Here is a 141,498-nt window from a genome sequence, read left to right as displayed (position 1 = left end):
TAATATTTAGTATTTATATAGATAGTTATGAAAAATAACATAATAAATAATGGATATTGGATAGTACAATTACAATGTAAATAACTTTTGCAGTTTTGCATAATAACTATATAATTTTTTGAAAAACATAGAAGAAGTCATTAAATTAGGTGCATCTTAGATGTGCATCATTCCTTCTTTTGATGGCATGATCGTGGCTTGTTGTTTTCTATTTAACCTTTATTTTAGTGATTTGTTAAACACTGAACCAAACAAGTCTGCTGTCTCGTATTAATATATATTATATGACTAATTTTATATCATCCTCCTATATATGAAATTATTACTTTGATAAAAAAAAAATCAGTAATAAATACCAATAAGTCAGTGTTCTACTGATGTGAGACCTCACTGGATCTCTAAGGTCGAAAGTTCAATTCATATGAGAATACTTGTTGAAAATGGCAGTCACGAACCCTGAAAGAGATCAGTTCCTTACCTAAAAATGTGATGATATATCATTGATAGTACAAAAAAATCATTAATAACTAAATTATTTTTATGACATATATCAATTATTTATGGTAGCAGGATAATATATTATATATATCTTTTCCACATCATGTGAGGATTACCTTATATTACAACACATCAAATTGAAGGCACGAAACATGTTATTCACCTCCGCCCATGGACAATCTTGCTTTTGAATGAATCGATCACGATATTTTTGAATAAACATAGTTGAAAATGAACTATTTAAAAGTTAGCTCCTGTTAATGGCATTTTTTAAATGTTATCGAATAGTTGAGTTTTAAGTATAATATTAGAGACTGACATGTTAAATTCTTGACGCATACATGAAAATTACGATATTAAAAAACACAAAACCCAATTCAATGTTATCGACATCTTAAAAAGTATTTGTTTATGATAATTGTCAGCACATCTAAGATGCCCCTCTAATGAACAATTGAACAGAAAAATAAAACACGTCTGAATCTAAAAATATCAAATATGCACCTCTCTTTTATTCAATTAATCGAATGATCAATAGATATTATTAGTATCACCAATGTTGTTGTTATTATTAACAGGAGCGTTTTAATATACACATTTCTTAAAACAATAAATCTAATATATTATTTTATATGTACTAAACTTTTAAAAAATAAAACTATATAAATTTATTAAGTTTTTTTGTATTACCAAGTGTATTATCTCACCCATTTAGGTATGAACTAATCACTTTCGAGGTGCATGACTATTCTTCTAAATAAGTGTTGCTCACAGGAATCGAACTATTGACATTTTGGTTATACTGGAATTTTAGTAATGATAAATTTAATCTTAAAAATAATGGATGCAATGTAGACTATTAGTAAAACTAAGTAAAATTTTAATTATTAGTTAAGAGTGAATTTTTCATACAAATAAACCTTCATAATTTAAATAAGATACTTTTAATATTTTCATATCAATATGATTTGGCTTCTAAAAAATTGATCTTCATACGTAGAAAAAATGTTTATATGGGACTGGAGATTGTAGCTTTTATAAATAAAAAAATAATTAAATTAGAGAGAAAACCCGCGACCTTATTTTTACAAAACTAAGTCCCACTAATACGGTTGTCAAATGGATGGACTCAATAAATTTAGATTAGGATTAGATGGATAAAAAATTACTCACCAATCCAATCTATGAAAGATCCATATAATAACACTTAAAATCATCCAATTTATCCACATCCAAAATCAACTAACATATTTCGATTGAAATCCATCAATTTATCCTCCATAGGTATAGATAGGTAGTATTGGATACCTGTCCAATAGTTTTTTATTTTAATATTCAAATACACTTTCTTATTTGAGAGACAAAGAAAGGGGAAGTTGTAGAACAGTTTCTGATTCAACATATTTCTATGGAATACAAATACGAGCCTTGTATTCCAAGCATGCGTAATAGGCCCATAACCTAGTGAGTCAAATCCTGACGATTGGCATCATTGCGGTAAAAGTAGTAAAACAGACGAATGATTACCACACGCATTGGATCGGGTCTCTTATTGCTTGTTAGATACAATATAAACACAATCATGATATTTTACTTCTAAGGATTAGTTTGGGGGGAATGAAAGGAAATGAGAGGCTTGAGAGCCTTGAAATATACTTGTGATATAACTCCTAAGCCTTCCTTTTCTATTCCTTCCTCTCCAAAATCTAACTCCCAAACTAACCCTAAAACTCCTTATCTAATCTCTAATCTGTTGCGACAAGAAAACTCTGAACCCAGAGTGGGTTTGAGTGATAATCCTTGTCAAGTTCTAGGTTGAGTATAATTGAAATTTAAAGAAACAATTCTTGCAATCTGGGGTATATGGGCACTAGCAAACCATGGACTACACAATACATTAGCGGCATTTTGGATTCACGGGCATAATAGAAGACATTGCTTCGTGTTTAAACAAAAGACTGATAACGGTCGTTTTAGTTGTCGATTACTAGAAAACACAAATATGTCAACATGTTACAAAGATGACTCACAACTAATTGCACATAAGGTACAGGTCCAATCAGTAGCAGAAACACTTCGTACAACTATACTACGTATTCTCCACGACTAGGAAATTAATCTCTCCTCTTCTTTTTCTTTTCATTTTTCTCAGCTGAATTCTTCAACTGGAACAAAATCAGAAAAATACCGTCAGCACATATTTATCAAGAGAAACCAAAAGGGTAGAGAAGTATATTTATCAAGAGAAACCAAAAGAGTAGAGAAGTGTTCCATAAAAATCCAATCAACACAAAGGCCATTAAACGGCCATACTCACCATGATAATGAGAATCCGAACAAAGATTGCAGCCAAATCAGTAAACAAGGTCAAAGCATGCTTAACATAATCCAGATCACCAAAGTGTGCCTTCTCAACTATTTCTTGGGTGTCTACAATTATGTATCCAGCAAACACCAAAAGCCCAAAATACAACTGCAAAAGTAGGGGAGATAAGCCCCATGTAAGAAACTTTCTCGAAAGTAGGATAACAAAACTTCACTGTCCCCAGATAATTCCAGGGAGCCGAATACACTGCAGTCATTTTTATACTTCAGAATGTGCAGCTAGTCATCCAAAGGTTATATCTCATGAATCATTTTCCCCTTCAATAATTTAACATAAAAAATATAATACATTTTAATGGGTGGGATGATCTGCACTCAATGATGACTGCGGTGAATCCCAATACATGATTAAACAAAAAAAAAAGCGAAAAGGCAACTGCTTACCTCAAACTTAAACAGAGCTATTGAACCTCCAAAGATGGAAGAAGCAAAGTGCAGCCAGAAAAGAACAGACAACCCAGAAGACACTAAACCACCAAGATAAAGGTACTCCCTACGTTTCGCAACCAAAGCTGCTCCAGAGAAACACGCGAAAACCAAGGAAGTTGCCACAAATGCGCTAAAGATAAGGCTGGAACAATGGAAGAAAGATATCATAAGTTCATCCAAAACTAAGAAAAAATAATATTCATAGAAACCATTAGCCAATTATCAAAAAACTTTAAGCAGACATTTAAAACTGGGGAGGGTTGAGGAATTGGCCAAAACACAATAAACTTAAATGATAATAATCAATTTTGGTACATGATGTGAGGCATCAGATTCTGTCCCAGCACTAAGGAAGGGCAGAGAATTGGTTAAAAGATTTATTTAACAAAAAGGTCTTATCTTGGCACATTGATGGGTTACATATAGGTGATAAATTTAAATCTTTTATCTGTCCTAAACCCACACTTGCCTCCCCATAGTAAAGTTGGGATTCAATCCTAAGTCCCCCGTTGGCAACAAAAATATTTAGCAGAAATTAGTATACATTAAAAGAATCCTTTAATTCTTCAGTAATCCATAAACCATAACACAAATCTTTGGACGCATACCTTGGATCAATTTGAATAGCCATATCAATCAAAGGTCCAATAGAGGCACCCTCAAACAGTGAAGAGGCCATCAACAAACTCACCCTCTTTTGCTGCGTTATCATAAAAAAAACATTTGTGAGTGACACGTAAATTACAAAGACATCAAAACAAATGAAGGCTTCAGAAATCGGGGTATTAATAGTATCAATTAATACCTCTTCATGAGGAGATGTTGAGAGCAACCAAATCATGCTTCCTACACATCCCACCGTAGTAAGAAAACCGCCAATGTTCCATAGGACATGAAGGTAAGCTCCAACGGCAGCAGCAACCACAGCACAACACAAGGTAAAATAAACCTACAATAATTAATCACAGCACATGAAATCGAATTAGAAAATCACAAGAATTAAGATATTTATTCTCATAATTTAATCATATCGAGATACGAAATCAATGCAGAATCTCCTACGTGTGATATATATTCTGAACTCTGTATATATATATCCATAATCCAAAATTTTAATTAAAACCTATGATAACCATGATTGACATGCTAATTTAACACGTAGAGGACAAAATCACAAACCCTAGAAAATCAACCATTACATAAATTTTGAAAAATTAAAATCAAAAGTGGTTTAATCGTTGAAAGCAATCAATAAAACCTAGAAATCAGGCATAAATAATTGAATCGGAAAGTAGGTAGTTACCTGCTTGAGATGATTTTGAACGACGGGTGAAATCTGACGAAAGTTCTTGAGAGTATCGTAGTTCCATCTGTTTCTTGAATCGAAATATGAAGTGAAGGAATCCATTGCTTGCGATTACGGAAGAAGAGATTTGAAACAATAGAATTGAAAAATGATAAAAACCATTGAGGTTTGATTCAACGACTTCTATTTATATTTCATGGGTGGATAGTTGCGCGAAGGTTCCAGTTTCGCTTAATTACGGAAATGTCCTTTTGTGATCCCGATATTTACAACTTTTACCATCTCGTTGTTATTTACTTAGAAGGTTCCTATAGTTGCGCGAAGGTTCCAGTTTCGCTTAATTACGGAAATGTCCTTTTCTGATGCCGATATTTACAACTTTTACCATCTCGTTGTTATTTACTTAGAAGGTTCCTTTCACTTTCTTGTATTATTACTGAAATTGCCCGGAAGGCATAAGTCAATTTTGTTAACATTTAATAGCTTTCCATATTCTAACTCTTTACTAATATTTTATGACTTTAAATTTACGTATTGATGGTTAACACTGACAATATAAAATACACTTATACTGTCAATATATACATATTAATCTCATATTTTATAGAGAAAATAATGTGAGTTGTTTACACTATCATGATAGATCACTTACATTCATATTTAATTAATAATTATTAAAATTTAATTTTAAATAAATAATGAATCATATATTATCTTTGTATTTATAATAGATAAGTATTGCATTCTATTATTTTATATATATAGTATCAATGCCATTTCCAAGTACGGATATTTCTTTTTGTTGGTATGCTAGTTATGGTAGCATTGCTTGAATGGCAAGGAAGGAAGGTAAAAGGATGTACGAACATTTCTTTGTTGCTATGCTAGTTAAGAGCCTCAAGAAAATCAGTGCCATTACTTTAATATCCTAATAAAAAATAAAGTAAGAAGGTTCTATAATTAAAAAATTATTTAAATTATGTTGATTCAGTCCATTATTTTAACTTAATGAATTTAAATAAATAAATATAATCTAATATATAAATTATCAAGTATTAAATTGAATATTCATTTGAATAAATATTCATTTCATAAAAACAATGCATTTTTAAAACCTTAATGGTAAATAAGTGATTATTAAAAATTTAATTTTTGAAAAAGTTATTTTAAAAAAATGATTTTGGTTTCAATTTTCGAAAATTAATAATAATAAATCAAATTAATTGAATACTTATTCACCCACTTCATTAATATAGAATGTTAGATTAAATATTTGTCGATTGGATAATTTTAAATATATTTAATGAGTTTTATATAAATTGATGAATAACTTTTAATCAGTCATAACGATTCTAATCTAAACATCACTCCTACTTGATTTCAGAAAATAAACAACTATACATCATCCCACCAAGAGTAGTAAGGGTTAGAAGCAAAATGCAAAAAAAATTCATTCAAGAGAATATATAACTTTACACTTATACAGTAACAACAACACATGAAGTTGTTGATGCAAATGTGGTTTCCAAGAGTATGAATCATTCTGCAGATGGTGAAGAGAATATAAGTTTCAAAAGAAAGCCAAGCAAAATTCCAATGACACCCACAAAAATGGCAAAAATGAAGGAAAACCCAGGATCGCTTCGGCTCCTTCGCCTTTTAAGCATGTCCTGCAAATCAACACAACCAATGGATTAGTAATAAAAGGTTAGTGTAGATTCTACTGTTTCATCAGAAAAAAGAGAAAGAAATAAAAGCTTTTAAATGGTTAAAAGTTTAGATGATACTAACTTCCCATTCCACACTAATCACTTTCACCTCATGGCACTTAAATTGGCCTTACATGGAAAATGCAACTCCCTCAATAAGCACCTTATAATTTCATTTACTTCCCCTTCTTATCTAATAATATTCCTTTTTTCTATGAACATAACAATAATAAACTCTAATGATTACCAGTTCTTGTTGCAGTTGTCGCGTTTGTCTGGCGGCAGCGTCTCTTTCTTCCTTCAGGTGCTGTAAAGCCTCACTCTTCAAACAAAGAAAATTTAGTTTAAGAAGTAACTTAAAAATGACTGAGTAACTTTAACTACAGTACTTGGTGTGTAAAGAAGTTAGATCATGAGCATGGAATGCTACAATGTAGGAAATGCTTGAGACAATGAACCAAATATTGTTCAATACTGGATAATGTTATTATAGAGATGATGACACAGACTGAAGCAACAACTCATTCATTTTTATGACAGACAATATACATGAAAACCATGTAGTTAGAAGCAGCACATATAACCTTTTTAGGAAAAACAAACATAGAACCAGTGTTGTAAATACAGAAGTAATATACTTCCATAGTTCCATTTCATTATAAGTATAACCAATAAAATGTCCCAAAGGGCTAAATTGTACATGAATCTTTTAGAAAGTGATCTGTACTAAACATGAGGATTATAAGTGATCCAGAGAAACCCCCTTAATCTCATTTGTCACGCTCTTTCCACTTCAAATATGTGAAGTTTCTCTGCATTTCTAAAAATTTCACACACATGAGGATTCCACATTGACACAAAAGATGCAAATTATAACATTATGGCTAAATACATAATATTGCAAAACCTGAAATGGAGTATTAAAATGAAAGTTCAAACCGATTTTCGCAAGGGCTGAGGGAAAAAGAGAAACTCACAGAAGAGGCATCAAGTTTTTGTAAGGAGTTCTTCAATACATCATCTTCAGAGCATCCTTGGGGTGAGTTAGGAGAGATATATACAACTCTTAGTTTCAAATCTTCTATTGTATTTCCACTTTCCTTACTAAACTGCAAGCAAAATTAGAAGTACTCATGATCATGTTTTTCTTTCAAAATCCTGTAAAACAAGGACACTATTACTCTCTTACAGTATCTGGTGGGAGCTCATCGACATCGGTATTTGAATTAATTATCGTACTCTGCAAGAGAAACTTGTCTTTGCATTGCATGTCTGCAGGGTATTCATGTTGGGCTTGGAGAGTGACTGTACAATACAAAAAATGGTCAATATAACAGAAGTTAATACCAAAAATGGTAAAAGGATCTTAGGTCATGAACAAATAGCATTTAGATGATTGATTTCAACTATAGCAGCATTTAACAAAAAAAAAAAACAGCGTCACTTTGAAACTATAAAAACCACATATAGTTTATCACATGTTTGGATATAAGCTCCTAATCACATATCTGTGCTAGTTCCTAAGGAGACATGGAAGAAAAACTTGCATGTTGAGACCTTTGATGGTTGAAACTTTGGTATTCATAGACCTAAGTTCAGGAGTTTAGCTTATAATTTCCATTTCCTCTACTAATGTCTTAGATGAAACAGCATATTTCCAAATGCAGTAATTTATTCAAATGCTTATGTCGTGAAAGGCTGCGTACATCTACTATTCACGAGCTCCACTAAGTGGGAGCCTCGTGCACTGAGTCGCCCTTTTTATATGTCCTAAAAGGAATCGAGGGGATGTCGGCTATCTTCATCAGCCTTTCACAACACCAAAGATCATATTGAAGTTTTAATCAAAGAAGGAAAAAAAAAACAAATAGAGTCATAAATGACTCTGCAATAGTAACATGCAGCACCTCTGATGATACAAGAGTCCCAGGGCTGTATAACACCAGTGTTTGGTCTTACAAAGTACTTCTTTGGTGAAGTGGTTTTGACCTTGAAACAAAAAGAAGCAAATTAAGATAAAATTGAAATCAAATGAGATCAGAATGAAGTAAGAGTCATATGGAGAAAAGCATATACAGTACAGTTCCTGAATGTGCAGTTGAAAGGGTACCTTGAATGCAACATAGCTCTCTGTGTTATTTGCAACTTTAAGATCACAAAATGTTTGCTTGTCCAGCTCAACTGGTTACACAAATAAATATTATGAGAATCACTGAATTAGAAAGCAAGCTTGTTATGGATAAGACATGGCATGTAAATCATAATTAATGCATTTTCATAATACTTCAAATATCTAGGGACCACCCAGGGTAAATGTCTGTCCCCAACTATGTCTCATTCCTTGTCCCAAGCCCATCACATTTTGACACATGAATTAAAGAAAAATCCTAAAAACAAAAAATAATAAAAAAGTCACATATTTTGATTGGTTTGGAACATGGAATGAGACATCGTTCGGGACAGGTGACCCTTGTTGGTGTATCTTGGGGTAGTAACACGCTGTTGTTTGATAAAAAACCAAAATGCACTGAAAAACATGACAAGTAGATCTAGAAGAGACTCTTGAACGAGAACTGCTCAATATAATTGCATAAAACCAAACCAAAACCATTAAACTAGATTTACTAGTCACAGTTCGGTCATGTATATGTAGCATTACCTAATGTTGTCACTAACCCATCACGTCAAATTATTGAAACACAATTCTCTCATTTTTTGTAGCGAACGCGAATTGATTCTCTCGTATCAATTTATGGTTCTTCTACGAACTGATTTTCCTTTGAGGAAAGAACCGGATTTTTACCTACAATATCTAAGTAAAAGAAAAGAAGAATAACTAATAATGTACACTCACTTTCATGAGTGAGTTATAAATTTTTTATTTTTGAGTATTAGCGACTACCGCAGTTGAAGCCGTTAAGTACCCGGGAGTTAGAAGAGTAGCTTCAATAGCAGCGTCGCCTTAATCGCTTCTTCCTTCGACCGCTAAGGCTGCTAGGCATACTGCAATACCAGGACCGAAGAGTCATACTACTACGGGAAGGGCAGTTCCTTTTGATGCTGTATACGGGAAAGAGACAGGTACCGAATCCCTATGCCAGTGATTGTACACTTTCATGAGTGAGTTATAAATTTTTTATTTTTGAGTATTTCTCCTATGATGTTGATTCAAGCCTACAAGAAACGACAGTGCATAGAGCTATAGAAACCTATAGAATATACTCCTAGTAACAACGTACTGCATACTACGTACCCGAACCAAAGAGAACCACGTATCATGTGACTATATGTCAAATTCATGTTAAGAACAATATTTTATGCTAATTTCATGAATAATTCAACAGCATACGGTAACATTAAAGGGCAACCTATGTAGGAGGAACCTTATGCACATGGTCCACGGGATGTGACACAAACCTACGACCCTGTCACCTTGTTAAACAAATTAGCCTTTGGCCCACAAAGTTGAGACCTTTTTGAAATTCAATTACGATTATAGAGGTTGATCTCCAAAACAATAATGTAAAATTTGCATGCAACAAAAAGGGTTGAAAAAAAGAAGAGAGATAGAAGAGAAGGGTAAGAAAAACATACATTGGAACCTAAGTTCATCAGGACTAATAGAGATAAGTTGATTCGCAGAAGAAGCAGTCATGACGAAGAAGGAACCCTGTAACAGAAAATATGAGAGTGGTTTCAATTCTTTTAATGGAATGGTCAATGAATTATAGTATTAGACCGTTGAATAAAAGGGTGTGGTTTGAATCAGATAGAGTGTGTGTTTTTGTGAGTTAGGGAGAAAAGAAATGAAGGGTTGAAAGGAATTAGTGATGGAACGAAGAACAAGGGCTACCAATGTTTTGTTATAGAGTCTAAAACAAATAATTCAAAAAAGAATCCGAGTTTGTAGGCACCTACTTAGATCGTTTATGGTTGAACCAAGAGGACTTGAAGTGTGTACGTATAAGTCTGTGCCTCTGTTTTTTTGTCACAGAGATAGATAGTGTTGAAGAAAGGATAGAGTTGTTTTATGAGCATTAATATTGAATAGTGAATTAAAGATTTATATATATATAGTTAGTATATTATTGATTTATATTTTATAATTTTTTCTTTTTAAGAATTAATAATCATTAAATATAAGTAATAAATAATACAGTCAAAGTATTAAAATATCTTACACCGTCACATTTTTTCTCATAATAATTTTTCTTTATCCACCACATGTTCACCAAAGAGTTAATGTTGCTTTGCCACACGTGTCCTTTTTAATTTTGGATATATGTTAATATTGACGTCCAAAGTAAGAAAAGATTTAATTAAGAATTTAAGATTCCATGACGCCCACGAATTCAAGTGTAGTATACAAATGAGCATTAATACAATTTTAAAGAGGATAATGCTTTTGGACAAAAGGGAAGTTTACACAAACTTGATGATTCATTTGATTTAACTATATTAATATTTCTTCATACAGTACAGTGGGTATTCACTTACTCCGATCTTAAACATTAATTATAGAAAAGCTAATGATTTAAATTAATGAATAAATTTAAACTATTAGATGTTTATAGAATTAATGATTAAAATGAAATGAACTTATTCTTAGAGTAAATGGATTTAGTCAAATTCCAAACTTCTAAACTCGATAGGGAATATAAGTTTGTGATATGGACCCTAACCTTTTCACTTTTGGCTTGTTTAGTGAAAAGGACAAGGACAAAGTGATTAACTGGGGACCCTAGAATTTCGAGCACAATATGGTTTTGGTAGTGGATCTATCCACTACCCTTCTTTGGATATCAGTGATGTAACATAAAAGATGAGTAAGGCACGCATTAACTAAATTCTAATATAGATACAAAATTTAATTTAATGAAAGCATAATATATGTGATTACTTTTATGCAAAGAAAAAGGTATAAAAAATGATACACTTCATTTTAGCCATTAAATTTGTGTTAAGAAATTATGAAGGATAGACAAATGAACATATAAATAGTACAAAAACTTGTATTATAATCAGATACTCTTGAGTCCCTACCTTGTGTTCTTCCTTTGAACATGAGCTCAAAAGTAGTTATGGAGAGCCAAGCAAGTAGCTGAGAAGCACTACCAAAATAAAAAGTGATTCTTGCTTATTGAGCTCAGAGACACTGAGTTATGTATTTGTGTAGCTTTTTCACTTTTATCTTCTATGCTATTCTATTTCCCTCCTCTTTTAGATTATGTGGATGATTCTTGAGTTCTTTCTTTATTTGGGAGGATTTACAGAAGTTTCATATATGTAATTGTATGTGTCATTTACCATTGTAGCATCCTGAAGCTGATAGTGAAGAACTATTGAACTTTCAGTGTCCAATGATGTTCCATACCAATCAAAATTTATTATTTTATTGAGAAAAAAATTATAAAGATATAAAATAATATTTTTATATTATTTTGTGTTATTCTATTGGACAGAGGCATAGAAACATGATCATTTACACACCATGTTGTGAGATTTTTAGCACGTGCTTATGTATACGTAGAAAACACACGACAAATTTCTAATGGTTGGCAAGTGTCAACCATGTTATTTTTGTTTGTTTTTTGCTACTCATTTAATTGGATGGGATCACATGTCTCCATCCTACTTGGTGCATCAAGCTAATCATAGAGCTTCATTCATTTAAAAAGAAAAATTATAAAAACAGAAATTAATATTTTAATATTATTTTGTGATGTTTGATTGGTTCGGAACAGGAAGACAGAAAAATTGTAGGAAGGTGATCTGGTCCCATTTAATTGACCATTCTCTCCTTTGGGCACGTTACCATCCGTAAGCACAAGTAAATACAGAAGTCGTGTTTCATGCAAGGCCATATTGGTCTAATATGAGAAGTTATGTTTTTATTTTTACTTTAATACAAGTAACATTTCACTATAAATAAAATGATACAGGTACAATTTATTTTTTCTTTGATTTTTTACAATATTTCTCTCTCCATTACTATAGGTCATTGGAGATAACTCATAAGTTTAGCGTTTAACATGAGAAAATGAGAAGAGAACGGGCACAGAGGAGTGTTGAATTCTCTCCCCTTCACTTGTCAAAAAACAATGTTTTTTAATATCATTTGGCATCTTCTCTAACATGTTAAAAATTAATAAGTCTGTTAAATAATCACCATTAATTTCAACCACCACAAACTTGGATAAAAATTAATACAAAGAATTAAATATGTCCCTGATCACTTCACAGTAACGAGAAGTAGCATCTGCAACATGCACGTGACTACTAGCATGACGGGAAAGGACTCAACTACGAGACCGAATATAAATAATCATTTTTTGCAATTGTATATTTCTTGAAAAATACAATTATTTTCAACGTCGACATCAAATTAATGAAAAATATATGGTGGGTGCACCCGTTATTCATTAAATTAAACCTTAGGATAGTAATTGGACCTATGAGGAGACGATGATGTTTGCTTGTAAATGTTCATTAAACTGTACAAACAGATGATAGTAATTTTGGGATGTGAAAAAAGCACTTTTGGGCTTTTGGCTCAGTCATTCTCGAGAAAAGTTTGTAATATGGGCTCCACCCTTTATTTTCACTCTTCTCATTTTCACTCCTAAACCAAATAAGCTAGATTCTTCTCTCTCCTTATTTTCTCTTTTCCCTATTTCTCACATTTCGAACAGTGTTAATATCTGAACGTCCACAACAATATCAAATGTTTTGTTGTTCAGCTGTTGAAATTAACACCAATGATAGTAACTAACTTTCATGGACTCATGGTAGCCTTTAGGGCCAACACTGAGTGAATTAGAAGTCATTGTGGTGACTCTGGAATTTAAAAGCTTGTTGATATTCCTACAAAAGAAAACACAACCATAGGCCACTTTCTTTCTAACCAATTATCTTTGGGTTAGATGGCAAGTGACTTTGGTTTCAGGTTTTGTGCCCTTGGTTGTGCCATAGCAAACTAGATAAATGATGCTCTTAGCTTTCACCCAAGACCAGAAGAGCCAACTAGAACATTTAGGCGACTGAGACCCACAAAATTAGAGCCCCTGGGCCTTACTCATATTTGGCTCAAGCAACATGGCATGTGGGAACAACACAAATATAGGTCGAAAAGAGACGAGACTTAACATGTCAAATGAGACAGACAGATGCAGAAAGATCTAACCCGTAATCAGGCCCTAAATTTTAGCAAACATCTTTGGCTGAATTATTTATTGACTATGCTTGGGAGTGGATGAAAGATGCTAGCATGACAATTCTTAAATGTATGTCATCTATTGAATTATTTATTCCCAGTAATTTGTAACCCACGATAACCTAGAACTTAAACAGATTAACAGAGACAATGGAAGGAACAAAAATTTTAAAAATGAAGGGATATCACAGTGACAGGGAGAGCCTTCAGCGTGTAAGCATTTCAATGAGTTTACCATTAATTCATTATTCTTAACCTACTTTTTTCTTTGTTTTCTTCGGCACTCAAAACAATCAGTACATGGCAACTTATTTCTACCTGAAGAACTTGTTTGAAGTTTGCTTGATGGTATTTTCAGGTCCTCCACTAGTATTTGGTGAAGCTTCTGATTTTCCTCCATGAGTTGTTCAATTTTTTGCTGGTGTTTCAATACCTAAATCCATAGGGGGGAAATTTAGGCGACTAAACTACTGGAAAGTTCAATAAAAAACATATACACCCAAGTATGTTGAGAATCTAGCAAATGGACAATGTGAAAAATTACCATCTGAAGTAAATTGTTCTCTGACAGCAAGCGTCCACCCTACAATGTACATAGGAATCAGAATTTCACATGATATTTGATTAACTCGAAAACGAAAAAAAAAAGAGGGCATAATGAGGAGAAATGAATATTCTACCATACACATTTATGTATATTGATTGGGAAAATGGTTTTATAAATTTATCTACTGAAATGGGATGTAAATGAATGGAAAAAAAAAGACATAACATCCAATTACATATATGACAAATAACTGCATACCACTTCGTTGTGAGGTTCACCCTCTCCTTTCAACAGTGGATTTTGTAAAAAGTTGTTGAGAACCTTTTCAGTTCGGCTTTCAAATGTAGAGTCGAGAGCTTTGCTTTTTAGTGCAGTATTTTCAAAAGCAGAACCAATCTGCAAAGGTTTTGATCCTGCCAGACCTTGAGATGCTTGGTCTACTCCTTTAGTTGCCAACTGCATCATGCTTCCTCTGGATATTTGGTTTGAATTGACTATGCCTAAGCCACTTTGCAAGGACGTTGGCAAGGCACCCGGACCAAAGGGTAAATCTGGAGTAATTCCAAATTTTATCATCATCTTTGTCAACCCTACCTAGCAAATTGAAGATTTTAAATCTGATACATGTTAAAGGCAGAAAATGATAAAATATAAGACATGGTTTTGAGTTTGAGATAAGAGAAAATTTCACATACTACAAGAGAAGATTGAATTTGATTCAGGACCCCTGGTTTGATAGCAAGGCCTGCCATAATAAATAAAGATTCAGCTATCAATAGATGAAGAATTTCGCCATGAACATATAAATAACTAAGTTTCACAGCAAGCTCGACACATGAGTTAACCGTGTCCTGGGAATTTTTTTCACATTATGGCAATTTCTAATAACATCTTCTGGTTTCTCATTTCTACTGGAGTTCTATTATTTTGACACTGCATATAGTTATCTCTATCCCTCACTAACTTTTTAACTTCTCTGTATACACACATCCCCAAAATACAACATAAAAGCAAAGGGACACCATATTGGTGCACATTTGTGGTGTACAAGTAACTTCAATTTTTTAATTGTACAATGAATATAGACATTTAGTATTTTTATTATATTCTTGCGCATGTATAATAAACTATAGATCAGCTTCATGGAATGGATAAGTTATGTATATATGACAATGGACAGATTACACGATATGATTAACAAACACTTGAAAGCCGCTTCCTATGTGTATTTTCAAGATTTATTCATAACAGCAAAGTGTTTTCATGCAGTGTCCAAATCTACTCCAAGTCCATAAAATGTTAGAATATCAAATGCTAGGTTTTTTATTAGATTAATTTGACTAAAGATGTAGCAGTTCAAAAATTCCCCACTTACACTTAACAGGACTAAGAGCAAAACCAAAGAACATTATAAAGTAAACAAGAAAAACTGGATTGTATGATTATTAACTGTAAAGAACGGATCCATATCATGTAATATGAAATGTATCTGGACACTGAAGGAGAACTAAATAATACTAAATATAAAGATATGAAAGTTACAATAGGCTGGAACGTTATAAAATTTTGGCGAAGAGTTGAAAAACAGAATCCCTCCCATACATACTAGTGCATCACAACATTCACAATTTGGTATATATGAATAAGATGGCATACCAACTCCAAAACCATGGCCGAAACCAACACCACATCCAACACCTGCTTCAATATTCTTAGCTCCCAACTTCCTCAACTATATAAATAAAAATACAAAAGATGAGAAAATAATGCTAGACTAAAAGTAGAATGAGTTATTTAAACACCCTTCCCTAGCACTGCAATTTGACTTACAGAAGTATTGACATGCCTGGTAACACCCGAAAATGCATGGGTTGCACCACTAGCAGCACTCATTACTTGATTCAACATGGGTATTGCACCTACATGGAATAAAAAAATACCACCAAAAAATTAAAAATAGTTACACCGTGCTTGTTTCGGCACAGTATCCAATTCTACGTGGTTCATCAGTCTTTGCATTGTCATTACAAGATTTCTTTTACGGCGAACTCAGTACATAGTTAATAGGCTAAACGAGAGAACCATGTAACTATAATTTAAAATTACGCAATCAAATACATTTTCAGTAATATTTCTCAAGTATATAAAGTAAAACTCTTCAAACATATTGCACTCTTCAATCAATCAATTGAGTATCAACCTGACAAACATTAAACATTTAAAAATAAAATAAAAAAGTGATAGAATCTAAAATAAAATATTAGATGTGAAAAACAACTACATGGCTTATTTTGAGGTTTAAAGAAGCGTCTGAAATCCATGTCTTAGTATAATAATAAGATATAGAAAAGGAAAGGGTAGTAGTACCTAAATTTAAGGGGTGACCAACACCGATTCCAACACCACAACCGATTCCAAAACCCGTAAACACTTGACCTATTTTCAAAGAAAATGGATTCTCTATTCGAATCGCTTTTCCCTCTTTACTCTCAATTACGCTATCCATTTCTCAATACTCAATTCAATAAACCCTCTCACCTTTTTTCTCCACGCTTTCCCTCCTTCTTTTGGAAGCTGCGGTGGTGTCACTTCTGTGCGGCCGATAACATTGTATCTGCATGCGCCTGCACACGTGGAATCTAACCACAGGAGAGTATTTGATTTTCTAGGAAATTACAAATTTGACCAATCATTACCGTTGAGTTCTTACCTGCTGTTACTTAACACTGTGGGCTGCACTTTCGTTATTAGGGCCTGCTTTGTTGGAAATCTTAATTCAACCCAAGCCCTTAAGCCCATAAATATTTCCTATACATAAATTTTTACATTGATTCATATATCACATCACCTAATTGGTTAATAAATAAAATTTAAAATTACCTGATTTAGATATTTATAAAAATTGGATACTGGTTTCTGAATGTAGCCAAGTAGTTTTGACTTGCCATTACTTCAACTAGTTATTAACTCAATAAAGGCTTACAGTGTTTCATTATTTATTTCAAGTTAATTACATATTGATTCGTGAATAAATAAAAAATTAAATATAAAAAGTTATAAAAAATAGTATTCTGATTAGCATGGGACAGAGATTGAAATATATTTGCAACGGGTGATCTCTATCTATCTGTTCGTTGTAATTTGGCTTGTTGGATAGTGAAATTTTACGTTGCACCCAAATATTTATAAAAAAATATATATGCACTCAAGAATTTTATCAAGTTATTACATTATCTATTATTTATTTGTATTACTTCATTTAAAGAGTTGATAATAATTAAATATGAATGACGAATTATACAGTAGCATAACTTATTTTATTAAGGATTTAATATGTATACATTGACAGTGGTTTTTTACACTGTTAGCAAAATCTCACTATTCATATGTTAGTTAGTATTGACTTTCAAACAAAAGTATTGCAAATAAATGGTGAATGATGTGCTGACAATATAAAAAAATTTACAATGTCAATAGATAGATTTTAAAATCTTTTATTAAACCTATATTCACGCCCATGGTTGCTTACCTTCCATACCTATCTCTAGTTACATTTTCTTTGTAATAATCACATTGCTCCTGGAATTGAAGAACAATAATACTATTTATTAATATAGAGACAAATACATGTATTTTTTTATTTTCAATGGTAATAGTGTCATTTCATTATAATTAGAAGGGTAAATATGTTATTGGAAGTTACGTTTTTCTTTATTTTTTGAAGCATTTGTCTATTCATTAGTGGAAAGGATCCCAACTTAAATTTCAACCATAAAAAACATAACAGTTTAAAATAATTGACTTCGACCTAACTACCCTTTCAGCTTTAAAGCGTGAATATTACTTGTCAAAAAAAGGCCACTTCTAAATTATATTCTATTTTAAGTATAGATATTTACCAAAAAAGGTATTTTACAAAAACAAAGTTAGACAAATAAGAGTGAATAAATGTAATGGGGGAAACATTCACCCAAGAAATTTGAGCCACTCATCTTACTTTCTTTTTATAAAGTTGTTGTCTATACACCTATCATTTATATTTCTATAATGGTGATCTAGACATCACATGTCAAAAGTTACAATTCTCCTATAATGTTACTTACCTTACCATAAGGTTTTAATGTAAAAAATCAGAGTCAAAATAAAAATTGAATTAGATGGACTAATTATTAAAATTGGAACTTCAATATGCTATGAATGATGGGTATCACATCTCGGTCTCACTTTTTGTATCACTACATCACTACATGTACGATCAATTCTGATTGATTGAAAAATATATTTAAATTAAAGTTGTAACTATTAAATATTTTTTTAATCAACCATATCTCCTGACACATGGAGTGACACAAAGTTGTGGGACAGTAGATAATTTTTCAGCATGATCATGTGTTGAACAAACCTTTGAAAATCTAAAGTAATAATAAGCAAATAATCTTGGTACAATGTGTAACATTTAGAGTTGTGTTTGAAGAGGTGGTGAAACTACTATAATAGCAGATACATTCTTCTTTGGGCATGGGAATGCTATAACATGTTCATTAACTATAGATCCAATCCAATGAGAAACATGAACTGGATTATTTCCTTCTTGAAATGCTACCTCGTATACTCCAAAATCATTCCATGTAGTACAAGTAATTTGATTCTTGATGCACAACTCTTGCATACTATATCCACCCTTTGAACAAGTTTCTACCTTGATTACTTCAAATGATTCTTTCACAAGCAAAGAAAAATCTGAACCCATTTTTCTGTGTAGCTTTTTTTCTGCACCCTCAACACAAAGCATGGCTAATTCTCTCCACAAACCCTGGTTAATAAAATCTACACCCTCTGTGGTGATTTTGAATACAAAGTTGTTCACTTCATTTTTTGTTATAGTGCGGTTGATTATGTGGGAGGGAAGAAGGTCATGATTTTTCACAGGAGGGTGAGAAAATGTGGCCATAGGTGACTTCATTAGTTCATTTTTGGGTAGCATTTTGTTGTGTATCTCTGACCATTTCTTAAGAAAGTTTTCAACTACTATAACTTCTGCCAATAGGAGGCTGCAACTTATGCCAATCGAATATCCACCACATTCGAAATTGGTCACCTGATACAAGAAGAAAAAACAGATCATGTATTAACTTCTATTAACTGGTAAATATAATTTATTCTTTAATTAAAATAGTCTTTCCTGAAATAGTCTCTTTGTTTATAAGAATAAGATTACGTACATCTACCCTTTTCAAACTCGACTAAGTGGAACTTTATGTACTAGGCGGGTTTTTTTAAATTAAAATAGTCTCTCACTAAAAAAACAAGTTTAGTCTCTCATTTTGATAATTATAGGTTAATTTAGTCTGTCACATGATTGTTTAGTCTTTGAAATAATAAACTCAAAACCGATTGGACCAAATTTATAGGATAATATTGACAGAGTGAATCAAATTTATGGATGATATATAGAACTAAGTTGCCCCACTGTCATGAAAATCAGAGACAATTTAAGTGTTCATAATGTCAAAAAGCATATTGACTATAACCAATGATACTAATTTCAACAACCAAATTGATGAATTAAATTAGACAAAAGGAATAAAAGAACAAAACTTTTTACAAAGACAAAGTGTACTTGCCTGAACATAAAAGAGGGGAGAGAATTGAGGAAACTGGTCATCAATTTCATTCCAAAACACAAGCTCACCCTGCAAATTTTCCTTCTCATTCAACACAAAAAACTCAGCCAAACTAATTGGATACTTTGCCTCCAAGAGTCTAATACCAGAATCATTAGACACAATCTCAAAATCACCAACTTCTCTTCTATGAAGTCTACCTGCAAGAAGAGGGTGCTCTAATAGAACCATGGCTAGTGACTCAACAATCCAACCAGCCAAATTCCAACCATCATGGTCCTTTTCTTTCAATTTATCATAGTATAAACATATTTGGTAGCACCCATGAATTGTACTTGTGTTCAAACTAGGGTCACTAAGCAAAACTTGGCGAAATTTTCTTGGTTCAGTGACTTTGAGTGGTGGCACACTCATTATGGATACAATATGCAACTTTGGTAAGCTAGCATTAACATTTACATCCATTCTTGATTTTCCTACTATGGTGTGGCATTACCTATAGGTAGTGGATGTATTTATAAGCATAAGTTTTCATCATGGAAAATGCTTACCGGTACAAAAGTGAGAAGGGTTTTCTACTTTTCCGTGAAAGGTGAAAATGGCATTGCTTTTAGTCACTCAACAACCCCAATGAATTCATAATTTCGTATGCATCAATCAAAAAATAAAGGGACCCTTTTTTGGTTATACATCAACCATGTTATTTGTTGGAAGATTTCATAAAAACTCTTACTACCATATAAAATGAATAAAGACAATGTGGGGTTGCAAAGGTAAAAAGCAAAAACCCTTTGTTATAGGTTAAATTCTATTTACTTGACCTTTTATGCAGTGTTCTGGCATGAGAATTTATCATAACATATGCACATGCAATGTCATAACTCAATGGAAAATTTGGTCATACTACTAATGTAGTTTCCCCACAAGCTAAATTTGGTAACTTGTGAGGTGGAGAATGAGAAGAGTCTTTTTGAAAGAATGATGAAGTGAAGTTGGATCTCTCAAAATCTAAAAATATTCCGTTGCCGGGATTTGAACCCGGGTCTTTCGGGTGAGAGCCGAATATCCTGACCAACTAGACTACAACGGATTTGACATCTAAATTAACCATTTTTCATTATAGTGTAAGATTACTACAAGTCTTTTTGTTGGAAGATCACGTCATTATATCATATTTTCATTCTGGGAAGAAATAAAGAAACCATTCTATCGTTCTTAGAATCTTAGTATTTTCCTCATAAATGCTTGGAAGTAAGAAAAATTATATAATATTTTTTAACTATTAATAAAAAAATGTATCAATTGAAAATCAAAATAGAAAACAATTAAACAAATGTTTCAAAGGATTTGTTTCGTTTGGGGAAATACATCTATTTTTTAATGCTACTATTCTCTATGTTGGTGTTTCACTTTGAGATAGCTCATGCAAAAACATTCAAAGTTGGAGATGCTCGTGGTTGGGATTTCAATGTATCAAATTGGCCTTCTGGAAAAACATTCAATGCTGGTGATATACTTGGTTAGAATCATTTAAGTTATATCACTTTTTTTATGTTTCTATCAAATCAATTTCACTTCAACTTAAAAAGATATGGTTATGTTTATAAAATTCATTTCAGTCCTTCTATTTTTCGACTTTATCATTTTAATTTCTCAAAAATTAAAAAATCTAAAATGATCTTCAATTTTTTTAAAATGAGCCTTTTTAGCATATTTTACAACACTTGTTAGGGACTAATTTGACCCCAAAAAAATTAATTTGACCTACATTTGAATTTTTGGGTACCACTATAGCTCTTTGTTTTTTACTTTTTTAGATGACTAAACTAATAAGGTCGAATAATATGAATGACTAAAATTGAGTATTTATTCTAAATTTAATTATTTTCTTATACATACCTCTCTTTAATTTTATCTTATCTTTACATGTAGAATTCAATTATAATACCGCTGTACACAACGTCGCGATAGTGAATGTTGCTGTTTACAATTCTTGCACTGTAAAATCGGGTAAAGTGTTTAGGTCAGGACTGGAAAAAATCACGTTGAAGAAAGGACTAAACTATTTCATTTGTAGTGTACCTACTCATTGTCACCAAGGGATGAAGATTAGAGTCCTTGCTCAATAAATGTAATGTAACTTGAGTTATACAATAAACGTAAATAGTATGTAATAATAATGTATGAGTTTTATATATTGTTAACGTATTATCTATCATTTATGTTCAATTATTATTGACTTTTGAAAAAATATATTGTTAGTGTTTCTCTTTCATTTTATTATGTGTATTTGCGTACATGTTTTAAAGGCTTTTATTAAATTACTTGTTGCTTCTATTTTATTCATATGATTTAATAAATTATTAAATGATGTAAAAAGTGATATAATTTCACCATGATAATCATATTTAAATCCACACTAGAGATTACGTTACAGAAAAAAAAAATGAAGAAATCAAAAGTGAAAAAAATGAATGATAAATAAGAATATGGTTGAAAAACATAATATAAATATATTATATATGCAATTTTAATATAAATATATATACAAAAAATATTTAAATTATTAGAGTTAGATGAACATAGTTGAAAATACATCTATTAGTCCATTTAAATATAAACATAATGACTTATTTCATGACTATATGAAATAAAATATTTTTAAATAGATTAACATATAAGACTTTTAAATAGGTTATGCATAGGTTTTAAATTTATTTTACACAAACTATCAAACTAGGTTTCACCTCTCCTATATGTTATATAGGTTTTTGTTATACTTAATTAATCCATTAAAAACAAGTAAAAAATATGCACTTATCTACTCCCAAAAAGAGACAACTCTATCAAAACCGAAACAAGCTCATGATTTATTCTATAAAAAAATTTCAAGCCATTTTTATAACTTAATTTGGAGCCATTATTTTTAAATTTTTCTAAAGACATTGTTTTTCCCGCTTGTCCTCTGAACCAGTATATAACTGGCGCCAATCTAAAATTCAAAATTTTGACAACATCACAAAAATTTCCATAAGATAAACAAATAATATCTTTACCATTTCTTCTAATTCTTGTCTTTGTTCTACCGCATACTTTGTTTGATGTATTTTCATGGATTCAACTCCAAACCTTCAACGCATTAATTCCCAGGTATTTTACTATTTTACCTTTTGCCTTAGCTCTTTTACATCGTAATGCATATTTCTTTCAAATCCATTTTTATTTTTTCACATTTCGATTTGTTTTTTTACTTTTTTAGGTTCCCATTTTGTGCTCTTCGTTTTCGTACCCTTCTGGTATGTACATTTTTATTAATCAATATTCGACTAGTAACTGATTGAAATTAGAAATAATTCATGAATCACAGCTAGGTTACCAACAAGACGTTAGTATAATGGTGTAATGCTTCGTTGGATCCCTAAGGTCGAGAGTTTGATTCTTGGGAGTGTTATTTGTTGGAAGGGGCAGTCACGAACTCCCGAAAGAGTATTTATTTACCCAAAAAGTGAGGCATACCATAAAAAAAATCACAATTAGGGTTTTCAAAGTTTTCATATTTAAATAGATAGTTGATTCAATATCTGTGTTTTTTTTGTGGGTTTATGTTTCAGAGCCTCTTGATGTTGGGAATTGGTTCTCAAGCTACGAGTATCACTCTCCTACCTCTGATTCAAATTTCAGTTTCCAAGAATCTGCTTCTAGAGAACGTGAATCGGAGAGGGTCGAAGATGAAGAAGCAAAATTTGAAAATATCGATGAATTGGTTGTTGAGGAGAATCTAGTCCAATGTGGGAATACTTGTGTTGAAAATGATAAGCATAAGGTAAGGCTTCTACACAAATTTTCAATTTTGAATTGAACTAAGAGAAATGAAATTCTGTTTTGTTTTGTTTTGTTTTTTATTCTTGCAGATTGTGGATTCTGTCAGTTCACTCTCAGTCCTTTCTGGTTTGTGCTTCCTAATGCTTCTTTTACAATTTCTTTAGCAAAACAATAGCGAAAATTTTAACCGTAATTACTTCGTGTTTGTAACTTTGTTTATGCATTTTTTGTTGTTAACTCAGAGCCTCAAGACATTGGTAATTGGTTTTCAAGCTACAATTATGACTCTTCTATGTTTGACACAAATAGTATTTTAAGGGATGTGGTTTCTGAGGAGAATGAGTGTCAAGAAGAAAGGTTTGATGTTGAAGTCTTAAATGAAGATGAAGGAAGGCCTGAGAGTGAGAATGTCCCTTCGAAACCAAATGGATGTGTAGAACACAATAGCCCTACTGATAAAAACATTAGGGAAGTGCAACCTTCCAGCAGGGTAATCATTCTTGATTTCTCTTTTAAAACCTTTCATTTGTAGATGTTTGGTTGTTGTTTTTGTTTTTGTTTGTATTTATAGTTTGGTTGTTGTTGTTTGTAATTATAGTTTTGGTTAAGTACATATAAAAAGGACAGGAGAGAGAAATATATATTTACATCTCTAAGAATAGATATGTTCCTAATAGAAGCCAAATGCCAATGAACATTTTAAGCTCAATTGCATCTAGAGGTAGAACATCACAGTTAGTCAGTTACTATGAATAGATAATGGTTACATTGTGAAAATTTTCAAAGGAAAAAAGTTTAATTGCTACATGAATATGAATTAAAAGTTAAAAGCAGTATTACATGGATGTGGTCAATAATTCAATCTTACTCATCCACACCCTCTTTTTTCTTTATTGTTGAAAATCACAGGATGATGGGAGTGTTGAAATGAAGATTAGAAATTTAACCACTGCCAATACTTCCCATTTGGGTAAGATTTTGCTGCCTTGCGTGCAAGATAAGATACTGCAACTTATCCTTAGTCCAACCAAGTATGAGGAGTTATCAAGCTTAACCCATGGTGAAACCAGTGTGATGCCATATGATACTGATAGAAATCTATTCAACAATATGATACCTCCAAAGCTGACTCAAAAGATTGAAGAAGAAAAATCAAAAGCTAAAGTCCAACTTGACAAGCTTGGACTGAACACTGATTTAGCTAAAAGCTCCTCAGCAAGAAATTCAACCTGTACAAGTAATAAAGAAAATGATGGTTTTGTTACTGCCAGGAAGAATAGAAACACCAGAGAAAATGGAGAAAGTTCTTGGAAGAAACCAGAAAAGATGTCATCACAGAGTTCAACAAATACAGGAACAGTTCCATTGAGTTGTGACAGACACAAGACTAAGAAGAGAAAAGCATTAACAGAAGCAACAAATCTTCAACAATCCAATGTTGTGGAGATTACAGGGAAATGGAAATGCCCCCGGAAAGGTAAAGCTGATATTGGTGCTCCAATGAAGCAACTTAGGATTGAACAATGGGTGCGTAGGGTTTGAAAGGCAAAATGTACTTATACAACACACTTACTATAGACATTGTATGTTGAAGTGAGTGTGAGTAAGTATGAAAATATGTTGCATTTTGAAATAGAATAGAGTTACCTTCATACAAGTGTAACAAGAGGTGCTGGTTGAGTGGAGCACATTTGTCCCATTTTTTGTACCAAATGATGTACTATTACCTCTTATTGGTTGAAAAAATATTATTTAAGTTAAAATTGCAATTATTAAATATTTTCCTGGTCAATCATATCTCATAGCATATGGAATGACACAAAGGAGTGAGACAACAGATATATTCCCCTGGATGAGATGTCTATTTGTATTTTTTTCTAGAAAGGAAGAGAGACATGTTGTAACACTTACTTCTCATGTGATATGAGGTCATATGTTCAGATGATTGAAAGTTTTTTTCTTCACTAGAATAAGATTGTTTACAATTATATCCTAGATCCTATAAAGTAGTAACATTTTTCATCAGGTTGCACTTATTTTTTTGTTTTGAAAAGTGTATAAAGAATCTCAGTTTTATTGTTTTTGCTTGTAGTGACAATTTAGGTCCAGTATTTTTTCCTACACATGATCTTAGATAATTTAGGACTGACCCTCATGATCATTGCTAAATGGATTATAAACTACTAATGATATTTTTAATTATTTATTTACTAATAATTAATAATGGTATAATGTCCTATTGACTCTATCTATCCAAAACTTTATGATAAAGATACGATGGTTAAAACTTTAGAGGGGAACATTGAAACTTGATATCTATATATATATATATATATATAGATATTTTGTTAAATTTATGTATGAAATTTTCTTCCAAAAAATCAAGTGTTTTAGTAGACTGACGCATAAAGTGTGAGAACTTGTAGATATAATTTTCATATTCCTTATAAAAAAACTTCATCTATTAAAATACTTTTAATAAATTTAGGACCTATATATAAATATATATACCTATACATGACCTTAGATATTCTAGAACTTCTCTTCACGATTATCATTAAATGGTATAAACTATTAATGATATTATTAATTATTAATTAATAACCATAATACTACTATTAATTATTTTATAATAATTAATAATGGTATAATAAATATGATGTCCTATTCTAATGTACCCAAAAATATGATATCCTATTGATTCCATGTACTAAAAAAATGATATCCTACTAATTATGCATTTAATGATTTTTATAGCTCTCTCTTTCCAAAACATTTATATTTATACTTACTATATATAAAAGTAAAACATGATGTAACTTTTATTATAGTGTAAGTTTACACTTCCTGTTTTGTCCTTCATATTATTTAATTTTTACAAAAACCAAATAATCATAATTAATCACCACCAACACATTAATTAACAAGATCTTAAACTAAACATTATCATAAACATAAAAAAAATATAATATAAAGTACACCAAATACAACAAATATATTCTAATTATAACAAATAAAATATGTAAAAATTATATACGTAGTATCATGTAATATTGATCGGCATGCATGAAGTATATGTACACACTAGTTATTATAAAGACAAAATAATTAAATCCTAAGAACCCATGGAAACTTGGAATTTAAAAATTTATATTTTTTCAAACTTATATATTAAGTTTTATATAAATATCAAGTATTTTGGTTAAATGACACGAGTCTAAGAACTTGTAAATACAATTATCATCATTCTTATAAAAAAAACTCTATCTACTAGAAAGTTTTTAATAAATTTAGGTCCATATTGGACTCATATATTTTTGGACTAACATAGATTCTCACTAAATAAATAATAATTTTTTTGGCACTACTAAATGTATTCCTACCTTTTGAGTAAGAAACTAATCCATTTCGAGGTTCGTGACTATCCCTCCTAACAAGTGTCACTCTCAATAATCAAACTCTCAACATTGAGAATTCAATGAAGCCTTACGCAACTAGAGCAACGTCTTATTGTTAAATGAATATTAATTATATTATAATTTATTAATTAATAATATTAATACTACTGTTATGTATTTACTAATGATTAATAGTGGTACACTAAATATGATGTCCCAGTACATTTTTGAAACCATGTGTCACTCTTTTTATGAGTATGTTTGATATTATACTACTCACGAATTGTAGATATAATTTTCATAATCCCTATAAAAAAGTATCTATTAAAAAGTTTTTAACAAATTTAGATCTTATATTTTTCCTACACGTGACCTTTGTTATTTTAGGATTGTTCTCTAAAAGAATAATAAACTAATAATGATATTATTAATTAATAATCTTAATATTACTATTATTTATATCCTAATAATTAATAATGTTATAAATTCATATTTTGTTCAAATTTGCGTCTTAAGCTTTATACAGTTTAAAAAATCCAGTGTTTTGGTAAACTGACAAATAAAGTGTGAGAATGTGCGGATACAATTTTCATATTACTTACAAAAACTCTATCTATTAAAACTTTTTTATAAATTTAGGTCCTACATTTTTTCTTACAAGTAAGGATATACTCATAAATTTTTTAAATTTACTCCTCATCTTAGCCATCAATTTTAGGAATATCTAATCGTTTAGATCTACACACTAATTCAAACAATTTAATTTCCCAATAATTAATAGTTAAGATAAGGAATAAGTTAGAAAAACTTACTCTTTGAGTAAGTAGATCTCTCCCATTTCTTACATGTGACCTTAGATATTTTAGAACCAAACCAGATGATTATTGCTAAATGAATTATAAACTATTAAAGATATTATTAATCTTAATATTACTATTATTTATTTAATAATAATTAATAATGGCATATTAAATATGATGCCATATTGGCTCCATGCCAAAAATATGATATCCTATTGACTTTGCATTTAATGATATTCTTAAATCTATCTTTCAAAAACATTATAATAGAAATAAATGGTTAAAACTTTAGTGGGCCCACAAAAACTTAAAATTTATAAAATGATATTTTATTCAAAGTTTTGTGTTAAGTTTTATATATTCTCTAAAAAAAATGAAGTGTTTAGGAAAACTAATATATAATGTGTGAAAATTTGTAGATATAATTTTCATAACCCATGTAAAAAACTTTATCTATATTCTATTTAATAAATTTAGGTCCTAAATTTTTTCCTGCATGACCTTAGATAATTTAGGACCGACCCTGATAATTATCGCTAAATGGATTATAAACTACTAATGATATTATTAATTATTAATAATCGTAATATTAATATTATTTATTTACTAATAATTAATAATGGTATAATATCTTGTTCAGTCCATCTACCTTCAAACATGATATCCTACTCCCTATGCATTTAATGATATTTGTAACTTTAATTTTCCAAAACATTATAATAGAGATAAAAAGGTTAAAACATTAGAGGACCCATCGAAACTTGATATTTATAAATTGATAATTTTTAAAACTTATTTGTTAAGTTTTATACGATCTCCAAAAAAATCAAGTGTTTTAGTAAACTAATACATAAAGTGTGAAAATTTGTAAATACAACTTTTATATTCCTTATAAAAACTTTATCTATTAAAATGTTTTTAATAAATTTAGGTCCTAAATACATTTTTTCTTATACATGACCTTAGATATTTTAGATAAACCCTCATGATTATCGTTAAATGGTATAAACTATTAACAATTTATTAATTATTAATTATTAATTATTTTCTAATAATTAATAATGGTATACTGAATATGATATCATATTAATGTACCCCAAAAATAGTACCCTATTGACTTCATGTACCTAAAAAAATGATATCATATTAACCATGCATTTAATGATATTTGTAACTCTATATTTCCAAAACATTATTATAGAGACAAAATAATTAAAACCTAAGTACCCATGGAAACTTGAAGTTTAAAAATTCATATTTGTTCAAACTTATGTATTAAGTTTTATATTGTCTTAAAAAATACGAAGTATTTTGGTTAAATTGTAAGAACTTGTAAATACAATTTTTATAATTCTTATAAAAACTCTATCTATTAAAATTATTTTAATAAATTTAGGTCCCATATTTTTCGATAAATGACCTTAGATATTTTAGGACTGACACAAATCGTAACTAAATGAATAATAATCTATTAATAAAATTATAATTTATTAAATAATAATAAGAATATTAATAATATTTATTTACTAATAAGTAATAGTGTATACTTAATATGATGTCCAAGTACACTTTTGAAACAACGTGTCACTCCTTTGTGAGTACGTATGATATTATACTACTCTATATGCAATGCAACTATTTATTGTCGATCTGAAAAACAATTAATTATTAAAATTTTAATTCGAATATATTTCTTTTCAACCAATCATAATCATAAGGAATTGTACATAATGATGCATTTTGTGAGACCAAAATATATTTCTTCTTACAATATAGTGAATAAGATTCTCTCCATTACGATAAAAAAATTATTATTTCTTGTTTTATTTTCAATGACAAAAATACTATTTCATTGTAATTAAAAAGATTAATGTGTCATAGGTTGTATTTCCTTTTATTTTTCAACTACTTACATCTCTCATACACGACATAATCCTTAATACAAAATAGTATATATAGAGAGAGAAAGACACACACCACTCAACCATAGAACCTTTATTTGCTCTTTCTTTAGACCCTTTGTAATCTTAATCTATTCTAGTGCAACTAAATACAAGATGGCCCAGGGAAGAGGCAATAGTGCAATGATAGCTCTAATGCTATTATTCTGTACGTTAATGTTTCACTCTGACATAGCTCATGCAACTAACTTCAAAGTTGGAGATTCTGGCGGTTGGACCTTCAACGTAGTAAATTGGCCCTCTGGTAAAACATTCAAGGCTGGTGATATACTTGGTTAGTGTTATTCTTATTTCTAGTATAATCACTTTTATTGTTATGTTTCTATCAAATCAATTAAATTTAATAATTTGATGTTATCTTTATATGCAGAATTCAATTATGATACACAAGCTCACAACGTAGTGGTAGTGAATGAGGGTGGTTACAATTCTTGCAGTGGTTCATCAGGAGAAGTGCATAATTCAGGAAAGGATCAATTGAAATTGAAACAAGGAAAAAACTACTTCATTTGTAGTAAGCCTGGTCACTGCCAAGGAGGGATGAAGATTGCAGTCTCTGCTGCATAAATGTATTGTAATTTGAGTTATACAATAAACTTAAATAATGATAATAATAATAATAATATTCTCAGTGTTTTTGTTTCTCTTTATTATGTGTATTCGTATAATTTCTTCCTTTTTATTCTTATGGTTTAACAAATTATTAAATATAAAAGTTGGTATAATTTGAGTATAATAATCATATTTAAATCCACATTAGAAATTACATTAAAGAAAAATGAAGAAATGAAAAGCGAAAAGGGTGAATAATAAATAAGAATATGTTGGCAAATTGAATATAAATGTGTTGTATTTTTAAGGGAAAAGTTCACAAAAATTATTAAACTTTGTGTTTTTTCAACTAATTATTATTAACTATTTTTTCTTCCTAATTATCATTTAAACTTTAATTAATAATGAAATTGATCGTTGCATAAATTTAGTGTTCAATTAATTACAATAAGAAATTCTCACTCATGAATTTTTTTTATTGTGACTGTCATATCATTAATATGTAATTTTAATTTTCTTATATAGTAATTACTCTTTTAACACTAAAATTTTCTTATTATCTTCTTCTCAATCCTTTTTTTTAGAGTTTTTCTGGCAATAGCCACTACCTAACATGCAATAATGCAATGGTGAGTTTATTGCTATTATTGTGAGTGGGGTAGTAACAATGAATTAGTAATTTAACATTATATCTTTGTAACGACTGATTTCATTAACAGATAAAATTTAAGGGTCTATTTGGGAGTTAGTGAATAGAAGATAATGTAGAGAAGAAAAATGTTTCACAACTACAAAATACACTTAAAAGTCTTCCATTTCCATTCTTTACACTCTAAAAACCAATTAGCAAACAAGCCCTAAGAGTAATTAGGAGGAAAAAATAGTTTATAATATCTACTTGTAAAAGACATGCAGTTTATGAAAATTCTATGCACTTTTCTCCATTTCTAAAACATAAAAAAAAAAAGTTGGAAAAATATGAAAAAAAATAAAATACGGTGAAGCACGGAAAGTAATATATTTTCATTTATTATGGTTAAATTAATGAAAATAATTCAATTAATGAGTTACTGGAAAAAATATAAAATGAAGAGTTCTCGACTTTGGTAGCCAACAAAAATCTATCAAAGATGGCTTGAGACGTTATTTATGGGAGACACGTCATCTTAATTCTTATGTTTATATTTTGAAAATAAAGTATATCTTAGTACAAGGAGATAAATTATCTTCTTACAATTATTAAAATCATGACATATGTCATATTTAATTATTTTTTATAAAAGTATTTTTAAAACAAAATAAAATAATATACATATCATATTTTTACTGACTGGAAAAAGATAAATTATCTAATTTCCAACTTATATCTCGGCTCGTCATAATTTGAATTCATAAAAGTAGTTTAACGCACAAAGATTATAAATGAGATATAGAATAAAATATCTATTCAATATATCTTTTAAGTTTTAACATACTATTCTATTGGACAATATGCCTTCAACATAATCAACAATGAGATAATTATTTTCTAAATAAGAGTAGAAAATAATTAGGAAAAAGAAAACTTGAAATATAATTGTGAAATAACTTTGTAATATTCCCCCCCCGCCCCCCCACCCCCCCTATTTTCTATACAAAACCTAACTTGCAGACTAACCTTAAAAAAAATTAGATGAGAATGTTGGGTGAGAATTAGATAGAAATCAAATATCTCTCTAGAGTGGTACTTTAATATTTCCCAAACAAATGAGAACATCTTCCATGGTATCAGATCGTTAGATTGAAATATTGACTTGTGTTATAAATAATTTTTAACGATTTAAATTCTAAATTATTCTTTAATAAGATAATTTTAGAAATACAAAATACCTAATCTTAACTATCATCAAAAATCTAAATAAAAAATCATGTCTAAACTAAAGGAGAATGACAAATTAAATCATTTGTCAGTAATTTGTATATCATTCTATACCTCATTCACTTAAATCTGGACATATATATAGTAATGTATTAGTTTTATAAAATTAAATTAAAATAAAATATTATTTTTTATTTGTTGACAAATTTTGGTTGTTCTAGACAGAAAGACAAAAAGATTAATGGATAAATGATATTAGTTGAATAACTTCAATTGATGGAAGAATAATTATTAACATATTCAATATCAAAAATTATATATTTTCATATTATAATAAATTTATAAATCCTTTTATACATATAAAAAACAATCATGTGTCAAATTTTGGTACTTTAATTATTAATAATCAATTAATAATTATCATGTTCTTTTAAGAAAATTGGTTCACAGATATTGTATGGGATAATATACGTTTCAGAATTTAATATTTCCCTCATTTTAAATGAGAAAGGTACAGTACGGACCATAGAATTAAGTTTTGTCTTCGTGAAACCCCTTTTGTGCCATGTATATTTAATTACAACCCACTAGTCCATTGACTATTTTCATCATTATTAATTACTTATATTTATTTTGTCAGCTTCATCGATAAATCTGGGCTGCATATGGTTCAACCCTAACCATCTCATGCTCACTTACCTAAGGTGGATCAAACCCATTCCAGGTGACATAAATGTTTCTGATGCGTTATTAATGCATCTGACTCATTATTTAATACATCTTTGATCACACTATTACTAACTCGTCTTCAATGTAAGATTGATCTCATACCATTCCCATTCAAATACTAAAGAACAAAGTGGTTCCTTCTTAGGCCAATAATGAGAGGTGTCTCCAATTTTATTTTTGGGTTAATGCTTACTACATTTTAGGGTTTGTTTAGTATTTTTTTCACCACCAATTATAAATCATTTTTATATAAGTAATTATACTTTTAAGTTTATGAATGTTAATATTCCAAATTTATTTCCAATTTGTTTATGAAGGAAGTAAAGGGTTTATTGAAATATGGAGAAATTGTTAAATAGTATGATTATTTGAGCTATGTTTGATATGAGTTATTTTACTACCTTAATATTATAAAAATATTAGAGACAAAAACTTAAGTTATGTTTAGAGAAATCCACCTCTAAAATATTACTTATAAATAGGGAGAAAGATGGTAGAGATATTTGCTGACTTAGTTGCATATAACCTATTTTGATACACTATTTAACATTTATTATTTTGGATGCAAATCCCATCTAGATAACAAACAACTAACATAATCTCGTTCAAGCAAATAACATTTTCATTTTTATTTGGATCTCATAAATTGTTTTATAATTTATTATGACTTCCCATAAAATAAGAACAATATTTTTTTTCCCTTATAATAACAAACATTATTCTTATTCTTATTTGGCTCATACATTATCTACATTTTTCCACATCATTTATCTCTCTCTTCTCATTTTTTATTGCCTAACAACAATCAAGAATTGCTAAAAAAAATTCAAAAAAACAATAAAAATATTATTATTTTGTTGAGAACAACTACTATAATTATAGTTGCTATAATAGTTCATGTAATACAACTTACACATTCATCAATGTTGAACAAACAAATAACAAATTTTATATTTACAACCCCAAACAAAACTTCACCCCAAGTTACTTTTTCCCAAATTGGTTTCCATTTTTAGCTTTTGATTTCCCAATTTTCCACCATCATTTTCCAATAAACTTTTTTTATGCAACTATCCAAAGTTTGTTGGTTGGGTGAGTGAGTGAGTGGTAGAGAGCCCCAACTTCAAAACGCATCCAAAAATCAGATACAATAATTACAAGCAGAGTGAGAAGCACTATGTACGACACGTCAGCATTGCACATTATTAGATAACCAATAATTGTTCTCCACGTGTATACTGTGCCACTTGATTTCCCACTTGCCCTGTTTTTAATCCAACTTGACCTTTCACCACTTGCACTATTGGCCCCACCGTCTTTTTCTTCCTTTTCGCCGGAGACCCATTTTCCGATGAACACGATGGCTCCGGCGATGCTCGCTTAGTTGTAACTCGAACCGGGTCCGGTTCACCCGAGTTAACTCGGAGCGGAAAATTCAACATAGCCCTCGAACCACGCATCCTGTACGCGGCTCTATCGTAAGCCAACGCTGCATCCTCAGCCGTTTCATAAGTTCCGAGCCAAACCCTCGCCCCGTTTTTCGCCGGGTCACGTATCTCCGCCGCGAACTTCCCCCACGGCCGTTGCCTCACGCCGCGGTAATGCTTCCCCTTCGGCGGAACCGCCACCGACACAGCCTTCACTTGAGGAATCTCAGGAACGGTAGCAATTATCTCCGGTGGACTATACATCGCCGGAAAAATATCTAACTCCGATTTTACCGTTACCGGAGGAAGGAAACTTGACGTGGAGCTATCGGGTGACCCGGTTTCGAAAGATGGGACCCACCCAACATTAACGGCATCGCGGAGAACACCGTAGAGTACCATATCTTCTGAATCATCTTCTTTTAATGGCAATTCGCCCCAATTATCACTCAAACATGGGTACAAGCTGCTGAAACTGGAGCTCCGATAATAAAACGGTTCTTGACCCGAATTAGAATACGGGGCTCCGAATTTCAATGGGTCTGATTCGTCTAATAAGTGGTGGCAAATTGAGTCTAAAAGTGCCAAATCAGACTCGTAGCTACTATGTTCATCCATCTAGTGTGTTTGTGTTGGATTGAATTTGTTAGAAGGAGAATGAGAGAAAGGGGTGTTTGATTTTTAAGATAAGGTATTGAATTGAATAATTGAAGTTGGAATGTAAAGAAAAGAAGGGTATACATATAGGTGTAGTGATTCATGAACTTGGATAATAAACTTCAAATCTCTGCACTTTAGATATTTTAAATTTTCCAAAGGGTGTATGGTTTTTTTTTGGTATTACCAACAATATTTTTTGCTTTTTTTAAATAAGAAATTAATCATTTTTTAGGTTTATAACTATCATTCCCAATAAATATTATTCATAGGAATCGAACTCATTTTTTGAATTTTACACTATTAGATCAACATATTGTTGGTGAGTGACGGATGGTTTTAGTTTAATTAATTGACTATTATTTTAGTATCAAGTTGGCATGGTCCTTTGCTTCTTTGAAGCTTCGCATGTGTAAAATGCAAGTTGTTGGGTAATTTATTTATCACGTGCTTATTTGTCATCATTAGCCCATTGCTTAGCTCATTTATGACGTCACGGCTTACAGGTAAGGTGCATACACCTTTCTTGTTGGTCGCTTCTACTTTTGTCGTTTTTTTGTGTACGGCATTGTCGTTGTACGTATATTTTTTCGACTAGGTAGCTTTTTTTCTTATTTCATTTTGAAGAACACGTAGGGAAAATGGGTACGATAAAGTAGTTAGTTTATACGATTGAGTATTAAATACTAAATTTATAATTATAATAGTTTTGATAAGAAAAAATGAAAGGAAAAAAAAACAAAGGCGACTTTTGAGTCATAGAGAAAGTAAGGGGAGGAATATATGAGCGTGGAGAAGAATTAAGTGTGGGGCTGAGAACTGAGAAGGACATGATCGGCTAATAAGGATACAGCGGTTGTGGACATCTTTTGTGAAGTTTGCTAATGTATCGTCAAGTCAATAATATGATAGAGTGCTACAACATTATAGAATTATTCTTAATCCTAAGATAATAGATAATGAGAAGCTAAAAAAACTAAAATTTTCATATTTTATTGATTTCTACTATGGATCCACAATACATTATTTAAAGAGAATGGTAAAAAAAACAGATAATCATCTAAATATTATTATTTTACAACAGAAGAACATTATAGAAATACTAATATAATTTCAATTATTTATTTAAATATAAATAATCAATTGTTATATTTTATTCTATTCATTTTTTAACCAATCTCATAACAAATCCTATCACAATAATTCCATGTTAAGCTATATATAGATATGGGTGAGCATAATTTCGCCTAAACCATTTCTATTAGAATTTAGTTCGAAAATTGATCTCATCATCATTTAAGAACGGGTTAATAACACATCTTATATGTCTCAATCAATCTGACACACCCCTAATGGCATTGATATTCTTATCAAAATGATAAAGTTTATAATGTTAGGCCTACTATTTTTTGTTTCGGGTAAAGTCGAATTCGTCCTTATTTTCCTCTATCCTAATTAGATTCTTACATGTTCAGATTTTATTAAATCCAGGGATGAATCCAAATTTAAAAGTTGATTAAATCAACATTTAGAAATAAATGAATAAGAAACTTGACATGTCACAACCTATCCTATGCTTATCCTAAAATTACACCTTAAATTGTTGGAGAGGACCTACCTTCCACAATTCCCATTTAACAATTTAATAGCAACTATCAAGATCATCTGTCCCCATTTGTGTCTCAATTAATGTATCAAACCAATTAAAATACATCATTAAATTAAATAGAAAAATTGTAAATGAATAATTATATTATTTGGTGTACTTTGATTGAATAAGAACATGAAGAGACAAAAATTTTTGGGATCTCGGTTCTCAACTTTAGTCCTTGTTCTAGGAAGGGTGACCCTCACTGACCCACACCAATTACAATTCATAAACCTTTCTTGAAGCATTTTGGATTTACCATTGAAAAAAGAGTGTCACTAACTAAAACAGATACATCATCGTATTCAAGTTGCAAATGGTCTTTAGTGAGGATGAGTTGTATACCTATTATTACAGGATAAGGTTCATACACCTAAATTACATGCTATCCACTTGTCAATAATATATATATGAATGAAATCTATACTGTTGTCTTCTCTTGTGAATTGTTCAGACTCATTATATTAAAGGGTTGCCCTAAGAGGTTAATCACTTGAAAAATCATTTGTCTTTTTTATTTGGTGAATGGTTTGTAGCTTAATATTTGCAATATTAGTTTATCTTAGGAGTTTCTTCTCTGGATTGATAAGTTAATTTGTAGAGTATAATCTTTAAAACAAACAAATAAAGGCAACTTATATTTTTTGAAAGCTATAATATTGTATAACCCTAAATACAATTTGGTAAAACCCCTAAATAATTAGACAAGTAATTAACAAGTAATTAGTTAATAAAAATAAACAACTATAATATTACATGTTTTTTAGTCATTTAACAAATTTTAGTTAATTTTACCAAATTTTTTTAATTCAATTAATTGTTACACAATTCTACGTCTTTAACAATACTCATTACTTTGAACCAGTGTTGTTGGAACCGGACCGGACCGGACGGTCCGACCGGTGACCGGACTTAAAAACGGCTCTGTTTTGCCGTCTTAACCGAATGAGAGTTGGACCGCTTTAAACCGGAAAAAATCCGGTCCGACCATGTTAAACCCGGTTAAACCAGATTAACCCGGGAAGTAAACCGGACGGCTCACATAAAAATAAAAAAATGGGACAATGTTTTAATATTTTGTTTTACTACGGTCCAAAAAAAGATAAAGAGATATTATTTCAATATAATGATACATAATTATTAATTATATAAAGTTTTACATTTATATATAACTATATATTTACAAATAAAAATTATTAATTATGTACAAAATCATCCGGTCAGACCGGACTGTTTAACCGTTTAAACCGGTTAAACCTAATACGGAACATCTGCCGATTTGACGTCCGGTTCGGGTTACATAACACTGCTTTTAACTAGCTTTACAATTATAAGTTACATGCTAGTGTTGCCAAATATTCCTATAACAATAAACCATGGGTATAATTGATCATAAATATGGTAAATTACATAAAATGATTCTACATATTTGTTTAAGGTTTCATTTTGGCCTTGTGTCTCCCTTTTTGTCTCAATTTCTCTCTTTTTTTTAAACAAACATCATATTCGTCCACGTGATTTTTGTTAACACTCTTTCATATATATCATTAACTTCGTTTCACCTCTCTTCTCCTTTTTTTTCTCTCTAGTCAAACGCAAAAAAGTAGTAGTCATTCATGAATGTACAAACAAAACTAAAGTGGGATATAATATGAAATGAGTATAAAGTTTCAAAATAACAATTAAATAGAAACATGGAGAATAAAAGCTATTCTCTCAAATCTTACTTATATGTATCTTTGCTCACAAACACATCCTTTAAAAATGTAATAAATGTGTTAGATTTCAAAATTTTCCCGAGATATGTCATTTATATCTCTGATTATTAATTATTTTTCTCTACTTACTTAAATGAAGAGAATATTAAATAATGTTAAAATAAAAAGGTAGCATTCTTCTTTGTTCTCCTGGCTAGTGTAACGAGTTCCTCAACTGGAATATTTTAATACACAAAACAAAGAAGATAGAATGTTGTATATGACCTACTTGTCAAAAACTCAAAATGGACTAGCTCGTCATGTAGTATATAGAGGCTGTAAGAAGTACAAATACAAATGTTCAGGTATAGTATACTGTTAAATCCATCTAGAATCCGAAACCCTCTACATACATAACTCATTTCTTAAGTATTTAACAATTTAATCTTGATTTTTTTGTTAAACAATATTATCCTGTAAACATAGAGTAAATAAGTAATTCCTCTCTTTCTGAGAGCATAATTGAATCTCCACTTTATCAAAACTCAAATTCCCCCGAGTTCAATAGTACACCAAATCCAGCAATACAAGATCCATATGCTTCTTTACCTTTATCTATGGGTTGTACAATATTTGTAACTTCTGGAGTACATCGTAAAATTTTTATTCTCAAGTAAAATATTAATTTTTTTACCCTTTATAAAATTTAAAAAGATAAATTACAATCTTATGAACTTAGTTGTACCTAAAAAATAATTCAAGTAAATCACAGGTTTCGACTTTCTTTTAAAAAATTAAAATCATCATCTATCTAGAAGAAAATTGTCTGTACCTAGCATTATTTTTGTGTCATCCTAATATTTTTTTGAATCATATTTTATATACCACAATACTGTGATTTGTCAAAATGAAATAAATTTAATAAATTATATTTCTTATTCTTTAAAACAGAATTGACACATGTTTTGTTAACTGGAGTTATATCCTTACCCAATTGAACTAATTATCTTATAATTTGTGGTTCTCTTCAGTTGAATAAGTTATTCCGTGAAATTGACACTCTTTTTTCCGCACATTTTTGTTGGCTAAAACTTATCTGGTTGGGATATTAATATTGTTGTCTGTTTGGGCACATGGGCTTATATTCATAAGATGGTGTAGGGTCGTTAATTAATGCCATTGCGTGTCCGCAACCACCTTAATAGCCCACACAAAAACACTTGAATGCACTCACACATAAACTGCTTCCATACTGACACACTTCTTTATGGGTTTTCTCATCTCATAATGCTGTCATAGCTGCTTAATGCTTACCTCACTTCTTATGTTTTAACGTATTAAAATGCAAAATGCATTTATCTTATCTCACCAACAATACCAGACATTGGTTCATTTTTCTTAAGAATGGAGACATTGGTACGGAAAAATATTTGACTAGAAGACACAAAATTTACATTATACAAAATGACAATGTGATTGCTATGTTATTCAATGGAAATGAGACTCACAAAATAAAACCCAATCTTTGGAAACTATTTTATTATATCTTTTTAGAACCAAACTTACTACTTAATACATGGGAAAAAATTTAACAATGGAAATGGGTTTTCATTTGCCTACTTAACATTATTGAATTCCACAGCTAGTATAATAATAGAGATAATAAAATTATACAAAAATCGTGGAAATCTAAGATAATTAAGTCCATCAATTTGGAAAAAGAGATTGACAAGCAAAGTTCAAAATATTAATAACTTAGTCTACAAAATATGGTATAAAATGAGAGCTTTGAATATTTTAATTTTTTAAAGTTAAAAAAGTACTTTTAAGGAAAATTAAAAACAATTTTTGTTTAAAAAAAATAATTTTAAAATATTTTTATAAAATAAAAATATTTTAATGCGCTTCTTCCAAAAAAAAGTGATGAAAAGATATCTTACCAAAATAAAGATTTTCATAAAAGTTTTTTTAATTATAGTTAAAAAAATTAAATAGATTAAATATTCGAAAATCAAATGCAATTTATTCATTAAACATAAATATAAATAAATTGAATAATTTAAAATATAATTCAATCTAATGTGAAGTAGTAGTTGCTTGTTGGGATTAATTAATGAATCCTATCATCACTTGTCTCTCTCTTGAACGCATCAATGACAAATAGTGAAGTAATACTATTTTTTATTCTCTTATTCTCACCTTTGACTAATAGTTCAATATTCTATTATTTATTATTTCATACCCACACCTTTGTTTTCTTAATCTTTCCCTACTTGATGGGAAATAGCATTGTTGTTGTTCACAGTCATTGCTAAAGTGTGATCGATGATGGCTCTTCCTTCTTCTTCCTTTATCTTCATCTTCATTTTCATAATCTTTCCCACCTCACATTCAATACCCTTCATTCTCATCCACGGTATTATTCACTCACTTTCTTAATTTTCTAACGGATATATTATTCTGATATTATTGCATTTTTCTCACTTTTAAGTTAAGGAAGATGCTTGATTACTAGTGTGCCCAAGTTATGTTTTCTAAGGGTCCGTTTAAAAGTTGATTTTTTCGGGGAATGAAAGGAGAAAGAAGGCTTCAAAGTCGTCTCCAAGTTTCTATTTATTATTGTCCAAAAATCAACTCGCAAATGGACAAATAGTTTTCGCTTCATTCCATGTTATAACTACTATGTCTTAGTGTTTGTGTTATTTAGGATTCAGGATAGTGTCAAGTCTTGAAGGGAAAATGGTGAAGTTAATATAGTTAAAACTGTTAATTTTAGTTTTCCAATGCATGTTTTCTTCATCTTCATCATCCCTTAAACAGTGCTGGCAGAACCCTTTAATGAAAATGATTTCTGTATGTATTGTCAACATTTTGGGACAAAATAAAATGCCCATTGGTTTCTGTGATGTATATTCGAATAGCGTGTATAAAAAATAGATAAGTATTTTTCCAATGACAAATATTAAGGATTCCAATAAAATCAAGTTCTTATATAATAAAATTAAATATGTCATCTTTCAACAATTGTAACTACATCTAAAAGAAGGAGCTACAGAAAGATATAGATGCATACAATGATCAAAATTTAATGTGCAAATAACAAAATTGTAACATTTCTGTCACATTTGATTCCAATTTTGGATGGATTTTATTTCTAAGGATACCCAGAGATGTCTCCTATACACATTCATAATTACCATGTCCTTTAAATATAGATTTTTTGGGACCTCTGTGTGAAGAGTGAACTGCTGTTTATACTTGAATTATATGCTTGTTTCACCATATATTTCATTAGTATTATGCATGTTTTGCAATGATTCTTGTTGGCAGGAATTGCGGATCAGTGCGACCACCCTGGAGTGAAAAAACTCACCGAGAAATTGATCAGCTTCTCTGGTGTTGAAGGATACTGCGTGTATGGCTGCATAATTCCTTTATTTATTTCCTCACTATAAAGGAACTTTATCTTTTTTATGCTGAGTTCATTGCTAGTATTTCCCTTCTCTCATGAACATTTTGAGCGCAGAGTGTAGAGGCTATAATTTGGTATTCATTAGTAATTAAGTTTTCCTTTTCTACAGTGAGGTGGGCAATGGATCATGGGATTCATGGCTTATGCCTTTGCTAAATCAGGTAATAGATCAGAGAAGATAGAAATGCTATGTTGAAGATACTGTATTTGAATTGTCTATTTGTTATTTATTTTGTTTTTCATGTCTGCAGACTAAGGTTGTTTGCGAGAAGGTGATAAAGTTTCATGCAGTATTATGGTAACTTTTCTTACAATGCTTTTGAATTTAATCGTAACTTCTAAATACTCTGTTTCTCACCATATTCAGGTGAAGCAAATGAAAGAATTGAAGGACGGATACAATATTGTTGGGCTGTCTCAGGTTACTTTATTTTTCTCTTTGTTCATCTGTTCAGCAATTTCTCTTCATTTTTATTCTTTGTGATGCCGATGAGTGTCCTGCACCATTTCGGAAGGTTTGAATAAGTCTTAGATGCCTTCAACAAAGCTGGGAAACTAAGTCGGCAGAACTATGTTTGTTGGCAGTAAAAAAAATTGTTCTATAGTGGTCCTTGAGCTATTTTTTTCCCTTTCCAAAAGCTGATCCGGTAATGTTTTATGTTAGTCACCCTTTGGTTTCATTTATGATCTCCTTCAACTGAATGTGAAGCTATGTATTCCTCTTCTTTTTAGTAGCTGCAATACTTCAAGCCCTTCATAGTGAGAGACTTGATTTAATAGTGTTTTTTTCTTTTAAACTAACTCAAGCTTTATGAAAAGACGCCTTTTGTTGCCATTTTTAACGGCCAAGTCTCTTTCACTAAATATCTGGTGAACATGTATCTAGTCTTTTTCATACCATTTGGTTACTTATTTCAGAACACGTTTCATATCCATTTCCTTTTTCAGGTTGTTCATTCAATGAATGTCAAGCAGCAACTTAATTAATTCATCTCAGATATAATTCTGTGATTACTTTTTGTCTTTTATATTTCACTCTAGAATTCCTCTTGTTCTGCAGGGAAATTTAATTGGTCGAGGCGTTGTGGAATTTTGTGAAGGTGGACCCCCTGTAAGAATCTTTCTAACTTGTTTTTTCTTTGTTTCTACACATTCTTTTGTTAATTATGGATATTCATATAATGCTTGCAAATAACTTTTAGCTTCAAGTTTTCTCCATAACTGAGAGACAATGATCACAATTATTGGAAAGTGCTTAATGATTTTCTCAACGACTGATTATTTTTTTTTTAATGTAAAATAGATAGTCTTTAAGATAATTTATGTATAATTAGTTATTATCAAATTGCAATTGGTAATGGTTAATGAACTAAACTTTATTATGTGCTTTAATATGGTTTACGATTGGATTGATATATTTTACATGTTCTGTCAATAGGAATGTTACGCTATGAATGAAATAAGCTATTGTCTTTTTTAAACTATCTTAAGATTTTTGTTCTACAACTGTAGGATATTATTAGATAAATTTTCTCGTTTTTAACTATGTGGATCTTGCATCTGTGCATTCTTTATTTCTATTCAATGTTTTTATTGTTGCCATTCTGTGTATTTTGTCTCCCTAATCCTTACCCTTGTCAACGTATTTACGAGATTTTCTCCTTTATTATTGTTGGAACAGGTTAAAAATTTCATCTCTTTATCAGGCCCTCATGCTGGTACTGCTTCAGTTCCTCTTTGTGGTGTGAGTATTATTGTGGCTTTCCGGCACGATGCATTTATAATGTGTATCTTGTCGTATTGATTTTGGAAGTATCACATGCTATATTATGCATTTATAATATAATGATAAGAACAAATGAAATGATATTTAAATTTTGCTTTACCTAGTTCTGATGTTGTTGAATGTTTTTCATTTCTACAGTCAGGAATCTTATGCATCATTGCAGACAATATCATCAAGGGAGGGATTTACAGTGACTATGCTCAAGTATCCACCTTATACCCTTTCATTATATTTATTTTCTTTTTGATGGATCTCTACATTTTGTTAGTTTTGAAATATTTTCTGTTGTTCTTTTGTAAATTCATTAGCTCTCCTGAATTTATGTTTGCATTTAGCATCAGTATTTTGTTCGTGTATTGCTGTCTTTGACATACCTCGATTTGAAAAATTGTAGGAACACTTAGCTCCTAGTGGATACCTTAAATTACCAAATGTGAGTATTTCTCTTGGTTAAATAACTAGTGTGTTGTACTTGTGCATGCAATGCATAATTGGGAGAAAATTTATAATTTTGAAGATTAAGATAAAATTACATATATACGTTTTTGTCTGATCTAGATTGACCTCGTCGGTCTGACAGTAAAACCCTTGACTCAGCCTATGACCCATGAATCCAATTCAATCTTTTGGATCATTTTCGAGCTGGCTCGATTAAACGAGGTGATCCGGTCTTAGTTTGAAACTGTACATCTTGCAGAAGATTTCCTACAATGTAGTAAATGTACCCAGGGAATTGGATAATGTATGATCATAATAATTGTGATTTTACTGTTAATACAATTTAGCTTTTTTTATTTTCTGTATGTTATTGAATATCTTTTTATTTTAATATGCTTAGGTATGGCCTGAAATGTAAACAATTGTAGAAGTAGAAAATTAATAGAAATATTGAATCACATGTAGGAATAAGTTGCATTATTCAAAAGAAATAGCACATGACTTATTTCTCTAACAGGTATAAATTGAGTGATGAGAAGTCACTTGCTTTGTTTAGTTTCCAGTTTTAAATATCTTTTCTCATCTGCTGCGCCTCCTTTTCCTTTGCTTAACTAATCACTTATACTATCTGCCTCGAATAATCGTAGTTTATGTTTGATTCAAATTTAATCCGAATCTTGACAGTAATCAATTTTGATTTCAGGCCATGCCTGCTTATTTGGACAAGTGTAGGTTTCTCCCTCTGCTTAACAATGAACTACCCGATAAGCGGAATTCTACTTATAAGGAAAGATTTAGTAGCTTGCAGAATTTGGTACTCATCATGGTAAGTCTTCTAAAGGTATTTTTTATTTAATATGTTTGAATATTACAAGCTGATTCCATGAAAAACACTTATTTATTTAATATCTTATTTTAACAGTTTGAGGAGGACACTGTTTTAATACCTAAGGAAACTTCCTGGTTTGGATATTACCCAGATGGCGCTTTTGATCCGATTTTGCCGCCCCAACAGGTATCATTCTTCATTCAACAGGTCCAGATCTTTGCCCGTTTTACCAGTTGCCTTAGTCGCATTTGCATTCCATCTAACAAATAATGTCAGTGGAGTAGCTTGCTTTAGGGTCTCTGTGCGAGTTGGGTTTTAGAGGGCAATGGCGTGAATGAGAATGCTTAAGAGATTGGAAATATACTTGTGAGATAGATCTGAAGTCTTTCCTTTCACTTCTTTCCCCTCCAAAACTTAACTCGTTAACGGACTCTTAAGCTCCTATCTTCTATTATCTGTTAGAGTTATAAATGTCATAGAAGATGTAGGTCCTATGATTTTCTAGGAATAGCCACTTCATCTAAAAATCCTTGCATTATTTGCTGTTAATTGATATTTGATATCATATGATTGGAAAGACAATGAACAGTTATACAATACACCAAATGTGAATGTAATGCAAGATTTCTTGTTAATATTACTCCCCTGATCTGGTTTGCAGACAAAACTATACACTGAAGACTGGATTGGCTTAAAAACTCTGAATGAAGCTGGCAGAGTCAAGTTCATCAGAGCCTCCGGAGGTCATATCGGAATCTCAGATACCGATATGAAAAATTATGTAGTGCCATACTTGAAGGATCAGACATCAACAGAACATAGCACCAGTAAAACCGGCTCCCGGAGGATGATGAGAGGAGTTAAAAGGAGAGAGTTATTCATAGCAACATGAATGAAAAATCTGTTTCAAACAATGGAGGAAGAACCTTCCACAATTGATTAGATATTATTGTTTTACAATATAATCTATCACGTGAATAATGTCAATTAATTCACCATGTATACCACGAATATAGCAGAATATAAATCTTGTTATAGAATGAAGTATAAAGTCAAAACTGATGATTTCTCATTTATGAACTTCTCTTGGCTAATGACAATAATTCAGAGATGAAAGCATTGAATGGTGTAGGTTACCATTATAACAATGATGAATTGAGTAACTCTCTTCATAAATTGAAACTCGTGTATGAGCATGTGTTTAGATAGGTACAATAATCAGAATCTAAAGTAATAATTAATCGTATTAAGAAATTTGTTGTCTTTTTTAATTATTTTAATGAGAACAGATTAGAAAATTAAGAAGAAAGAAGAAATTACAGAAAAGGAGACCAAGGATTTAATATATATACACCGTAAGAGTTTTTTTATACTGCATAAATTTCAAACTGTAGGCACACGTTTGCATTTTAAACTTTAACTATAGTACTAGTTAGTAGACAATAAAACAAAGCCATGTATATCTTAGGAGTTAGTCAATGCTCCCATAATTTATGGACGTAAGGTTCTATCCGTTTTTTCAATTACAAAACATCATCTTTTGTGGTCCATGCTGATCTAAACATTTATTTTCCTTTCTCTATTGACAAATTACCCCCAAAATTCGTAATTACCCCTTCGGATCCCCGCATTTTCTGCACTCCTAAAGCAATGAAACCAAAATTAAAATTTCACTTTACAATACAAATCAAAATCTGCTAACATATGGAAGTTAGCTTTTCCTGGTTTTAATTTTCGTTATCTCCACTACACATTTTTCAAAATTCACCATACCTTTCCAAAATTAATTAAAAAAACAGTAGTTAATGGAGTAGAGGAAAGCATGAACTAATTATACCACTGAATTACAATTTTTAAAAATGTATTTAATTAACAAATGTTAACTACACCCCTTAATCTTATAAGAATATGATTAATTAATTAATTAATTAGGCCACTGCACTTTACACAAAGTCTGCGTTTTCATCATTGAGATCGAGAAATACATTAGAAACTAAAACACCCTAGCTAAGTAGGTTCATCATGCCCACAAAACCAAAAAAAAAAGTCGATGGGTCAAATTGGAAAAAAACATTAGAGACCAACCAAATAATTTTTATCTAACCATCATATCTTTAAAAAAAACAAATTCATGAGTTATGGGTACTCTATTACAACCATTTCCCCCCTTTTTCAAATTCCCAATTCTACCCTTTACTGAACCGTACACGTCACGATCTGGGCCGAAGCCCATCGAAGGGTCTTTGAGGGATAGCAGCAGTGGCAGAAGCCCATGGGCTAACAACAGAGATGGGCCGGGGATGAGTTAAGGCCATAGGATGTTGACGCGTGGAACCATCAACGGCTGAGGAAGGAGCAGTGACATGCTCACACGATGGACACATAGTGAGAGTAGTGGGTGGGGTCATGTGCATGTAGAATTGAGGGGAAAGTTTCAGTGCTCTAAGCTCATGAACTTCTTTTTGCAACCTCCGATTTTCCTCCGTTAAATTCTCACAACACCGTTTCAAAAACTCACAGTCCACCTCAGTTTGCTTCAACTTAGTCCTGAAATAAAATTTAACAACAAATTCAGTTTCACAAAAGATCATGTCATACCACAGACAAGGTTTTGATGTAGCAAAGTATGTCCAAAATCATGTTACAAACTAATGAAAACATGACATGTTAATTAAAATAATCAAACATAGACATACTTTGGGACATGGAATCATTCTCTCGTAAACTATGCTACAAAACAATGAAATTGACAAAACTAACCTTGCTCTTCTGTTCTGGAACCAGACCTCTACTTGTCTTGCTCGAAGGCCCAGCTTCTTCGCCAGTGCCAGCTTTTGCTTCTGTATATAGAAACATGACTTAGTTAACTGTGCTCTACAATCATTTAGAGTTTATTTGCGAGTCGGTTTTACGAGTATAGGAAGGAAGAGAAAAACTTATGAGTGTTGCAATGACGCTCTAAGTTTCATTTCCTTCCGAAACTCAACTCGCAAATAGAAATTAGTTTTTTTCAGTACTTACGGGGTTAAGAGTGTTGTGTTCTTTGAAACTCTCTTCGAGAACAGCGGATTGAAGTTTAGAGAGTCTGAGTTTTTTTCTAGCCTCTTCTTCGTCGCTGGTTCCTCTAAAGAAGGATCTGTCATTATCATTTTCTTCACTATTGGGTTCTCTTTCGCTACGTTTACCGCTCACGCTTGAGACGGTGCTGTTTGGAGATGAAACACCAGCCTCTTCTTCACAATCAACTCCTGAAGGTAACCGATTCACGTCGATTCCTCGCAGGAATGATCCACGTTCTCCTTTGCATGTTTCAGAATCACGATCTGCATGTAAACACACGATTTAGGAACGTTTAGAAAAAATCGCTTTTTTAAAAAGTGGATATTCAGCTTTTACAGAAAACCAGAAAAAAACCTCCGAAAAAAATAATTTTGAAGAATGGGTTGGCATATAGATAAAAAAAAATGTGGTTCGTTGAGTAGGAATTTATGAGATGGTTAGTTTTTTTTTTTTAAGTAAAAAATAAAATCGGTGAGATTTTGAACAAATTAATATTGAAAATTCGAGTGGTAAATGAGAAAAGTAGTTTGGATGAGCATAAATAAGTTGTGGTAAAGAGATTTTGAAAATGAAAAGCATGAACAAAAAGATTGAAAATTATTCCACCAAGCGCGCTTGTTTTTTGTAAAAGAGAAAATGAAACACTAAAAAGAAAGTGGACCAAATCTTGAAACAAACACGGCGAGTGAGAATCCTATGTGAAAAAGGGACAACAAGTGAATAATCAAATAATACAATATACACACCTGAAGATGTGAAAGGATCATTAATCCAAGAAGGTTTCTGAGGATTGCAACCAGAAGGGGAAGAGGAATAAGGAGAAGACACAAGATTGAAATGTATAGGATTTGAGGGATTCTGAGTAAAGCTCAAGCTTAAACTCAAACCCAGATCTTCCTTTTCAAATGTTGTCATCTTTAGCCTTTGTAAGATGAGACTCAAAGTAAAAAACTTTAGACCTTGGGTGGTGGACTCAAAGGTTAGTTTTTTGAAAGAGATTTTGAAGAGGAGAGAGAGAGATTTGGTTTAGAGAGAAAAGGGTGGTTTGGGATGTTTATTTGGAAGGGGAAGGGTGACAGGGATTATATAGAAAGGAGAGAAAATGGGTGGCATGAGTAGGAGTGAGTTCAATCATGACTTTATGCTAATATCATGGGATCACATGTCCCAATTCATGTCTTATTTAGTGACTTGGTGTACTAAGTTAATAAAAAAGTTTCATTCATTTAAAAACAAAAATTAATATCTAATATTATTTTATGAAATTTGATTGAGTGTGAATACTTAGAATGAAAAATAGTGGAAGGTGATCCTTGTCCATTACCAAGTCTAATGATCTGAATCATGGGTTATGTCCCCCAAACAATGCAACTATGGGGAAAAGCTAGATATGCAAAATGAGGTGAATGTTTGGGTTGAATTTTTTATTTTGATTTATAAACTTAATCATGTTTGCTTACCAGCTTATTTTATAAACAAAAAACACTTATATCAACAGAAAAATAGTAGCATGTTCAAAAAATGAGTGTTATACTTTATAATAAAAAATTAAATGGATACCAAATACTAGAGAGAAAAATAACTTATACTCTCACATCATTTTTACTCTTATCATATTATTTATCCTATCCCAGTTTAAGCTATATTTAATATCAAATGTGCAGTAAAACTTTATCCAAAATTACAAAATTTATATGAATCACAATTGTTAAAGTTATTAATTAAAATAAAATTTTATTCGATATATGTATAAAATCCATTGATAATAAATCTAGAAAATACTGTGTATATATAAGGTAAAATATTCAAGTTGGTTGTCTTAAGATGGTAAAAATACCATTTAGATTATAAAATTTTAGTATGATGTATAATTAGATCAAATAAACTCGGTGTCAATATAAAATCTTTTAAATAATCTTTTTTCTTAATCCCTTTTAATAGTGTTTTTTTTGTTTCATCCACAAGACTCGAATCCGAGTTTTTGCTTAAAGGGAATCAAATATGTACCACTTGAATAAACCGTTCGTTAGTCCTTTTAATAGTGTATGAATGTAGAAATAAAATACTTACAGTTTCACTAGCTCAATAATGTAACAATTCCAAACGTTGGTCATTTAATGATCTTGATTTATGCATTTTAAGTAATATATTTACATGAGCTGAGTTATTAATTCCATAAACTAATTTTGAGAAAGTCCCATCAATAACTAAAAAGGAATTTGGTAGTGACACATGTATCTATTTTCTTTAAGAGAATAGTATATATCATAGTATAAAAAGATAAATTATTTTCTCCACTAATAAAATTATAACGTATGTCATATTTAATTATTTTTTACAATTTTTTTTAAAATAACATAAAATAGTACACAGATCATATTTTTACTGATTATAAAATGAGAAGATACTTTATTTTTTTTGTTTAATATGTTTTTAAATATTTACAAACATCTTCCAACTTACTATAAAAAGTAAGTTTGTATTGAAAATTGATGTACTCATAACATGCATCAATAAATGTTTATTTACCAATTCCCAACACATATTTCTTGAAGGGCAACAATATTCAATTACTAATTATAATTAAAATTAATTGAGTTATAAAAATTATAAAAATAGTATATGATAAGCACTAATTATAATTCAATTACTGTATATGCATTAATAGTGAAGAGATTTATACACAGACAGTACATAATTCATTACTCATTTATACTACTTTTATTTCAGTCAATAATAAAAAAATATGAATAATAAATGATACAATAATACTGTAAAAATATCTTACACTATCGATGTATATTTCTTTTTCTGATATTTATATATAGACTAGCTTTACCGATAACAAATGTGAGACATAATTATGTAAGCGTTAGATTTCTACTATTCCAATCTGGACAATTGGGAGTTGTTTATAGAAAAATAGAAAAGAACCTAAGATTGCTTTATTAGTCAATTCACCCAACTCAATTCAAATAAACTTGTTTCCCTTCCACAATGAATGCTGTCTGGTGGCAAATCGCAAGAAATATTCAGCATTAAACCTAGTGGGCCAGCACAAATGAGACGTTGGTTCAAGTGGTACATGTTTGATTCCCCTTAAGCAAGAATTCGGTTTTGAGTCTTATGGATGGAAAAATGTTCGTTAGGAGAGTTAGTCTCATATACCTGTGAATATTTCCGGCTCGAACAGGATTGCCTCCAGTGAGATGATACTGAGAAACAAAAAAAAACCTAGCGGACCAGCACTCATTTGAACTCTCTTCCTATAACCAAACGAAACACCCAACATCAACGGCTGATGTGAAATATCACTGGTGGGGACATCATCATCACCATCCAAATAAATACACAGCTAAGGTCATGATTGAAAAATTGAACCAAAGTACCTAATAGATAACCTTTTCATTTTACTATGCTTGTCCCTCAATGGGGTCCTAGTTATCCCTTATCCTATCATATCGTGCGGTTCCAATACACAACATCGTTTTCTCACTCTTTTTTCTCCCTTCTCTTAAAAACACTTCTTAATATGTCTTTTCCTTATCTTCCCACGTCAAAAGTTTCTGATTTATAAACTATCTTGGCACAAATAATTGTAGTCTTGGTTATGTATACAATCACTCCCACCAACCAGGAACATATATCCTAAAAAATTAATGTATTTATGTTCCAAGTCAATCACATTATAACAAGTAATAAAAAATATTTCAGTTTTTATGATTTTTTTTATAACTAGTTGACATTTTTAATAAGATTGGTACATAATGTGGCACCAAATCTGAGGACATGTGTCACACACCAATAACCTGTGTTATTTACCAGACCTGGATTATAAGGGCCTTTACTTAAAGTAACAAATTTAAAATAATATTTTTAAGGAGATAATATATACTGGAGTAACAAACCACATAAATGTTTTGAGGATTGCTTAAATACAGGTTTCTTTTAATATATCGAGAAATGTTATATTTAATTTTCCAATGTCAATTTTCATTTTTTATATCTCTTAAATAATATGTTATGTCAATCATTAACACAATCAAATCGACAATTAAGAGTTTAAGACTACTAGTTTCAGTTTGCATGTCATGAATTCAAACACTATCTCAACCGTAATATAAAAACAACAAAAAAAGTTTTTCGTAAGGTATGTAGGACTCGTCTTAATTTACCACAGTAAAAAAATCAAGTTCGAAACGTGATTTAATGCATGTATAAAATTTAAGTGCATTAATAAATATTCGTTTATACTACCTCTACCAAATTCTTTTTCTAAAATTGGCTGGTATACCAAATAGTTATTGTATTAGGTTCAAATGATTAAATGTTTGGTCGAATAGAGTAATTTTATATATAATTAATAATTATATATAAATATACAAAATTTTATACAATTGGTGATGATGAGGATCCTCTTACTCCAAGAGTAACTTTTTTAAGTTTATTCTCCATCATAGCCATTAATTATAAGAAAACTCAATGGTTTCAATTAGTGAGTAGATCTAAATTATAAGATGTCCATAAATTGATAGCTACGATAATGAGTAAATTTAAAAAACTTACTCTTAGAATAAGTGGATCCCAACTCTTAGTAATTATGTATAATTATATTTAAGTAACATTTCACCTAACAAAATCATACTTCAACAATTTGGAAAAAATCCTCTAAAATATCACAAGATGGTACTATAAAAAGGTCATGATGTAATCAATTATTGATGCAATTTCCATTAGTAGATTATGGTATAGATTATCTCATCATTCAATGTGTAATGAACTAATTCATTCTAAGGTGTGTGGTTGTTTTTAACAAGTGTCGCTTTTATAAACTCAACTCTTTACCTTTTAGTCTTCTAGGGGATACAGCAGAGTCTTATACCAGCAGACCAACGTCTTTTTTATATTTTTAGCACTTCTATATACAATACTGATTTAGAAATATATATATATATATTTTTAAATTCAATATGACGTTTTCAATCTATTGAATTATAGACTTACTTTCCTATGATGTTTGTTTGCATTTTTATAAGGAAATTTCTTTTCAGGTAAACAAATAATGGAAGTTATTTTAACATTCATATATTAAAGTCTTCCATATAAAATTTCTTTGCGCCAATAATATAAAGATTTTATGACGATATCAATGCATAATATGCTATCCATATATTAAAAGCACCAACTTAAAAATAAGTTACACACCTAAATAATAAATAATAGATCATGGTTAAGCAATTTAGAAAACCTTAAGTTGTTAGTCGGCAAAAAATTTCCCCATAAGTTAGTTTGAAAATGTTAAAAAAATGCATTTTATTGATAAAGATGTTATATCTTAAAATGCCTTTTATACTACAACCTCGTTCTATCACCTTGTATCATTTCTTTAGTAGTAGTCTAATTTAATATTATCTATAAAGGTAATATAGAACAAACATTTTATTCTCCATTAATGGCAATTTTGCTTATAAAAGAAAGTGAACAAGCTGTTTTAAAGCATAGCCAAAACAAGTTGAACAATAATGAATGATGATAAAGAGTTGGGAGGAGACAAGTGTGAGTGAAAATCACGTGAAAGGAAAGGGCAGTGGAAAATAATGAACAGATCCATGAAACATAAACCTTCCTTCCCCTAAACTCACGTGGACCAACATGCTTGTGCCTGCAGGACACGTGCTACAGTACCACCCTCATCAATATGAATTACATTCTATGGTAGATACTGGAGAGATAAATATATCAAAATAATATGAAAAATGTAGAAGGATATAACAATTTATTCTTTTGATGTAACATTTTTACTCTTCAAGATGAGTATAAAAATAATAATTTATACGAGTAATGTTATATTTTCATACTAAATATTCATATTAATCCTTTTACCCACAATTAAATGAACATGTAAGTTGTAACTTATAAACCAATCACTTTTTTTAAGGGGTTGATAATTAGTATGAGTATATATTATTTTAGTTTTATATGATCATTTTCTCATGTTTTCCCTTAAACAAGGTCTCAGGTTCGAGTCTTTTAGATTAAAAAATTGTCCACTACAAAAGTTAGATTCACATGCTTGTAAATGTTTTCAACTCAAACAGAATTGCTTCTGGTACGAGGATACACGAGGAAAAACAAAACAAAAAGTTTATCATGCTTTATCTCATTAATAAATTTGTTCACATGTGGGGTCCCTCGTCCAAACAAATTCGTGTGTGTCATCCTGTCCCTTCACGCACCGACATTTTCCTCATCATAATCATTTGAACTCCCTCTTCACATACGCTACTATTTATTTTCCACATCATTATCCCAACCTTTTCTTCAAACGCCTAACATTTACACGCCACCATTTTTATGGATATTGCAATTTCACAGAAATATAAAAACAATTGAATCTAGGAAATTACATTTACACACAATTTTAAAAGGACGCCATCTATTATTGGGGGTGAAACCGCTCTAAAATGTAACATACATTTGGTAATTGAGATGTAATGATTCCAATCATTTATGAATCCAATAGTTTAGATTGTTACACTTTTAATTTTTAAACTGGAGGATAAATTTTACAGCAGCCACATCCTAAATATAAAGAATCTAAAAACTAGTTGAGCTTAACATTAAAGAAATTACAGAAACTTTCCAAAAATAAAATTATAGGACATAAACCAAAAGTAAGTATACTAAATAAATTTCATTCATCATTATTTATAAAATGGAGATAATTAATACTAGATGACATAAGAATTGAGAACAACATAATACTAAATACCAATGTTATTAAATTCAGACCGATCAATGTCTCAGTCAGGGTATTGATTCAATGAGTTATTGGTCCAACTAGTGGGTTAATGGTTGAACAAGTTAACTCAGTTACAATAAAAATTATAAAAAATTCATAGTACTATATAACAACATTTAATAATTGTATTCTCGAAATTTAAAAATATTAGCGTACCTCATTAGACATCAACAAAGGAGATTTTACTTCTATAAAATGACACAAACAAGCTGAAAACATCATCAAACAACATATAAACTACGTTTTAACTACAACAGAAGTGTACAATAAATTTAAAATTTAATTAAATAATGAAGATTTTGCTATAACATAAGTTAATAAATGATAAACATGACTAAAGATAAGTTAAAAATACTTGATTTTTTACTGAAAGTGACATTAATTTGGTTGTATTTAAAAATATATATCTTTTGATTGACTCGGCCGATCCAACTGATCCGACCATCCGAGTCATTAGTTTTAGACTTAAACTAATTAAGTCAATCCAGTTTTGATGCAAAACCGACTAGATGAGATGCTCAGCCCGATTAAATGTCCGGTTCACAATTAAATTGGTCAGACCAGTCAATTCAAGTCGAGTTTTATAACAATGCTAAATACAATTATATAAACAAAGAGATTAAATAACAAAACATTTATAAAGGATGTGATGGGTACATATCTTAAAATATAAAAAATGAAATTTTATTGGAACACGTAATAAATAATAATATAAAATATTATTATGCAATGATATATTGCATGTTTTATTATCTAGATATTGTAGAACGTGTTATAAAGTAAAATAAAATGCGATTTATAAATAAATAGTAATAATACAATGATGGTTAGATGAAAATGATTAGTGTAATAATTGTAGAGGAAGTGGGGGAGGAGAAGATAATGAATAGTGTGACAAGAGTGCGTGGTAGCTGTCCCACGTGTCCCTAGGATTGGGTTGTGGTGTTCGTATGCAACTACCCGACAAAAGCACGCATTATGAATCTTCTTGCCACTATCCATCTTTTTCAACATTTATTTTGCTCATTGTTCTTTCCTCTTCCCCGTACCACCCTCATTCCCCATGTGATCTCCACGTGAACTTGGTCCATTCCCATTTATGTTTCTTGTCCTCTTTTTTACTTTTCTTCTTTCTTTCTCTTTCCATCTATTTCTATTAATAACTCATATTTTCGAAGGAATCATTTAAGTTCTCATAAGAATGGAGTGATACTTTTCAAATATTAACATACTTGTTGTGAACTATGAAAATAATAAATATTCTTCACCACCTTTTGATATGTTTAAATTGATTAATGATGAGTTTGAGAGTTATATTTTAGAGGGGAAAGCCATAAAATATAATTGTGAGATGATTCTTAAATTTTCATTTTTTTTTTCATTCTCCTCCAAAATTCAACTTCCCAAACTAATTCTAAAAGTAATTTAAATTAAACCAATGAAACACTGAAGTAACATTGATAATTAAAGTCTACGAGGACAATAGATTGGAGAATAAAAGGTAAGAATCAATTCCACGGTCTCAAGAGATTGACTTATTGTAGAACAAATACTTTCTTCATGATATATTTTTCAATCATTCGAAATTCTTGATAGATCAATCTTCACTAGATTTATTTGTTTATCACACTCTGTAAAATATATATGAATGATTTACATTTGATTATAATTGTTATACTCGATGACGTACTTGTAGAAAAAGAATATGCTCGATAGATTAGTTATATCTCTATAATAAGGTAGGAATGTTGCAGAAAAAATAAGTTAAAACTTGTTTTTTTTTCATTTCATGATATATATATCCCATTTCCTAGTTATTAACTTATTTTCATATTTATTATATTCTTAGGACAAATTTATAAAAGAAATGTATTTAAATATACTTAAATTATATAATAAAATATAATATATAATTTTATGCTTTACATAAATATTTTTTCTAGAATTTTTAAATTTAAAATATCATGAATTGTATTTATTAGTAAGGATAATATCATGTGCTCAAAGTATGCTTCATTTTTACCGGTTGCAAATAATTATTAGTACAAGAATCCATCCTTTTCACAAAAGGAAAAGCTAGGAAGGGAATTTAAAAAAATGGAACTCATAAATCACTTGTTCTTATGTTTTTTATTGTAATATCTATATATAATTTGTATAAAGATTTATACATTATCTACTATTTATTTGGATTATATTTTAAATAATAAATGATTATTAAATATAAATAATATATACAACTTTCAAGTTGTAGATCCATTTTTTCTCACTCAAATTAATAATTTAACAGTAATTAAAAAATAAGGCTACACTAAAATAGCACGCTTGTGATGAGGCACCCAATAATTGGAAGTCATGGTTAAACGACAACAGGATGGGCCCACTCCTTCTCCCTCAGGTCCGTACATCATGTGATTCACACGTGAATTCCGAATCATTATGTTTCTTCATTAGTTTTGCTGTTTCGAGATATACACGACGACAGATGAAATGTCCATGTTGCCCCTGATTTGTATGGGTTCTGCTTTTCAATGATTGGTTATGGGCAAATGTTACATTTGAAGTTATTTCACTTCCCTAACTTGCGGGACCACAAGCCACGCATATTACACTACACATGATTAGACTTCTCACCGCACTTAGTCATGTCTTCGTCCTAAAAATCTTGTCTCGATCTTATCTGTCCCACCAGTGTTACAATATCTTATCTCATAGGCACGGTAAATAATTCACCCTCTTTTTTCATTATAACATAAACAAAAGTTAACATTTAAAGCATAAATGAGTATATAAAAATATTCGAAAAGTACAATTTTATTTTGACAGACGAAAGTTCTATTGTAATAACAATGTGGGAGGACCATAACTATAACTAATAATCATAATTCTTTTAACATGATATCCAGTAAATTATAAATGATGGTATAAGGTGACATCGAGTTTCCTTGACAAAACACTGAAGAGGAAGAAGAAAAAATTAAGTTTTGATCATTTTGCGAGAATGGAGATCCTTACCCAATTTATTAGTGATCGTCACGAAGATAAGTAGATAACCATAACCCATTGTTCATAACGACGGGTTAGAAAAAATATCAATCTTAAAAATTGGAGAACGTGATCCTACTATATCAACCTAGTTGTTAAAAAAATTATGTGCTTATAATAATTATCATGACTTTGCAAACTCTTAACCATGTTGGATGGCATTCAATTATACATATTATTCAAACTGAAGGAAGAACCATAATTTTTTTATTTGATTAGCTGCACTCAAAATATCAAACATCCTTGGAACAAAAGTCACTAGAAAACACGGATGCATTCTGGCATTGGCAATGACACAATTTTTAAAACACATATCAGACATGCATGTTGTGTTAATCAACTTTTGAAAGCCTCATGAACGAGACTTGATGATAAACAATATATTCATTCAGACTCGTCATATTAGAATGTCTAAACTCCATATCAATATTGTGATATTTCACAATTTATTTTATTTTTGATTATATATAATAAGATATTATTAATTATTAACTGCATCATTCATCTCAATCTATTTGTTAGTTTAGCATTATTCATATTATCCTTCAATTATGTCATTTTAGGAAATCAGTAATTATTAATTATATTTTTTCTTGTTCCCCTATAATTGCATTAGATATGATGTGTTAGTGGTGTGTATGAGTTAGATTTTCTTTTTCAAAATACATTATTTTACATTAATAATTAACAATTTTAATAATTATCTTTATCTTTGTATAGTGATAATTAAAATAAGATAGATTAAGTATTTCCTACATTAAATAAAAATAAGTTATTTTCACAATCTTACCCAATAAGTTAGTACATTCAAGGAAACTACTCTTTCTACATGTTTCTTTATTAGACTCTTTCTAAATGTTCATCCAAAGTTTTCTTTACTTCACCCTTTCTCTCACTGCACTAGATCTCTCTTCTTTTTCACTATAAAATTTATGGTTAATAATAATATGCCAAAGACAAAAGGCATTGCATATTGCATCCTTCTAGCATCGATGTTTGGGAAACCCACGTGGACGGTGGATCCTACTTGGCGCACCATTTTCCATGTCCAGTTGGTGCTGAGAACAGCGAAGCAAATGTGTAGAATGTTTATTCCACGTGCACCTTCGGTCAAAGTTACTTTGTTTTTTTGGTTCATCTGGTCCACGGTCAAACCTTGTTTCTTATAAATCACGATCCTCTCATTATGCATGATCTTTCCTTTCTTATATAATAATGGTGAGTGATTCCTCTAAATAATTATCCTCATTCTTTTCCACCCTTTCTCTCTCTCTCTCTCTGCTAAGCTTCCTCTCACTTTCTTAACCGCATAGTGAGTCATGAATCTGACACAATGCTTCTTCCCAAGCTGCTAGATGCATAAATTTATCATTAAGGAGAATAATAAATGAGAATGTATTAGATTTTAACTCGTTGTACCATTTTTATGCACTATCTTTACATTCAAAGCTCTTTCTGAACACTTAAAAGGAGAGTTTCACTATATAATTCTTTTACAAAGATTCTCGTAACGATTATCTTAATATTAGATTAAAAGACTAAAACTTAAATACAAGTATTCTTTTTGTTAAAAAGTTTAGGTGGGTTGATTCTCCATGTATACTAGGATAGATTTTTTTGGCTCAGATAATATTTATATGTATAATTATAGTTAACTCAACGACTAGATTCTATGTCAATGAGAGTATTTAAATTTACACCCTTACAATACATGAGATGAATTTTAATAAACATAGTTAACAATACAAGTATATAAAAAAACAATATCATGAAAGTTGTATATAAGACCTATTTAGATTATTTAGTATGTAGTTTGGTTTGTCAGAGTAATTACTATAATAGCAGGATGCAACATTTATGCTAAAATAATTTGGGTCCGTTAGATTATGAGATTCTCCAACGTGCACGTGCAACCACCTTCGAGGAACAGTTGCAACTTGCAAAGCCAACTTGGTTTATTAACTTTAGTTATATGATACTTATATTCAATGTGAACATTTTAAGGACCTGGCCATGTGACCGTGTGAGCTGTGAATCATGTGATTAACAGTTAAACGAATCATTTATTGGTGGGTTAATATCGTTAATCGATGATTCGATTCTTATTGTTTTTTCCATTTGCACGAGCGGGGTATGTAGGGACACTTTCTCGTCAAGTAAAATTATAAACATGTTTAGAATTATAAACTTGTTCTTTACTCAAACGGACATTAATGCCCATGCTTGATTATTCTAAAAAACCATGCCCTATGTTGGAGTAAAGGGTATAATAAGAAACATAAATATCAATTGATTGGAATTGGTATATTATATTCGGTTAAAGCATGCTTTAGATGGTAAAGGTTTTATTAAAAAATGGGGAATGACAGAGAATATGTATAATGGCACATGATGTAGCAATGATTATTTATAAATCTCATGATCTGGGGGTATCTAATTTCTCATCATTTTAAGCATCAGCGTTGGCCTATACTAACCCAATCATTTCATTTCTTGATTCTTCAAATGATGAAAGGTTTCTAAGTAATTATATGATGAAGCATGAGACAATGATTATTAATTATAACATTAAATATTATACTTTGTTGGAATTTATATAGCATTGTAAGGTTTCTCTCTTTTCTTCTAAGATCTCTTGTTGAAGTTCAATGATGTTTGAGAAGCCCCAAATACTGGGGAAGGCCCACATGAAATTATAGTAAAGAAAGATTATGTGCCTTGAAGTGAGCATGGAGGGCCATCATGTTGCTTTAAACAATGTAGAAGAGGGTAACCTCTTTGCAGGCGTGTCCCCTAATGTCCAGATTTAGGCACCAATTAGGGATGCTTTTTCAATGAAACGTGCTCTACTTGCATTACCATACCTTAGGTCTCACTTGTTTGTAAGTTTTTAGACTCAATAATTAAATAACATATAAATTTCACATTTCCCAAAAATAAATATGTATGGTGAGAAAAATAACTATATTAATTTTTTTATTTAAATATTTTTTTAGCAAATCATATTAAGTGACATATGAAAGACACATACCAACAAGTTGTTTGTCTAATAATCTAAAATATATTAGATCTCCATAAAGACTAAAAGATCAAAAGTTTGATTCATATAAATGACATTTGTTAGTATGGACAACCATATAACCCGAAAGAAATTAGTTCCTTAAATAAAATTAAAAAATAATATAGTTGGTAGTACCAAAAAAATATTTGTAAAAAGACACATGGCCATAAATGCTGATATTTTTTCTATCCACAAGATTTGAACCCGGGTTCTTACTTAAGGCGAATCAAGTATGTACCACTTGAACCAACACTCGTTGGTCTTTATACAATAATAAGATACTTATTATATTATCCTCCATAGCATATTCAATTACAGCCTACTATTTAAATTTTTGTAAAATTTATAAGCAAAAACCAATACCCAAAGCTGTGGTAAAAAAATTACCTAAATGGGTAGCCACTAAACCACTAGACTCCATGCAAGACCACATATGGAAATTAGAGGCAAATTATAAGCTGGCTTCAAGCATAATTAGACCCAACTATAAAAACGCCATCACTTTTCTCTTTCTTCCTAAGCAAAGGACATGCCATTAGTGTATACTATGTACCCACAGAAGCAACCATTTTTCGTCAAGTGCTTAATATGTCACATACCACTTAACAAATTCAACATCAACTTTACTTGCATCCCATACTTGCTTGATCATATCAGAGCAGCGTTATTAAGGAATATAGATAAGGGCTTGGCTGAGTGGGACTAGTGCAGGACCAAGTGTAAACCCATTTTAGATGACACACAATAGCGAATAAACAAACCATGGGCTATACATTTGAAGTTTGTTTGAGATGTTAGATTTTGGAGGAAAAAGAAGAAAAAAATGAAGGTTTGAGAGCCATAAAATACAATTGTGAGATGACTCACAAACCTTTTTTTTCTCTCTAAAATCCAATTTCCAAACAAACCCCTTAGAAAACCAGGGATCAAATTTTAAAATAAATGAATTTGAAACAAAATATTATGGGACAAACTTTAAAGAAAAAATAACTTAAAAGGATTAATATAGTAGTTTTGCCTATTAGCACACCCACCTTTAACGTGTTTGATGTAATTCTTGCAGGAATTATACCTTTTCTTTTTATTGTTTCTTATTCAAATTTTGCTGCGCATAAAAATTGAATAAAATTATAATTTCTTTCTCAGTAAATAGTACATGCATAAGTGAAGCTACTTTAGAGAATAAAATTAAAATTTCTTTAGAAAAATGAAGCCTTATCAAATAAAACAAATGCAAACTAGGCCTGAAATGTGTGCGGCCCATTAAGCAATTAATCCACTTAAAAAAATTCAATTAGTATTGAAAATGAGAACCCGACCCGAAAACCCAATTGATTAGAAAGGAAAATGAAAATGAAAATGAAAAAGGAAGGCTTTCAAAAACTCTACAATACCAACACATAGAAATTTTCCCTCTCGGAGCAAGAAGTAATTCTGAGCATTGAGCATAAGTGAATTGTAAAACGCACCGTTTAGTATTTTAACTCATCATTTTGCTATTTGGAGAAAATCTGAATCACTCAGAGTGAGAAATGGAACGAAATCTGAACGGGTCCACCGTTTCGTCGATTTCCTCTAACGCAAGATCTTCTTCTTCAACGCTTCAACCTAACTACAATAGCCGATTAGTTCAAGTAAAACTCACTCTTCCTTTCAATTTTTCCTCAATGATGCACTTTTTGTTCTACAGCTACTTCGTAAACCCTAAATGCCTTTTAATTACTAATGCACTCTTTCACTGCAACATTTTAACTCTTTCGTTTTCATTTTGAATGATTATAAGCTTATTTTATAGTCTTTTGCTTCAATTTGTAATTTGAGATGCCTATAATTATTTTAGTAGTTTTGAACGGTGTACGGCAAAAGGAGATCATTGTAGTAAATTGATAGGGCTGTGTGTAGTTCGTGTTTACCGAACCTACGAAGCAATTGAACACCTCTAGTGTACTTCCATGGACTTATTTGTAATACAGTTTTTATTTGGTGGTCCTTAACATGTGTGGATTATTTGTTGTGACCTAATGGCGAGGGAACTTGTTAAGTTAAGACAATACCCTGTGCATTAATTGTGGTGTATGGGACCTACCGAGAAAGCTTGCATTGATGGAAGTGCTTGTCGTCTGCTGAACGTATTCATAATCTTAAATTTATCTATGTCAAATGCTTCATATTGTTGGCGTTTGCATTTGAATCCTTATTTTAGCTTTTTTAAATCTGTATTTGGGCTGTACATTGTTAACCACCATGTTACTGATGCAGAATGGAGGTTAACATTTTACAGTGTACTGAGGAAAGAAAACACAATAAATGGTCTGTGATGTTCAATTTCAGGAAACGTTGGAACACTTGGCGTCCATTGATCTAATTGAATTGTGCAAAGAAGCTAAAGTTGAGCGATGTCGGGCAACTAGAGATTTGAGAAGCTGTGGTCGTTATGTCCACCATGTGTTAAATTCATGTGGTCATGCCTCATTATGTGAAGAATGTAGCCAACGGTGTGATAACTGCCCAATTTGTAGAATCCCAATTCCAAAAACTGGTGCTAGACTGCGTCTCCGACTTTTTTATGAGTGCATAGAAGCTGGTCTTATTTCCAGAAGGTGTGATGAAAGATTTCAAGAAATAGAAGACGGGGAGAAACGACTAACTGCTGATGTCCAATGTCTTTATTCTCTGTTTGATGTTGCACTTGAGAATAATTTGGTTTCTTTAATTTGCCACTGTATCCTTTTCTGCGTCGGTCGTTTTCAGCATTTTTTATTTTTAATTCCTATTGAAGTATCAAAACTAAAATAACATAGATGCCTGTTAATTATTAAGAAGAAGCATATTATAAGAATTTTTCTTCTAATATGGTTCTTCTTTGTTTTGTCATTTCCCCCTTTGTCCCCACTTTTGAATTTTCTTTAACAGAAATTTTACAGACATTACAGATGTATGTATGGATGAAACTGCTGTTTCCAGTGATCCTGTCTTAGCATTTTTGTTGGATGAAGTGGTTGTGAAGGATTGGTGCAAGAGGACATTCAAAAATATCTTAATTGAACTACAGGGAATTTGTATCCTCAAAACTTCTATGATGTTTCTATTTAAAGAATTAAAGTTCATTACAATTATATCTTTTATCAGATTTGTTAATATGTGTGCTCCCTAACAATGTTTACCAGATAATCTTGATGTTGTAGGAATGAAAGGGAGATTGAGTTCACTTATGAAAATTTCATTATATTTGAAGGGAATAACAAATGTGTTAGAAATTTTGGAGTCATCATTTAAGGCTACTCTTTTAGCACAACTTCATGATTTGCACCATCTCCATGAGAGCATAATAAAGGCGAAGCAGGTTTAGTCTTGCTGGGTTTTACAATTTTACTATGATTAATTTTTTATTTTTGACTAGCTGATGAGCTGTGAAGTCATCATGATAAATAATTAGATACTGTGGTTCTTGTAATGATATTTATAGCCATTGTCCTTATGGTTTGTGCTCATTTGATGTTGAGCGTTTGTGGTTCGATGAGATTGTTAACCTAATCTTGAAAATTGTGGATGAAAATTAGCAACCTTTGATGTAGCAGCTCAGAATGATGTAAGGGTGCCTGTTGGAGAAGTGGAAGATGTTTGTCCTTGTTCTTTAATGAATGTTGTTTGTGTAGCCTGTTTGGTTATACACTTATACTCTTACTCTATCTGTCTTCCTCTGTTCCAGAAGTATGGAGGTGTGATCTTCTTTTCGGTTATTAATTGGTTGTTTTAATTGTTTTACCCAGCACCTGGAGATTATTATTTGGTGTACCAGACATCAGTATTTGGAGGATGTGAAATCTCGTTTTACTGATAGTTCATCATGGGCTTCGGTTGTCCGTAAACGTAAATCAGAAGCTGTTAGACGTGCTTGGCCTGATGCTATAAATCAATCCGTGGAGTCAACAGGACACAATGGATCTCTATTTATTGAAGATGCTTTGAATAATCTTGATTTGGAGGAGAGCTTAGTACAGGAAGTTGGAGAGGGATTAGAGGTTTCATCCTTGCAGATGGATGGAGCACCATTTTTGAGGTCCAAAACTGATCAAGTGCTGGGTTGCTATCCCTTCAATAATCTTCGTACTGCTGCTGACCTACTCTTTTTACATGGAAGTTCTGATACGGTGATTGCTAAACAAGCAATTGTATCCTTTTTCCTCTGCCATTTATTGTGGGTTTTCAACTCTGGAATTTTCTGTCGGTACTGGTTATTATTTAGACCAATGTTACTTTCTTTCCTTAACTTCTGTAGTTTCTGTATTATTTGTATGATCGTCACTGGACAATTCCTGATGGAATATGGAGACACATAGTAGAGGACTTTTCAGCCACATTTAGTATTAGCAGACACTCATTACTTGAGTCTTTAACTTTTTACCTTTTGGATGATCATACAGAAGAAGCTTTACAGGTAATCTCAACATGTTACTCATGCTCAATGATTCTAAACCCATGTCTTCAATAAATTTTTGTATATCTTTACACTGGTGCATCACCTTTGATGTATTGAGTTTCTTTAGCCACTTACTGATGATAAGAATCGTCTGTATCCAGGGATAAAATGTAGGTGCTATATGGGCCATCAATTATTGCAATCTTATATTTGATCCTTGAAATAAAGTATTAAGAATGTAATTGGTCTTAACTTGTTGATGTTATTCCAGGTTTTTTGCTTTTAATTAAAGGGTGCATATTCTTGTTTTCATTCAAGTATAATACCCAGGGTGTTTATTAAGTGCATCAGTGGCATTTCATAATAACACCAAGATATTATTCTGTTAGGAGTTGTCATTTAAATTTTTTGTTTCAAGTTGTAATATTGAATATTAATGTGGACTCCTTTTAATTTTAGTGTAATATAAACTATTATTATGTTAGGAAGCTTGTCGCCTTCTTCCTGAGATTTCTGGACCAGCATTACATCCCAAAATTGCTGAAGTACTGTTAGAAAGGGGTAGCCCTGATACAGCTCTTATGGTTTTAAGGTGGACTGGGCGTGATAGTGGACCACTCATGATTTCGCTTAGAGATGCTGTAACTGCAGTGCGGGTGAGGGTTGAGTGTGGGCTTCTGACTGAAGCATTTATGCATCAGAGAATTCTCTGGACCAGAGTGAAGGAAAAACATTTCAATAAAGGAGCACTTGGGGGTACTTCTGACAAATTAAAAGGCCAATGTAGTAATTGGGTAGAGTGGGTGGAGGCCTTGGTAACTGAGATTTGTTGCCTCTGTATTAGGAGGAACTTGGCTGATCGAATGCTTGAACTGCCATGGAATTCTGACGAAGAGAAATATATACACAAATGTCTTTTGGATTATGCCATTGAAGACCCCCAGGGGACTACAGGAAGTCTTCTTGTTGTGTTTTACATTCAGGTATTTCATTTCAGTTACTGGTTCTATACTGCTCTACTGGTTTATGGTTTTGTTAGCGAATCTATCTTGAGGTATTTTCTGTTGTAGTTTTGGAATCTAGTAAATGTCACTTTGCTATCCAATGTTAAGGTTTGTTCCAAATCATATATCAATATTGTCCACCTAAATTGGCTTAGCATATACGTGGTAGTTGGTAGCAAGGCAATTCCTCATGCATTGATTTTTAGTACCTACTTTCACCATATCTTTTCTTTTTCAATAATCAATACCAATGCTCATATTCAATAATCTATACCTATGCTCATATTGGCTTAGCATATACTTTGTCCTAAACTGAGGATAATATTTATATTTAAAAGAAAATGAAAAAGAACTTGTGGCTTATAATTTGTCTGTGTTTCAGCGCTACAGATACTCCGAAGCATACCAAGTCCATATTAGACTTGAAAAGATAGAGCAAGACTTCATTTCAAAAGGTTCTGTAAGTCAAGAATTTCTGCCAAGATTAGAAACCGCTATTCGGTGGAGGGCCAATTTGATTGTAAGTGGTTTAATTTTTTTAATATTGAAGGAAATATGTTCTTCTTATCCTTGAAACATGGCAAGCATTAGTTATTGTTCTGGGCATATGTCACTGCATTTGCTGTGCTCATATTCTATTAAAATGCTCATTAGTTGGAGTGAGTTTTTTCCTGAGTTATAATGAAAATGGGTTTTTCGTTGATACACTGGAAACACAACAAGCATGTATGCATTATGGGTGGTCAATTTAGTTGTATATGGTGTAAATAATAATTTGATTAAGTTCTATACCAAAGCATGCAGAAATTTCATGTTGCAGCATGAATTTATTGTGTAGTATGCATGACATTGCCAAATAGTGTGTCATTATTGCAGTTCTAACCTTCATTTTTTTAGTAGATTTGGCATATTCTTAGTATGAGTATTTGTGATGATTATATGTTTGGATAAAACAGAATAGATCCTTGGAGTTGTTGCCAGAAATTGAGCAGCACAAATTGAGGAGCGGAAAGTTGACCGAGGACGCTGTTATTTCTCATGAAGAAGTTGAAATCCCCGTTAAATTTGATGTTCCTCCAATTCAGGATTCTAGGTCCACCAGTTTATTGATTCCCTCATCTGCGAACTCTTCCTCCATGCTGCATAATGATCATACAACTGGTTTGCTGAGTTCGTCGGCTTTAGGAACTTCAACCAAATTAGGCATACCTTTCCCCACTACCGGCCCTGAGCTTGGTAATTTCGGTTCCCCATCTTATCACCATGAGGGGTTAATTACCAGTAACGAGAGGGTGACAAATAACAGAGGTAAAATTGGAAAAATTCTTAGATATGATAACACTCCAACTCCAAGGAATCGTAGGATCCGTTTCACGAATGGTTCACCTTTGAAGGGAGTTAACAGAACATCACCAAGCAGTTCCCAGGAAAATAAAGTGGACAAAATCCCACCAGGAGTTGAACATAATTTGCTTTTTGGTAATTATCAAACTACCCCCCATGGGAAGGCTAAAGCTAAGCATGATACTAGATCTGGGCGCAGCTATTCGAAAGACTTTGCAAATGACCTCCGAAATATGTCTAGCTGGAATGTCAAAGCACATAAAGATGATATAAGTTGGAATGTAGAGTCTACTGGTGGTCCAATGGAGGTTTCTCAGAGGTAAGAATCTGGTTTCTGCTATTGATGTTACATATGCTTTCCATATATCAGAGCATTGCATGCATTATCCTAATGCTTTTTAACTGAAACCGATTATGTTTTAAAATATTTGTAGACTGAATCCTTCTATTTGTATTTTATTTCTCTAGCTATATGGAGAAGAAATTAGATATGGGAGAAAATATCAATGGTGGACCTCGATGGAGATCTGATGAAACAAGTGATGAGGATGAGGAGCAGGCCCTCGAAAAAGCTATGGATATAGCTCACTATGCAACTCCAACTAGGACAACTAGAAGAAGCAGATTTGCCATGAGATGAGAACACAAACCTTTTTTTTACTAAAGATCTGTTTTGCGAGTTGATTTTTGAAGGAAGGGAGAGAAATGCTTGAGAGTCCTGAAATTAACTTAGTGAGATTGCTCTGAAGCATTCCATTTCCCTTCATTCCTCTCCGATGCTGTACTTATAAGCAGAGCCTAAAGAATCATACGAGGATAAGAGCTCTGCCGTTTGGAAATTCTAGTTTTCAACTTTTTACTTTATGCATTTAGAGTGGTTTTAGTTGTGCAGCTATTTAGCTAATATTCAGCAAGGGAAATGTTAATTTTATTGGTTCATTTCCGAACCCTTTTCTTTCAATATTTATAAGAGTTATAATTCTAGCGCTGTAGATCGATTCTTTTAAACTAATGACGTTTTCTGCTAATTCTAGAAGTCATATAATGATATATTATGAATAAATGGAGAGGGTATTGTTCAGAAATTAATGTGGTCAACTATAAACTATACTTTCTTTCGTTTGTACACGCACTCTCTTCGGGTCAAATTATTTTTTATTTTAAAAATGTAAATAATAAACTAGTTATATGATGCCTCTCACATGTTTTATGATATTGAAATAAAAAGTCCATCCTGAAATCATAAATCCATAACGAATGGATTTATTAAAAAAATTGGTAGGGATTTTATTACAACCTCGTTGAGATTTTGAAATTCAGTTTCTATCTTTCATGGCCAGAGAGTCAGAGACCAGTGTTCAGGTGGGTTGAATCGCACAAATGAAGAAAACCACCTGAGTTCTTTGCCAACACACCCAAATTGATATATCCCACATTATTCATCAATCCACATAAGTAGAGAATTTTTATTAACTCGTATCTCATTACTAACAATGATGATATAATTATTTGTTGTCTGGTTGATAAAATGTATATCTCAACTTATGCTCATTGCCACTTAATTGTTGTTTCCATGTGAGTTTCTTTGCCACTCATGTGTTGTGAATAATGAGCTATTGATTGTTAATCTTATCAATTTACAGTAACTTTTACATTTTCTTAGTAAACAATCCTAGAGTCACACATTTGTACCCCACACTTATTTTTCATGAAAGGAGCCCAAACAAAATGTAAAACTCTATTGTTAATTCAAGAGATTTGTGGTGTATATGTCTAACTCAATTGTTCATTCTATATTTATTGAGTAGTAGCAGCAAAACATACCTGGAAAAGGGATGAAGCAACAATTAGAAATTCTGTGCAGCATTTATACTTTGTTTCTTTTTCATAAGCATATGGGTGCATTTATACTTTGTTTCTTCTTCATAACCATATGGGTGATTTTCTTTCCACTAGCTGCAATACTTTGTCCTAATTTTTTTTAAAATCTATGTGAGTTTCTTGTGTAACATTTTTTATTACATTTAAGACCGATGATTTAATATGATATGTGTGGTTACATTCCTTGTGATGCAATTGCACTTGATGATGCTTTTAATTACAGTGAACATCATAAAGTTGTATGAACATGCATGAAATGGTCCTATGAATGATTCAATTATTCCGGATGACTTTTATAAGTATATTCAACCAATATTTAAGCAATAATGAAATGCTAGACTGTAGAGGATATTAAATTTGGATGTTGATAGGAGGAAATTTATTAACACTATTATACAGAAGTGTTAATAAAACTGTAGGAAAAGGATAAATAAGATTTTGAGTACAATCGTAGAAATTTGTTTGGGATTTTGAATTATCTTTTTTTTTTAAATTTGTTAATAAATTTATTTATATTTTAAATTTTGTCCAATAAGTTTTATTTTCAGATAGTTTTACACTTTTATTGCTTTAAATTATCTTTTAACTATAGAATTTTACAAAATTAACTAAAAATTATCACAACTTTTCATCATGAATTTAATGACATCAGCAATACTAAAAATTTGAACCTGGCTCAGCAACTTATGAAAAATGATTTGATAAGACCAAAATAAAGCAAAAAACTTATGAAAGTAAATTAAAAATAAAAATAATTTAAAAGTAGAAATTTAGTAGCTATACTTTCTACACTCATCTCCTCCTTAAAAGTTTTATAATGAGGGTTTTATTTACGAATTGATTTTTGAAGAGAAAAATAATAAAAAAAAAGTAAAATTATTTTACAAGTATATTTAATAACTATAAAGCATTCTCTTTCCCTCCTACCCTCTAACAAAAACAAACATAAAAAACTTATGTATTGTTTTTATTTTATTTTAATTAAATAATAATAATTGTGTTAACCTAATTTAAAAGTTACTAGTTAGTGAAGAAAAACAGAAAGCATGGGCCCAGCCCAAAGACATGTTAGAAGCCCATTAAATAGTGGCGCTTCTATAAAATGTAGTAACACATACAAACCCTACCTTTCTCTTATTTGGTGCGTTGAGCTTCAACTTACGTGACTGCGCAATGGGTACTGTGTCTCTCACTCTTTCAATCTCTTGTTATGTTCTGTTTTCCGTTTTTTAGTTCCATTCATCAATCTATTCGTTTTAATTTGATATGCATTTTTAATATAAAGCATTCTTTGTTTTTTAATTCTTTATTCGTAGATTAAATTTGGATTCATAATTTGTCTATCAACTAATGTAATAATAGAGTAATAAGCTGTCGACTTAGCTGAAAATTCATTTTGGTATATGATAAGCTGATATGAATTATAAGCTAACTTATGCTTCTTTATTTTGATTTGCAACCTTAAGAGGGTTCAGGGTTTTAGTGTAAAAGCCATAATAAGAAAAAATAGTTTTCTGTCTTCAACTAGCACTAAGATTTGTTTTTGGGATCATAGTTTTAAATATATATTTTTCATTTTTTAAATAGACCAATGTCATTTTTGTGTTCTATTTTCGTGGTGGTTGAAATGTTATTGCTTTTCACTGGCATGTACCATGCAATTCTTACTCAGCTTGGAGAACCTACTTCTATTTTGTTAGATTTCAGAATCTGGAGTACTATTAAATTTTTGAAAGCTAATGTCATGCGTACTTGCGTAGTTGTTTAAAAGTACAATGCCCAATTATTATTTGGCGAACCAATTTATTATGCATTCTATTAAGCATTTTGATACATTAACTATGCATCAATTTTTTGTTTTACTTTGATATAATGTTTGATTTTGTTTTGTTGTTCTGATTGACAATAGGTGCCTATAAGTATGTCTCTGAGCTTTGGCGCAAGAAACAGTCCGATGTCATGCGATTCTTGCAGCGAGTAAGGTGCTGGGAGTATAGGCAGCAACCTTCCATTGTTCGCCTGACAAGGCCTACTCGCCCGGACAAGGCTCGTCGTTTGGGTTACAAAGCTAAGCAAGTAAGACATTTTTCTTCTGTTTCTTCTCTCATAATTTGTTTCTTGTGGGCTTGTACACATCTTTTTCCTCTGCTAGAGGTATACCATTTATTTTGCAGTGATCTTGTAATGGTTTAGTAATTGCATAGCCGGTTATACCTTTCGATAAATACATAGCTGTATAATTGCATAACTGGTATGCCCTTGTTGAGCTGCTTGTCCTTGCCTCATTTGTTATGGTTTAGTAATGATTGTGATCACTTTCTAGGGTTATGTTGTTTACCGTGTTCGCGTTCGGAGGGGTGGCAGGAAGAGACCAGTTCCCAAAGGTATTGTCTATGGTAAACCCACAAACCAGGGAGTTACTCAACTCAAGTTTCAGCGTTCGAAGAGGTCAGTTGCTGAGGAGCGTGCTGGTAGGAAACTTGGTGGCCTTAGGGTCCTCAATTCTTACTGGGTCAATGAGGTATACTATTATATTACTTATGTTAATTTGAAGCCTGCCGCCTGCGTCATGTAGTTGTGGATCACATGCTTATTCTCGTACCGGAATATGTTTTTTCAGGATTCCACTTACAAATACTTTGAGATAATTTTGGTGGATGTTGCTCATGCTGCCATTTAAAAATTTGAACCTGGCTCAGCAACTTATGAAAAATGATTTGATAAGACCAAAATAAAGCAAAAAACTTATGAAAGTAAATTAAAAATAAAAATAATTTAAAAGTAGAAATTTAGTAGCTATACTTTCTACACTCATCTCCTCCTTAAAAGTTTTATAATGAGGGTTTTATTTACGAATTGATTTTTGAAGAGAAAAATAATAAAAAAAAAGTAAAATTATTTTACAAGTATATTTAATAACTATAAAGCATTCTCTTTCCCTCCTACCCTCTAACAAAAACAAACATAAAAAACTTATGTATTGTTTTTATTTTATTTTAATTAAATAATAATAATTGTGTTAACCTAATTTAAAAGTTACTAGTTAGTGAAGAAAAACAGAAAGCATGGGCCCAGCCCAAAGACATGTTAGAAGCCCATTAAATAGTGGCGCTTCTATAAAATGTAGTAACACATACAAACCCTACCTTTCTCTTATTTGGTGCGTTGAGCTTCAACTTACGTGACTGCGCAATGGGTACTGTGTCTCTCACTCTTTCAATCTCTTGTTATGTTCTGTTTTCCGTTTTTTAGTTCCATTCATCAATCTATTCGTTTTAATTTGATATGCATTTTTAATATAAAGCATTCTTTGTTTTTTAATTCTTTATTCGTAGATTAAATTTGGATTCATAATTTGTCTATCAACTAATGTAATAATAGAGTAATAAGCTGTCGACTTAGCTGAAAATTCATTTTGGTATATGATAAGCTGATATGAATTATAAGCTAACTTATGCTTCTTTATTTTGATTTGCAACCTTAAGAGGGTTCAGGGTTTTAGTGTAAAAGCCATAATAAGAAAAAATAGTTTTCTGTCTTCAACTAGCACTAAGATTTGTTTTTGGGATCATAGTTTTAAATATATATTTTTCATTTTTTAAATAGACCAATGTCATTTTTGTGTTCTATTTTCGTGGTGGTTGAAATGTTATTGCTTTTCACTGGCATGTACCATGCAATTCTTACTCAGCTTGGAGAACCTACTTCTATTTTGTTAGATTTCAGAATCTGGAGTACTATTAAATTTTTGAAAGCTAATGTCATGCGTACTTGCGTAGTTGTTTAAAAGTACAATGCCCAATTATTATTTGGCGAACCAATTTATTATGCATTCTATTAAGCATTTTGATACATTAACTATGCATCAATTTTTTGTTTTACTTTGATATAATGTTTGATTTTGTTTTGTTGTTCTGATTGACAATAGGTGCCTATAAGTATGTCTCTGAGCTTTGGCGCAAGAAACAGTCCGATGTCATGCGATTCTTGCAGCGAGTAAGGTGCTGGGAGTATAGGCAGCAACCTTCCATTGTTCGCCTGACAAGGCCTACTCGCCCGGACAAGGCTCGTCGTTTGGGTTACAAAGCTAAGCAAGTAAGACATTTTTCTTCTGTTTCTTCTCTCATAATTTGTTTCTTGTGGGCTTGTACACATCTTTTTCCTCTGCTAGAGGTATACCATTTATTTTGCAGTGATCTTGTAATGGTTTAGTAATTGCATAGCCGGTTATACCTTTCGATAAATACATAGCTGTATAATTGCATAACTGGTATGCCCTTGTTGAGCTGCTTGTCCTTGCCTCATTTGTTATGGTTTAGTAATGATTGTGATCACTTTCTAGGGTTATGTTGTTTACCGTGTTCGCGTTCGGAGGGGTGGCAGGAAGAGACCAGTTCCCAAAGGTATTGTCTATGGTAAACCCACAAACCAGGGAGTTACTCAACTCAAGTTTCAGCGTTCGAAGAGGTCAGTTGCTGAGGAGCGTGCTGGTAGGAAACTTGGTGGCCTTAGGGTCCTCAATTCTTACTGGGTCAATGAGGTATACTATTATATTACTTATGTTAATTTGAAGCCTGCCGCCTGCGTCATGTAGTTGTGGATCACATGCTTATTCTCGTACCGGAATATGTTTTTTCAGGATTCCACTTACAAATACTTTGAGATAATTTTGGTGGATGTTGCTCATGCTGCCATTAGAAATGATCCAAGAATCAACTGGCTTGTCAATCCAGTGCACAAACACAGGGAGCTGCGTGGTCTCACTTCTGCTGGTAAGTCCAACAGAGGTTTAAGGGGCAAAGGACACCGTTACCACAAGAATCGTCCATCCCGCAGGGCTACATGGAAGAGAAACAACACCCTTTCCCTCCGCCGTTATCGTTAAGTTTGCTGCTGTTATTTTTTTACATTCTCTGGATACTTATTTCAAGACAGTGTTTGTTGTTTTTACTTGAAATTATTGAGTTTTGAACGAGTGTCAAGTCTCTATAAATTGTTGAGTTTTGATTGTGCTCTTTTTGATTGCTCGCATGTTTGGATTTGCTTGCTTTATCTATTTTTATTACTTGTGGGTTTTTTCGCAGAAGATGTTTTCACCACTTGGCAAAATGTTTTGGTTGTTAAATTAAAAAGTACGGGATTATTTATTATTTCAAAAGTAATTGTAATTTTCTTAAGAGCTATTATTATTATTATTTTCGGCAAAGGAAAATCTGTCGTCATTTCTTGTGATATTTTAATTTAAGTGTTAAAATTCAGTTGCATGTTGTTTCCCTAATTGTCAATAATCAATGGCAACGAACAACAATCTATTACTTGGTACATAATAAAAAGTTATCTAAAGTTTTATTTCAGTTTTGAAAACTTTTTGTAAATGATCTATCCATTTATTTCAGTTTTGAAAACTTTTTGTAAATGATCTATCCATTTAAATCTTTTTTTATTAATTAGACCATTCAAATTTAGTAATCAAACTTTACTTTTAATTTTCCAAACACCCTCATTTTTTCCTTGTGTTCACCTCTCACGCTCTTATCTCCGCCAAACTCGCTTCCGTAAATCTCCCAGTCACAGACCTTTCACAATGTCCGCAACTCCGCGTGCATTTATTTGAGTGTTATCAACCTGAACACAGAATACCATCATGTCTATATAGCACTTTGAAAGCCAATGTTTCTATTTAGGGGTGGTATTCTTTTTCTAATTTTCTCTGGATTTCCATTGTTGCTATAATAATGGACTAGGACTCTGACAAAGAAATTGTAAGTTTAATTAATGTAAGAGATACAGATTGAACCTTTTTTGCGGAACTATATTTTTGCAAACTCCAAAAACGTAGAAAACAAACAAAATGTGTAAAGCATATTCCTAAACACATTTCTCATGAACAGGTATACATTAGACAAATTCTAGTGTAAACAAAGGAAAAGTAATGTACTCACTAATGTAGCAGATGGAATAACAAAGAACTATCAGGCTAATAGAAAAGATTTTTTGTGGAAGCCAACTCTAAATTTTCCTGTATCTCTGAAGCTAACTCTGAATATTTTCCTTGGTGTACCATTCCTTAAGATTCTGCAACGCTTGTCGAATTGTATCCTCATCTTGATTGGAATATTTTAGGCATAACAAGCGTTGTGAAACATGGTAATACTTCTGTACCGAATGATACTGCAAGCAGTTAACTCCCATCCTTTTTACCTCCTAATGATAACAGCAAATGAATATCCTATGTTAGAAACTGGTCAATAACATCCATTATGTTTAGCTGTATATTCATATTGTTGTTTCCACGTGATCTTCAAGTTACAAGATAAACATCTTTAGTACCTTATTATTGCACCAAAACTCACCAGGCCGGAGTCTGTTCACACTTTATAAACATCCTATGTTCGAGTACAAAGTTTCATTGAAGTACTTAAAACCTTTTAAAATTTAAGCACTTAGATTCTCTGTAGACTGCTGTTTATGAAAATAGTGGGAATTGAATTTTCACCTGGAGTGTTTTGAATTTATGGGCTCAGGCTTGATTATTGTCAATAACTAAGAAAACTGAGAACTAAAAAAATGTAAACAATTTAAATTAAAACCCTATTTTTGAGAAGTTGTGTGGTTATGATAACCTTTTCTGCTATTCTGGATGTGACCATTCTGGCTGTCTCAATAACCGAACTTGGTAATCCTGCTGCTTCTGCTAATAGAAGGCCATAATGCGGGACATGTCTTGGTCCTTCCTTAAGTTGAAACTAAGTAAAGCAGAATTTCAGTTCGCAGATAATCATCCCAACATAAGAACAAAATATGTAGAGGTACCACCTTGAAATCTATATGGTTGTTTTTTAAGTCAACATGAAAGTGAAGAATTTTGACGTTGGGATACATTGTTGCTAGTTGCGATAAGTTCTCCATGTGAGTGGCAAATATGGTATACCTGAAGGAAGGGGTTAAAAAAAACTCAAGAGAAAAAATCGATTACATTAGCAAAAGATAAAAAATAAGACAAGTTCTTATGATGGTTGATGAAAGCTCTATACTAAGACAAGTTTGAAGATTGAGCTAAAACATTCGGTTTCTTAGTTATACAAAGTCCATGTCACTTAAGTTACTAAATGGCTACTGGTAGGTGAAAATCAAGTAACAGTTACGCTTTAAGTGACAATAGATGCTCGCAGCAACTCCATGCCATTGCAAATCCATCAGAGGACGAAGTAGCCCTCCCGAGTTCATCCATAACAATCAGACTCCTGTATCGAACAGAGTATTTAGAAAAAAAACTGTGATGTGTCTTATTACTCAAATTCTGATATTTCTGTGTAATAATTCAGTCAACTGAATTGATTTAGATTGATATCTACACCAACAACGAATTCTTAGTCCCACAAAGTGGGATCAGCTAGATTAGATATGTCCGTACTATATAACATTAAAAATGCAAGATGTGATAAATAAATAAAAATAGGAGTGAAAGGGGTATATAACATAATTGTTGCTATAAAAAGGGTGGTCTAATGCATAAGGCTCCAAACCAGTGGGTATGAGGATGATAGATATATACAAATTGTTGCTTTTGAAATTTAAGTTTATAGCATTCAAGTGACAAGACAAATAACCTTAATATTGCAGTGAGGCTCATGTAATTACTATAACACTTTTTTTCTTTTTCCATTTCATTTTGGAGGTTACAAAGCAGAGAATGATTCTTAATGCGATAATGAATCTGTGATATAAATGATTGGTTTCTGGTATAGAACCTAGAGTGAAGAAGATCAAAGGTGCATTACCTTTCTGAGACATTCTGCATGATAAAAGCTGTCTCCTTCATCTCTGTCATGAACTACACATCCAAATAACCCGATATAATTTTAAACAACATGATCAGGACATAATTAAATAGCCTGAAACATGTGCTAGAAATCATACTGTACTAGAGTTTGATTCAAGATTATCAACTGCACCCATCCTTGTAAACAAACGATCAACTACCCTAAGAGTAGAGAAGCGAGCCGGAACATAACACCCAACTTGAGCAAGTATTACTATGAGACACACTTGTTGAAGATAGGTACTCTTTCCACTCCTGGGGGCAAGGAATGTAGAAAATAAATCCCCAAACTAGCTATGCTTCATGTAAAATAGGTAGCACCGAAAAAATTGGAAAAATAAAACAAATAAACTGTTGCAGTTCACTAAAGAACCATGTCAGAAGCACACATTAAATTTAATGACCGATGCCAAGTAACTTATTGTCCAAAGAAAAATGCACCAGACATGTTCTTGTCAGAGTCAAGTCTAGCATAAACTTATATAGTTTTTTGGAATTTTTATAGCAACATACTCATCTGAGACATTCCCAATAAAAATCATTGTCTCCTTGGTGCTTCATTTGCCGATTATTGTGTTATTTGCATCACTAATAAGTCCTTAAATGGTTCCTTATTCTTTCTAAAAGCATTTAGTCATGATTCATAATAGTTAAAACTTAAAACTCATCTGGAATTTTACTATTTCTGTCATCAGTCATCCTTTATAAAACATTTGAAGTCCGCGAAACAGAAATTTCTTACATATTGGGGCCTGTTACAATCACCATATTTGCAGCTTCAGACAGAAATAGATTATTGGCCTACAGAGAAAAATATTAATTTACTAAAAAAGATAGTGCATAAAAAATGTATGGCATGTTTGTTGGGGGAGGCTGGAGTTATAAAATGATTATTGGATATACTCATCACATACAATGAAATCCTCATGTATGCTCTCTAGGATTGGGTGTCTACCAGAATCAATTGCCATTGGCCCATTCTCTAGCAAATAAAATAAAATATCAATCAACAGTTTTGTTTATCATACTACAAAAGTGGTACAGAACTTCTACCAGTTTTCTTACCGGTAAATTCTGGTCTTACATATCGATCAACAGGCTTAGTGGATATCATCTGAGCAAATGAATTCACAATCATATCCAACAAGCACAAGGCCTCAGCAAGCAGTGTCAACACAGAGACATTCTCACGAATGGCATCCATAAGTTCTGTAAAAAATACAAGTTAAATAAATCAGTTTAGTCCCGTAAGCTTGAATTAAATACTTTTAGACTGCTAATAAAACGTCTTCATTACCCAACACAGTTATTTTACCAAAATAAATACACAGGATGAAAAACATTTAGTTCACTGCCAAGAATATTCAGTTCACAGAGGATGAAACAAAAAAAGGAAATGGAGAGAAGGAAATAAAATAATATGTTGAATTTCACCTTTTTCTGATGCAAATGTTTTTAAGAGGAAAAACTACCCGTTCACAAACCCAACAGATAAGAGCAAATACTAGAGTTAAATCCCTAATATAATTCTTCCAGGTAAATTACTAGCTAAACAAACAGATAAATAGACTGTTCAGACTTTAGATCGTGTTAACACAAGAAATATGCATAAACAAAACATTAGTACTTTAGTTAAGTAGGACTCCAATTTCAATAAGCTGAATCTCTCATAATTTCTCATGAAGACTACCATGCTAACTGGCATTTCCTGTCTAAATTCCATTAATAAACATAAGCAATAACCAGACTTATCCAAATCATAAAATGGTCTCAGTAGTTTCATTTCTCGGAACTTGCCAACGTCAAAGTGAGTTGTGTAACCTATGCAAAGATCAACAGAGTAAACATGAAGCATGTGAAAGTTTGTAATGGCAGGTGGCAGCACACTTAGAACTACCTTCTAGGCAAACCTCTGTTCTTGTAAAGCAGTCCGCAGATGCAGATTTATTTCTAGCATTCAACTGCAAATTTCATTACAATAAAAGAAAAACAGAGTTTTAAGAGCCGAGACAAGCTTCTAATGAAAGAAGTGCACTAAAAAATGAAAAAAGATGGTTGCATTTTATACGTCAATATTTTTCTGGTCGAAAAATACTTTTGGGACATCCAAGAAAGGATAATTTCACTGTTGAAAAGCCCTAATCAATGACAACGTGACTGAGAACTTATAATCATCGATGGCATATGAGCTGTCTTATATTATATAACAAAAAATCTCAATAAACTGACAGGAGGCAGATGGAACAGAAGGATTGTTTTCCTCTCTGGTATTCGTCCATCAGAAGTGATTATTTGGAACAAAGGAGTTGGCCTGACCATGGTCCCATCAAACTTCAATGCACACACAATAAATCCTTTACACAAGTAGAACTCTAACCAAATATGTTGTCAAACAAGTACAATTTCAATCATGCTTACAGATTATCACTTCACCATTATTGTAAGTTGAATATAACTCGTGTGTATGAAATCCAAATGATCAAATTACTCACTGATGCAAGTTCCAAGGTTGAGCAGTGAATGTTGTGCCCATGTTTTACTACCTAATATAAGTCACAAGAAACAAGGTTCAGGGAAAACCGGAACCTTTAAAAGGGTAAAAATATAGCAGCAGAAACCATAATCCCTAACCTGAATGAACTTGTTTGGAAGGTTTCCTTGAATATTTTTCTGTGGTATCACAAAGTGGAATCCCTGCCTGTTTTTAAAGATTAGCTTTAAATTGGGCAACTTGAAATCCTCCCGATATTTGTTTGCTAGATTGTGGATAGCTGAGAATGTAACACCAAATGCTATAGGAAATCCTCATATGGTATGATGCATTCCAAGAAAGGTTACACGGTTGACAAGAATGAAAACTGAAGCAAGCAAGTTTAAAAACCTTCACTGGTGTCACAAAATGATCTTCGTGAAATATCCAATAGACCATCAATCCCAGCCTTAACAGCAAAACATTGTTGAGTGCAAGCAACAAAAGGTACCCGTGCATGAAGCACATCTTCATCAATAACCGTCACTATCCTGAAACAAAAGTAACTCCTAAAGACATGAGTTGATAGTCATATTGTCTAAGTTGAAACAAAATGTTCTTACAACATATAAACTTTTATTCTTCTAATCAGTTAGTGTATTGTCTGGCAAATATTTTACTTTGCCAATGTCATGTGACCAGATAGATCTGAAGCTTTCTATAGACTGTTTTAGACTCGAGATTGACTATTTTCTATTGTGTATGTAGTTGGGCAGTGAAATAGGATGGAGGACTTCATATTAATTAGGAACTATTGTAGTCAGGTCCCATTATAATATGCTCATAGGCAAAAAGAAACCATAGCATACCTTTTCTTAATAAGATCATATTTCTCATTTTCACATACTGACTTGTAGATATTTGAAAGGAGGAAACTTTTTGCATCCTTAAGCACCTGATATGTTTATCACAAGGGATTACTTGTAACTTTAAAAAAATGATGACTTTAGGAGATGGGGAGCCTTGGTGCCACAATTAAAGTTGTAGCCACACTAGGTCATAGGCTTGAGTCGTTCAATCAGCCACTTGAAAATGCAAGGTAAGGCAACCTACTATAGACACTCATAGTGGGTCCAGAGTCTGACCCTTCCATGGACTATGCACTGCTGCACATAACGGGAGCTCTATAGCGCCACATTGCCTCTTACTCATTTGTGTGCACGAGTGTTTGATAGAGAGAGGGGGAGTACCTTAGAAAGTAAAGGAAAAGCGTCCAAAGCAGTTTTAAGGAGAATAACACTTGATACAAGCACCTGACTCTTTTTAGCATGATCAATTGCCAAGGCTTCATTAGTAACTTTCTTTGGCTTAAAGCAGAAGTGGCATAATACTCTATCTGAGTTAAGAGAACCAAACAGTTCTGGATTACTACCAAAGGTGTGTAAACTTCTTAAAGACTATTGATCCCTTCAACTACTTACCAGTCTCCTTTGGAAATTTACGCAAAACCTGACATAGGCCGAAAAATAGTTGTTCATTGCTCATCAATTCATCCTAAAATGAAATATTAGAGGGCGAGTAATAAATAATCAACATAAAGAATACTCTTAGAAACTCTATGAGGTAGTGTTCGAGTTTAAAATTTAAATCAGAACAAAATCATGAGTTCAGATAGTCTATAAAAATACCCAAGTTCTAAGATTCAGACCAGAGAACTGAAGGGTGACAAAGGATAACATGAGAACAGAAATCTATAATAAGGGTGGACTTGCACAAATGGGGGAAATGGTAAAGAAACTGAGAGGCTGGGAAAGAAAGTAACTCATCCAACTAATGAGGAACATATGAAATAGCTGAGAAGAGAGTTGAATCAATGTAACGGACACACTGACCAGACAATCAAGGCGAGCATTGATAGTTTCAATGTCTTTTAGAGGCTGCAACAGATTGGCACGAAGAAGCCTAGTCCTGGTGGAAACAAAGACAATGTCAAATAGCTAAATGCAGCATTACGAAACTTGTGTTGATCATACATACCCTCCGATAGTTTTAGTTGTCTTGAGCATGTGAAACAGACTTCTCTTCTTGTTGCAAGTTCCCAGTAGGGCAGAATGAAATGGCTCAATAATTTCCAAATTTTGGACACTTCCATTAGCCACAAAATCAATTAGCATAGACTAAACAGACGCTACATGAAAATTAAACTGGATTTCATATCCAAATTTTTATTACAGGAAAAAATATCTTACAAAAATAAATTCTATTTTCAATCAGAAAGGGCAATCAGTCCTTTCAGTTACCATAAAGTCTAGGGCATTCATTTTTTAATGTGTTCATCTACTTAAAAGAAACATTTTATGTAACATTAACCTTAATCAATCAATTGTTGATTGGTTTTTACATGTGCAGGTTGTAAACATTGTTTTCACAAAATTTAGAAAGATATAGTGATTTTGCGAAATATTTGTAGATCAAAATATAATTAATGTTTAATGTGCTGATAAGTTTCCTTGGCACTAACCTCTTAGCTAGAGTTTCTTTTAGAATTAAAGACTTCATATAATTTTCAAAAGCATTACCTATATAAGTTTCCCTGTCAGATGTCATCATATACAATTTTATTTCTTATTTAAAAGATTGGCTCCTTTTTGTATCAAGAAGGAGACAATTTAACACTTCAGAATCATCATTAATAATTGAAACATGCTTTGCAATATTTTCTAAAATTTCTCTATGAAATTATAGTAATAATGAAGAGTGCAAAAAACTGGCTCTATCTTCAACAGGAAAATAGGCCACATGAGAGTACGAAAAGCGGAAGAAAGATGATGGCAGGGGAATGGGAAAATTGCCAACACGGAGAATATAAAATAAAGAAGACCAGACTAAGTCTTCATAGGCTCCTAAAAGTTTTACATTGGCCCTTTTAAGGAAAAGGAAAGGAATTCCAGTCTGTTTATTCCCCTCTCCCTTGGGGTTTTGACTTCTATATAACGTATCACAAATAAAGAGCATCTATCAGCTCAGAAGAGCAGGAGCGTACCTGGTCACATCAATATTCATGTGATCAAATGATCCATTAAAGGTGACCTGAGATAGTGAAAATGCAAAGGAAAAAATGAGGAACTCAGTCCTCAATGCAGTAAGTGTAGAATTTTTTTAATCTAAAAATAGACATGGGAATTTTGTGGTTAAAGTATTAGACTTTGGATGTTGCAGTCCTGAGGAATTAGTGACCCAATGAATGTCAGACAACGATTGGTAGTTTACAATGTAAACACTTGCAGAAAAACTTCAAAGGTTTAGAAATATCATAAAGGACGAGTGTGCATGAGAACTGAATATAATTGAAGCACTGCAATGGAATGTTTCAAAGATATGGCAAAGGGCCGAAATAGGATACTGCCACAGGAACTTATTAAATTGCATTATGAATCAAATAAAAATTACACCCTCAACACCCTTTTCCAATTTGAAATTTATTTACTCCAGAATAAAAACGGAACTTCTTTTATACTTCACAAATCACATATGGGTTTTGCCCATTCGAAAAAGATATCTATGCATCTTGGTTTTTTTCTAATATTTCAATATGTGTGGGCCATGAGTAATCTCAAATGCCAGGAAAGAGATGACTCTATTTACTACTTTTAGATTGAGATTGTGACAATATTAGTGAATGTGCATATGGGCAGATCTACATGATGCAGTCGTATACAACCTATTGATGTATGATTCTTCCTCTCCCAACTTTGTACAACTTCACCCGTGGTTTCCCTACTTAATCTCAAAGGGAACAACATTTATAGTTGTGGAGGGCTATAAATACAAAAGTTGTGTAGGTAGCATTCTATTTTATTTTTTGGTACAATGCTAGATAAGCAATATTGACTGGGGGGGTGGGAGTAACTTATCCCAAAAAATAAATTAAGGTATATTTGTGACTACAGAACACGTACCGATAATGAGTGATTGGTAACAACAACCCCCTTTTCTGTTTCCATCCTATGCAAGTACAGTCAAAACTTAATTGCAGGCAATCAACAGTACAAAAATGAGGATAAATATATGCATAAACATGTACACGATATTGGTTTTCATAACCTTAAAAAATATCCATAAAAAGGTGACTGGTTCAGTAGAAATTTAGAAGGAAATAATGCACACAGCACTAACATTCAGGTGCTAAGTGCCTCTTGTAGCACAGTAAGATGAACACGAGAAATAAAACGGATGTAGTGGCTAAATTTTGAATCACCACTGATACAATGGCTATTGTCAAATTTTAGAATTACTGATTTCACAGGTGAATGCAAGGTTCCGAAAGGTAATTATTCCAAGTTAATATATTGCGACGGGTTTGCATAAATGTAGAATTTCACTGCAGTCCTCAAGTGAGCTTGAGATTTTGATAGTTTTATACAGAATTTATTGGATGATGTTAAAATCATAATCTGCGAACAGGATCAGGATCTATATAAACACATGGATCCATACATCTCGATCACAGATGAAACAGTAGAAAAATAATTGAAATCAATCAAAAATATGTTTCAAAACAAATGGAAAGGAAACAAAAGAGGAAACATAAATCATGGATTGGCTCTCTCGGCCACTTGCTTAGGAATAAAAAAATTGGGTGTTATGTAAATACCATGAATAAGGTTTGTTCTTATGCATGGGAATTATATTAAATATTCCATTCGATAAAGAGAAAATTTAAAACAGTTAGGGTTTTTTGAAATTTGATGCAGTTACTAATTGATGATAAATCAAATTTCAACATTCAAGGTAATCTCTACATATTCAACTTCAAGAATAACTAAGTAGTGGAATTACCACTTTATGGTGGCGGCAGCAGCAGCCAGACAGAGATAGTACTGCTTGTAATAAGTGTCCAAACCAAGTGCTGAAGGCTCCTTGGCAGCTAGGTTTTTTATTAAGATAGCGCCCTAAAGTACAAAACTTCAGTCAGATCAAGACCAAAAACATGTAATAGAGCAACATCCTAAATCTTGAAATCAACATAAAGGCAGTATATAATGGGACCTTGGTGTCATCAAAAAAGCCACGGGCCAGTACTACCTGCATAAATAAGGACTCTGAATAAAAAGAACCTCATAGACAGACATCTTGCACTTAATTTTGCATTGAAAGCACAACCACAGGAAATGATAAGGATAGAACATTACCTTCTTGACTGAACCATAAAATCTATTAACCAATTCTGTAACTGCTGCTGTAGAATTGGATGCTAACTTGTCTGGAGGGATAATGATCACAATTGGATCATAGAAATGCAGCAATGTCCTTGTGTTTTGATAACAACTGCTAGTTTCAATATATTGAGACAGATGCAATGAAGCAGACCTTAAATCAAAAGCAGCTAGTCCAACCTGTCCCAGATGATTGATTCCAGTTAGGCACTATAAAATTCATTAATCTGAAACCAGTTCCTTAAATCTGTAATAAAAATTGTAAAGAAATTCCTCCAGACAACCTCAAAATTCTAAATTCAATAAAGCATGGGATTTTGAACTGGTGTATCCTTCCTCTTTTTTTATGATAACCAAATAATACAACATAAAGCTCCTTTGTCTGATTATTATTATTCAACACCAATGATCTTCCTCAATACACTACTTAAGCCCATACAAGATACAACCAAAAGTTTCTTCGCAAAGCAGTTAGCTAGTAGAAGACATGTTTTTATTCTTTACAACAGTTTACAGTCTAACTTGCTTCAAGTTTAGGATCATTCTGGTAACAACCGATGCATTAGATATCTTCTTCCAAAATCAAATCCTATGTCTACATATTTCAAAAGGGAAATGAAAGAACGACATGGAGTAACTAGCTGAGAATGGGAGGGCACTACAGACCTGGTTAGGGGTTGATTATTACTTGTCATATTTTACCATAGCCACAAATACAAGAAAAATGTGAAAAATGTTAAGTAACAAGACTTTGGTGCAATTCTTTAAATGCTTGCCGTGCTATTTTCTAAAAAGAACAAAACATGTGTAATATTTAATGCATATGTGTAATGTTATTGTTGATGAACCATTATATGTTATATTCTTATTGGCAAACAACACCACAAGTAGGTACCATAAAACAAACCTAAGTTTGTACAAACATTAAATATTTACCATGGTAGCAAACTAGCAAATATGGACCAAAAGATGGTACGTAATCTTAGCTGGTAACAGATGGACGTAAACCATAACAACCAGCAAGAATTAAGAATACAAATTAAAACAAAATCGGAATACATAAACTTAACACGTTCCGTATCAACTAAAACTAGTATCCACGGGCACATGTCCTTCAAACAAATAACTAAACATGTGGAATTGAAATTAAACTACAATTCTAATAACACATCGTATATATTGAACAACTGCACTTAACGACATTGCAAATTGGAAATCGAGTCTACACATGTGTCCCTGGCTATTGCTTTATTTAAGTTCCTAATACGTGTAGATTTACATAGGTCAAGAACATTCAAAAGTCAAAACCGCAGTATAAACGATCACGAAATGATTCGGAAAGGTGTTTGATAATCTACTATATCGAACAGAAAACTTGAAGCGGAAGTAAAATGGAAAGGAACTGAAGAGAAAAAGAGATCACGAAGATGAATTTTGCTTTATCACATTCAGAGAGTAAATCGAAGAACGGTTAAAGAAAAATCTAAAATCGAAACCTCTTTGGCTCTATTTTCGATTATACCGATCACGAAGCTCGAACTCTCTCCACCGTCGTCCTCCATCGTCAGGTTTCAAATGATAGCTTTCCGCGCCGCACGGTGTGAGGGATACTTATAGGGACGCGGTTACGTTCGAATTGGAGCGGGAACATTAATTTCTAAACTCTTAACTACTTTGCGTTGAGAAGTGATTTACGATTTCTAAAGCAAATTCTTTTTTTTTTAAACTCTTAAATAAACAATGCCTTCATTTTTTTTTTTAAAAAAAAGAGGAAAACTGAACAATACAAGTTATTTTCACAATCCTGTATTTATTTATATAAAAAATGATACTTCTTATTGCATATTCCATAGTAAATTAAAAACTAACGGAAAGTTTGCGGAGTGGTAATGAAAGTGAATTCCAAATCCAGTATATGGAATTAGCATTTACAAATAAATTTACAATGAACTTATATTAAAAACACCAAATTATACTACCGAAATTACACAAATCACTCCTTACTTTTTATATACTTATACAAATTCCTATTTTTTTTCATTACACACTGATATAGTATAAGAGTATTAAATTTAATTGCATTTATCACATTTTTTTGTAAAAAATTACACAATTAAAGGAGGTTGTATAGGAATAGAAAAGTGATAAGTGATTTGTGAAATTTCAGGTATCAATCTAATTTAATCCGTTAAAAATAACGGAAAGTTTCTGTAGAGGTTATGAAAGTAATTTCAAGATTTAGTATTATGGAATTGGCATTTACAATTAAATTTATAACGAACTTGTAGATTTGTTAAAGCCTCCTATTAATCCATTCTGAACGAAACTATTGAGAAATCCACATACACCGAATGTGCATCCTCAATTCCACATTACGTGTGACTCTATATCGAAACCGTGTTCCTGGAATAGCAATGCAGGCAGCAAAACGTGGTTAGTTTGGGAATGTTTGCAAGGAAAATGTAGTAACTGAAAACGCACATGTACCTGTATTTGAGGTCCCAGATAGGGACAAGGATCTGTTGTCCCAAACCCGTCTCAGACTAATCATATTACGTCACGTGTTAAAAAAAATTAAATATTCATAACTTTATCAATTTTGTTTCATTGTGATTGGTCTGATCACCATCCCCAGGTAGAGGTGGAGGGGAACGCGCTTGTTTGGAAACATTAAGTAACCTATGAGTATTATTATGACTTCGATCATCATTATATTCTCTATAACCAAACTTATCATTTCATTAACCAATAAGTGAAGAATTAATTCATTTTAGGTGTTTATCTCTATCAAAGTATATACCAACGTCTTGTTAGTAGACTTGAACGCAAACATTAAATGCTTAATCTCAAACTTTGATCACAAATTAAAATGTTAATAGGGTTGAAGAAAATAATAATAATGTGATATGATGATGAACTTTAAACCCTATAAACGTTGATCTTTATTTGATATATTCTAAATTTGACATGGAATGAATCGGAATCAGACCACCTAATAATTTCTCGATTTACAGTGTTGTTATCTATTGATGGGTAAAGTCGGAATTAGAAAGAAAATGTTCTCAATGATAGTGGTATGCTCCGCTATTGTCCACAAAAAAATGCCAGTGTTTAGAGCATATGCAGTGGTACCTAGCTTCATTTTTTATGTCGACAAAACATCAATAATAACTTTATAGATACTGAGTGTAGGAGCGTAAGTTTGATAAATTATTAGAGTTTATAAAATATTTGTGGTTGTCATTTTATTGAAATGGCATTTCATCTTCTAATAATTGCACCTGATTTTGGCTTACATGTCGCGGATTCAATCTGACACAATATTTACTGATTTAGCTTTCAATTTTAGATATGCATGCGTCAACCTTTGGCCAATTCCTTTATTTTGGTGGAAATAATTGAATGCATCATAGTCGTGCCATAAATATTTTGGGGCCACTTAAAGCATTTTTATGATTATCCCATTAGGAATAGAAAGTGAGAAGCTTCATGGTGTCTATGACTTAAATGTGATATTGAAATTTCTGGCCATATACTAAAAGATGGTAGGTCACAAGTAATTTTCAGTTGTTTAGGTTCTAAGATGTATGTCCTACTGGTACAACCAATTGTACCCAATAATATCTATATATTGTTAGTATAAAAATTTATACAAGTCGATATATTATACAATATTTATGTTAATATATCATTATTCATTCATTTATATTTTTGTTAATGATAATTAAACACAAATGATAAATGATGCGTTAACCGTACATAAAACACATTTAAACATTAGTGCATATATTTTTTTCTCTTTTGTTTTTAACACAAGGACATTGTCACATGAATTATGTGCCTAGCTTAGCTAGGTAACCTCTATAAAAACAATGGCACATTCTTGTTTTATGGGTGACTCAAAAACGAGTGAGACTCCTCTTTATTAATGGATAGATAATTACTATGAAAAAGTGAAAAAAGTAATATATATTAATATTTATATCATTTTTATTTAAAATGATATTACATTTTTACTCTTAAAATATAAAGGAAAAAATCACTTATCTCTTAATTACTTCGGTCTTACTCCTCAAAAACAGCCTCATTATTACTTGTTAGTTGTTAGATAGCTCATTGAAGGTTAATGTCTGTTGTCTATAAAACAATTCATTCAAAGTGACGTTTACATGATTTTGCTTTATAAAATGGGGGGAAATGGAATGAAAGGTACCTATAATGTGTTTTTTCTTTCTCTTTCTAAAAGTGTATGCATACTTGTTAGTTGTTACATCACTTCAGTTAATAATGATATTTTTGTTTCATGGTGGAGACAAGGTTCATATAAGATAAGATTGTGAATAATAGTAGAGACACTACAGCTGGAAAATTAAGATGCAGTGTCCCCTTAACTTTAACAACACACATGCATGACGCGTGCATAGTTCAAGTCACACGGGTGGTTTGATTACACAATTTCGGTTACATGCTGTAAGAATTATGAAAACAATAATTTCTATAAAAATAAAATCTCATAGCTCAGCAAAAAATGTAATAGATGTTAATTAAACTTATTCATTGATGTCCTAATTTTTTAATCGAGAAGGATAAATATTTCACTGGTGTGATGCATATATCCATGGTTGTGATTTTTTTAAGGATGGTTTACATGAATTAGGAGCCTCACTAAATAGTTTTGATAATAAGTAAAAGTAACCACATCTAATCAAATGCATAATTGTTTCTATGTTATTCATGAATGATTTGGATGAAATCTTATTCCTACCCATTATTCAAATTAGTGTATTCTTCTATTAGGTTCGGATACTCTTCAGTACTAGAGAGGAATCTCATTCATTTCTTTATAAGGTAGGGGAAAGAAATATCAATATTTCCTTATAAGGGAGATACCGCTGGCTGCCAAAGAGTTATTTCCTACTGAATAAATCTTGCAAGGGGCATGGGGTTTTTGACCCCTATGTTTTAACCGAAAAAATAAACTCTTGTATTGTCTTTATTTGGGTCATTGCTGGTTTTGTATTTTCTTTCCATACTAATTCATGTGCCAAGGTACATAACGCGTTGCAAAGCTGGAAGGCACTGGCGAGAGACCATTGAAGCTAGGGGTGAGCGTGGGGTGGGGTGGGACGAGTTAAATGTGTCTTTTACTCATTCTTAAATATTGATTAAGTTAATTTTTGAATCCGAACTCGTTTTTAACTAAGATGGGACGTGTGATGGACGAGTCCAAAATAAGACGGGTTGGAAAATGACAAGTAATTTTTTATCTTTCAAATCTTTAAGCATGCACAATCAAAATTATCACAATTTGTATATAAACTCAACTAAAATCTACATCATATATACATCAGTGTATAAACTACAAACCCTAAGTTGTATCCTTCAAACTAAAAACCATGACAAACACGTGACCGAAAAGTATAAAAGACATTGAAAATTTCACACTAATTTAAAATGCCAAAAGTGTCAACATAAATGTTCTTGTAAATCACAAAAAAACACATGAGAACTGAAATGACACCATGACAATACTCAAAGTTCACACGAAAATGAATACAATAATAACTATTAAGTGAAAATGGAACTTAAGTTGGAGTTCACACAAAGTGTACAAAAACTAAAAATGAACTAGTTTTCTATCAATCAAGATTCATGTGTGGACTTGTAGGTATTTGAGTCATGTGGGCTGAACATAATGAATATTGATGGATATTTATTCAACTATTTTTTATATATAACTATAAGGGACGGGTCGGGTGACCCAAACATAGACCCGAACCCATCCTTTTGACGACGGGTCTATCCCTTTTAATCGAGTATGTCCTTTTTTATTTATTTGGATGAGTTAGACCCGTCCCTAAGTCATCGGGTTGAAACAGGCCTACGGGTCGGGTCGGGTCTTGTTCACCCCTAATTGAAGCACACTCTTTGGCCCATCTTCGTGATATTCTTTGGCAATAAACAAGTACCGGACAAAGATCATTTATCCTATAATTTTCTTGTCCCCATGTTTTGAACTAATTAAACTTCACGAAATAATATTAAAATATTAATTTTTGTTTTTATAATTATTCTTTTTAAATGAATAAAATTTTCTCATTAGCTTGAGACACCAAATGATACATAAATGAGGACATGTGATCCTCTTCTCCAAATTCTCCCTCCTAATTAAGGTTTTATGATTCATATTGATTCGTAATCACACATTCGTGTGATAGCAATCACAACCAAAATATTATAATCACGCCGTATAATATCATTCACAAGGATTATGCATACAATAATATGTTTGATAAGTGGAACTTTAGTCCCTAAGATTGGACAATTATCCTAACCCTATTAAATTTTGCCAATAGAAAAAAAACTTAAAATTCATTAGCTCAAACAATCTTTTTCCTTTAAAAAAAAGCAAACTCATCATTAGCAAAAGAAATAAAAGGAAAGTGGAAACTAGGAAAGGGAAATAACAAAACCGTCCCCCACCGTCCAACTTAAGGGCCAGTGGTCCTGCACTACTAAACCTCATTCCAATTTTCAACAACCATCACAAATTAGTACGTACGCACAAAGTTAAATCCACGTTGTGAAATAAAATGATGCATGTAATTATATTTTTCTACTATCATTAGTTCTAAGTTCTTACCTTAGTACCAATACATTATTATTTTAAAATTATTAGAAAAATGTTCATGTTATCGACAACAGTGCTCTGCATGAACCATTATACGGTTCACGAGGATTATGTTTCTTCAAATATACAACATAGTTAGTTTTTTAAGCTTAGTTGATACCTGAACTCGTGGTGGTTCAGAGCACAACAATTTCGATTCTTGTTCCTGTAATCTATTTTTCTTAACAACTTTTAAGTTCTGTCTTTCTCTTATATAATTGAGATTGAAGCTGGTAAAAAAGAAGGTTTAGGTGACTTGTCAGAATAAGTGTCTCTTGACCGAGGTTGAAAATTCTTTAAAAAAAGTTTCTTTCTCCCTATCTTCTTTTTTTCTTATGTAGAAATTTGATTACCAGATAATCTTCTTTTGAAGTTAATTATTTGATGTTTACCCATTTTATTATTTTAGACTATCAACTAGTTTTAGTAGTCTATGCATTCAATGGATTATTTTTGTGTTGAAAATCTGGTTAAATGATTTGCCGTTGAAGTTTGGTAAGAATTTTGCTGAAGTCTTGACTGTGTTTTTTCTCTCATTTCTCATATTATATGATCACTTGTAGTGGAAATTTTGGAGAGTTTAGGCACAGTTTTGTTACACCAAAACTATTCTAGGTCCATAAGCAACACTATTCTTGCTCCATAATCTTTTCAATAAGTAATGTTACATTGTTATCTGCTCATCAAGGAACTACCTAACTTTCCTAACATCTTTTATCTTTGTAACTCAAAGTAGTTGTTTGTAGTTTATGTTGTACAAATCAAAGTTATGAGAAGTTGTCAGCATATATGTTCATGAAGCATTTTCCTTAGTTAGTCCTAACCACTCTTACGTTTTCTGTTTATTCTCCTTTTTCAGATCCAGTGTCGTATGCCTACAACATAACAGCTAACTGGACAATATCATATATATAATTCAGAGTTTGTGAGAGGGCAGATATTGATATATGGAAGAGAAAACCGAAGGTGGTTTCTTTTCACCTTGGAAGAATGGATCATGGTATGAGTTAGAGAATGTGCATGAAAATGATGAACTTGGATTAGTCTCATCCTTTCCAGCAATCCCTGAGCCGCCAACACCGCACGAGCCTTTGGAGTTCTTATCCAGGTCATGGAGTCTCTCTGCTACCGAAGTTTCGAAGGCTCTTCTAGAGAAACAAAAGCAAACATTGATTGATAAGAATATGGACACATTGCCAGAAGCAACTTTGGCACCTCAATTAGCAGTAAGCCATGTATCTTTAATATTTCCCAATCCCCTCACATACAATGATTTAGTGACAACAATTTTGTACTCTACAAGCATCTTAGAACTTCTCAATTTCTCACCAGTTTTGGGTAGCAATGGTTTTTTATCATAAAGATTTTGATTGCGAACCGCTATGATCACAAATAGTTCCAAACACATACACTAGCATGTCAGTTTCAATTATGTTGTGGGGGAGGGGGAATTGCTGTATTTCAAAACGAATCTCCGAATCATAGGATATGTTGAATGCAAGGTAGGTTAAGAGTTAAAGAGTCTGCTATCTGTACATCAAAGCTGCACAACTTCCTCTGCAATTTTGATTTTTACGTACTTTGCATTATAAAAATCAAAGTTGTCATACCTTGCGTCCTAAAAATCAAACATCGGAAATTACCAACAACAAGCACATGGAACATTTTTTAGTAAAAAAAGACTAAAAAAATTAAAATCCAAAGATGCATAAAATATGTATATCTTCCTGATGTCCAAGTTTTTTGCAGCCAGGCAAGATCATACCTTCTGGTAATTGTAGAAGGATGGGGACCATTGGAAAATGGTTATATCAGAAGCAGCATGGCAATGCAAATATCAATGTAAAAAAGAAAGATCGGGCACGGCTAGAGAATGCACGTGTGCATTCTGCTCTGTCCATTGCAGGGCTAGCATCTGCCTTGGCTGCTGTAGCTGCGGCAGAGGAGCCTGGTGGTGGCAGCGGCTCTCATTCAAAATTGGATATTGCTCTGGCTTCAGCCACAAAGCTCCTAGCATCTTATTGTGTTGAAATGGCTGAGTTGGCTGGAGCTGATCATGACTGTCTGGTTTCTACTGTCAGTTCTGCTGTAGATATTCAAACACCGGGTGATCTAATCACTCTTACTGCTGCAGCTGCAACAGGTACTTGGCTTAATCTGTGTACTTGTAAAATGTTTGGAATATTTGTTTTAGAATTTTCGCTATTGCTATCAACGGTTGGCACAATTGATGAGAGTGAAGAATTTCAACTAAGTTGGCAGGATTCGATAACAAATTGATCTAATCCTGTGTCATGGTCCATTGTTATTAAGTTATCATTTGTAAGCGCTTGTTGATTAAAGTGGCCTACTTGCGATGAGGCAGAAACCCCTTACTCTAAATTTAACTTGTAGAGAAAAAATGGAGCTATTTATTGATCATTCACTGCTACTTCTTTTTCGAAATGCAAAATCAGCTTTGCGAGGAGAAGCAGTTCTGGGAGCAAGATTGCCAAAAGAAGCAAAAAGGAATGCATCAATAAGTCCCTATGATAGGGGAATAACAGATACCCGCAGGCTTCCGGGTTTTGAGGGTCAAATGTGGGAACCTCATCTTCCATGTGTAGGAGATTTGTGGCAGCTCACAGAAAAAGGTAATTGCTAAATAGTCAATATCATACTTAACTGACTCAGCTTTCTGAGTTTTGCAACATTTGATTTGCTTATCATTATTTATAAGGTTGTTGTTCTGTTTTTTAGGTGAATTACGATGGAAACATGTCACTGTTTACATCAATAAGAAAAGTCAGGTACAATTATCTGGGTGGCCGAGGCCTAACAAATATCGATTTCATTGAGGGCTCTGTCATGTGTGCATATAATATAGTAGATTTACCTCATTTTCAGGTCAAAATTAAGATCAAAAGCAAGCATGTTGGAGGAGCATTCTCCAAAAAGAATAAATGTTAGTGATTTTATCATTACAAATTCTCAACAACCTTGAATCCATATTTCTCCAACTATCTATTACCATTATGAAAACCATCCCTTTTCCTTGTTTTCAACATCGAAAAGTTTCTATATCTCTCTCTTGGCTCTCGATTATTGTACTTAAGTATACTCTAATTCTGTGTTACAAATACTGTTCTAGGTGTGGTTTATGGAGTTAGTGACAAAGATGTTGCATGGCCATACAGAAAAGAAAGGGAAGCGTCAGAAGAGTTGTACTTTGGCCTCAAAACTGCAGAAGGTCTTCTAGAATTTAAGTGCAAGAGCATACTCAACAAGCAGAAATGGGTTGATGGGATAAAATTTCTTCTTCGACAAGTCGATTCTGTTGAAGCAACAGAACGATCTCTGGATTTTTTAAATATTAGTACCATTATATGATTTGTTTAGATTGCCTTTGGCTAAAAGATTAGCACACAAATTTTGCTAAATTGGTAAAAAAAGTCTTAGGAGTGAAGAATGCTCTACCTGTACCATAAATAAGAGAAGCAATAATGTCCATTACAGGAGTTGCTCCATGTTTGTTAATAGCCTATTAATATAATCTAAAAACGTTAAACTTATAATTGGTTTGTGGGTATCTTTGAAGTATTCTTAATTGGCCTATTTTATGTTGAGAAGGAAATGAAGTGAACATTTACCTTAGATGCATATGCAGGCACAGTGATAGGATGTGACAATGAATATTAATCAAATTTGTAAGGTATTAATTTTCTGAGTTTAGTGCCATGGTTTTTATACATAGATCATGACAATTAATAATTAGAAAATGCTTGCATCACCAAATGAATCAAAAACTTCCTGAATTTTGTATGCACATTCTTGCAGAGTTGTCCTATTAAATAAATGGATGCACATAAGATGCATCCATTTCGGTGCATTATATTTGTGTATGACCTCAAAATGCAGCAGTTTTGATAGGCATTATTTCTCAAGTTTCTCTGATTTCAATTAAGATTCATCCATTTTACCGAATGGGATAAAAAGGACCCATGCATACTTTGGATAAATCAAATACATTATATGAATATAAGTTCATACTTATATCCTACCATCTTTTCATTATTCATTTCTTATATTTAACACTTTGGATAAATCACTTTCAGAGATTTCACAATTTGGGAAGAAAAGTGGAGGAGATTGCTAAAGAGACTATTTACATTTACCAACAATTTTTTTATATAGGTTTAACATTGATAATTTTTTTCCTTTCTCACTCACTAGAACATGCCAATATTCACTCATCTTTTCACATATTTCCTTTTCTCCATCTTCTTTTACTCCCTTTAAGGATTATAGTTCATCATGTAGTGAATGCTCAAATGTGAATGTCCAAATTTAAATCATTGCAAAGGGACACAATCCCTCATTCTTCTCCTTCTCGGATCTTCTATGGGTTTTCCCTTAGTAGACTCAAAAAGAAAATCACTCACCTGTGTCTTCAAATTTAATCTAACTTATTCTACCAAGAGAAAAAGAGATATATATCACCCATTCATATTTAATCGTTAAAGTTACATCGACAATACATAAATATTATACTATTTTCCGGATCAAATTAACAACTGTTGGTAATAACACAGATAAATCTCTGGGCTGATAAGCCCAATAGGTTGAATGAATCATAGTATCCGACCCAAAAGGGTTATGCAAAACCCTGTTCCGCATTTGCGAATTGCTATCAGCTCGGTTACTCTGTATGTGGTTTTGCCAACTCCGTTTTCGCCTCCCTCGTTCTATCCTCTCTCTTCAAACTTCATTGTCACACAGGTAAACATGCATAAACTCCACTTTCAACATTTAACTCTCTATTTTCAATCCTAACTTTTTTATATGAATTTCACACTTCACTTATCACTGTCATTTCAGATCTGAAAACAATTTACTCTATCTCTTTTTATAGATTCATTCGTCACTTCACCGATATGGCGAGTGAAGGAGGAAAGAGTTTTGCGAGAAGAGACCGTTTAAGAGAAATTGAGGCTAAGGTTCAAGTATGGTGGGAAGAAAGTGATATTTTCCGGTCTGAACCGGGTGATAAACCACCTGAACCGGGTCAGAAGTTTTTTGGGAATTTCCCTTTTCCTTACATGAACGGTTACCTGCATCTTGGTCATGCTTTTTCGCTCTCCAAACTTGAATTCGCCGCGGCTTTTCACAGACTCAAAGGCGCTAATGTGCTCCTTCCTTTCGCTTTTCATTGCACTGGCATGCCTATTAAAGCATCGGCTGATAAGCTTGCAAGAGAGATTCAGCAATTCGGTAACCCGCCGGTTTTCCCAGGCCAATCGGAAGAAGTAATAGAAGAAAAGAATGACGATAATTCGCAGAATGAGACTGCTCCTGATAAATTCAAAGGGAAGAAATCTAAAGCTGCTGCTAAATCGGGTGGTCAAGTTTACCAGTGGGAAATTATGCGTAGTGTTGGTATATCTGATAGTGATATAGCAAAATTTCAGGACCCTTATGAGTGGCTTAAGTTTTTTCCTCCATTGGCCGCTGAGGACCTTAAGGCTTTTGGGTTAGGTTGTGATTGGAGAAGGTCATTCATTACAACTGATTTGAACCCATATTATGACTCTTTTGTTAGGTGGCAAATGAGGAAATTGAAGTCTTTGGGGAAGGTTGTTAAAGATGTTAGGTATACGATTTTTTCACCATTAGATGGTCAGCCATGTGCTGATCACGATAGAGCCAGCGGTGAAGGGGTTTTGCCACAAGAGTACACTATTATCAAGATGGAATTGTTAAAGCCTTTCCCTGAGAAATTTAAGGTTTTGGAGGGAAAGAAGGTGTTTTTTGCCGCTGCAACTTTGAGACCTGAGACTATGTATGGTCAAACCAATGCATGGGTGTTGCCTGATGGCAAGTATGGAGCCTTTGAAATAAATGAAACCGAGGTGTTCGTTATGGCGCAAAGAGCAGCTCTTAACCTTGCTTACCAGAACCATTCACGGGTCCCTGAGAAACCATCATGTTTGCTTGAAGTCACCGGTCATGACTTGATTGGGCTTCCGTTGAAATCACCTCTTGCATTTTACGAGGTTATTTATGCACTTCCTATGTTGTCCATCTTAATGGACAAAGGTACTGGGGTGGTTACCAGTGTACCTAGTGATGCCCCTGATGATTACATGGCCTTGCACGATTTGAAGTCAAAACCAGCATTTAGAGAGAAGTTTGGTGTGAAGGATGAATGGATTTTGCCATTTGAGATTGTGCCTATTATTGATGTTCCACCCTTTGGAAATAAGTGTGCTGAACGGGTTTGCTTGGATATGAAAATCAAAAGTCAGAATGAGAAAGAAAAGCTTGCAGAGGCCAAGAAGCAAACATATTTAAAGGGATTCAATGAAGGAACAATGATAGTTGGGGAATATGCCGGGAAGAAAGTTCAGGAAGTTAAACCCATCATTAGGAGCCAGCTTTTGGAAACAGGTCAGCAAATGCTCCCGGACTTTTTTTTATTACTGAACTAATAGCTCGTTATTACTACTATTAGCTAGTGTGGTGTTGAAGCATTTTCAAGGGAAGGTAACATAGCAATTTACATGGAATGGTAATGTAGCAGCATTTGATTAATTAACGTTACATTAACATTTGGTACCATATAGTAATTCAGCTTTCAATGGATTAGCTATATATAACATCTACAATATGTTGCTTTAACATTTGATGCCATATAGTATTTGATAGCATTCATTGGATTAGCAATGTTTATAGCATTTAGTATTTCATAGAATTTAATTTGGACTTTTTAGTCAAGTATATATGTGTGAGTTATAATTTTGCATCAGTAATTAATCAGAATTAAACCTGTTATTTTAAAATATTGTGATTTATCTGAAAATATTAATATTTAACAAACTTTTATTTTTATTGTTATGCATTTTCCCTCCACTACTTAAATTTTATAGTTCCGCTCATGCAGGCCAGGCTATTGTTTACAGTGAGCCAGAGAAGCGGGTAATGTCAAGATCTGGTGATGAATGTGTTGTAGCTCTAACGGATCAGTGGTACATTACATATGGCGAACCAGAATGGAGGAAGTTAGCTGAGGAGTGCCTGTCTAACATGAACCCATCTTGGTCATGCTTTTTCGCTCTCCAAACTTGAATTCGCCGCGGCTTTTCACAGACTCAAAGGCGCTAATGTGCTCCTTCCTTTCGCTTTTCATTGCACTGGCATGCCTATTAAAGCATCGGCTGATAAGCTTGCAAGAGAGATTCAGCAATTCGGTAACCCGCCGGTTTTCCCAGGCCAATCGGAAGAAGTAATAGAAGAAAAGAATGACGATAATTCGCAGAATGAGACTGCTCCTGATAAATTCAAAGGGAAGAAATCTAAAGCTGCTGCTAAATCGGGTGGTCAAGTTTACCAGTGGGAAATTATGCGTAGTGTTGGTATATCTGATAGTGATATAGCAAAATTTCAGGACCCTTATGAGTGGCTTAAGTTTTTTCCTCCATTGGCCGCTGAGGACCTTAAGGCTTTTGGGTTAGGTTGTGATTGGAGAAGGTCATTCATTACAACTGATTTGAACCCATATTATGACTCTTTTGTTAGGTGGCAAATGAGGAAATTGAAGTCTTTGGGGAAGGTTGTTAAAGATGTTAGGTATACGATTTTTTCACCATTAGATGGTCAGCCATGTGCTGATCACGATAGAGCCAGCGGTGAAGGGGTTTTGCCACAAGAGTACACTATTATCAAGATGGAATTGTTAAAGCCTTTCCCTGAGAAATTTAAGGTTTTGGAGGGAAAGAAGGTGTTTTTTGCCGCTGCAACTTTGAGACCTGAGACTATGTATGGTCAAACCAATGCATGGGTGTTGCCTGATGGCAAGTATGGAGCCTTTGAAATAAATGAAACCGAGGTGTTCGTTATGGCGCAAAGAGCAGCTCTTAACCTTGCTTACCAGAACCATTCACGGGTCCCTGAGAAACCATCATGTTTGCTTGAAGTCACCGGTCATGACTTGATTGGGCTTCCGTTGAAATCACCTCTTGCATTTTACGAGGTTATTTATGCACTTCCTATGTTGTCCATCTTAATGGACAAAGGTACTGGGGTGGTTACCAGTGTACCTAGTGATGCCCCTGATGATTACATGGCCTTGCACGATTTGAAGTCAAAACCAGCATTTAGAGAGAAGTTTGGTGTGAAGGATGAATGGATTTTGCCATTTGAGATTGTGCCTATTATTGATGTTCCACCCTTTGGAAATAAGTGTGCTGAACGGGTTTGCTTGGATATGAAAATCAAAAGTCAGAATGAGAAAGAAAAGCTTGCAGAGGCCAAGAAGCAAACATATTTAAAGGGATTCAATGAAGGAACAATGATAGTTGGGGAATATGCCGGGAAGAAAGTTCAGGAAGTTAAACCCATCATTAGGAGCCAGCTTTTGGAAACAGGTCAGCAAATGCTCCCGGACTTTTTTTTATTACTGAACTAATAGCTCGTTATTACTACTATTAGCTAGTGTGGTGTTGAAGCATTTTCAAGGGAAGGTAACATAGCAATTTACATGGAATGGTAATGTAGCAGCATTTGATTAATTAACGTTACATTAACATTTGGTACCATATAGTAATTCAGCTTTCAATGGATTAGCTATATATAACATCTACAATATGTTGCTTTAACATTTGATGCCATATAGTATTTGATAGCATTCATTGGATTAGCAATGTTTATAGCATTTAGTATTTCATAGAATTTAATTTGGACTTTTTAGTCAAGTATATATGTGTGAGTTATAATTTTGCATCAGTAATTAATCAGAATTAAACCTGTTATTTTAAAATATTGTGATTTATCTGAAAATATTAATATTTAACAAACTTTTATTTTTATTGTTATGCATTTTCCCTCCACTACTTAAATTTTATAGTTCCGCTCATGCAGGCCAGGCTATTGTTTACAGTGAGCCAGAGAAGCGGGTAATGTCAAGATCTGGTGATGAATGTGTTGTAGCTCTAACGGATCAGTGGTACATTACATATGGCGAACCAGAATGGAGGAAGTTAGCTGAGGAGTGCCTGTCTAACATGAACCTGTATTCTGATGAGACACGACATGGATTTGAGCATACTTTGAGCTGGTTGAACCAGTGGGCCTGCTCACGATCTTTTGGTCTTGGGACTCGCATCCCATGGGATGAACAGTTCCTTGTCGAATCTTTATCGGATTCCACTGTTTACATGGCTTATTACACCATTGCACATCATTTACAGAACGGAGACATGTATGGACAGCACGAGTCTGCCATTAAGCCTCAACAATTGACTGATGAGGTCTGGGACTATATTTTCTGTGGTGGACAATACCCTGAGTCAACTGATATCTCGTCATCGATTTTAGACAAAATGAAGCGGGAGTTTGAGTACTGGTATCCATTCGACCTTCGAGTTTCTGGTAAGGATCTCATCCAAAACCATCTTACCTTCTCCATTTACAACCATACTGCAATTATGTCCAAGCAATACTGGCCTCGTGGATTTAGATGCAATGGCCACATAATGCTCAATTCTGAGAAGATGTCCAAGTCAACTGGAAATTTCAGGACATTGCGTCAGGCAATTGAGGAGTTTTCTGCTGATGCTACACGGTTTTCTTTGGCTGATGCTGGTGATGGTGTTGATGATGCAAATTTTGTCTTTGAGACAGCAAATGCCGCAATTCTTCGGCTCACCAAAGAGATTGCATGGTATGAAGAGATTCTGGCTGCAGAAACTTCTATGAGAACTGGTCCCCCATCTACATATGCTGATCGTGTGTTTGCCAATGAGATTAACATTGCTGTCAAAACAACTGAGCAAAATTACTCCAACTACATGTTTCGTGAAGCTCTTAAAACCGGCTTTTATGATCTTCAGACAGCTAGGGATGAGTATAGATTCTCGTGTGGAGTTGGAGGTTACAATCGTGACTTAGTATGGCGTTTTATGGATGTGCAGACACGTCTTCTAGCACCTATCTGTCCACACTATGCAGAATTTATCTGGAGAGAGCTTTTAGTGAAGGAAGGTTTTGTGGTGAATGCAGGCTGGCCCACAGCTGATTCTCCTGATCTTACATTGAAGAGTGCTAATAAATATTTGCAGGAGTCTATTGTTTTGATGAGGAAGTTGCTGCAGAAGCAACTTTCTGGCTCAAAGAAAGGTAATAAGAAAGGTGCTCCAGCTCCATCAGTGAAGGTAACAACAGGCTTGATATATGTAAATGAACAGTTTGATGGTTGGAAAGCCGAATGCCTCAATATTCTCCGTAGCAAATTTGACGAAGAAAACCGAACTTTTGCTCCAGACTCAGAGATCGTGGAGGCTGTCGAGAAAAGTTCTATAGGCAAAAATCCCTACAGGCCTTTCCTGAGGTATAGGAAGGATGAAGCAATTAAACTTGGGGCTCAAGCCCTGGATTTGAAATTGCCATTTGGCGAAATTGATGTCCTTAAAGAAAACTTGGACCTGATCAAGAGACAACTAGGTCTAGAAGATGTGGAAATCTTGTCTGCAGCAAATGCTGATTCTTTAGCTAGAGCTGGACCTTTGGCATCTCTTTTAAATCAAAATCCTCCTTCTCCGGGACATCCAACTGCCATATTTTTAACTCAGTAGCTGCTTGGTGAATTTCTGGAAGTCCCCCCTTTCTTGAAGTATGCCATAGCTCTTCTTCTTACATAATAAGTTCTATCTATATGCAAACACATGATGAGTTACTGAACCTTTTTTTGGTATGATTTGCCCTCGAACTGATTTGAGGGTTAGTTTCTCCATTTTTTATCCTTTATTGTTTCGTTGGTGCATTCTCTCTTACGTCCTGTATGATTTTAAGATGTGCATTCATTTAGATATCAGCCCCTTCCCCGGTAGTTGATTTCTTAGTCTAGAATGGGTATAACATCTATGACACTTTTAAACTGTCACTGCATAAATCTTTTTCTCCTTAAGAAAGTTATGTGAGATATAAAATGCATGCGTAACATTGTTTAGGTCCATTGTTTCGATTTATTTGCGTCGTTTGGTTAACTAAAACATTGATTTTATGGAATCTGGCTCATTATGTGATTATCATTTGTAGGTTGGAAGTGTGCTCCATCCGGAATATGTAGTTTGACTATCGTGATATGGTAATCCTGCTTTCTTGGTGGTTGGGAGATGTTGAATTTCTCAGATTGGTGTAATCTGTTGGAAACTGCTGATGTATAATTCAGATTTGCTGATATCGTACTTCATGATAGAATTCTCTGTTTTTTATTTATTTGCCACTTTAGTTTCCTTTATTGTTGGCTCTAGAACTTCATGGCCTAGCTTTTCGGTTTGTTGAATATCCAGACATTTTTATTTTTGTTGTCAAGTGTTCTTATAGTGGCAAGTTATTTTATTGGTTGAGAGAACAGTCATTGAATCACAGTTCAATGTTGATCAAATTATAATTGGTTTTTGTACCCAAAAAAATTATAATTGGTTTCATGAGTTCATTTGCTTACTTTGTCATGCAACATTATTTGAAACTTCAAAAACGTTTGCCATAGTTTCATAGTCGAAAGCCTAAAATGCATTTTATTGGAGCAAGGTTTGTAAGTAGAATGTTTGAGGTGAATTTATGTGTTCAAGAGCTACTTTGATGCTCAGTACTAACAGTGTGGATGGAGTAGATGGAATAATCTCTGATGGAGGGGCATGGTGGATGGTGATATATTTATTGTGGTGAATTCGTTGTAATAATCGATTAACAAAAAGTTATCATTAATGCATTGGTTTAGTGGTATAAGGTCTTACTGTATCTCAAGGTTAAAGGTTCGATCTCTAAGAGTGACACTGTTGAGAGGGACAATCACGAATTCTGAAGGGATTAGTCTCTTACCAAAAAAGGTGAAAGAATACCTTGGTAGTACTAAAAATTAACAGAAAGCTATAGTTGATATTAGTTGGTGTTTCTTGAGGGAGTTAGCTACTGCTTACAACTTTATAATTGTACAAACTGACATACTTTGAAGAATTAGAATCATTTATACTATTTTCCAAAATACTTTTTTTATGGCATGAGTGACATTAGAACTTGGAAGCACCCATGGTTAAAGTCTGTGAGGTGAATTAGATTGAATTGATGTGCGGATTTCACATGGCAATATTGTACCTATAGGGGGGAAAACCATTCAATTCAGAGTTTGATTTATAATTTACATGTTCACAAGCATTGGATAGATAATTGATAAAAAGAAAAAAGAAAGCCTAGAGGCCAAAACAACAAACATTGAACAAAGCTGAAGCTTGAAATTACACACAAGAACATGAATTCATGTAACTTTTTTTAAGGATAGGTTTCAGTGGCAGGGACAGCAGCATAAGAACCAATGAAGATGCCACCATAGATCAACCCAGCTAAGCCTCCACCAATCAATGGGCCAACCCAATAGATCCAGTTTTCAGCGAAGTTACCACTAACCACAGCTGGACCAAATGATCGAGCCGGGTTCATTGAACCGCCACTGAATGGACCGGCAGCTAAGATGTTTGCACCCACAACGAACCCAATAGCAATGGGTGCAATGGTCCCCAATGAGCCCTTTTTAGGGTCAACTGCTGTGGCATACACAGTGTACACTAATCCAAATGTGATAATGATCTCGAACACAACACCTCCTAAGGCGTTCACTCCAGGAGCCACTGCATGGGTTGGAATGCTCTGCCAAAATTAAATACCCCAAAAGGATTAAAACATGTATGCAGTCAAAGTGTGCCAATTTTATACAGTAATATTGTATCATCCGCCATTTATATTTAATTATTATTGACTTTTTAATAAAAATAATCTAAATGATGTACTAACCGTATAAATATTTATATTGACAATGTAAAAATATTATACTATAATAGAATCTTCAATTATCAACTTGCTTTAACATTTTGTTATAGTGAAAATGAAATTGTTTAGGAGTTTAATTTTAATACATTGATAGTGTAGAAAATATCTATAGTAAATTTTTCCCACAAGAGTTTATTTTGATTTGTACACTCTCAACATCACCCCAAATGCAACATATTAGATATTTACATACCAGTTTCCTAGATACCATTTTTTTAATATCAGTGACTAGTGTAGAAAAAATGAGTGATGGACTCATATTATGGTATACTGATAAGGAACAATAATATATTGTAAATATGGGTAACAAATTATGATGTAAAAATTGGTGAGTGAAGAAAATAAAGACCTTAGAGGTGACAAAAGAGAGGAGTAGAGATGCAACAATAGAACCAAGCAATTGGGCAATCCAGTAGAAGAGACCAGTGAGGATAGTGATGTTGCCTCCAATAGCCAATCCAAAAGTGACAGCTGGGTTCAAATGGCCACCAGAGATGTTTGCTGCAATGGAAACACCCACAAATAGTGCAAATGCATGGGCCAATGCTACTGCTACAAGCCCAGCAGGATCTAAAGCTGCATCTTTTGTAACCTCATCTACACCAACAAATTTGTGCTATTACTATATGCACATCAACACTGGCATGGGATAATATTAAGTTGCTACTGTAATTTATTTTATTTAGTTTTCAAATAATTTTGTGACTTACTTTTTGTTTTTAAATCTGTTTAAGTGGTCATTTTTTATTTCTTTTATAGCTAAAACCCAGTTTTGCAATCATTCATTTTTACAAAATGATAACAGGGGTTTTTTTCAACAAAAAAAGAGGAGTAAAATGACATCAAATTAAATTTAAAAATTTGTTGAGAATTTAGAGATTCGTAAAAAAATTGCTGGATAAAACCAAAACTAAACCAAAAAAGTTACGTGACAAACTTAATAATCAATTAAGTAGTTTGTCTAGAAGTATACTATTGAATTGATCAATGGTAAGGGGTTGTTCATGTGACTTTTAAAGATAACTATTATAAAATCTGATGTGAAATATATATTTTGGTAGTATAATATTTGTCAGATTTATACATAGTCATTATAAATATTATACATATTGTAGATTATATTTTCGTAAGAGTCAATAACGATTACAATATCAATATCAATAGTGGATGATATAATGACAGTGTATAAAACTTCGTGTATTCATTTTTTCCTCATTTTTGTGAAAAAATGTGAAAATATATGTTAGCAGATATATACATGCATGTATATGGATCCTTTAATTTTCTAGTTGACACGCTTAACAGCAAATGTAATACAGATTAGTAACGAGCCAGAATGGAACACTTACTGTAAGCAATGGCTGATCCAACACCAGCAAACACAAAAATGAGAGTGGCATGAAACTCAGCAAGATAAGCCTTGATGGATGTAACACTAAAAGAATCATCAAAGCTACCAAAAGCTATTTTCACCATTTTCCAACTTCACTTGAAAGCAAAAAAAACAAGCTCAAGACCAAAATGATTAGAACCTTATTGCTACCTAATAATTAAGCATGTATTAATGAGGTTGTCTTGCATCAGAAACCTTTGCTAAGGTTTATATAACAACTTAACAAGTGTGTTACATAAAATATAATAGCTATGATTGTGAAGGGTGGGCCTCATAGACCAACCTGTACACTGTACACATGAGTTGTTGTATTATGTTTGCATGAATTAGTGGTGGAGGGAACCTAACCACCCTTGCACCTTACTTTCTTTTAAAAATTATAGGATAATGTTTTTGTTTTGATATTTTATTCACGAGATAATCATAAGCTAACTAATTAAGTAATGATTGGAATAAAATAACAAGGTCACGGGCATATTCGATAGTATCGTTTGTGTTTAGTAACAACTCTAATGATTTTATAAGTAGGTCAAGATTTTTAAGTTTTCAAAACAAGTATTAGGTTTCAGTAAATGAGTGCAATATCTAGACACCGACAGTATACAAATTTATATACATTCAATATATTATATATTATTCATTTGTATTAATTTTCTTAAAAGTAAATAATAATTAAACTTTAATAATAGATGATATAATAACAATGTATAAAATTCATACACTGCCAGTATATACATTATTTTTCTCTTCGTAAATAAGCATAATTGCACAACACAATGGTGCTAAGCCAATATATGATAAAAATCAACAATTGATAAATAAGTTAGTATGTCTATTTAATTAAAAAAAAAGGTTTTGTCATTGTTTGTTTGAATAGGTTTTAATTGAAAAATCATATTACAAAAGGGAGGCTTTTTTTATTTAAAAGATATTGTCAACATTATTCTCAGAACCAGACTGAACTGGACGGTTGACCGCTGACCAACTTGAAAACGGTTATGTGTTGCAATTTTAACTGCATGAGAGTTAAACCGTTTTGAACTAGGAAAATTCTGATCCGGCCGTGTTAAACCTGGTTAAACCGAATTAATCTGGGAAGTTAACCGGACGATTCACTTAAAAAAATGAAACACTGGTCTAATATTTTGTTTTATTACCATATAAAAAAGGTGAAGATATTATTACATCAATATAATTATACATAATTATTAATTAAATAAAGTCTTACATTTATATATAACTATATATTTATAGATAAAAAATATTAATTATGTATGGAATCATCTGGTCAGACCGAACTTTTTAACCGCTTAAATCGATTAAACCTAATACAGGACTTCTGACATCCGGCTCAGGTTTCATAACATTGATAGGCAGAAGTCATTTTCCCCTTATCAAATGATGAATAAAAGGAGGCTTAAATTAATGATGATGATAACTTGGGGTGGCAAAAAATATGTTTTGAGAGCATTATGATTCCACTATGATAACGATAGATGAACATGTCTCATATTTATCCTCAAATAGTAGTTGATAAGCTCTAATAATTGTCCATCCATTACTATGTTCACGTTTATCAAATGAATAAGCCAGAATTTTTATTCCAGATGGATACTTAGGCCAGCATTAAAAATTAAAAAGTTGTCGCAGTCGATGCCTCATTCATTTGGACAATTTTGAATCGTTCAATACCATGATTCCACGAGAGTGGTTGGACGGCTTAGTGGAATAACAACCTCTCGATGTAAATGAAATTTGACTCATTTCCGTTACTAGAGATCAATTAGTTGAAAATATATAAAACAAAAAAAAATATATTTCTGTCCTTAATTTATATTTTTATTCTTAAAAAAACACTAAAAAACCTAACTGACTCATGTAAATGTTGTCCTTTTCTTTCTATATTAAATTAAACCCCCTATAATTTTGTATAACTATTAATTAATCAAGAGGATTATTCATGATTATAGACGACAAACCCAAGGGGTTGCTGTCATAGTAACAGAGGAGCTAGCATATTATTGGTGTAGCCATGTAGTCATAATACATTCAATTTCTAGTCATGGTATTTTTTAAGATGTGATAGGCAATTAAGTTATTATCAAAATAAAAAGACATAATTTTCTTGTTCATCATCTTGGCCTTAATTATTTTGGTAGGGTAGAAAGAAAATAAAATAAGAGAAATTGAACAAGAAAAGAGTAAACAATACAACTAAATAATACAAAAATCCACTATATACTTTTTTATTTCTCTTTTTTTCACTCAATAATAGGCTCTAACCGTACTTGTATCATTTTGTATTAGTCTACTTTCTTCTTAACAATAATGACCGATCTCATTTAGTTGAAGATAAAATCAAATTTAATATTTTAAGCTCAATTATGTATATGAATAAAGCTTAAATGGTATATGCTTTATATTAAGAACTTAAAAGTAGCTCATAAGTAGTTTTTTGATAAGCAGATGAATCCCATTTACAGCGAGTACGGGTTGTACTCAATCCTTACGTATGCTATAGGAAGCGAAAAGAGAAATACAATAATGGAGATGAAATTGATACTATTTCTGTTTCTAGGGCTAGACAATAAGCAATTTTATGAATTATTCTATTATATTTTCTAACTTTGGTACTTGGAATTTTGGAGGACAATGATTTTCAATTTCCATTATACTTTTTACTTTGGATATTTTGATTTACGCCTATAATTTTATCTTATTTCATGTGTTTTTTATCATTTTGTACACGTATCCTTGAAAGTATACCTATGTTTTAAAAAAAAATGTGTGTGGACGTATCAGATACATATCGTATCTGACACACGTATCTGTATCCATGGTTCATAACATCCATGGATTATGGTGACAATGATTTTCAGTCAGAATCTCCACTTAGCTGGCGAAGGGAGTACCAAATTTACTCCAGTATTAAGGTCTTACATTCTCCCCAAGTTTGTTTTTGATGAAAACCTTCAAGGAAATTTAAGATTTGACAGTTTGGTTGAAACTGAAGTTTTCCTTGGCATTCAAAGTAACGAAGATAACCAGTGGATTGACACATTCTCCAGGGGGAGTAGTGGGCATTGAGTTTGTTAGGTATTTGTGAATGAAGAACTCTCGCACACACTTGAGGGGGAGATGTTGGATATTCCAATGAAAAAGTCTCATATTGAGCCAAAATGGATGGGTTAAAGAACATAAATGGACCCAAATGCAATGAAAGGGGGAAAATGCAATGAAGATATATGTTTCACTGATCTTTCTCAAGATGGTGCTAGTGAAGATCTAGTCTTGCTTAAAGATGAAGTGGATGATAAATCTCAACTAAAGATGATTTTGTTTCTGAGGGGCAAGTAGTTGAGGATAGTAATTCCAGAATGTGGAGTTCATGGAGAAGACACATGGTGAGAATAGTGACAACAAGGTAGGAGGTTTTTCTAGCTTCTTTAACAAAATCAAATCTCCCACTTTTGGTGAATCAACTCAAATATGTGAGAACATTGAACCTAGTGGACAGAGTGGCCTTGGAAATTTTGATCAAGATGTTTCTGTCAATGATAGAGAGAACATCTAGGATTGTAAATTCTTGCTTTGGTTCAGGCAGATTAGGTAGTTAGGAGTACATATATGTTGTGCCACAATTAGTGTTATTCTATTTGTTAAGAGATTGTGATTGATTAAAAAAATGTATTTAAGTTAAAATTTAATTATTAAGTATTTTTCTGACCAATCATATTTTATGGCACATGAAATGACACAAATTATGGGACAAAAAATGTGTTACTCGTAGTTAGACATTTAGTTTCAGTAATGATTATTTCCCAGTCTTATGGCACCTAAGGCTGTGCTGTATATGGCATTTCTGAATGTTGCCTTGTTTGTAGAAATGTTTAATTATCAAATGATAAGGTCATGCTCTTTTCTTCAACCATCTCTTCGGGTATGGAATTACACTGCTTAAAGCTTCACTTCCCCTTTCTTTTCCCACTATCATTGTCATTATATCATTTATATTTAATCACTATTGAATCTGAAATATAAGTAATACATTTAAAAGGTAAATGATGTATGACATCAATATTACTACTCATAATTTTAATGTTCATGTTGATAATTTATTAAAAACAATAAAGTGGATTTTGGAAGATTCCATTAGAACACACCCATTTCAAGATATTGAATTTAAATTAAGTAGAACAAGTTATATGACTGATTAAGCATTCAAGATCTTAAAAATTGGTGTTTTATTTGTTAATTATTTTAGGTGTAACATCTGTACTAGGAAGATATCATGAATTTTGATCCTATTTTTTTTCTTCGTAAATTTTAGATTGTTCAGACAAACAATAAATTGAAATAAAAGTTAAACTCAACTTGAGACAACCTGCGGCTAAAAAAGTTTACATTCGATCTACACCAAGCATGATATTAACATTTGCAACGCTTTGATGTGTTTAGTACTCTACTAATTTGAGCCACTCACCATAGAAATGGACCCTCTCATGATTTTACAAATACAAACCAAGTTTGTAAAATGAGGCATTGCAGTGACATTTCAATTTTCAATTGAAATTCTGATACCATCAACATAGTGAGTGAGGATTCTTGTATTTTTAGACCCACACAATTACCAACTTCCTCTGATGTTACTCATCTTTTATCATGAGCTGATCCTTCTACTTCCATTCACTCTAGTCTCAGCTTTTGTCGTCAGTTCTAAATCCACAAGTGGTCTCTGACATATGCAAGAGCTCGGATATTCGTGAAATTCTCCTCGTCCCGGTCTCACCTCATCTGGTTCTCCCATGAACCCTTTCTGGGATGCCTTCACCTTTCTGGCAAAGGTATCCCACTCCATCTCATGCCTTCCCATGAATAGTGGGCTAAGCTTCTTTGCATTTGGTCTGATAGTTCTTTTGTGACCCATATATCTCCTATCATAAACAAAATGAAAGGTTTGTTTAATAGAAGCACTAAGTTAGCAGCATAAGTGTGATAACAGCATAATTGTAATAGTTCTTTGCCTAAGTACACTTAGTACACTGGAATCGACTACTTGGTCATGTATGCACATAATAGCCACATTTCATAACAGAATAATAACAATCTGACTCCAGCTATTCCATTACAAGATTATGATGTTCAGAAACTAGAAGTTCTTGTAATGTATTAAATGAACAAAAGCGGGGCATTGTGTTTAATTTATATGTTCTTACCTTCGACCTGCAATAATCTTGGCCATGTTACCATTGTTGTTGGTGACAAATACATCACTTTCATCACAAACAATGTAGTCAATAGCAGCAAGGCGGGAAGAGAATGGAAGGAAAGGTACCAACTCTTCCTCGGCAAGCATCTCCTTTGTATACATGTTTGGAAAAAGATCTTTGAGAGGCTGCATAGTTTCATCCCCACCATATATTTCTCCTTTCGCAACATAGAGGTATGTGTCATTTGTAAAACCAAGTGCTCGCAACATCAAACCCACTTCATGAGGAGTAAGAGGACATTTCCCTCGCTTTCGCTCTCCATCAGGGCTCAAATCCTGTATTATCACATCAGTATAGAAATAGGTATCTTCAACTTTAACTCTTGCATGGCAAAATAATTTGTACTTGGAAAGCATATTAGGCTACTAGTTGAGAAACAATATTGGTTTTCAACACCTTCAGAAATTTGGCACTTGGATAAACAAAGGACAAGATGTCATTATCCTACAAATTGTACAAATAAGATTTTACAATTATATGTCAAAGGATTGCCGACTTACAGGCAATGTTGTCCACCTTTTTCTGATTTCACCAAGCTCGCGTCTCTCTTTTTCTCCCCCGCCAAAATAACAGCCTGAAAACGCGAGCATATCTGGCTCAAACCTGTCATAAATCAATTTTGGACGCTGTTATGAGAATCCAAATATTTCAGTGTCATCCCCTTTGCACCCCGACTTTTCTAAGTCATTGATTCTATTATTATGTTGCATCAGAAAGTTGAATTTCAGAGTTCCCCTTCTCAGCACCCCGAAGTATAAGTAAATAAATACTTCCAATCCAATATTTTCAAGTGTTCAACAATTACAACGGCAAATACAATTAAAACATTTTCAGAAGACTGTAAAGAAGATGTAAAAAGGGAAACATCAAACAAACCTCAAATGGACAGCTATGAAACGCCGTGCCATCTTTTGCATTCTCATAACAAGTCTTTGACCAAGTTCTTGTATAGGTTCTGTAAATCTCAATGCATGATAATTAACACGGCAACGTAGCTTTTGTAGCTCATTATCGAGATTACTTGCAAGCCTATAGTCAAACTTTGTCAATTGCACAACCTAGAAAATCAGCCAAATGTTAGCTACCATTACCAAATTATCAAAAACATTCTGCAAACTGACAACAACCAATTACTAATTTTCGTTATGACAGTCGTTACTGAATCAACATGTTTTCAAGTGAAATAATTATGCAATTTCGAACATTGTATCAATCAAGACGAGCAATGTGGCCATACCTGTCGTCTCAACAGTATTGGCAAAACTTGATCAAGATAATATTCAGAATCAGATTTCCTTGGGACACGCATTGTATATGGGGGTTTCTCCATTGAGCGCATAAACTTATCAGGAACTCTTCTGACAATAGTAACATCTTTTGCGAGATAAGAAATGAACCAATCGACATCGAAAATATTGATAAAGTCACTGTATTCAAACAAAAGTGATTTTATTAGATGAACCATCGCACACTTGATTCTTATCTGAGTATCGTGAAGGCATGATAGGATCTGCAAATTACCTGTCATCCTTCCAAAAAGAATGATGATCCAACTCAGGTACAACTAGTGTAGCATTAAGAATATGTGCAACAACAACAGCATCTGTTATCTGTATGAAGGAGAATGCTTGTCATTTCCGCGGAAAGGATTTATTCACTATTATTAAAAGAAACTTCAAAATCATCTGTGTGACTAGGAAAGAGAACCTATGAAGCCTCATATTCACTACAAATAATTGAATCAGAGACAAACACAAAAGGGAAGCCTAGTACATGAGGCTTCCACGTGGTGATCTTATACCAAAATCTTGTGATAAAGAAGTAGCATATCGTAAATTGAACTCCTACTTACCCCAGTTCGTTGTTGGTTCAGTCCCCCACTAGTTGCAATAAGCAAGTAGCCATTTGACATCCGTTCACTCACAGCAGCTATATTACCCAGATGCCAACAGAAAGTGAGACTTGGAAAAGTTAGTACAGTTTTCAGTCCAATCTGGGGGATATCGCTTGTTTTGTGCACAAACAATTCAAATTATAAAACGGTCCTTCAATTTGTTCACAGGTCACATAAGGCACATACAGAAAACAACCAACAACCCAGATCACATCATGCTAGCTTTTAGGCACATACATAGCTTACCAAGAAAACAAGAGTGTTCAGGACTTTCACTTGCAAGCATTACATATATGTTTAAATAGCACGGAGACTATGACTGTATCAATGAATTTCTGCTAACTCTTTAGTTGTGCTACGAGTAATCTGGAAGAACTTGATACCAAAAACAAACATACCTAAAATGCTTTTGATATCCAATGAAACAAACCTATGATTTTTTGGTAACAAAATAAGATTTACTAAACTGTGCACTTCAAATTTCCTAAAATAGCATTGGCAGTTGTTAATAGCTGAAATTTTGAGTACCAGGAAATCGTAAATTGTAAAGTCATGAAAGAAGGCGCATTTCAATGGTATTGTGACTATTGCCAATGAGTGTGCCATATAAATTATCAAGCATTAATTGGCTTTTGATTTCACTATAAATGCTTAAAACCTTTTTAATTCTAACTAGCTGCCACTGAGATGTTTAACAACTCATCCTAAGTACCAAGCTTTTAAATTGCAGCCCGCAATCGCAATTGTGGCTACAATATTGCCGTTTTGATAGTCTCCGCAACTATATTGCAACCACAATTGTCTGCAATGGCACTCAATATAACCACAAACACAATTTAAAACCATGCCAGCTACCATAATTAGGAAAGAACGAAAAATAAAAAACCGGAGTAATGACATTGTCAGCAAAACAGGTAGATGAATGAAACTTACAGGGAAAATTGCGTCCCCTTTGACTACATCCATAGTAATATTTAGAATAGTGTGATTTCCAAATATCAATTGGCGCACGATAACTCCCATCCTACAAAACAAGATTCACATGAAATAAGAAACTAGAACTTGAACAAACCAATAACAACAACAAAACAACAATAATAATAATAATAAAACAGGAAAGGAATGCATAGAGAAAAAGCTTATGATCCATACAAGTCTGGAATAGAAAGTGGGATGAACCAATCGTTGAGAATACCATTCAAGATCAGAAGCCATGTGACCCGTTAAAAGCGAAATCAAACCCAAACCGAACAGCATCAACCCACACACCACCGACCATGAGATCGGTTTCCTCTGTTGTCTACAACAAACCACATGATTATGCTGCTTACTGTTAACGTTGTTGTTGGGTTGCGGTAACAGAGACAGGTTCGTCGATAATAAACTGAACCTACCCATTTTTGCAACACCCATTTCATTCGTTTTCTTTGGGTCACAAAAACAAACCCCAATTTCTCATCATCATCAAAATCAATTTTTTTTCATTCTTTCAAAGTAGTAAGTTCCTTCCAAAATGTTTATGGGGGAAAAGGGAACAGTGGAGAGTATTAGAGTAAATAATAATGGCTGATTATTGTAAAGGTGAGATTTTGAGATGAAAAATGTGATAATCAATGAAAGTAAGTAATGTGGGTATGCATAGATGGTTGGGTTTCAACTACCCCAGATTTTATGGAAGATGAAACCCTAATTTAGGGTTTTTGTGAATTTATTGTTATGATTATGAAGAGTGTGATCACTGTGGTGTGGAACAACAGTGTTAGTGAGTGAGGAGTGTAAGGGAACAAGAATGGTGAAAAGCAACAAAGAATTCTCTTTCCTTCAAACCTACATGATCATGCTTTTCATTTTGTTGTGTGAAACATAATTAATTGATCCTTAAAAATAGGTATTTAAGCTTATGTGTGTAGATTTAGAAATAATTAAATGATACTATTAATTTATTAAATTTTAAATGAAATATTCTTGTTTAATATATATGTATTGTATTTCTCATCATTAAAAAAGATGGATAAATAAAATGAGAATAATAAATGCTAATAAATATAAGTGTAATTGAATTTAGGATTTATAAAATATCTACCTACATGAAATAGGATGAAATGGTCAAAACATTAATATATGTAATGAATAGATTGCCATTTTATATAATCTACTTGTTGGTAATGAAATTATGGCTTACATAGTTGTTGAATAGAAAGTTTTGTAGTCTTTCTTCTATTGAGATTGTTCTATATCTAAAAACTACAAATTAATTAATTCTTTACATAAAAAGAATCATAAAAGTAGATTAGTGATATATCAAAACTTAGCTTGTTGGTTGAAAATAGTCTAATAGTGAGTATGATCTACTCCATCCTTTACTTCAAGGGGGAAAAACAAAAGCGAAATGTTCTACACTTTTTATCTTTTCAGGTTAAATCTTACTTTGCTTTATAGTTTAAACTCTAGTGCGTATGTAAAGTTCTATATTCTAGATTCACCACCGTTTCTCTTGCGCTTTAGAACAAAAGATTGAGCCTACGATCGATAGTGGAACTAAAAGCCCTTTGATTAGTTGCTTAAAGGCAGCACTTTTGTTTTAGAAATTATAATTAGTTGAAACTAATAATGATTACATGGGGTTATGGTGTGCCATCAAACCTTGTGAAGGGGCACACGTGATATAAAGCAAGATGATAAGAAGTTTCAAAATCAAGTGGTGCTTCTTACACTCTATCAATATATCCCCTTGCGGCCTCGCCTCCGACTTTTGTGTAATATTTTTAGTAAGAAATTAATCTCTTTTAAAATGTATAACTATTTTTCTCAATAAGTATTGTTTTTATGAATTAAATTTTTGATATTTTAATCATCTATAAGATCTAGTACAGTACACAGCTAGATCAACACCTTATTGATTTGTGTCTTCATTTTTTTTTCTTAGTTTTTTTGTTTTTCAAACCTCTATCTCAATTCCTCAAGAGAAATTCTCACTTTTATAAAATGGTAATCCTTTTTTGGTGAAATAAAATATGGTAATACAACTATACCTATGCTTCTTCATTTTACACTTCTTTTAACACTATAGTCTATAAATAATATTTCTCAAAATATAAGAAAAAATGTAAGAATATCATTTTATTTGAAAAATATTAATAATATCCTATATTTTCCTTTTGCTCCGTTTTACACAATACTTTATAATAATGTATGGATACTATTTTTAAAACAAGTTTTAATTAATAATTATAAGTATGTGTAAAAAGGCATTTGAAAAAGGAAAAGATGTAATATATCATTTTAATATAAAAATTAGTTCATTAAAGGCTTAAACGTATAGTAATAGGTGGTTGGTTAAGTGTTACATGATTGATTTTCAATGGGAATTGGATTTGAGACTTGTATATGAGAAAATTTTAATTATGAAAGTTAGTCTCACTATATTATAGATGTTTTTGTTTCCAACATCATTTCCTGTAGTAAAAAATACATAGGTCGATAAAAAGGACTTAAATATCTAAGCAAATTCATATTTTAATCTTGTTACTAAGAGGGAAAACTCATGCTAATAGATATAGTCTCATTATATTGTAGATGTTCACGATTCAAATAAGATTATCTTTCACGGAAAACAAATGTAACTACATCAAAAAATTACTTATCTAAATCTTTTTGTATAACCATTTCCAGGTTTGTATTAATGACATTTATAAGATTGTTGTCAAAACTTTATGTGCAATAAATAAATTGTTATCAAAATACATTTATTTACTCAAACAAATTGATTGTAACTATAAAATTATTTAATGTGAATTTTAGAAAACAATATAATAATTGACAGATTTAATGATTTGTTTTCCTTTTTTTATTAATCCACATAAAACTATCCCAAAACAAATCTTATGAAACAGACCTCATGAACTAAATTTCCTATCATTCTTATCATAAAATATTATTTTTATGATCATTTTTATATGACATTTTACATATTCTATGTGACATTTATCTTTTCAATCTTATATGTCTTTTCTTCATTAATGAAAAAATAATAAATATATGAACCTTTTAATAAGAACTTAACTACTTTTTATTTGGATATATAATATCTCGCTTAAAAAGTGTTTGTAGTAAGTGTAAGAAATAACCAATAGAATGAGTAAAAGTGAGAACTGAATGTTCAATGGAATTCTATACACTTAATGTGAGTCAGTGATTTCATCAAATTCAGCGTCTTCTGTGTGCACTGATATTGAAGCTGCGATAGAAGTGTTTGTCAGTGATATCATTAGTATATAATAGAGATACTACTAACTAGAAAACTCAGTGAATTTAATTTTTATTCATATGCAAAACTCAGTGATTTACGTTTCACGGTGTAGACATGGCAAATTTGGAACCATGAAGTTGTGATGGATCTGAAGTGCACTAAATATTGCTTAGGATATAAGGATCAGGGTCTTTACTGCACCCATTATTGCTTGCCATAGAAGGCAGCATAGAAATTAAGATTCAATGTCACGTATAGCTGGGAACAGTGGTTTATAATTGATTAGGTGTTTATAAATAAGGAGGAATCCACTTCAAGTTTTTAAAATTTATTCTATATCTTTAGTCATCAATTCTATGAAAATTTAATGGTTTAAATTAGTGAGTAGATTTAAACCATTAGATATCTATAGAATTAATGGTTAGGATGAGGAACAAGTTTAAAAAACTTACTCTTATAATAGGTTTACAAAATTTACTCTTAGAATATGCTTAAAAAACTCACTCTTATAGTAGGTTTAAAAAACTTAAATGGATCTAAATAAATTATCCATTCAATCAAAAGTTTTGTAAAGTTGTTTAGTGAATATAAAATAACTAGAGATTAGAAAGTATTTAAAATTAGATATTGTCTTTTAAAACTTAACTAGAGATTATTTGGAATTTTCAAAATCTTTTCTTATTCTTGCTTTTAATTTGGAAATTAATATATCAATATGCTACATCTCTTATTTATCCTCTTACCCACAATAAAATAATATATGTCACAAAAAATACTTTATTTATTAATAATTAGTTTATAAATGACATATGTCATTTTTTTGGGTAAAAAAATATAGTAAGAACATATAACATCAATCTTTTAATTTTTAAATCATTAACAATTTTTTACCCTCGAGTCAATATAATATCACATTCCCTTAGAGAAACTTAACAAAATTGAGCTAGTTTTGAGCTAATTATACAAGTATAGTTTTTGTTAGATATCTGTAGCTAAATTTACAAAGTTATTGATTTTTAGCTCAAATGTCTCCATTTTCAAGTAAAATAAATTTTGTGTTCCATTCCTAGTGTTTGGCCAACTAGCACAAAAACAAGACTTAATTCCCACAAGTTGTTGATCATGCTTGTCCATATCAGTTTTAAGTCTACAAACACATTTGACAACAACGGTACTACTAGATTAGAGGCAATTGTTCTTGTCTAATATAATGATCTGTTAATAATCATTTGAAAATGTTGATTAAATACAAAAATATGAAGAATGATTTCTTAAATGCAAATTTATAAATGATCAATTTATAACGCTAATATATAATTAATTATTTAAGAATAAACTACAATAATACCCAAAAGTTTAACTTAATTCACTCATTACTTTATTTTACTTGAAAAAATTACACTCATCTACTACTGGGGAATAATCATTTGTAATGTATGTATAAAATTAGACTAAGTTATATATCTATTATATACTATATATAAAGTCAAGACTTAAAATAATTACGACCATAATTCTATTTTCCTATTTGCCCTCAATATTTTTTATTTCTAAAGTAAAATCATATAATCATAAATAATTATATACATCCCACTTTAATTGGATATTATAATAAATAAAAAATTATAACATGAAATACATTCAGTAAAAAACATTCTAATTCTCTAAAATAAAAATAAAAATTTAATATTTAATATCATAAAATAAGAATGCGGGTCGGCATGCACGAAATGTTTGTTGCCACACTAGTATATATAAAAGATAAATAATTTATTTAATTCCAATAAAATGGAGAGTGTCACATATTAATTTTATTAAAAATCAAATAAAAAAGAAAGGAAAATAGAAAACGAAGAATGGAGATAGCACCTAAAGCCCTAAGCCTAAGCCCTTGTTTGTGTAGTCTTGTTATGATTGTTTGTTGATTTGAACGAAAGTTTTGGAGAATGGCTTCATCGTGCAGCAGAATCGCGCAAAGAACAATCACATCCCTTAAATCCAACACTGCTTCTTCTTCTTCTTCTTCTTCATTCTTCAAATCAACTTTCACCAAATCCACTTCTACTCCACGTTCCTTCATCTTAACCCACAAGAATCCCATTTCTCCCCAACTTGGATCCCTTCATTCCATGCTCCCTTTCCACACCGCCGTTTCCTCCGCCACAATGACGTCATGCCTCGCCGCTAATTCCACCACTCTCCGTTCGCCTCTCTGCTTCTACACTTCGCTTGGCCCCTAATGCTATCTTTTTACCAATCCCTAGTACTATTTCTTGCTTCACTTACTTTTTATATTTTATTTTTTATTTTCTGATCAAATTGGACCTGATACGTTTTCAAATGTACGATTCCAGTGTGATTTTGACACACTCATTCATGTAATTTTATAGGTTACGCATAATTTCTGCGGGAATTATCATTTTCTGGAATTTCTTGTTGGACCTACCAGTTATGACCTAATATTTCATAATCAAGTATGAATTAACATTTGTCTATCTCATTGGAGCCATTACGTTAGAGCTACATTTTATGCTATTTTATTTAATTTGTTGGAGATTTAAATGATTCACGTAGCCGTGAAAATAATGGGTTTTTGTTGTTTATTTGTAACTGGAAGTGAAGTCTGAATGATATTCATTTTGAATAATAACGGCTTTGTCCTTTCTCTTGTTTGGGAATTTAGTTTCTTAAGGTATGTGTCATGTCTATATCTATTGATAAATTTATTCGTCTATTTCACTTAAGCTTCTCTTAACTCTTCTCAAACAATGACTTTAACTCATATTGTACTTGTCACTGTAATCAAATTGTTCATTGGGTTTTAGAATTTTTTTTATGTAAACCAAATTTCCCATCTTGCTGCCTCTTACTTTTTTTTGAAAATACTATGCAGCCTGGGATTTACATGTGGTTCTGTGTTTTGAAAGGTGAATTGGCATGGATTCACCACCATGGTCCGTGGTTTGTACAAGTCGAATACATTAGGAAATATAAAGAAAAAGCCTTGCAGCTAGGTGTAGAGAAATTGAAATTATGAATGTACAGACTACAGATTACAAAGTGTTGAAAGTTGAATAGAAAATTAGGGACCGTTAGAACATCCAACCAGAATATTGGTTGCAAAAATACCTTCCTAATTTTTTTACAATATATTGACATTTTTTCATAGTAAATAAGTATTTATATGATAACACAGTATACACTACTCATTAACCATTGTAGTTCTTCCTTATACTGTGGCATTGTTTTGTGACTGCATTTAGGTTGCTTGCGGCCGTAAGCTTGTTACTGGTCGAGCATTTTGCTTTTATGTTTTTTAGAGCTTGGTCTGTCTGTTATGAGCTGGCCTGCTAGAAGAGAATGAAAAAGGCCTCTTTTTTTGTATGGTTGGTTTTGCACAAGCACTTACATTAGATGACTCTTTCAGGCTGAGAAAACAGTTTTATAGTGAACATACTTATTCATAGGTACAATCATATGCATCATTAAAACTGCAGCCTGTAGAGTTTCTAGTCCTACTTCCATTGTACTTGTGTATCTCTATTAAGTTCAGTGCATGTCTTACTAATCATCCAGCTGTGTAAAAGAGTCATCAAGAGATCATGGTCAAGTTATTGAAATGTCTAGGGAGCATACGTGCTCCATATGCTAATGACCATACATGATATAGAAAAAACAGACATCAAAAGCAGAGACGTTTTACGTGAATCTTGGTCAATAGTAAGATTTTATAAACATGTAATTTGGAAAAGGTGCCTGGTAATTAAAGGTTTTTGTTGGTTTTTCCCAAACCAACATTACCACTCATCGAACATCAAAGGGACCAAAACAGGCTGTGGTAGAGGCATGAAAGAGGGAGAGAGAGCAGAAGGTGGGATAGTAGGATTGATGGTGGAGTCAAAGGATAAAGGGTGAGAATGTCCTGGTTTAGTGGCTTTGCCATGTGTCTAGGCATTCCTTTATTTACGACACCTTGACTGATGTGAGAATGAGAGGTGACTTATCTTGTTGCTTGCATCCTGAAAAGCAATGAGTATCTTGATAAGTGACAACAACCATAAAGTAGTGGTCAGGCTAGATTTAAGTATCTTACAGTAGAGTTTTGTGCCCCCACAAAACATTCCAACATAGTCAGATATAATGCCGTCGGTTTGGTATTTGTTCATCTCAAATCAAATGTTATCCCCAACATTTGGAGACTCCCTCCTTGTGTTCGACAGGTCATATGTAATGATTTGCTTTCTTAGTTTTGGTGTTTTTCCTTATGTAACCCCAAAAAAATGCTATGCCCAACAGCAGGTGTATATCATTAAATTCTAAGTAAATAGCCACTTTAGTCTATAATAGTATAGTCATTTATCATTGTAGTCCCTAAAATGTATCCTGCCAATCAGTTTAGTCCTCCATCACTTTTAAGGACTAAACTAGTTGACACGATACAATTTTAAGGACCAAGTTTAATTTCTATCTCAGGAACTAAAGTGATAAGTGACTATTTTGTGAAGGTGACCGTTTACTTATTAAATTCCTACTGATCATGCTTGGAATACTTAGTACATCCAACGGTTATCAATGATTTAAACTGTTACAAGCATGTGTGTGCTTGGGTTGTCTGGTTTGGATTCTATCGAAGAGAATGTATTAGATATAGAGCTAGAATGCTGACCATTGTAGATTGGTGGGAAAGATGAAACCCACTGTTAAAATCAGAAAGTAAATACATATCTGTTGTTTAAATCATTTAATGAATTACTATTATAGTTTATAACATTAAATATATTCTTACCTATTGATTCTAGATACAAGCTCTGCTGTAAATCTTCTTCAAAATCAAATGAGTGCTTTATATAGCCCGTAGAAGACCAATTGTACAATGCATATCGAGTTCGACTGTATTTTTTGTTCTTGCATTGTTACTCCTATTCCTATACCATTGTTACTCATATGGAAAAGTACATAAACCCCGTGAGATTTCATAATTGTTATTGAACTCCATTCTCATATTCAAGTAGCACCTGACCCCATTACCCGAGTCTTTAGCTGTTCAGGTGTGGTTCCATCGGTGCTGCTATACCATGCCCGAATATGAGTGGAATTGATGATCATATTGGCTCATGGAATATGGATCTCCGGGACGAATATATGGTTTGAGGAGAGTTGCCATCAGATGCAGTCATTTCAAATGCTTTCTCTGGGGATATATGAGCAGTTCTGAGGGATGGGGAAGGGAACATCATTGCAGCAGCTACCTGGAGATTGAAATTTGGGTTGGTTTTTGCTGGCATGTTTGTTTCATTGTGAAGAATTGATCCTCGCATTTCTACACAGCAAATTCACCACACCAGAAACATACAAGTTAATTTCATATTCACAATGAATTTACTTGTTATCCTTCACCCCTACAAAACTATATACTTCTATCCAACTAAACCTGTTTCTCACCCATGAGGCCCTTAATTACACTCACATCTTCCCATCTACCAAACGATGCATACATATTGGACAACTTTACATAAACTATCTTCCTTCCTCTCCAATTCAATCACCTTAGCAGCTACAATCTCTGCTGCTTGTAAGTATGTGTGAATTCCACAAGCACCAAGCAAAGTCCTCTAAACCATTCCATACGACTCAACCTAGTTTATGTATCATCTTTAATGTTAATAATGGTATTGATGGATATGGTGACTGTGGGATAGGAAGTGATAGTGGTGACAACTATGACAGTGATAATAATAGTGACAATAGCAATATGGTGGTGGGAGTGTTTTAAATGGGCAGTGGGCTAGTTGCAGTATTGATGGTTGCAGCCATAATTATGGTGATGGAGTGATGGTAGCAAGATGGTGGCGTGGTGGTCGCAGCGGCGAAAGCCAGGGTAATTGACAGTGGTGGTGATAATGAGGATGTGACATTTCTAGCTACTAAAAAGTGGTGGCAATGGAAGTTAAGATAACTATAATATATATAATGCACCCGACATGGTCACTGAAACTTTTCTCTCGATTGAAGGGTCAGTGGTAACCATATTACTTTATATTCATTAATAAAATAAGGAGCAACAAGAAAGTCAGACCAATAAAACACAAAGAAAACTCCATCACAAGAAAATTAGTGGTTTAACCTTTGTGCTTTATGAGTTATGCCTCATTTTTTCCTATGTGTACACGGTCAAAAAATTGCTTTAACTAAGTTACCCTGCTTTTGATTGTCTTCCTAACTGAACTGTGTAAACTGATTTTCGGAGAGCATATCTTCTATTCCACAATATGCGTTATTTTATGTGTCATGAACTACGATCGGTTGAAGAAATGTATTTAAGTTAAAAATATAATTATTAATTATTTTTTTGACCGATCATAGCTCATGACACATGAAATGACATACATTGTATGACAAAAGATGTGCCCCTTGGAGGTGAAGGTCAGGCTGAAGACATAGGAACAAGGGCAACAAAAATGAGGTAGTTCCACATATGAACAAATAACAAGACTATATATTCTATTATTGAATAATTATTTGCTGTGTTGGGTTGGGTATGCACTCTTGTAGTCATTGTTGTTGTGGATTGGGCCCTAGTTGGATTGGGTTTGGGGTTATGACAAATTTATTATTATTATTTAAGTAATTATTTGTACACGTGACTATTTGTCTGCAAGTCAGCAATCAAACACTTTTGTTAATTATATCAACCCATCAAACAAATCATTGACTTATTACCACTGTACTCCATCATGTTATTGTCATATATATTATTTTTCTTACTCACATGTGTTGGCATAGTGCAGTTCCATCCCTGTTAAAACTATTTGTGGGGAGAATAAGTTTAATTACTAATTGCTTAGTCTTATTCAGAAAAAACAAGAAAGAATGCGAAGCAATTTTTTATTATTTATTTATATATAATTTTTGAAGAATTTAAATAAAAAAAGCAAATTATAATGGGGAGTTGGGGAACATCATTATTCTAAAATAAAAATGACAATAGTTATCCTATAAATTATCATTACAATTAGAATTAGAATGTGTTTTGGTAAATTTTTATTAATTGTTGGTATATATATATATATATATATATATATATATATATATCTTTGAATTTAATAATATATCTAGATCTGTTATTCTAAAATAAAAATAAGAGTTATCATAAGGAGAATTAAATTAAACAGGATAGAAGAATAATAATAAATTAATAATGACAATTAAACAATGTAATGTAAAATTGAAAGAAAAAAAAAATAGTGTAGTGTTGTTGGTGGGTGGGAGTGGTGGTGCGAAACCAAAGGCTTTCTCTATCTTCTCGCTCCGTATTTTCTCTCTCTAATTACCTTCAATTTCTCAACACATGGATCTCTCTGTTATTCTTTTCTGCGTTGAATCGAATCTCAAAGCTTTTCATATTCCGGGTATGTATTTATGTTTTCCTTGATTTCTGGTTATTGGATTGCGTAATTTTCCCTATTCCTGGATCTTATTTCTGATTTCGGTTATTGCACCTTCTGCTTCATTTTTATTAGTTTTTAGGTATCTGTGATTTTGAGGCTTTTGGTTTTGGATCTCGCCGTTTAGCTCTGATTTCGAGGTTCGGAATTGTTAGAGGTGAAATCTGAGCGTTTTTTCCGTTGAATCGGACTCAATTTTTTGGTTGGATCGTGAGGAATTGGTGAAGGGTTAGGGTTTTTCGCATATGGCGTCCAATCCTCCATTTCACATGGAGGATAATACAGATGAGGATTTCTTTGATAAGCTTGTTGAAGAGGATGATGATGATTTAGGACCTCTTAAGTCTTCTGGCCATGATGAAGGGAATGACTCTGATGGCGCTAAAGCATTTGAAAATCTCGGTATCAGTGATGGTGACGATGCATTCCAAAATTCGGATGCTGTCGAAAGTGGGATTGAACCCAATGAGGGAGTTGGGAGCGTAAAATTAGATGGGGGTTTGGTTGGTGGACATGAACAGGAGGGGAATTTGGTGTTGTCCTCCACTTCAGTTGGACGTGATAGCAAGACAGATCCCCCTGGTAACAATGGGTGGGGATCAGAAGTCACGCCTGCCTCAGCTGTAAGGAAGAGTGATATAATCACTGGTCCAGTGATTAAGGAGGTGGGTTGGAATTCCTTTTATGCTGATTCAAATGGAGGCACTGGATTTGGATCATATTCTGACTTATTTAATGAGTTAGGAGATCAATCTGGAGATTTTCCTGGGAGCAACGATTTAAATAGTCAGGTGAACCCTGCCGATGAAGTTCATAATGATAGCATGAATACTTCAGTTAATTATCTGCAGTATCAAGGCGGTCAAGGTTATGTTGCATCCTTTAAGAATCACACAAACGGGCATGGTGATGACCTAAATGCTCCAGTTAATTATGTGCAATCTCAAGAGGGTCAAGCTTACGATGCATCTGTAGAAAAACCCACGAACGGGCAAGATCTGAGTAGCAGTCAGAATTGGGAGGATCTGTATCCAGGCTGGAAATATGACTACAACAGTGGGCAGTGGTATCAAATAGATGGGTATAATGCAGCAGCCACTACTCAGGGGAGCTTTGATGCCAATACAGCTGTCGGTTGGACTGGTGCTTCTGATGGAAAAACAGAGTTGTCTTATCTGCAACAAAGTGCTCAGGCTGTTACTGGAACTTCAGCTGAAATTGGCACAACTGAAAGTATAACTGACTGGAGTCAGGTTTCACAAGGTAATAATGGGTATCCTGAACATATGTATTTCGATCCTCAGTATCCTGGTTGGTATTATGACACAATCGCCCAAGAATGGCGATCATTGGAAACCTACAACTCGTCCGTCCAGCCTGCTGTTCAGGGACTTGAAAATGGACATGCTTCTGGTAGTACTGTCTCACATATTGATAATAATTTGGTTAAAGAGTATAGGCATGCTGGCATTTATGCATCACAGGACATCGGTGGTCAGGCTGTAGATGGCAGCTGGAGTGGTTCCTATGGTGCTAACCATCAGCAGGGTTTTGACATGTACACGACTGAGGCTCCTGTTCAAAGTGGGGATAATGTAACTTCTGGTGGTAACCAGCCATTTACTCACTCTTATGGTTCTAGTATTTCTATGAACAAAGGTCATCAAAATACTTCTAGTTCCTTTGGATCAGTTTCATTGTACAACCATGATCATGGTTTGGCTAATGGAACAATTGAACCACAGAGCTTTATCCCTCGTGGGGACGTTCAACAGATTAATTATGCAAATACAAAGTTTGATGAGCAAAAAAAATTCTCAAATGGTTTTGCTGAAAGCCAGATGCCTTTTACTTATTCCCAACAATCTATCCAGGGTGGACATCAGCATTCATATGCCCCTCATGTTGGAAGATCGTCGGCTGGACGTCCACCGCATGCCTTGGTAACCTTTGGATTTGGTGGAAAACTCATCATAATGAAAGATGATAGTCTTTTGAGCTCATCATATGGAAGCCAGGTTAATCCTTGATTCTTTTTCTAAGTTTCTATCTATGCTTCGTATAGTTTCTGAAAGACTCAGAGGTTGCTTTCGTAATCCCTGTGTTTGAAAATATGTTTTCCTCTTTCTTATATACTTTCCTGTGAGTGATTTCTTAAATTGATGGACATTGTATATTCATTTTTATCTGAAGAGTGCTGTACAAGGTTCTGTTTCTGTGTTAAACTTGATGGAAGTTGTCATGGGAAGCGTTGATTCTTCAAGCATTGGAAATGCCACTGGTGATTATTTTCGTGCTCTGAGCCAGCAATCTTTCCCAGGTCCATTGGTTGGTGGAAGTGTTGGAAGTAAAGAGTTGTACAAATGGATAGATGAGAGGATTGCTCGCTGTGAATCACCTGATACAGATTATAAGAAAGGTGAAAGGTTGAGACTTCTTCTTTCCTTGCTTAAGATAGCTTGTCAACATTATGGAAAACTACGTTCTCCTTTTGGTACAGACACCACACTAAAAGTAAGTTACATCCATTGTCTTTCAAGGTCCTTTTTCTTTCCTTTCTATATTTTTCTTGTTTCTTCATTGATTATTTGTATCTGTTATGCCTTTCAAGATTGACCAACATTCTGTTAATAGCTGCACTAGGCACAACATTGTGGCCTTGTGGTATTGGATTAGCTTTGGAAAAAATAAAATATATGTTGAAAGTTGATATTGCAATGTTCATATTCTCTTATTCAATTAAATTAAGAATAAAAACTAATGCTTTTCTCACTAGGTAGAGTTGGTTTCATGTATCAAATGATTGTATTTTGTTCTGTCATTAACCATTTTTTAAGAAGTCATTTAACTGTAAGTCGTTTTGACGTAGAGGATTTATGTACCTTTATAAGTTGTTCTCAAAATTTAAATTGTAATTAGTCTGCAAATGGCTGCTGTGCTCTATTTTGATGATTAGCTTTACTTAGCATGCTCGTAGGTTGTCTGTGATACTGAGTCAAATTACTGCCTGGATATTATTCCTAATGGGATCACTTCCAAATTTGCTAATCTTTTGTGTTGTGTTTTGTACAGGAAAATGATACTCCTGAGTCTGTGGTTGCAAAACTTTTTGCATCTGCCAAGATGAGTGGCACTCAGTATGGGATGCTGAGGCACTGCTTGCAAAATTTTCCTCCTGATGGACAATTGCGGGTGTGTATTAAGTTAATTTATGACCTGTTTTTTTTTGTAATTTGCAATTCGAATGAAGATGAAAATATTGTTTCAAAAGATAGCAATTGCTAAGATTCGAAGGAATTGCAATCCTGTTCTGACATTGTATTATACCAATTACTGACTTCGATTTTGATCTAGGCTACTGCTTCTGAGGTACAAAATCTTCTTGTTAGTGGAAAAAAGAAGGAGGCTTTACAATGTGCACAAGAAGGACAACTGTGGGGACCTGCACTTGTTCTTGCTTCACAACTTGGTGAACAGGTCAATGCCAATTTTTCAGAAAATTCTGTACTGATACTTAATACCTCAACCTTATGGGTTCTACAGTCTTTTGTCAAAATGTCTTTGTTGGGGGATTAAATTTGGTGCATATTTGCAATGCAGTTCTATGTTGAGACAGTGAAGCAAATGGCACTACGCAACCTGGTAGCAGGGTCACCTTTGCGAACATTATGCCTTCTTATTGCTGGGCAACCGGCAGAAGTTTTCTCTACTGATACCTCAGTTAGTGTGCATCCTGGTGCTTCTAATTTGCCTCAGAACTCTGCACAGGTGATCCTGATATATCATAAACTAGGAAGCTATGCAATCCAATGTTTTCATACTCCATTTATTTCATAATTGCGAAGGTTATTTGTTTTATTTTTTAATAGGAACCTAAAACTTTGCAATTTCAGGTTGGATCTAATACTATGCTTGACAATTGGGAGGAGAATCTAGCGGTAATAACTGCAAACAGAACCAAAGGTGATGAACTTGTAATTGTTCACCTTGGTGATTGCCTGTGGAAGGAAAGAAGTGAGGTGTAGTTCTCAATCCATCTTCTCTTCTGTTTAATGCTTTCTGTAGTTTTCCTTTTCTTTTTCTGATGTGAAACTCATTTTAGATTACTGCTGCACACATCTGCTATTTAATTGCTGAAGCAAACTTCGAGTCATACTCAGACAGTGCTAGACTCTGTCTAATAGGAGCAGACCACTGGAAATTTCCTCGAACTTATGCTAGTCCAGAGGCTATCCAGGTACTTTGAAATATTTAGTTCTTAAGTTGCTTTTTTGTCAAAATTTGTGTCCTTCAATCGTGCATGGTTTGAGTCTTTTTCTTGCAAGATATCTTACATACACTGTGTCTATCTACCAATCTCTCTCTCTCTCTCTCTCTCTCTCCATGGAGGTTTTCTGGTTGCTAATTGCAAGTTCTGAAATTTTGCTTGGTTAAAACTTGGCTGTTTCATATTCTCTAGTATACCTGTCTATGAGCTTCAGAAGATGGCAGTTGTTTTTTTAATCGATCTCTCCCACAAGTTCTAAGTTTATCTTCAAATGAAATAGTTCAATGTTATTTTCTTTTATGAATCTCGTATCCTGTAAGCTTTTTAACTAAATGTTCATTATGATTCAACATTTTGTAAGATGTGTTTCTTGAAGCACTCAAACTTATCTGATGGGTACTTTGACAGAGGACTGAGTTATACGAATACTCGAAGGTGCTTGGGAACTCTCAGTTTATTTTGCTTTCACTTCAACCATATAAGCTTATATATGCATATATGCTAGCTGAAGTGGGAAAGGTTTCAGATTCACTGAAGTAAGTTCAGAGAACTTTATCGTGAGATTTTTTTCTTTATATGATCCGGATTATCATTGTTATTTCATCTGACTTCAGGTACTGCCAAGCAGTGCTGAAATCATTGAAAACTGGCCGTGCACCGGAAGTGGAAACATGGAGACAATTGATATCATCTCTTGAGGATCGGATTAGAACTCACCAACAGGTAGTTCCTTTTCCTTTGTTGCTCATAATTTTTTCTCAGTCTTGTTACTTATCCTGTTTCACAATATATGTTCAGGGTGGATATGCTGCAAATTTGGCTCCTGCGAAATTAGTTGGCAAATTGCTCAACTTTTTTGATAGCACTGCACATCGAGTTGTTGGTGGTTTACCACCACCCGCTCCATCATCATCGCAAGGTGCTGTTCATGGAAATGAGCAGCATTACCAGCCTATGTCCAATAGCCAGTCAACAATGGCCATGTCATCGTTGGTTCCATCTGCTTCAATGGAACCCATTAGTGACTTGACAGCTGACAATAATAGAATGGCAAAGCCTAATAGAAGCGTTTCAGAGCCAGATTTTGGTAGAAGTCCAAGACAGGTGCATGATTACTATGAAGCTGTACTTTAAAGATGTTCAGCTTTCTCTCTGATATGTTTGGTTGACTTAAAGTGTATTAAATTTGAACTTCATGAAAAACTATCTGGTTCATTTATCACAGGAAATGACCTCAGCTGGCAAACAAGGAAAAGCACAGGCATCAGGGAGTACATCTCGCTTTTCTCGTTTTGGTTTTGGCTCCCAACTTTTGCAAAAGACAGTGGGACTAGTCTTGAGACCCCGCCATGGTAAACAGGTATCTTTAGTTGTTTTATATTTTTTTTTCCTCTTTTTTTTCGTCTCTACGCTTCGGATTCAAATTGTTCTTGTTCTGCTCTATGTGCAGGCTAAATTGGGTGACACAAACAAGTTCTATTATGATGAAAAGCTGAAGAGGTGGGTAGAGGAAGGCGTTGATCCTCCAGCTGAAGAAGCTGCACTGCCACCGCCTCCAACAACTGCTGCTTTCCAGAATGATTCAACAGAATACAAATTGAAATCTGCATTGAAGACAGAAGGATCACCTTCTAATGAGGGCTCTAACATTAGATCTTTAACTCCGGAACATTCTCCAGGGATTCCACCTATGCCGCCTAGCTCAAATCAATTCTCTGCCCGTGGCCGCTTGGGTGTTCGGTCGAGGTAAAAACTTTTTTTAGTCTATATGAAGGTCATGTTATAGTTGCAAACATATTGCGATGTTAATTTGAATTATATTTACTGTTTGTTTCTTTATTTTATTTTTGAAATACCCTAAAAAAACTGTTGAATAGTAGGCACCTAAACGGCAGAAGAGCTAGCATAGTAACTGAATCTTAGGATTTAATTAATCTTTATTAAGACTGAGAAGAGTTATAAGATGAGGAATGTGTAGTTTTTAGGTTCAACTAAAACCTATTATAGAAACCAAAGATGAAAAGAGAGGAAATTCGGAAGAGCCTATGGTTTCTGGTTCTTTTGTGAAGCCAGCTCACTTTCCAGAAACAAGAGGAAGATTTTTTCATTTATAGTTCACTTTCTTTGTTATCGATATAATTTGAAAGGAGGACAAAATTGATGAAATTGTTTATGGACTATACACAGGTATGTTGACACCTTCAACCAAGGTGGTGCTAAAACTGCAAACTCGTTTCAGTCCCCTTCTGTTCCACATGTAAAACCTGCTCTTGCTGCGAATGCGAAGTTTTTTGTTCCTGCTCCTGTACCATCTAATGATCATACAATGGAGGCTATAGCAGAAAGCAACCAAGAGGATAGTGCAGATAATGAAGATCCTTCAACATCTGCCACAAATAATTGGTCATACCAATCTCCGAAACATACATCATCAACATCCATGCAAAGATTTCCGAGTATGGGTAACATCTCAAGACAGGGTGCTGCCACGAATGACAGTAACTTCCATTCTGCTCAAGCACGCCGGGTTGCTTCATGGAGTGGGGGTTTAAGTGATTCATTTAGCCCTCCAAAAATGGGTGAAATTAAGCCTTTAGGAGAAGCTTTGGGCATGCCACCATCAACATTTATGCCTGATGAGTCTTCTTTAATGCATACACCGATAAGAAGGAGCAGTTTCGGAGAAGAACTTCATGATGTTGAACTTTGAGCAGATGCTACAGCTGTAAATATCACATTTTGTTTTTGATCATCAAAATAGTTGTGAAGTCCCTGCTTCTGCATTTCTCTGGAAGCATGGAATTGTGGTACACTGGGATGGAGTTCATACAATAACAACTATACCATCCCTATTCTCTGTTCAGTATGATTAGATCTGGTCGGTTCTTTTGATAGTTGGTGATGTTTTATTTTAAATGCCACCTTAGGTTATAATACAACTCATTTTCATTCATTTTATTAAACAAGAAAACACAACATGCCTCCAAGGGAAAAGAAGATGGCCTTAACAGGTCAAGAACAAAAGATTAGTTTATGGAACTGTTAAATATAATTCTGTTCATTTTGTACCCGTTACTGTTACATGATATTAATTTCCAAATCAGAGTTTTCAGTTTGAGAAAAAAAGGTATGCACCTGCTGTCTAAGAATATTATACATTATCAATCTATCATCAATGACTTTTAAAGAAAAGCAAGGCAAATGAATTATGGATAATGTATTGACTGTGTATAAATCTTTACACAAAACATTATGTATATATTATACTCTTTCTGTTTTGTGAAAACTTTGTATAGAAACATATACAACATGTTTTTAATACTATTATTAATGACTAAATGAACACTTCATATGTAGAGAGAATTATATTTATGTTTTTAATACTATTATTAATGACTAAATGTTTAATTAAAATTAAATATTTATTGTGTTATCATACACGTCTTTGGAGGAGTTAATTTACATATTGACAAAATGGACAATGAGGGGGTTGATGCTCTTGGCAGTAATGATTTTAGGTGGAAGGGCAACAAGTCTTTTTTGTCTCAGTACATATCACACAATAAGAGCTCTGACTACAGTAGCAAAGTAGCACAAACACACTGAAACTAATCTAATTAATGCATTCAAACCAACTCTCAATGCACCTAGATACCTCCCAGACCTGTCAAAATGTGCCATAAATGGTGTTTTGATCCTTATGTACTTCTTTTCTGTCCTTCTTGCAGCTGCTACAAACTATACATTAGTATTTATAATATTTTAAAGTATGTAAATGACTATCACTATATTAATATCCTAAAAAAATTCAATTGCAGAACCCATCTCTATTGACTATATCATACATAAACATACACAAACAAACTCTTATTAAGTATAATTTTCATTATGCAAATAATAGAGTTGATGTAAAAAAACATATTACAAGAGTTGAATAAAATGAAGAAAATCAAGAATCATTAACTACATTCATGTTATTCATTATTCTGAAAAATTAAGAATCATTAACTATTTTATTTTTATTTGTTCTTTTATCTTATATTGTCATACATTAATTAATTAATCAATTTCATTCTCTCGAAATTGGATAATTCCAATAAATATAAAAAAGGAGAAGGATTAAACAATAAAAAAGAGGCAAAGCCCATATTATTTTTTAGAGCACTTACTGTTCGACAAGTGAGTAAGAATATAAGATTAATTAAAAAAATATATTTAAGTTAAAAAATAATAATTAATTATTTTTGGCACATCCAGTGGCACCACATGTAGTATAGCATAGCAGATTTGTACCCAAAGTCCCGTGGCCGTGCCCACAAGCGCATGCAGTACAATCACCGTTTCGTCACCGCCGGTATCTCTCTTTTTACCTTTTTACCCTTTTCCGTTTTCCTAGTTTCCCTTTCGCTTTCATTGTATCTGATTTGCTATCTTTAATTGCAGTTGTGGGATTCGGAAAGAAAAGAGGACCTAACTCATCTGAGAAGTGATGAAATATGCCTTCAAAATACTTTTCCTTGTTTCTTTTCTTTTTTGTTTTGTTTTAGAGTTCATGTTTGAATTATGTTCTGTGAACGGTTTACTTTGTTAGTTTAATATCAAACTATATATGTATATATTTTGCATAAATACCAGTTTTATTTATTAAAGTTCAAAGTAAACCTGTGTATGTTGGGTGAAGATTTATAGCTAGTTTCTGCATTTGCATTTGGTAATTTTCTATGTTCAGAACTATTTCAGCCTGATTGATGCTTCATTTGTCAAATTGAAATTGTGGTCATAAATTCCATATTAAAGCATCGAACTTAGCCTTTTGTTCTTTTCCGCTCGCTCGAAACCGTAGATCTCAAACTAGATGTAATATTATTGATGACAAAAAATATAACCATATAAAGTATCACTACAATTTGGAACCTAAAAGGAAATATTGTTCTTTCATAGATCGTTGAGGAGTCATGTGAGAAGTTATATATCGTTGAATATTATTCTTTCACATACAAATTATAGTCCTTTTTTTCTACATACATTTCATTTCATTGATCTCAATAGAAAGTAATTAGAAACATCGCAACAATACTACAAAACCAAGTATCAGTTTATACTTTAAATAAGAACTATGATTTCAATTTGACTAAATCCTCAATCAACTGCTCTATTGATATAGTAAGTTTCTTTTGCATTTTTTTTTTTTGTAAAAGGACTAATTTTGCGGAACCGTAATCTATCAAGCTATCTAAGTGCTTGAGAATTTCATAAATTTAAATACGGCTACTAATTAACAAAACTAATCTCTGTGACTAGTAGCAACAACTATTATATCATTGTTGAAGCAAAATGACTATCTCATCTCTTTCTTGCCCAGAAAGAATGACCTATTTCAGCTGTGACTACTTGATGCTGCAAAATTATTATCACTTCTCAACACCAAGGAAGTGAAATGAAAACCCTGAGTTCTACTGCATTGTGGGGCCTGTTCAGTTTTTACTAACCTTGTCATTTGTCAAGTAGATCTTACTGTCTTAGACTAGTATTATGCCCAAATCGACTACTCAATATAACTTAAATGATGATGGTGGCCAAGGCTCGCCCAACCTCGGTAGAAAAGCTTCCCTTTCTAGAGATAACTGAAGACCAGCCGTTATCTTCACCATAGATGCCCACAAAATTGGTGCATAACAGAAGGCATAACCAAAGACAGCCAGAGCTCTTACGACCCCGTCCGGATACCAAGGAAATGCCATGACCATAAGGGTCCCCACAATCCCAAGCCAGAGTACCAAAACTGGTAACATTGGTAGCAGAAAGGTATTAATCACAATTGAGCAAAGTGCAAAAGCACCTAGCAAATACAGGCTCCAACCAAGTAGAGGGTGAACCGTATAGGGTATGATAAAGAATGGTATCACATAAGCAGCAACGATGCACCATAAAGCTACTAATTTGAGACTGTTGTGCACCAGGTTGATGCTCTTATCAGATTGTCTATAGCACAGCTTTGATAAGCTTGGCCTTACCAAACGTGTCATTGCTATTATTCCAAGATAAATTGCAGATTGAATAAGCATCACAGCCATCTCTGCAAAATACCTGCATCAACGATGAGTCAAATTTTACATTAGCTTTCCATAAAGAGCAGCGACCTAGTGCTGTAAAGATGTTACTACCTTTCATTTTACTATGCCACCATATGAGCATTGGTATGTATATGTTACATTAGCTTTCATTAAAAATAAAGACGGCCCGATGTACAAGGCTCTCACTTATTGGGATCTTTGAAGGGGTTGTTATATGCAGCCTTACCCTACAAGTGGAGATGTTGCTTTCAGGATTTGAACCCATGACATCATGGTCACTAAGCAACAATCATGTGTTTTCAAAGTTATGTTTACAACTAGAAAAAAATCAACATAATGTTATGTTTGCAACTATCTTTTCAGATACATTTCTCAAATCCTGTGTTTTCAAAGTTAGAGACCACTTTTGCTATTTACTATTCAAATAAAAGTAGAGGACACTAAAAATGAATAACTCCCTTTGAACTTACCCCAAAGTTTGACGACGTTGTTCATGCCAATGGAGACCTAACGGAAGGACAGGCCACGACCACCAATACCATGGCTTCAACCATGGTGCTCCTGGGAATGTGATCACACTATTTGGTCCACAGGGTATGCTCCAGCGAAGTTTAAGGTCTAAAGACAAGAAGGATATAAGATTAGCATTAAAAAATCTTAGATTTCACTAGGCTATTTAAAGGTGTAGTTTAGAATAATTCAATAATTTTACTTCACTCACAATAGTAAGAAGCATCCATTTGATAACCTAAAGGAAGCCTATATGATCCATTAAGCTTGGTGCCATTTGGAGCTGGATGAAACATTGGCTTATCAAGCAAGTCCGGGAAGTAGCCACTTATAAAACCTTGGTCTGCACCATCTGGATTTTCTTTCCCATTCTCTAATTCGTGTACCATTTCCTTGAACACTTCCATTGATGGCTGCCAATATCATATAATTAGAATCTATAGGACAGAGATCAACTAAATTGCAATTTTCACAACCAAAAGAAGATAAAAAGAAAAAAACTTCAACAAGAGATTTTATTATTATCATCATCATTATTATTATATTTGGAAGATTCTTTTGGTGGGCATAAATTGTAATAAATAAAAAAATTGGCCTTGCACACGCAAAGGTTTTTTTCTTCTAAAAAAACAAACCTTCTATAATAAAAAGGAAAAGATGTACCAAGGGTTACTTTTGTACCTATGCTATTATTAATCATTTTTAAACATTTACAGTAAAATTGACCGTCAATAAATATCATGCAACTCATCTCTGACTCTGAATATGATATACCCCTATGATCTATGGATATCATCATAGCTACTCTAAGATAAAAATAATTAAATTTGGAGCATTATTGCGCTTCAGTAGATAATAACTCTTTAGACCATATAGGAAAAAATTACCTGCAAGACGAATAGGCCAGTGTGGAATACGCAGGGATTAATGAAGACCGCACAAAATTGTCCACATTGAAACAACTCATCTGTCTTTTGAAGGAATAGGTTGTCAGCATCCAACATGACTACCCTGTCATAATCCACTAGGCTCCAAGCATAGAGTTTGTTCAATGACAACTTAAATCTCCTATCAAAATTATTTTGATGCTTGTAGGGATTGTCCAAGTTTTCCACCCTTACCACTTTCGCACCATCTTCTTGTTCACTGATAAAACAACCCATACAAAGAAAAAGGCTCAATAAATGCATGTTTGTATTGCAAGTGAACCCACAAAACTTTAAAGCATGTGTTCTACTCTCAATAAATTGGTAGGTTGTAGTTAATATTATGTATAATGTGTATTTTAACATTTTTAACAACCTATAGGTAATTTTGAAAATATCATGTAGTTCCACTTCCACCCTTGCTCTGACTAGTTAGTGATATTATTGATTACTTTGCTAGTGGAAGACTAAGAAGTTTGGGTCCATTAGGTGACAGCTGAAGTGACTAATGAAGTGGATTAGAGTCAAAATATTTTGCTGAAGAATTTTGGTATATCCTGCCAAAATATTCTCTCAACTTTTCTAATAAAAAACTAGAAATATTTAATCCCTTAGAAATATAATTGAGATTCGAAACTTGTTCTTTTTTTATATCTGAAGTTCATTTTTTTTCACCCAAACCACTTTTTAGTAAGTAAAATTATCCTTGGCTGATTCCATATGGTTTTTTAGGGATAAGACAAACAAGCTTTTAACTAGATTTGGCAAAGAAACCACCTTTTTTATGCCCCCTCCATTTATTCACTGGTCTAATAAAGATAACTTTATATATACTGTATGACAAACTCGAAGGTGCTGAGTAACTCAACTAGTAAACTCTTCTGATTTGATTATTACTTCTTGGCACACATTTCCATTACATGAGTAAATCTAAATATGGTTTCCCCTTCAAGTTGAACTTGTGTATTTGCGTGTGAGTTGAATTTAAGTCCTGTATGGTAAACTTTTCACGTGACGACTGTCAAGAAAGGCAAGCATACAAAAACAATTGAGTATGATATGTCAAATTTTGGTGAGCTTCATTGATTTTATTTTTGTGCTTTACTTATGGGAAGATACAAATCCATGTGACTTTAAGGGTAAGGAAATACCGGCACTAGTGCTTGCATATCAATAAATTTATTTTTTTCATAAATATTTTATACATTAAAAGTTTTCAGTTACTTTAATATTATAAAACTGAACTACAGCGACAATTTTTTTCATATATCTATTATTATTTATGTGATATTTTTTATATAATATATACAATTATATTAGATAAGTATTATAATACCTCCATATTCATAAATCTACTTTTTAAGTATTTTTTTATATAATATTATGATTTTTTATTACTATGAGATTATGTGTAATCTTTATTATTATTATTTAATTTTAACATTTAACTATAAATTCATGAGGTAACTTTTTCTTACAATAATTGTTTATATATACTTATTATTATTATAAAGATATGAGAAAGACTTACGTGAAAATGAAATCATATAGAGCCGGTCAATAAGATTTTGATAACACATTAATATTACAATTCTATTTAAATTTAATTTTAAATAATAACATAAAAAACATAAAATATAGTTGTCTTCATGTATGACTTATTACATGTATCTCCATCTCAAAACATATAAACATATAAATATATGATTAAAGTTGAAAACCAGTTTATCCCTAAAAAAATAGTGGTGGTACAACATGCATATTGCCGGACCAGTTTGACCCGTGTTCACGAAAATAAAATATACTTATTTTTAAAACTCATAAGACATACATGTATATTATATAACACGCGGAAAAATAATTATACTTATTTGAAAACTGGTAAGATACTTTTCTTAATAATTTACCAAAAAATAATAAGATAATCATGTTTTTTTAGGCAGGACATAGTTTTTTTGGATTTCAATTTTCACCAATAGATGTTTTCATTACAGTACAGAGATTATAGAATGCGTGACTCAGGAGAATCGCTATTTCCTCGTTGTTTTATTCATTGCAAGTTCATGCGAAAAAAAATCTTATTAAGCACGAAAGTAATTGTAATAATCTAAGCCGTAAAATTAGCAGTAAATGGAAAAAATAAAAATAAATAAAAAAGAAAAGGAAAGAGTGTGGACTCACAGAGCTTGAGTCCAACGGTGAGGAACATCAATGGAAGCAATAACAACAAGATCAGCTTCAACGTTAAGTGCTGAAAGCGATTTAATAAGGACTCTCACTGCAATATAGAACTCGTAATCCCTCGGTGTACCAACGTACATCATCGTTGCGTAAGCGTTCTTATGTTTCACCTTTGAAAACGATGTCGCTTCGATGCATGATGAAACCAGAAGCAAAACCACAATCCACCTCAGATAACTTGCACTGTGAGCTTCCATGGCATTTATTGTATGGTTAAAGTTTGAAGCTGAGTGTTGTTTGGGTTTTTTTTTTTAGTGAAAATCAAATGAAGAGAGAGAAGGGGAAGAAAAATAAAAGTAGTTTTTTTGTAATGAAAGGAAAATGTAACGGCTTTTAAAATGGCAGCTAGGCCAGTACACGGTATCTCAAGTCTGAACCAATCTTTTCAACTTTTTATCGTTCAATTAAGCCAATTTCATTAAAGTTTTGGTGTATCTAAAATCTAATACGATTTTATATAAAAATAGAAACACTTTTTTTGATATTCTTGTTATTTTCAATTAATCTCAATAATACTGGATCCACTTCTAGAATACTTTTAATTAGCTTATTGTTTATCTTTAGAAAGTTCTTTTAATGGGAAAAGTGCAAAAATAATCTAAATTTGCATCTTTGTGTGATTTTGACAATTAATTTTAAAATTGTATAATAAATCATTTTATATAAGTTTATTCATTGTAAATAGGAATAATGATACCGAGTTGACAGTAGTAGTAACTCCTTAATAATTAGTGATATAACTTTTTATTAAAAAAATATTGTTGTGGATATTAAAAATTCATGACTTTTAATACAAAAGAATTAGATATGAAGGGAAGTTGTTACGGAAATATGACTAGGTATGCAGCGACTAGTCTTATATGGTTGACTGCAAGTAATCGAGACCAATGTCTGGCTCCAATTTAGACTCCACACATATCAGTCAACATAATTAAGCCCATGGTGGAATGCTTCATTATAATGATCATCTTCATTAACGTAGAGACAGTAAAGTAATACAAAGAAAAAACAAAGGAATAATAATATAATAAGATATTTTTATTATTTTATATATAATGAAATAACAGACATTAAAAATACATATAAAATCAAATATTTGTCTCTCTATTAATAGAGAAGATTTTTGCTTAAATGAAAGAGCTAACCAAGTGCATTTTTTGACAAATTATAATAATTAATATATAACAATATTTCATGTGACTTTTCCCCCACGCTATTTTTAGTCTTTTGAATAATGTTTCCTTTTGTGGCATATTAGCTTCACCCATATCAATTGTCTAGACCGTTTCCCTAATGACATATAAATTGTTTGATAGTCAATGCATTGGGTCCATACATAAGATCCTCAGCATTGAAGGAAGTATTGATGATAATAAAATGGTTGTGAAAGTGATTGAGGTTGTTGACTTAGGTGCATGTGTATAAGTTAACATAGCATTCAAGCTATATGGAGGGTGGTCAAAGAGGGTGGTTATTTTACAACTTTTATATTTTTATTAGAGAAATCCTTCCCTCACTTTAATCGCATTGAACCAAGATCTAGTTAGTAAAGTTTTAAGTACTAGAGGAGATTATAACTTACAAGTCAATCAAACTGTTTTTTTTTCTTGCTAAAGTAATCTGTTAAAGTTTTAAAGTAATCTCTTAATTTATGAGGGTTTTTTTTGCTACCTTTGGTAAATTGACTGAATAACTTGTTGAAGAATGAAAAATTGGTTGAATACAGAAAAACTAGAAAGTGGAGATAGTAAAATATTTGTAGATTTTGAAGGTTATGCTCCTCCTTAGGCAAATGGCCTCAAATCCACTTCTGAATCATTTCTATTCCCTCCCCCGCACTATCTCCTTATATTCTTATTCTGCCCCCATCCTCTAACATTTCCCATGTGAAATTTCTAAGAAATATGTGGTTATGCTAATGTTATTGTTATGTGGACTCACAAATGATTATAATAAATGTTTTAAATATGGGACCACAAGTGGTTGAAGGAGTAGTTGATACCATATCGTGATCACGATCGTGACTATCGACTACAGATCCCTGCAATTGTTCGAAATGTTAGGATTTTGGAAGTTCCTGAAACCATTATTTAAAAATTCGATTACTCGTGAGGGTCTTTTATGCATTAGCAGACGTTTAGGAGGTCTTTGGCATGTCGTCCTTTTGACATTGGTATTTAAGATACTCTCATACCCTAGTATCTTCAAGTGAAGATACTTGTGAGTTGTAGATTTCTCTATTATCCTATGTTTTTCATATAACAGGGGAACCGAAGGTGCTAGCTGTTTTAAATACACAAGTGCAGTCCAAATAAGAATTTATATGTATAACAGTTGCATGCACTGGTGCATTTTTGCGTAGTTCAACTTTTCAAGAAATTACATGTCTAGATGCAGCCATACCTATACCCTTTTTGCTGAATTCTATTGAATTGAACAATATCGTGGTTAACATCTTCCCTGGGGAAAATATTCGAGCAGGTTCAAAAAGCAATGGTTGCATCAGAGAAAGCTCAGAAATCACTACAAAATGTTGCTACTAGGAAAAGAAACAAACAACTATGAATAGAATTATTGCACTAAATATACATAATATGCAGAACACACAGCAAAAGTTTAATATTATTGAATAAAACCAAATGTTTCCATCAGGATGCAGTGTCCAAGGACATGGTAAGGTTCCTAACTTCCTATATATGATTTTTTTTTGTGTTTTTGAGCCTTTTTCACCAATGAGGCAAATTTCTATTTAATTATTATTACTGAGTTTATGGCTTTATGCGCTTGTCAT

General features: G+C 32.6%; 17 protein-coding genes, 1 non-coding gene and 1 pseudogene across 27 annotated transcripts; 8 read left to right on the top strand and 11 right to left on the bottom strand.

Moving 5' to 3' along the window:
• LOC109333453 (bax inhibitor 1-like) lies at positions 2,412-4,785 on the bottom strand. The gene is made up of 6 exons (XM_019568941.1): positions 4,616-4,785; positions 4,118-4,261; positions 3,921-4,012; positions 3,268-3,454; positions 2,816-2,971; positions 2,412-2,663 (listed from the first exon to the last, which is right to left on the bottom strand). Exons 1-6 carry the CDS (start codon positions 4,718-4,720, stop codon positions 2,613-2,615), a joined length of 735 nt encoding a protein of 244 aa, XP_019424486.1. The 5' UTR covers positions 4,721-4,785; the 3' UTR covers positions 2,412-2,612.
• On the bottom strand, positions 6,000-10,337 carry LOC109332414 (vesicle-associated protein 2-1-like). Of its 2 annotated transcripts, XM_019567389.1 has the most exons (8): positions 10,246-10,337; positions 9,922-9,997; positions 8,438-8,508; positions 8,235-8,316; positions 7,517-7,632; positions 7,305-7,436; positions 6,575-6,649; positions 6,004-6,288 (listed from the first exon to the last, which is right to left on the bottom strand). In XM_019567389.1, the coding sequence occupies exons 2-8, from the start codon at positions 9,980-9,982 to the stop codon at positions 6,157-6,159; spliced, it is 669 nt and encodes a 222-aa protein (XP_019422934.1). In that variant the 5' UTR covers positions 9,983-9,997; positions 10,246-10,337; the 3' UTR covers positions 6,004-6,156. The 2 variants fall into 2 exon arrangements, with proteins under 2 accessions (XP_019422935.1, XP_019422934.1); XM_019567390.1 differs by lacking the exon at positions 10,246-10,337 and having other exon boundaries at positions 6,000-6,288; positions 6,575-6,643; positions 9,922-10,227.
• On the bottom strand, positions 13,689-16,669 carry LOC109332214. 2 transcript variants are annotated; one of them, XM_019567112.1, is made up of 7 exons: positions 16,455-16,669; positions 15,918-16,006; positions 15,744-15,819; positions 14,783-14,832; positions 14,346-14,681; positions 14,085-14,123; positions 13,689-13,973 (listed from the first exon to the last, which is right to left on the bottom strand). In XM_019567112.1, the coding sequence occupies exons 1-7, from the start codon at positions 16,591-16,593 to the stop codon at positions 13,797-13,799; spliced, it is 906 nt and encodes a 301-aa protein (XP_019422657.1). In that variant the 5' UTR covers positions 16,594-16,669; the 3' UTR covers positions 13,689-13,796. The 2 variants fall into 2 exon arrangements, with proteins under 2 accessions (XP_019422657.1, XP_019422658.1); XM_019567113.1 differs by lacking the exon at positions 16,455-16,669 and adding an exon at positions 16,369-16,420.
• Positions 18,494-20,207, bottom strand: LOC109332202. The gene is made up of 2 exons (XM_019567094.1): positions 19,712-20,207; positions 18,494-19,185 (listed from the first exon to the last, which is right to left on the bottom strand). Exons 1-2 carry the CDS (start codon positions 20,174-20,176, stop codon positions 18,544-18,546), a joined length of 1,107 nt encoding a protein of 368 aa, XP_019422639.1. The 5' UTR covers positions 20,177-20,207; the 3' UTR covers positions 18,494-18,543.
• Positions 20,729-20,801, bottom strand: TRNAE-CUC. The gene has a single exon. It is a non-coding gene; the product is annotated as a tRNA-Glu (tRNA).
• Positions 22,721-25,213, top strand: LOC109333011. The gene is made up of 6 exons (XM_019568231.1): positions 22,721-22,861; positions 22,971-23,007; positions 23,323-23,534; positions 23,623-23,659; positions 23,776-24,023; positions 24,443-25,213. The coding sequence occupies exons 1-6, from the start codon at positions 22,823-22,825 to the stop codon at positions 25,073-25,075; spliced, it is 1,206 nt and encodes a 401-aa protein (XP_019423776.1). The 5' UTR covers positions 22,721-22,822; the 3' UTR covers positions 25,076-25,213.
• Positions 29,695-30,329, top strand: LOC109333015 (basic blue protein-like). The gene is made up of 2 exons (XM_019568235.1): positions 29,695-29,966; positions 30,063-30,329. Exons 1-2 carry the CDS (start codon positions 29,789-29,791, stop codon positions 30,257-30,259), a joined length of 375 nt encoding a protein of 124 aa, XP_019423780.1. The 5' UTR covers positions 29,695-29,788; the 3' UTR covers positions 30,260-30,329.
• On the bottom strand, positions 33,726-35,012 carry LOC109333012 (annotated as a pseudogene).
• Positions 40,497-45,933, top strand: LOC109333013 (palmitoyl-protein thioesterase 1-like). Of its 2 annotated transcripts, XR_002105966.1 has the most exons (13): positions 40,497-40,676; positions 41,591-41,675; positions 41,842-41,893; positions 41,984-42,004; positions 42,100-42,153; positions 42,793-42,843; positions 43,414-43,476; positions 43,657-43,722; positions 43,913-43,951; positions 44,660-44,782; positions 44,879-44,971; positions 45,447-45,836; positions 45,896-45,933. XR_002105966.1 is itself a non-coding variant. In XM_019568232.1 (12 exons), exons 1-12 carry the CDS (start codon positions 40,586-40,588, stop codon positions 45,675-45,677), a joined length of 969 nt encoding a protein of 322 aa, XP_019423777.1. In that variant the 5' UTR covers positions 40,497-40,585; the 3' UTR covers positions 45,678-45,879. The 2 variants fall into 2 exon arrangements, 1 of the variants encoding a protein (XP_019423777.1); XM_019568232.1 differs by lacking the exon at positions 45,896-45,933 and having other exon boundaries at positions 45,447-45,879.
• LOC109333014 (homeobox-leucine zipper protein HAT4-like) lies at positions 46,700-48,978 on the bottom strand. Its single transcript, XM_019568234.1, has 4 exons — positions 48,592-48,978; positions 47,807-48,108; positions 47,546-47,625; positions 46,700-47,332 (listed from the first exon to the last, which is right to left on the bottom strand). Exons 1-4 carry the CDS (start codon positions 48,758-48,760, stop codon positions 46,996-46,998), a joined length of 888 nt encoding a protein of 295 aa, XP_019423779.1. The 5' UTR covers positions 48,761-48,978; the 3' UTR covers positions 46,700-46,995.
• Positions 62,172-68,484, top strand: LOC109333124 (E3 ubiquitin-protein ligase HOS1-like). Its single transcript, XM_019568413.1, has 10 exons — positions 62,172-62,387; positions 63,085-63,475; positions 63,678-63,812; positions 63,921-64,096; positions 64,524-64,925; positions 65,033-65,191; positions 65,659-66,156; positions 66,560-66,697; positions 67,134-67,840; positions 67,990-68,484. The coding sequence occupies exons 1-10, from the start codon at positions 62,286-62,288 to the stop codon at positions 68,159-68,161; spliced, it is 2,880 nt and encodes a 959-aa protein (XP_019423958.1). The 5' UTR covers positions 62,172-62,285; the 3' UTR covers positions 68,162-68,484.
• On the top strand, positions 70,498-74,429 carry LOC109333138 (60S ribosomal protein L15-1-like). Of its 2 annotated transcripts, none has more exons than XM_019568445.1 (4): positions 70,498-70,579; positions 71,312-71,478; positions 71,726-71,923; positions 74,042-74,429. In XM_019568445.1, exons 1-4 carry the CDS (start codon positions 70,576-70,578, stop codon positions 74,285-74,287), a joined length of 615 nt encoding a protein of 204 aa, XP_019423990.1. In that variant the 5' UTR covers positions 70,498-70,575; the 3' UTR covers positions 74,288-74,429. The 2 variants fall into 2 exon arrangements, with proteins under 2 accessions (XP_019423990.1, XP_019423988.1); XM_019568443.1 differs by lacking the exons at positions 70,498-70,579; positions 71,312-71,478; positions 71,726-71,923 and adding exons at positions 72,518-72,598; positions 73,331-73,497; positions 73,745-73,942.
• Positions 75,299-86,615, bottom strand: LOC109333475 (DNA mismatch repair protein MSH4). Of its 2 annotated transcripts, XM_019568976.1 has the most exons (24): positions 86,407-86,615; positions 84,887-85,090; positions 84,744-84,779; positions 84,534-84,646; positions 83,654-83,699; positions 82,738-82,784; positions 81,732-81,839; positions 81,587-81,662; positions 81,176-81,248; positions 80,945-81,090; positions 80,564-80,649; positions 80,106-80,245; positions 79,856-79,995; positions 79,717-79,767; positions 79,122-79,185; positions 78,290-78,433; positions 78,139-78,206; positions 77,967-78,025; positions 77,323-77,479; positions 77,184-77,236; positions 76,548-76,646; positions 76,219-76,333; positions 76,026-76,148; positions 75,299-75,606 (listed from the first exon to the last, which is right to left on the bottom strand). In XM_019568976.1, exons 1-24 carry the CDS (start codon positions 86,470-86,472, stop codon positions 75,436-75,438), a joined length of 2,385 nt encoding a protein of 794 aa, XP_019424521.1. In that variant the 5' UTR covers positions 86,473-86,615; the 3' UTR covers positions 75,299-75,435. The 2 variants fall into 2 exon arrangements, with proteins under 2 accessions (XP_019424521.1, XP_019424522.1); XM_019568977.1 differs by lacking the exons at positions 84,534-84,646; positions 84,744-84,779; positions 86,407-86,615 and having other exon boundaries at positions 75,300-75,606; positions 84,887-84,997.
• On the top strand, positions 91,378-95,131 carry LOC109333500 (VAN3-binding protein-like). 2 transcript variants are annotated; one of them, XM_019569014.1, is made up of 7 exons: positions 91,378-91,464; positions 92,440-92,806; positions 93,330-93,723; positions 94,037-94,213; positions 94,320-94,369; positions 94,467-94,524; positions 94,711-95,131. In XM_019569014.1, the coding sequence occupies exons 2-7, from the start codon at positions 92,528-92,530 to the stop codon at positions 94,947-94,949; spliced, it is 1,197 nt and encodes a 398-aa protein (XP_019424559.1). In that variant the 5' UTR covers positions 91,378-91,464; positions 92,440-92,527; the 3' UTR covers positions 94,950-95,131. The 2 variants fall into 2 exon arrangements, with proteins under 2 accessions (XP_019424559.1, XP_019424558.1); XM_019569013.1 differs by lacking the exon at positions 91,378-91,464 and adding an exon at positions 91,544-91,748.
• On the top strand, positions 96,218-103,012 carry LOC109332797 (leucine--tRNA ligase, cytoplasmic-like). 3 transcript variants are annotated; one of them, XM_019567843.1, is made up of 5 exons: positions 96,218-96,338; positions 96,472-96,737; positions 98,714-99,982; positions 100,476-102,225; positions 102,651-103,012. In XM_019567843.1, the coding sequence occupies exons 1-4, from the start codon at positions 96,268-96,270 to the stop codon at positions 102,185-102,187; spliced, it is 3,318 nt and encodes a 1,105-aa protein (XP_019423388.1). In that variant the 5' UTR covers positions 96,218-96,267; the 3' UTR covers positions 102,188-102,225; positions 102,651-103,012. The 3 variants fall into 3 exon arrangements, with proteins under 3 accessions (XP_019423388.1, XP_019423387.1, XP_019423389.1); XM_019567842.1 differs by having other exon boundaries at positions 96,219-96,338; positions 100,476-102,194; XM_019567844.1 differs by lacking the exon at positions 98,714-99,982 and having other exon boundaries at positions 96,219-96,338; positions 96,472-98,006; positions 100,476-102,194.
• On the bottom strand, positions 103,728-106,030 carry LOC109333192 (probable aquaporin TIP-type RB7-5A). The gene is made up of 3 exons (XM_019568522.1): positions 105,788-106,030; positions 104,788-105,035; positions 103,728-104,258 (listed from the first exon to the last, which is right to left on the bottom strand). Exons 1-3 carry the CDS (start codon positions 105,912-105,914, stop codon positions 103,884-103,886), a joined length of 750 nt encoding a protein of 249 aa, XP_019424067.1. The 5' UTR covers positions 105,915-106,030; the 3' UTR covers positions 103,728-103,883.
• LOC109333191 (uncharacterized protein At1g04910-like) lies at positions 110,181-114,841 on the bottom strand. Its single transcript, XM_019568521.1, has 9 exons — positions 114,148-114,841; positions 113,929-114,019; positions 112,954-113,030; positions 112,623-112,711; positions 112,339-112,528; positions 111,978-112,159; positions 111,602-111,704; positions 111,048-111,376; positions 110,181-110,765 (listed from the first exon to the last, which is right to left on the bottom strand). Exons 1-9 carry the CDS (start codon positions 114,406-114,408, stop codon positions 110,492-110,494), a joined length of 1,596 nt encoding a protein of 531 aa, XP_019424066.1. The 5' UTR covers positions 114,409-114,841; the 3' UTR covers positions 110,181-110,491.
• On the top strand, positions 124,462-131,945 carry LOC109332829 (protein transport protein SEC16B homolog). Of its 2 annotated transcripts, none has more exons than XM_019567901.1 (14): positions 124,462-124,653; positions 124,817-126,707; positions 126,883-127,203; positions 127,762-127,881; positions 128,044-128,166; positions 128,290-128,457; positions 128,583-128,708; positions 128,792-128,926; positions 129,365-129,492; positions 129,571-129,679; positions 129,755-130,060; positions 130,182-130,316; positions 130,407-130,702; positions 131,144-131,945. In XM_019567901.1, the coding sequence occupies exons 2-14, from the start codon at positions 124,935-124,937 to the stop codon at positions 131,664-131,666; spliced, it is 4,263 nt and encodes a 1,420-aa protein (XP_019423446.1). In that variant the 5' UTR covers positions 124,462-124,653; positions 124,817-124,934; the 3' UTR covers positions 131,667-131,945. The 2 variants fall into 2 exon arrangements, with proteins under 2 accessions (XP_019423446.1, XP_019423445.1); XM_019567900.1 differs by having other exon boundaries at positions 124,765-126,707.
• LOC109332830 (putative glucuronosyltransferase PGSIP8) lies at positions 133,853-139,013 on the bottom strand. The gene is made up of 5 exons (XM_019567902.1): positions 138,648-139,013; positions 136,428-136,686; positions 135,752-135,953; positions 135,501-135,648; positions 133,853-135,043 (listed from the first exon to the last, which is right to left on the bottom strand). Exons 1-5 carry the CDS (start codon positions 138,902-138,904, stop codon positions 134,506-134,508), a joined length of 1,404 nt encoding a protein of 467 aa, XP_019423447.1. The 5' UTR covers positions 138,905-139,013; the 3' UTR covers positions 133,853-134,505.

The sequence above is a fragment of the Lupinus angustifolius genome, chromosome LG18, assembly GCF_001865875.1.
Source record: "Lupinus angustifolius cultivar Tanjil chromosome LG18, LupAngTanjil_v1.0, whole genome shotgun sequence".
NCBI lineage: Eukaryota > Viridiplantae > Streptophyta > Magnoliopsida > Fabales > Fabaceae > Lupinus > Lupinus angustifolius.
Note: the sequence above shows the minus strand (reverse complement) of the source record. Positions and strands in the feature narration are given on the sequence as shown.

Excerpts from the sequence above, each read along its gene's own strand:
- LOC109333453 (XM_019568941.1), bottom strand. The coding sequence starts at position 4,720 with ATGGATTCCTTCACTTCATATTTCGATTCAAGAAACAGATGGAACTAC. Across the intron at positions 4,013-4,117 it reads CAACATCTCCTCATGAAGAG|CAAAAGAGGGTGAGTTTGTT; the intron begins GTATTAATTGAT and ends ATGATAACGCAG. Across the intron at positions 2,664-2,815 it reads TTCGGATTCTCATTATCATG|TTGAAGAATTCAGCTGAGAA; the intron begins GTGAGTATGGCC and ends ATTTTGTTCCAG.
- LOC109332414 (XM_019567389.1), bottom strand. The coding sequence starts at position 9,982 with ATGACTGCTTCTTCTGCGAATCAACTTATCTCTATTAGTCCTGATGAA. Across the intron at positions 7,633-8,234 it reads GGACTCTTGTATCATCAGAG|TCACTCTCCAAGCCCAACAT; the intron begins GTGCTGCATGTT and ends TGTATTGTACAG. Across the intron at positions 7,437-7,516 it reads ATGAGCTCCCACCAGATACT|TTTAGTAAGGAAAGTGGAAA; the intron begins GTAAGAGAGTAA and ends TTTTGCTTGCAG.
- LOC109332214 (XM_019567112.1), bottom strand. The coding sequence starts at position 16,593 with ATGGATAGCGTAATTGAGAGTAAAGAGGGAAAAGCGATTCGAATAGAG. Across the intron at positions 14,833-15,743 it reads CGGCCATGGTTTTGGAGTTG|GCCTTGCTATCAAACCAGGG; the intron begins GTATGCCATCTT and ends TTATTATGGCAG. Across the intron at positions 14,682-14,782 it reads AAATTCAATCTTCTCTTGTA|GTAGGGTTGACAAAGATGAT; the intron begins GTATGTGAAATT and ends TCAATTTGCTAG.
- LOC109332202 (XM_019567094.1), bottom strand. The coding sequence starts at position 20,176 with ATGGATGTAAATGTTAATGCTAGCTTACCAAAGTTGCATATTGTATCC. Across the intron at positions 19,186-19,711 it reads CTCCCCTCTTTTATGTTCAG|GTGACCAATTTCGAATGTGG; the intron begins GCAAGTACACTT and ends TTCTTGTATCAG.
- LOC109333011 (XM_019568231.1), top strand. The coding sequence starts at position 22,823 with ATGGATTCAACTCCAAACCTTCAACGCATTAATTCCCAG. Across the intron at positions 22,862-22,970 it reads TTCAACGCATTAATTCCCAG|GTTCCCATTTTGTGCTCTTC; the intron begins GTATTTTACTAT and ends TTACTTTTTTAG. Across the intron at positions 23,008-23,322 it reads TTCGTTTTCGTACCCTTCTG|AGCCTCTTGATGTTGGGAAT; the intron begins GTATGTACATTT and ends TTTATGTTTCAG.
- LOC109333015 (XM_019568235.1), top strand. The coding sequence starts at position 29,789 with ATGGCCCAGGGAAGAGGCAATAGTGCAATGATAGCTCTAATGCTATTA. Across the intron at positions 29,967-30,062 it reads CAAGGCTGGTGATATACTTG|AATTCAATTATGATACACAA; the intron begins GTTAGTGTTATT and ends CTTTATATGCAG.
- LOC109333013 (XM_019568232.1), top strand. The coding sequence starts at position 40,586 with ATGATGGCTCTTCCTTCTTCTTCCTTTATCTTCATCTTCATTTTCATA. Across the intron at positions 40,677-41,590 it reads ACCCTTCATTCTCATCCACG|GAATTGCGGATCAGTGCGAC; the intron begins GTATTATTCACT and ends TCTTGTTGGCAG. Across the intron at positions 42,154-42,792 it reads ATATTGTTGGGCTGTCTCAG|GGAAATTTAATTGGTCGAGG; the intron begins GTTACTTTATTT and ends CTTGTTCTGCAG.
- LOC109333014 (XM_019568234.1), bottom strand. The coding sequence starts at position 48,760 with ATGACAACATTTGAAAAGGAAGATCTGGGTTTGAGTTTAAGCTTGAGC. Across the intron at positions 48,109-48,591 it reads TGATCCTTTCACATCTTCAG|ATCGTGATTCTGAAACATGC; the intron begins GTGTGTATATTG and ends GTTTACATGCAG. Across the intron at positions 47,333-47,545 it reads TTCCAGAACAGAAGAGCAAG|GACTAAGTTGAAGCAAACTG; the intron begins GTTAGTTTTGTC and ends ATTTTATTTCAG.
- LOC109333124 (XM_019568413.1), top strand. The coding sequence starts at position 62,286 with ATGGAACGAAATCTGAACGGGTCCACCGTTTCGTCGATTTCCTCTAAC. Across the intron at positions 63,476-63,677 it reads GGTTTCTTTAATTTGCCACT|ACATTACAGATGTATGTATG; the intron begins GTATCCTTTTCT and ends GAAATTTTACAG. Across the intron at positions 67,841-67,989 it reads CCAATGGAGGTTTCTCAGAG|CTATATGGAGAAGAAATTAG; the intron begins GTAAGAATCTGG and ends TTATTTCTCTAG.
- LOC109333138 (XM_019568445.1), top strand. Across the intron at positions 71,479-71,725 it reads TGGGTTACAAAGCTAAGCAA|GGTTATGTTGTTTACCGTGT; the intron begins GTAAGACATTTT and ends ATCACTTTCTAG. Across the intron at positions 71,924-74,041 it reads ATTCTTACTGGGTCAATGAG|GATTCCACTTACAAATACTT; the intron begins GTATACTATTAT and ends ATGTTTTTTCAG.
- LOC109333475 (XM_019568976.1), bottom strand. The coding sequence starts at position 86,472 with ATGGAGGACGACGGTGGAGAGAGTTCGAGCTTCGTGATCGGTATAATC. Across the intron at positions 84,647-84,743 it reads GCTTTTTTGATGACACCAAG|GGCGCTATCTTAATAAAAAA; the intron begins GTCCCATTATAT and ends TTTGTACTTTAG. Across the intron at positions 78,026-78,138 it reads GCATACATGAGGATTTCATT|GCCAATAATCTATTTCTGTC; the intron begins GTATGTGATGAG and ends TTTTCTCTGTAG.
- LOC109333500 (XM_019569014.1), top strand. The coding sequence starts at position 92,528 with ATGGAAGAGAAAACCGAAGGTGGTTTCTTTTCACCTTGGAAGAATGGA. Across the intron at positions 92,807-93,329 it reads CTTTGGCACCTCAATTAGCA|CCAGGCAAGATCATACCTTC; the intron begins GTAAGCCATGTA and ends AGTTTTTTGCAG. Across the intron at positions 94,214-94,319 it reads GTGGCAGCTCACAGAAAAAG|GTGAATTACGATGGAAACAT; the intron begins GTAATTGCTAAA and ends TCTGTTTTTTAG.
- LOC109332797 (XM_019567843.1), top strand. The coding sequence starts at position 96,268 with ATGTGGTTTTGCCAACTCCGTTTTCGCCTCCCTCGTTCTATCCTCTCT. Across the intron at positions 96,339-96,471 it reads CAAACTTCATTGTCACACAG|ATTCATTCGTCACTTCACCG; the intron begins GTAAACATGCAT and ends CTCTTTTTATAG. Across the intron at positions 96,738-98,713 it reads GGCTTTTCACAGACTCAAAG|GCGCTAATGTGCTCCTTCCT; the intron begins GCGCTAATGTGC and ends ACAGACTCAAAG.
- LOC109333192 (XM_019568522.1), bottom strand. The coding sequence starts at position 105,914 with ATGGTGAAAATAGCTTTTGGTAGCTTTGATGATTCTTTTAGTGTTACA. Across the intron at positions 105,036-105,787 it reads TGGATCAGCCATTGCTTACA|ATGAGGTTACAAAAGATGCA; the intron begins GTAAGTGTTCCA and ends TTGTTGGTGTAG. Across the intron at positions 104,259-104,787 it reads TCTCTTTTGTCACCTCTAAG|AGCATTCCAACCCATGCAGT; the intron begins GTCTTTATTTTC and ends TAATTTTGGCAG.
- LOC109333191 (XM_019568521.1), bottom strand. The coding sequence starts at position 114,408 with ATGGGTGTTGCAAAAATGGGTAGGTTCAGTTTATTATCGACGAACCTG. Across the intron at positions 111,377-111,601 it reads AAAGGTGGACAACATTGCCT|GATTTGAGCCCTGATGGAGA; the intron begins GTAAGTCGGCAA and ends GTGATAATACAG. Across the intron at positions 110,766-111,047 it reads AAGATTATTGCAGGTCGAAG|GAGATATATGGGTCACAAAA; the intron begins GTAAGAACATAT and ends TGTTTATGATAG.
- LOC109332829 (XM_019567901.1), top strand. The coding sequence starts at position 124,935 with ATGGCGTCCAATCCTCCATTTCACATGGAGGATAATACAGATGAGGAT. Across the intron at positions 128,458-128,582 it reads TGCCTCAGAACTCTGCACAG|GTTGGATCTAATACTATGCT; the intron begins GTGATCCTGATA and ends TTGCAATTTCAG. Across the intron at positions 129,493-129,570 it reads AAGGTTTCAGATTCACTGAA|GTACTGCCAAGCAGTGCTGA; the intron begins GTAAGTTCAGAG and ends ATCTGACTTCAG.
- LOC109332830 (XM_019567902.1), bottom strand. The coding sequence starts at position 138,904 with ATGGAAGCTCACAGTGCAAGTTATCTGAGGTGGATTGTGGTTTTGCTT. Across the intron at positions 135,954-136,427 it reads CTGGCCTATTCGTCTTGCAG|CCATCAATGGAAGTGTTCAA; the intron begins GTAATTTTTTCC and ends TGATATTGGCAG. Across the intron at positions 135,044-135,500 it reads CAACGTCGTCAAACTTTGGG|GTATTTTGCAGAGATGGCTG; the intron begins GTAAGTTCAAAG and ends TCGTTGATGCAG.